Below are 144,179 nucleotides of genomic sequence, written 5' to 3'. Positions count from 1 at the left end.
TAGATGTGTGGCATTACTTCTGAGGCCTCAGTTCTGTTCCATTGGTCTGTATCTCTGTTTTGGTACCAGTATCATGCTGTTTTGATTATGGTAGCTTTATAATATAGTTTGAAGTCCAGTAGCATGATGCCCCCAGCTTTGTTCTTTTTGTTTAGGATTGTCTTGGCTATGCAGGCTCTTTTTAGTTCCACATGAAGTTTAATGTGTTTTTTTTCTGTGAAGAAGGTCAATGGTAGCCTGATGGAGATAGCATTGAATCTATAAATTACTTTGTGCAGTATGGCAATTTTCACGATACTGATTCTTCCTAACCATAAGCATGGAATGTTTTTGCATCTGTTTGTGTCCTCTCTTATTTCCTTGATCAGTGGTTTGTAGTTCTCCTTGAAAGGGCCTTCACATCCCTTGTTAATTGTATTCCTCATGATATGGCTCTCCATTTTTCTGTCATTGGTGTATAGGAATGCTTGTGATTTCTGCACATTGATTTTGTATCCTCATACTTTGGTGAAGTTACTAATCTGCTTAAGGATATTTTGAGCTGAGAGAATGGGTTCTTCTATATATACAATCATGTTGTCTGCAAATAGAGACAATTTGACTTCCTCTTTTCCTCATCGAATACCCTTTATTTCTTTTTCTTGCCTGATTACTCTGGCTAGAACTTCCAATACTATATTGACTAGGAGTGGTGAGAGAGGGCACCCTTGTCTATTGCTAGTTTTCAAAGGGAATGATTCCAGTTTTTGCCCATTCAGTAGTGATATTGGCTGTGGGTTTGTCATAAATAGCTTTTATTATTTTGAGATATGATCCATTGATACCTATTTTATTAAGAGTTTTTAGCATAAAGTGCTGTTGAATTTTGTAGAAGGCCTTCTCTGCATCTATTGAGATAATCATGTGATTTTTGTCTTTGGTTCTGTTTATGTGATGGATTACATTTATAGGTTTGTGTATGTTGAACCAGCCTTGCACCCCAAGGATGAAGCTGACTTAATCATGACGGATAAGCTTTTTGGTGTGCTGTTGCATTCAGTTTGCTGGTATTTTATTGAAGATTTCATATCAATCTTCATCATGAATATTGACCTGAAATTTTCCTTTTTAGTTGTGTCTCTGCCAGGTTTTGGTATCAGGATGATGTTGGTTTTATAGAGTTAGGAAGGATTCCCTCTTTTTGTATTGTTTGGAATAGTTTCAGAAGGAATGGTACTAGCTCCTCTTTGTACGTCTGGTAGAATTTGGCTGTGAACCAGTCTTGTCCTGGACTTTTTGCTGTTGGTAGGCTATTAATTGCTGCCTCAACTTCAGATCTTGTTATTGGTTTATTCAGGGTTTCATTTTCTTCCTGGCTTAGTCTTGGGGGTTGTAAGTGTCCAGGAATTTATCCATTTCTTCTAGATTTACTGATTTATGTGCATAGAGGTGTTTGTAGTAATCTCTGATGGTAGTTTGTATTTCTGTGGACTCAATGGTGATATCCCCTTTATCATTTTTTTTCTTTTTGCAACTATTCAATTCTTCTCTCTTTTCATTTTTATTAGTCTGGCTAGCAGTCTATCTATTTTGTTGATCTTTGCAAAAAACCAGCTCCTGGATTCATTGATTTTTAAAGGATTTTTTTTGTGTGCCTCTATCTTTCAGTTCTGCTCTCATCTTGGTTATTTCTTGTCTTCTGCTAGCTTTTGAATTTGTTTGATCTTGCTCCTCTAGCTATTTTAATCTTGAAATTAGGGTGTTGATTTTAGATATTTCCATGCTTCTCATGTGGGCATTTAGTGCTACAAATTTTCCTCTAGATGTTGCTTTAAATGTGTCCCAGAGATGTTGGTACATTGTGTTTTCATTCTCATTGGTTTTGAAGAACATCTTTATTTCTACCTTCATTTCATTATTTATCCAGTTGTCATTCAGGAGTAGGTTGTTCAGTTTCCATGTAGTTGTGCAGTTTTTAGTGAGTTTCTTAGTTGTGAATTCTAATTTGATTGCACTGTGGTCTGAGAGACTGTTTGTTATGATTTCCATTTTTTGTATTAGCTGAGGAGCAATTTACATCCAATTATGTGGTCAATTTGTGGTCAATTTTAGAGTAAGTGTGAGGTGTTGCTGAGAAGAATGCATACTCTGTGGATTTGGGGTGGAGAGTTCTGTAGATGTCTATTAGGTCCACTTGGTCCAGATCTGAGTTCAAGTCCTGGATATTCTTGTTAATTTTCTGTCTCATCGATCTGTCTAATATTGACAGTGGAGTGTTTAAGACTCCCACTATTATTGTGTGGAAGTCTAAGTCTCCTTGTAGATTGTTAAGAACTTGCTTTATGTATCTGGGTGCTCCTGTATTGGGTGCATTTATATTTAGGATAGTTAGCTCTTCTTGTTGCATTGATCCCTTTACCATTATGTAATACCCTTCTTTGTCTTTTTTGATCTTTTCCAATTTAAAGTCTATTTTATCAGAGACTAGGATTGGAACCTCTGCTATTTTTGCTCTCCATTTGCTTGGTAAATCTTCCTCCATCCCTTTATTTTGAGCCTATATGTGTCTTTGCATGTGAGATGAGTCTCCTGAATACAGCACACTGATCGATCTTGACTCTATCCAATTTGGCAGATTGTGTCTTTTGTTTGGGGCATTTAGACCATTTACATTTAAGGTTAATATTGTTATGTGTGAATTTGTTCCTGGCATTTTGATGCTAGTTGGCTGTTTTTCCCATTAGTTGATGCAGTTTCTTCATTGGGTCAATGGTCTTTACCATTTGGCATGTTTTTGCAGTGACTGGTACTGGTTGTTCCTTTCCATGTTTAGTGCTTCCTTTGTGAGCTCATGTAAGGCAGGCCTGATGGTGAGGAAATCTCTTAGCAGTTGTTTGTCTATAAAGGATTTTATTTCTCCTTGACTTGTGAAGCTTAGTTTGGCTGGATATGAAATTCTGGGTTGAAAATTCTTTTCTTTAAGGATATTGAATATTGGCCCCACTCTCTTTTGGCTTGTAGGGTTTCTGTCGAGAGATCTGCTGTGAGTCTGATGAAAGGGTTATTTATACAAATTACTTGAAATTATTTTGTATAGATACTTTGTCTATTCCTTCTTATTTGTTTATGTATTCATTCATTTGCTCATATTGGTTTTGCCTCATGGATATTTATTTTATACTCTGAGTTACAATTTAATATTACATTATTTATTTTGTTAACTTTTTATTCCAGCTCAGTAATTAAGAGATTTTACAGAGGTTATTTGTATTCCTTTCACCATTTTTGTGTTTTTTCTTTAATTTTAGCATTTTCTTACCTCCTGCCACCACAAGACGTTTTAAGCTCACTTCGTGAATTTCCTGCCCCTGTTGTAGAGTAAGCCATTTTGACAAGAAATCTTATTTCCTTTTTTGGAGAATAGAAGTAAGACATAAGACAGGGGCTTTGGATATTCTCATTGTTACTGGGATATCATTGTTTCTAGTTCCTTTTAGATAAAAGAGTTTGGAAATATGTGTGAATAATAACTGCTATTTATATATACACGCACACTTAGATACACTGTTAAGTGAACAGCTACTTCTTTAACTAACAAAATCCCCCAGTGCATACATATACACATGCATACACAAGTGAATATTTATTTCAAAAAATATTTAAGTGTACTACAGGTCACAAACTTAAGCACATATGAGATTCAGGCAGACAACCTAATAAGTGATATGGAATGGTAAAACAATTTCCCTCTTTCTGCCTATCTTTATATATATATATATTTCCATCTATGCCCTATGTTAAGCCAAAAACAAGTTCATACTGTTGTCTACAACTCTAATTCAGTATTATATGAATTATTCTAGCCTTCTCTCCTTGCTCATCTGTAACAACCTACTCTAACAGTGAAAAACCTGGTTTCTACCATCTGCCATCTGTTTACTGAATTATTCAATTCCAATTGTATATTTGTATAGTGGTTTCAGGATTTAAACATCATATTTTTATAATGAAATCTTTTTATCCAAAGTCATTCTTGATTTCCAGATATTTTTCTATATACTATAGGCAAAGGGATGTGTACTAAGTTCTTATAGGAAACATTTTATTCACTTAAGGAAGTTAAAATCAAATTAAGATAAATATTTTGAGAGCAAACTTTAGTTTCTTTCTCCTATTCAGGTGAATTACTGTTAGTATTTATTACTTAAAAGTGAAGAGGTAATTAGAGAAAAATATATAAATCAGTTTTTTATCCATCAGTCTTGTGGTAAGGAAAAAATAATGCTTTAGTTTACTGTTAGGTGAAATTTAATATTGCTATGAAGAGGTTCAGGTTTAATCCACCAGACATGAAGACTTTCTCTGTAACTGTGGTGTTTATTTTATTCTTAGCCTTATCAATCAGTCTCAATATCGTCTAATAGATATTCTATCTTCAGATATTATTTAGGATTATTATCTTTAAAGTATAATAATGAAAGAATATAAAGTTTTTGTAGCACACACAAAAAACTTACAGAATCCTAGACTTTCAGAGCATAAGTATAATAAAAATTGAAGCTAACAGTATGCCTGATTTTTCTTTGTTTATTTTTCTGTCAATTATCTTGATGTTTTAAAGATAAGTAAGTCTATAAGTATTAACACTACATTTAATTCAACTTCGTAGAAATACTGTAAATGTGAATCTAATGGGCCATTTTGTAAGTCTTCTCTAATCCATAGCAGTAGAGACATTGATCATTCCATAGTCACATTGAGAATCATCTGGACATCATGTGCTGCATATTGTAATTGATGATTGTGATCTGTTTAGTCTGTTCATGTAGAATGTAAATACATACAGTTGGTAAATGTTTTCTACATTAAACACTGCTGTTCACTAAGGATAAAAATGGAAATAAATCTTCTCTTTACCATTATTTAACCAGTGTTTCAAAACCTTAATAGGTGTGGGTATACAGAAGATATTTGAAATAAGAATGAACAGAAATCAATACCAAAACCATTTATATTGTGAATTAACTCCTTAAAATAAATCAATCAGCTACAAGATTTTCAAATTTTATTAAAGACAACCATTCTATCTATATTGCTAATGCAAAATAGTTTTAAGGATATCCTACATTATTAAACATAAACTTATTTAAGTGCAAAGGACTCAAATTTGATCCAAATAGTAAAGCTATTTGACCTATAATATTTATTTATTTACTTTCAGTTATTTTAACATTTCTATTCAGATTGATTTTTTTTCTGCTGCAATAAGTCTATAACTAATGGCTTCTAGATGGTTGTAGAGATCTGAATACACGTTTATATAATTTTAGTTATAGATGTCTTAGACAAATATATAATCTTTTGTTGAACAAATTAAGATAATCTAGTCAATATCTCAACAAATATATACTGAGCAGTTACTATATCCCAGGCCTACATACATAAATTTCTCTCTATTTTTGTTTTGCATTTGTCATGAAGGTCGAATAATAAAAGTAAAATTTTATTTAATGATATGTGTAATTAAACAATTGTGATCTTCTGGGAATAAGCACTTTTTTATTTTGTGCTGGTACTATGAGTGAGCAAAACAAAATAAATGTTATTGTTTGTCTTCCTATTTTCTTGCTGAACCAGATCACCTTACACCTTTATATATTGCAATATATATATGCAGTCACATTAACCATGCATTCTTAATTCTTGGTTGAATACTTTTAGCTGCAGTCTTTTTATTTACCTGCTTAAGAAAGTACTTAAAATAAGAGTAAACATGGCATTATTATAGAAAGAACAGTCTTTTATTTTGAAAAAATAAATAATTGGGAGAGAGATCCAAGATGGCTGATCACTAGCAGCTCGGGCTCCTGGCTCCCAGTGAAAGCGCAGAGAACGAGAGGACACCACACTTTCAGATGAATATTTGTTGCTCACGGACCAGGAGATTCCCAGCAGAGGAGCCCCACGGGTCGCCAGGGCGACTCTTGTGGCCGGCGCGGCGGTTTTGCTGGTGCCTTAGCGCACCAGTTTTTGGTGCAGAGTCCGGAGATTCCCGGGCAGAAAAGCACCATCAATCTTAACACCGCTATTTTGGCTGGCGCAGTGGACTGCTCAGATTTCGGCACTGGGAATCAACAAGTTGGACGTCTGCTCAGAGGCCTAGTTAGAAAGTCAGTAATTACAAAGACAACAGATGGATAAATATATAATGAAGGGAAGAAATCAGCGTAAAAAGGCAGAGAATACTCAAAATCAGAATGCCTCTCCCTCTACAGGGGCTCGCAATTCCTTATCAGTAATGGACGGAACAAGGCTTAATAGATTACGAGTGTGTTCCAATAACAGAAGCAGGCTTCAAAACGTGGGTGATAAGAAACTTCTGTGAATTAAAAGAACTTGTTCTAACCCAATGCAAAGAAACTAAGAACCTTGAAAAAAGGTTTGACGAAATGTTAACGAGAATGGACAATTTAGAGAGGAATATAAGTGAATTGATGGAGCTGAAAAACGCAACACGAGAACTTCACGAAGCATGCACAAGTTTAAACAGTTGAATTGATCAAGTAGAAGAAAGGACATCAGAAGTCGAGGACCAGCTCAGTGAAATGAAACAAGAAGACAAGATTGGAGAAAAAAGGATGAAAAGGAATGAGCAAAGTCTCCAGGAAATATGGGACTATGTGAAAAGACTTAATTTACGTTTGATAGGTGTACCTGAATGTGATGAAGAGAATGAATCCAAGTTGGAAAATACTCTTCAGGATATCATTCAGGAAAATTTTCCCAACCTGGCAAGGCAGGGTAATATTCAACTCCAGGTAATACAGAGAACACCACAAAGATATTCTTCAAGAAGACCAACCCCAAGGCACCCATAATTGCCAGATTTATTAGGGTTGAAATGAAGGAGAAAATACTAAGGGCAGCCAGAGAGAAAGGTCAGGTTACCCATAAAGGGAAACCTATCAGACTTACAGCAGATCTCTCAGCAGAAACCCTACAAGCCAGAAAAGAGTGGGGACCAATATTTAATATCCTTAAAGAAAAAAACTTTCAACCCAGAATTTCCTATCCAGCCAAACTAAGCTTTATAATCGAAGGAAAAATTAAATCCTTTACGAACAAACAAGTACTTAGAGAGTTCACCACCACCAGGCCTGCTTTACAAGAGCTTCTGAAAGAAGCACTATACATATAAAGGAACAACCAATATCAGCCTTTCCAAAAATATATCAAAAAGAAAAGAACATTAACACAACGAAAAATTTACACTAACTAATGGGCAAAACAGCCAGCTAGCACCAAATGCTAGTATTAAAGTTATATATATTCTAATTGGATAAAAAGCCAAAACCCATTGCTATGCTGTATCCAGACCCATCTCACATGCAATGATACACAAAGACTCAAAACAAAGAGAAGGAGGAAGATTTATCAACCAATCAGAGAGTAAAAATAAACAAATAAAAAGCAGGAGATGCAATTCTTGCCTCTGATAAAGTAGACTTTAAAGTAACAAAGAGCAAAAGAGGCAAAGAAGGACATTACATAATGGCAAAAGGATCACTGTAACAAGAAGAGCTAACGATTTTATAGATCAACGAGACAGAAAATTAACAAGGATATCCAGGACTTGAACTCCGACCCGGAACAAGTATACTTAATAAACATTTATAGAACTCTCCACTTCAAATACATAAAACATACATTACCACCTCACACCTATTCCATAAGTGACTACATAATTGGAAGTAAATCACTCCTCAGTAATCGCATAGCATTTCATAGGTTTAAATGAAATATTGGTTGGCTGCTCGTTTGTTATTTTCTTCCCTTATTCCTTCCTGTTTACATCAAGTATAATTATTGGTATAAAAGAGGTTTTCAATACCCATTACTAAACTGCATTCTAGCCTGGGCAAGAAAGCAATACTCCCATTCTCTCTCTCTCTCTTTCTCTTCCTTTTTCCTCCTCTTCTTTATTCTTCTTTCAAAAACAAACAAACAAACAAACAAAAAACAAAAAACAACAAAAAAAAGAAAAAATAAATAATTAATTGACTCTATCATTATGTTGTTGGGCTGAGACCAAGGCAGTGTGAACCTCAGTTTTGGCCCATTTGCCTGTTATCTTTTCTCCACCTCTCCAAGGTAGCCCATTATATCTTGTGAATATAATCTTGGGTGGAAAGATATCATTTTATTTTTATCTTAATAATTTATAGTAATTACGTGAGTATAAATCTCTATTACAAATTAGAAAAAGACACTATGATTTATCTTTGTTAGTTTGTTGGTGATGTACTTTGAGCCTTCAAATCCTCTTTACTTGGTCCTCTGGTATTACCCAGATTTGAGACTGCTCTCCTGGCAGTAAAGTGGCATTCCATGAGACAGATTCCATCAGCCGATCTGTTTTCTTTGGGTAAGCGAGTTTTGGCATATATAAACATCTTAAAGTCAGATTTTACATAATCATTCCAATTTCTCATGAAAGTTGAAAAGCTAGCCTGTACATTTATTAATTTCCACAGGAGAATAATTGGAGGGGATGAATAATCACTGCTCCCTTTAAACATAGAACCATAAACCTTATTACCTGTTCTCGTTTTCCCGAGACCAAGGGCAAGTATCACTGTCACTTTGCATTTATCTCAGATATTTTTACTTTGCTTTTCTTAAAATAAGGTTTGGAAAAAAGGAAAATTTGAATTGAATTAGTATTTCATTCAAAAGCGGGAAAATAAAAGATGGGCAGAAAGGGGGCAACTGTTTTACCATTCCCACCTCACTTATTATTTTGTCTGCCTAAGCCCCATCCATATTTAAGTTTGTGATCTCTAGCACACTTAAATTTTTTTTTAAACAAATATGCACTTGTGTATGTATGAATATGTGTATGTGTTGGGTGATTTCATTAGTTAAATTCAGGGAAGTGGTCATTGACTTAACAAGAGGTAATGAATGTGTAACATTGTGTTAGGAACTGAAGATAGAGAGATGAAGATGGACAAATTGAGGAGACATAATATTGTTATTATAAGGTGCATGATCTAGGTAACCGTAATGGAAGTCCTTAATAATTGTTTGCTAGTTCATTCTACATTTTAAAAATAAACTTGTTTTTATTGTGTGCGTCATGATAATCCCCTTAATCTGAGTTGACTTTCTCATCTCATTAATTGTTAGTACAAAGATATACTAATTTTTTGACAGAGGCAAAAATTAAAACTTACAAATTCAAAGGATTTAAGTCTAACAAACAAACTTTCTAGTATTTTTATATTTTTATGGATGGAGCAGTAGGAGCATATCCAATGCTTTATAATACTGTACATTTAAAAAAATACCTTGATAACTGATTTGTTAAAGAGGATAAGATGATTTCTGTTTAGGAAAATGTAATTCTTAGTAAGAATTATACAGTTATACCTAGAGAAAAAGACAAATCTTATCCAAGAAAAATAGATCTATTTCATTGTAGTTATTTTATTGTCACTCATAGTCCATAAGTTTTAGCATTGATGGATTTACAATATTGTTTGAAAGAGAAAATAAAAAAGATATGCAAACATCTATCATTTCAGGCAGGTTTTACCATCACTAACTTTCAACAATTTCATTATGCACACCGGAGATTCACAAAATGATGGGTTTTTATTTCTTAATCCATCCACCTGAAAGAGCGCACAGGAGAGAAGTCAATTCATAAGTCACAATGGCAGCAGCTTTAGCTGTAGCTGTTACAATTTAAAGCCTGAAGTGATTGCTCTGTTGAGAGCTGGTAATCCTCGAGGTAAGTGTGGATTGGCTGATGAGCTATTAAAGATGAGGCCAGAGACTCTCCATCATCAAAGAACAGAGTGGAGCTATAGGAAAATTCTGTGGCTTAATTTGGAGGCTGTTAGGTAACAATAATGGAAGTTAGAAAAAGAAATTCTTAGGAAAGTTACCAGAAATTTGCCTTCTCAATAACACAGCTGTATTCTCTTTTCTCTTAAAGCTATTCTGCCTTAAAAATGATCAAAGCAAAACAACTGTAATAATTTAGGATCATGTGAAAAAAGCAAACATTTAATCTGATGTCCTTTGTGCCTCTGGAATTGAAATGAGCCCTGTGATTCAATTGCTTTTGACTGATGATAGCCTTTTTCTCTTTAGGATGCAAAATATGTTAAAACATTTTGAGATAGTATGCCTGAAATATCATCTCTTATGTCAAAATTGGCAAATACTAAGAACCTTGCAAGATTTGATAGTGTATAAAACATATCCCCTGTATTGCCTCTAAATACACTAGGAAATGATTTCTTTTACTTCTTTAAGAAAATGATCTTTGCAAGTAATTTCCTTTATAATCCACTCATCTATAAATTATCTTCATTTAATCGTAACATTAATAAAATTCTTATATTTATGGGTAATGAGCTAAAAGTACCACCTGAATAAAGTATTATATCCTTTATAATACTTAATGAGTAACTGCGATCAGTGATAATACTCCTTAATAAATTTACTCTTTCTCCCTGAGTAATATTACAAAACCCATTTAAGTCTCAATATCTTCTTGAGTATCTTTGTATTCCATTTTGTAATCAGTGTTACTGGATTGGATGATGGCCTAATTGCCCAAGGGATATGAGGTAGCATATGTATTGAACTTTTTGCTATTGTTCAATGCTCTACATGACTCAGACAGGAGGAGGAATGAGAAGAAAGAAATGTATTACGTGTCAACTGCTTTATATTCATTAACTTTTTAATCTTTCCAAATATTGAGCAATACAGTTTGGATCTGTGTCCACGCCCAAATCTCATGTCAAACTGTAAGCCGCAAAGACGGAGGTGGGGCCTGGTGAGAGGAGATTGAGCATTCTTTAATGAATGGATTAGCACCATCCCCTCAGTGCTGTTCTCATGATGGAGTCTGAGTTCTCATGAGATCCTGTTGTTTAAAAGTGTGTAGCACTTCCCACTTTTCTCTCTTGTTCCTGCGCCTGCCATGTAAGCTGCCTGCTCCCGCTTTGCCTTTGGCTATGAATAAAAGCTCCCTGAGAACTTCCCATAAGCAGATGCTGCCATACTTCCTGTACAGCCTGCAGATCTGTAAGCCAATTAAGCCTCTTTTCTGTATAAATTGCTCAGTCTCAGGCATTTCTTTATAGCATTGGGAGAACAGCCTAATACAATGAGGTAGTGTCATTATTCTTATTCTCCAGATAAGACAACCAAAGTCCTCTTGAAATGAAATAATTTGCCTGAAATCATACAGCTGGTATTCAAGTGTAATCGTCCATGACTCCAAAGTCCATGTTCTCTCTGTGTTCTTATAATGCCTCTGAATACACAGCATGGATCCTTTGCTCTTCCTTTCTTAGATCTTACTCCATTCCTCTGTAGATCCCTTCTTACTCACTAAAACAGATTCTAAGATACATGTTACCTGGGCGGCTACCACTTTAGCTCAGGTTCTAAGATACATGGTACCTGGGCAGCTACCACTCTAGGCTCTCTGACCACCCTGTGGACATTATATTTATGCCTTTACTCACATCTGCAGGATGGAATCTTCTGTACAGCCTTAGTGGAGACTACATTATACAATTTCTCCTAGAATAGACATATCATGTAGAATATAATCATAACTGAAGACATGAATAAAGCAATTTTTAATGATTAATAAATACAAAGACAGCAAAAAACAGAGTAACACAGTTCAATAGATGTCTATTTGTTGAAGCTTGAAAATGAGAAGAAAAATAAGGCTTATGCCAGTTTTCCTCAAATCGATCTGTGTTATGATGAAAAAATAAAATCATCCTACAGCTACTTAAGTTTGGAAGATGCTGGTTTAGGCATGAGTACATTTCTTTAAGGAAGAATATCAGAGAATCTTTGGTTAGCCAATGTGATTGATTTTGAGGAGGTATTTCCTAAAATAGTTGACCATATAACCTCATGTTTTAATTTTTTCTTGAGAACATTTTGAGAAACTGGTGCTCTCCAATTACTCTTTGGTTTATGCTAATGAAAAGATAAACCATAGTGTTGTCCATCTTTTCATTTAGTATGCCATAATGTAGTTATTGAAAATGACAAATTCCCCCTACTACTATCTTCCATTGGATTCCTACACACTACATGACTCTGTTCTGGAACTGATTTACTACTTCTCATGTGAAGAAAGGCCCTGGTGAGCCTCAACACAAATCTTCCTAAATGAATAGCCTTTTGACTAATGGTAGAAGTTTTCGTTTATTGGAGAGGCCCCAAAGGCTGGCAATGAAGCTGTTGTTCTTCCTATAGACTCTAAGCATTGGCACTCCCCTCTAATGACTGCTATAATCTTATGTGGATCAAATATGATCCAGGCTTATATGAAGTGATAGAATACTTTTTATTTGTTTAGTAAGGACTATTAGTGGCATAATGCCACTGAAATTAAGCCATTGAGGAAGCTGAAAAGCCTTCTCAGCATCATTTCACTGTCTCTCCAGTAGACCTCTGTGAAAATGGATAAAAGCATTTTTTTTTTAATTGATGAGAATAGATTTCTGTATAAGAAACTGTCAACACTAGGGACAATCACAGTCAATAAAAACTCTTAATTTATGTTTTTTATCAAAAGACTACACACTAGGTTGAAAGGTTTATTAGCATGATTCAAGATACTTGATATTGTTTAGAAAAAGGAATTTCCTTTGTTTCTATAAATCAAATACATAAATAATAAAATAAAATGCTATAGCATTAGTTGTATTACTACTATGATATTTGAATTTACATAATGGAATACTTTAGAATTGTGATGAGGATATAAATGAGTCATAAAGCCACTTTTTCTCTGAAGGATTTTTGTCATATATATTTTAACCATAAGGATCATGTCCAATCATCAGTGTCCAAATAAGTATCTTGGAAATGACTGTCTTAATAGTTTCTTCATATTACTAGCTAAAGGGAGTCTCTCATATCAGCAATATAGGACAATAATCTTTCAATAGGTGTACACTAAATTTTTGAAATATCTAATTGGAATTAAGAATTAAAGAGACTTTATTTTCCTCTGCACTCCTACCCTAGGGGTGGTATAAATACAATATAGCATTGCTGTGGGGACTGGCTGACCACAAAATAGTGGAGATATATGCAAAGCCTCCATCAACAAGAAGGATATTTAGAAATTGGCCCTAGGCTTCCCTATTAATAGGGGCTAGCATATCTTTTTAATCTTCTGTACTTCAGGTCCATATCAAGTTATGCAAACCATCTAAAAGTCTATTGAATGAAGATGAAATTAGTCAAGTAGCACAGATTATCTTGCTCCTTGAGAAAAACACTTTATGTGTGAATTCTTAGATTTCCAGGGAAAGGAGTATAAACACTCAGAAGGCATCCTCAAATCCCTATCTCCCTCTCAAGGGAATTGCATGATTCAGGCCTTAGCAGTGTGATGTACCTCTCTTTTAATCCAATTCCTCTGTATATAACCTGATACATACATGATCAAAGTGAAGATACCATAACAGTGCTGCTCTGGTTGAAGTGAGGGGGAAGAGTATGGAGAGAGAGGGCATTGCTGGGTCCCAGTAGTTGGTTCTCTACCTTACCACCCCACTTTGACTCACTCCCCATGGCCCTGAATGCTGAAATAAGATAGTTTCAAAACCCTGCAGCAAGGCTTTCCTCTAAGTATATTGTTGAGATTTTTCCAGGATTATACTCATATGTTTTGAAGGTTCCTCATGTCTAATGACTGATTGAAGGAATATGGAAAATATTCATAGAATCTAATTTACAATCTTGAAGCCAATAGTGCATATTTTTTCAATTGTAGATTTAGTCCTAAAAGTTTTAAATAAAGAGTGCATTACCAACAACTTCTGAGAGACCCAGTTCCTCATTGCCTGTCAACACTTATTATTGTCTGTATTTCTGGTTATAGCCATTCTAGAGTGTGTGTAGTGGTCTCTTACTGTGGTTTTAATTTTTATTTCTCTAATGACTAATGATGTTAAGAATCTTTTCATGTGTCTATCAACAATTTCTATACCTTCTTTGGTAAAGAGCAAAACTCTTTTGCATTGTTTTTTAAAGCTGCTCTTCATCTTATTTATTTATTTTTTTATTATTTTTTTTTTTTTGAGACGGAGTTTCACTCTTGTTACCCAGGCTGGAGTGCAATGGCGCGATCTCGGCTCACCGCAACCTCCGCCTCCTGGGTTCAGGCAATTCTCCTGCCTCAGCCTCCTGAGTAACCGGGATTACAGGCACGTGCCACCATGCCCAGCTAATTTTTTGTATTTTTAGTAGAGACGGGGTTTCACCATGTTGACCGGGATGGTCTCGATCTCTTGATCTGGTGATCCACCCGCCTCGGCCTCCCAAAGTGCTGGGATTACAGGTTCATCTTATTATTGAGTTGCAAGAATTATTTTCATATCCTGGATACAAGTGTTTAATGAGACATATGGCTTGCAAATATTTTCTTTCATCTGTGCCTTGTCTTTTCTTTCTCAAAGAGAGAAATTTTTATCTTACTCTTTAATTTTGATGAAGTTGAATGTATCATTTTCTTCTTTTATGAATTGTGCTTTTGCTATCATATCTTTGTTTAACCTAAGGATGCAAAAATTTCTTCTATCTTTGTTCTAGAAGCTTTACAGTTTTTGTTTTTACATATAAGTCTGATTCATTTGTGTTAAATTTTGCATGTGTCTGAGGCAAAACTTCAATTCATTATTTTGCTTGTGAATACCCATTTGACCCAAAACCATTTGTTGGAATGACTATCCTTTTCCCCACTGACTTATAATGAAAGATTTGTTGAAAATTACATAATAAGAAATGGAAGCATCTGTTTCTGGACTCTGAAGCCTGTTCCATTGATCTATATGCCTGCTCTTATGCCAGTATCACATTGTGTAGACTATTGTAATTTTATGTTTTAATGTTGGCTAGTATGTGTATTTGAACTTTTCTTCTCTTAAAAGTTGCCTTGGCTATTCAGGGATTGCACTACCAAAAACAGTTCAAATGCCAGCTTTGATATTAATAAAGATTGTATTGAATCAATAGTTCAAATAAAAAAGAATTGACGTCTGAAATACATTAAGTGTTCTAATGCATAAACACAGAACAGCTCTCTATTTAGTTCATCTTAATTATCTCAGTAATGTTTTGTAGTTTTCTCTCACAGAAGTAAATTTAAGTAATTTTAAATGTAATGTCTTGTTTTGTAGTAATGTTTTGTGGGGCAAGTATTATACCTCTCTTGTTAAATTTATTTTTAAACATTTTACTACTCTTGGTGCTATTGAAAGATTTGTTTTCTTAATTTCATTTCTGGCTCTGTATTGATAAGTCATTTTTCTCTTGCCTCTGTCAAGATTTTCACTTTGTGTTTGATTTTTAAATGTTTCACTATGATATATCTAGGTTTGATTCTCCATACAATTATCTAACAAGAGGATTATTGAGCATTTTGGATGTGTAGATTAATTGTTTTAATAAAATTAATAAACTATTGGAAACTTTAGGACATTCTTTCTTCAAATATATTTTTCTCCACCTTCTCTCTTTTTCTCTTCCAAGGACTTTTATTACACATATATTGGTATGCTTGATGTTGTCCCATGAATCTCTAAACTTCTTTAATTTTCCTTTTGCCCTCTATTCTTTGCTTGAGTATTTCTATTAATCTATCTTTAAATGATTCTTTTTCTGCTATACTTAATTTCCTATTGAGTTCTTTTGGTGATTTTTTTTTTATTATAGTTATTATATATTTCAATTCCAGAATTTTCATTTAATTCTTTTTCATAGCTTCTATTTATTAAGATAGTTGATTTATTGAGACATTATTGTCATACTTTAATTCTTTAAACATATTTTCCTTTTGGTATTTACACATATGTAGAATAGCTGCTTTGAAGTCTTTTTTCTGTTAAGTACAACATCTGAGCCACTCAAAGACTATATCAAGTGACTGTTTTTGTTTTCCTGAGTATGGCTTACATTTTCCTGTTCTTTGCATATCTTGCAATGTTTTATTGAAAATTGAACATTTCAGATAATATACTATAGCAACTCTTGATTTCCTTTTTGTTCAATTTTTTCTTTTTTGATTTCTTTTTCTGTAAGGATATTTTATTAATTTGTATTGACTTTTTTTTTTTACTTTAAGTTTTGGGGTACATGTGCAGAACATGCAGGTTTGTTATATAGGTAAACATGTGCCTTAGTGGTTTGCTGCATCCATCCCCCTATCATCTACATTAGGTCTTTCTCCTAATGTTATCCCTCCCCAATCTCCCCACCCCGGTGACCCGTCCCAGACTCCCCACTCCCCCACAGACCCCAGTGTGTGATGTTCCCATTCCTGTGTCCATGTGTTCTTATTGTGCAACTCCCACTTATGAGTAAGAACATGTGGTATTTGGTTTTCTGTTGTCAGTTTGCTGAGAATGATGGTTTCCAGCTTCATCCATGTCCCTGCAAAGGACATGAACTCACCCTTTTTTATGGCTGCATAGAATTTCATGGTGTATATGTGCCATATTTTCCTTATCCAGTCTATCTTTGATGGGCATTTGAGGTTGGTTCCAACTCTTTGCTATTGTAAACAGTGGTGCAATAAACATACGTGTGCATGTGTCTTTATAATAGAATGATTTATAATCATTTGGGTATATACCCAATAATGGGATTGCTGGGTCAAATGGTATTTCTATTTCTAGATCCTTGAGGAATCACCACACTGTCTTCCACAATGCTTGAACCAACTTACACTCCCTCCAGCAGTGTAAAAACATTCCTATTTCTCCACATCCTCTCCAGCATATGTTGTCTCCTGATTTTTTGATGATCACCATTCTAACTGGTGTGAGATGGTACCTCAATGTGGTTTTGATTTGCATTTCTCTAATGACCAGTGATGATGAGCTCTTTTTTATATGTTTCTTGGCTGCATAAATGTCTTCTTTTGAGAAGTGACGGTTCCTATCCTTTGCCCACTTCTTGATGGGGTTTTTATTTTCTTGTAAATTTATTTAAGTTCTTCGTAGATTCTGGATATTAGCCCTTTTTCAGCTCGCTAGATTGAAAAAATTTTCTCCCAATGTGTAGCTTGCCTGTTCACTCTTATACCTGTAAGTTTTAAAGATTAAAGTTATGTGAACTGAAAGGTCCCACAGCTTTTACTTTTCCCTTAAAAATATTTGATTTAAGTGCTTATTTTTCTTAGGCCAGTTAATTAGAACTTTTTAATAGACATTGCACACATATCACATATATAGCCACACAGACAACCGGAAGATAGTCCAGTAGTTATAAGATTTTTTTTTTCTCCTAATTTCCCAATTGGATTATTGGCCTTTGGGTGAGGCCCTTTAAGAACAGGGCTAGAAAAACAATTTCCACAGCCTAATAAACAAGCATAGCTGGAAGACGAAGGCAGATTTGGGGAGGTAATTATTCACCTCTAATTCCAGGGATTCCATAAGGAAAACAGAGATTTTTTTTTTTTTTCCCAAATGGGATTTGTGACTTTTTTTCTGTTTTCCAAGGGAGTCCCAGGCTACCAGAAGTCATTTTGGGTCTTTCAAACATGCACCAAGAGTGGCAAGGTAGAGTGGAGAAAAGTAATTCGGTTGAATGGAAAAAAATCCTTTTCAGGAAAACAAGATTTATGAAGAGAAAAACATAAAGGCCTTTTCAGTATACTTATAGCTTGGACATTCATTTTAATTAAGCTGAGCACTCTTTTTCATCAAGGGTGAAGGTGGAGGTTAGAATAACATACATATCATACCAAGTTAAATGAAAGGATTGGGTTATGTGGAGGAATTCCCTGTGATAATGAAAGTGATTTTTAGAGAAAGAGCTAGGATACTGTTTGATCTGCAACAAATCAGACATGGAGAAGGGGCATGAACACAAGCAATGCCTTCAGCCCCAGCCACTTCCCAGAGAGGGAGAATGGTGGAGGTTGTTTGACTGGTTGAAGCAGTTTTTGAATGGGTAACATGTGGAGAAAAAGGAGGAGCGGGGTTTGAAGCTGAAGGCTTGGGAGTAGGAGGAGCCACTGGGGTGGAGGGTTTGGATGGTCAAGGAGCAGATGTAGGGGGATGAGAATATGGAGGGGGTCATGTGGAGGATCTAAAGGGGTTTTAGAGGAAGGAGTTTCGAAGGAAGGAATTTCAGAGGAAGGAGTTTCGAAAGAAGGAATTTCAAAGGAAGGAATTTTGGAGGAAAGAGAGACCTGGGGAAGGTTTTCATTAAGAAGAAGGATTTCATGAGGTGTACAAGCTTGACATAGGGAGAGTTGGGATCTAAGGTAGAAGAAAGCCTCAATATAAAGAAGCTCTTGCCATTTTCTATTCCTGGTTATAAGATAGTCAAGGTTCCTGAGAATTTGAAAGCTAAAGGTACCATTTTTAGGCCATCGGCTGTCATTATCTAATCTGTATTGGGGATCAGGACGTGTTGCAATAAAAAACCAAATGCTTTGGCTTTATGCTTCCCCTAAGCCAAGTTTGGTGAGGTTGTGAAGGAGACAGTCCAGTGGAGAGGACATAGGAATGTGGAATTTTTAGGCACTGATGTGGACTGGTGAGAAGAAGCTGAGGGTGTCTCTTTTTGTTCTAGAGACCCAGAAACTTCTTTCTAAAGAGGATGGCCAAGTTGAGAAGTAACTGGGCATCCGTAAGATTTCCTCTAGCTCAGTCCCACTGGTCCTCTGAGAATCAAGATGGCAGACTTGACTTTTCCTGGGTACCACACAGAAAACCAGAGGAGGGCAGATCTTCCCAGTTGGCTGAATTAGTGTCTGATGCTTACTGTTCCAGTTGGAGTCAGCAAAGGGCTTCTTGTACTGGATCCACACAAGAAAGAGAGAAAGAGAGAGAGAGAGAGAGAGAGAGAGAAAGGGAGGATGAGGGAGGATGAGGGAGGAAGAGGAAGGAAGAGGGAGGAGGAGGGAAGAGAATGAAATACCCATTGTGGGTGGTCAGAGGTGGATTCCTGAGACCTGAGGGTTTTGAAGGCTCACTGGAGAGTAACCCTAGCCCGAGCCTTGCAGTACCCTTCAGGTTATTTGTCCTCATGGAAATCGCTCAAAAAAGTGAAGTGAGAAACAAGACAGTGTGGGTGGCCAGAGACTGTCAGGATCCAGTGCGGAGCAGCTACTGTCCACTGGTTCCTGGGTTGCAAGATAGCCTCTACTGCCAACAGCTGCCCCAGGTTTTGACACCAAATTTAAGAGTCAAAGAACGAGGAAAGAAACACACACACAAAATGGCTAACCTGAGAGAGGCTTCTGGCCGATTTCAGTCAGGAGCACTATCTCTTACAGACTAAGAGTATTTATTGGTTTTAGGGTGAGAGAGCTTATCACAGGCTTGCAATGTTTCTGTGTGAGGAAGAAGTTTGTGGTGGGGTTGGAATGTCTCTGGTGTGAGAGGTTATCTTGGGGCTGACATCTCTCTTTGGAGGGGAGATTATCTCAGGGCTGGCATGAGGGGTTTATCTTATGATTGGAATGCATCTTGTTGGAGATGTCATTTGTGATCTATGGTCATGCTGACCTTAGCCATTAGGGCTGATGGCCTTTGGATTTAGGTGGTTTTTGATCAAGAGGAACTTTAGATGGTGGTGCTTGTCCAAAGATGGCAATGCTCCTGCTCTGTCACAAAGGTATGGAATATCAGGCAAACATTTGAAAATAAGTTTATTTGCCAAATATCTGGCAGTTTCTTCCACTGAAATTAATTGAGCAATCCATTTCTTTTTCATCTGCGTTTTGGTGCTATTTGTGAATATGTATTCCTCCCATTACCCTCTATCCATCAACCTAGTGTTTGTTTCTGCCTCATATGTACTGCTTTATTCACCTGTGTGTCTATTGCTTTTTAAATTGTCAAATACATCTAACACCTTTTAATTATTGTTCCTTCTCCAATTTTTCTTGACTATTATTTACTTATTCTTTCAGATACATCTTTAAATTTAATTTAAAATAAAAAATGTGAATTTGTGTGAGAATTTGCTAACCAAATAAGAGAAATATTGAAATCTCTGCTATTTCTACTCTTCCCTATTTTCCACTATAAATGTATTACATAATATACACATATATTCTCACAGGACTATTACTAGTACTTATAATTTTTACTTGTGAATAGAAGTTTTTAAATCTTCTAACTAAATGTTATGGCATTGTTAACATATAGAAAAGTTGAAACAATTTATAAAGTCCTCTCCATACCATTTCAATGGAGACACTAATATATTAATAATATAGTGGTCCCTAGAAAGAAATATATTCTTTTTTCAGGTATCTAAGGTTAGAATGTGTGTTGTAACTGGAGGGGGGAAATACATACCTACCATTTATCTCTTTGTATCACTTACTAGATCGTAGAGCAGAAATTTATGTGCCACAAATTGGTTTTTAACCAATAGTGACAACTCTGTCTTTCAGATGTATTAGTTATTTCTTCCTTTTATATACTTCCTATATCTGTTAAACTATTAATAAATAAATTAATTTTTATTTGTATAAATTTACGGAGAATAAGTGTAATTTTGTTACACAGATACATTTCATAGTTCAGAAGTAAGAGATTTTAGTGTATCCATCACTGGAGTAATATACATTATACTCATTAAGTAATTTCTCATCATCAGACTCCTCTTATCCCCACATCCTTCTGAGTCTCCACGGTCTATCATTCCACATTCTATGTCCAGGTGTACATGTTATTTAACTATCACTTAAAAGTGAGAATATGCAGCATTTGTCTTTCTGTCTCTGAGTTCTTTCCCTTAAGATAATGGTCTTCAGTTCTATACACATTGCTGCAAAACACAGGACTGCATCATTTTTTATGGTCCGATAGTATTTCATTGTGCAAATATAACACATTTTCTTTATCAGGTCATCCATTGATGGACACTAGGTTGATTCCATATCTTTGCTGTCGTGAATAGTGCAGCAATAAACATGGGAGTGCAAGTATCTTTTTGATACAATTGCTTGTTTTCCTTTAGGTAAATACCCAGCAGTGAGATTGCTAGATCAAAGAGTAGTTCTGCCTTTAGTTCTTCAGTCTTCATATTGTCCATATTCCATAAAAATTGTCCTACTTTATATTCCCACCAGCAGTGTATAAGCATTCCCTTTCTCTGTATCCTCACCAATATCTACTACTTTTTGTTTTTAAAGTGTCCTTTATCATCTTCCAAGATTTTCTGCCTGCATATTTTTGTACACACACTATCCTGCCCCAAACTCTCCTTTTATTCTGTTATTTTTTTTAATATTTGAATCTTTGTTATTTTTTAAGTATTAACTAAAATGCCAACTTATCCATGGAGCCTTTGATGTTTTTAAACAAGAGTCACTCTCCTCTAAGTTGTCAAGTCACTCTGACTTATATTATTGTGTCATTTAAGGTGTTTTTGTTATAGGCAAGAGAATCTGCTTTGAACTTAGGTCAAAAGGAAAAAGTTTAAGTTAATTCATAGAATCAATAAAAAGGCAAAGAGTCCGACTGTTCTGGGGAGCTAAGTAATAAGAATAAGAGGCTAAACTCTTCAGGATGCTCCGTGAAAAGACTCAAGGCCAATAATTGTTCATTCTTGTGCCAGTTCATTAAAGGTTTAAAACCTCCAAATAGAGGGCTAATTGATATTGCTGGGCTCAAGAACCTATACCTTAGGTGGAAAAAGGAAGGATATCATGGTGGATAGAAGTTGCACCAAAGCAGAATGAGGTCAATCTCCATGGAAAATAGGGCATTCAAGTAACAAAAGAAAGGGAAATGTTATGGCCAGAATATGTGAATGTGTGTCCCCTTTCTTTCATATGTTAAAACCTAATTACTAAAGTAACAGTTTTAGCAGATGGAGCCTTTAAGAGATGATTGGATTATGAGGGCTCCAAGTTTAGGACTGAGATTAGTGCCTTTATAAAAGAGGTTGAAGAGAGTTGTGTTGTCCTTCACTGTGTGAACACACAGCCTTCACCTCTTACATGTTGTGAGGTTGTGGCAAGATGCATCGCCTCTAAAGCAGAGAGCAGCCCTCATCAGCCACAGAATCTGACATTGCCTTGATTTTTAGACTTTCCAGCTTCCAGAACTGTGAGAAATAAATTTCTAAGATATTTTGTTATAACAGACTAAATTGACTATGATAGGGTAGGAATGTTGAGTTACAAACAAAGAAAAGATAGTCACTACACTTTCAGTACTCAATGACCTTTTGACTCACATTATAGATACATTTATGTTTTACCTCCAGTTATATTTATTTTTAGATCCTTACCAGACTAAGCACATCACACACACACACACACACACACACACACACGAGTTGTTTAATGAAAACAAAAAGATATATATGTGACATTTTTTCTAGAAGACAGAGTAAAATTGAAAGGATGTCCTAAACAAATCTTTTGAGTAACATATGAAGTACAAAGTTAGATGAGGGTTCCATCTTGCTATGATATGAATGTTGGTGCCATCTCCAAATTCATATGCTGAAACCTAATCCCCTATTATGATAGTATTAGGAAGCAGAGAAATGATTAGGTCAGGAGAGGGGAACCCTTGTTAATGGGATCATTGCCTTTATAAAAGAAGTTTTAGAGAGTGGCTTGGCCCCTTCCATCACATGAGGACACAGAGAGATGGCGTCACCTATGAAACAGGAAATGAGCTCTCACCAGACACAAAAGTTTGCTGTTGCCTTGGTCTTGGACTTCCCAGCCTCCAGACCTATGAGAAATGAACTTCTGTTGTTTATACGCCACTCAGTGTATGGTGTTTTGTTGTAACAGCCTGAATGGACTAAGACACACCTTCATTTACATTCTTAATACTTCTCATTTTTTTTATTCTTCACCTTTATTTATATTTATACATTTCAGTTCCTGGTGTGCATTTTTTTCTGTTCATAAATCATTTTTCTTCTTTAGGATTTACTTGAGGTTAAAAAGGAGCAGAGTTCTTCCCTAGTAGAAATATCTTATACTCATTCTCCCATAGTCTGTGATGAATGACAATAAATTAAAAGAAAGGACTTAGCACTTTTCATTTAGATCATGTACTCAGTGACTGTTGCCTCTGAAAGAAATTTTAGTTTATTCATCTGAAATTTTTTATTCATTCAATGATCTTTTAAAAACAATTAGTAAGCATTGTCTTTTAAAAAAATTGAGGAACTTGAATGGAAGGGCAAAGTCCTTGCCTTCACTGAGCTTGCTGTCTGGTAGAGAGCCAAATATCACATCAGGGCAACAGTTCCCATGCCAAGTAGTGGGGACTGTCTTTCAGGCAGGTTCAAGGTACTGTGAGAGTGGATAGGCAGGCATATCAACCCAAACTGAGAATGTAGAATAGGGAGGTGTCTTAAGGTGTAGGTCAACATCAAATACAATCTTGAGGTTCAGTGCAAGAGAAGAGAGAATTATGGAAAAAAGGAGTTACATGGGCGAAAACATGGGGACATAAGAGAACATGATATATTTAGAGAATTACACATAGCTGTTTTTATTTTATCTTACTTTATTTTGTTAACTTATATAGAGCTAGTGTGTATCAGGCTCTGTTCTGTGTTTTATAACTTTTAATTCATTTAAGGTCCTTTAATGTATATTTAGAACTGGAATTGGCATACTACCAGTGTACAGATCAAATCCAGCCCACTGCATATTTTTGCAAATACAGTTTTACCAAAAGCAGTGATGCTCATTTGTTTATGTATTATCTGTAGCTGCTTTGATGTTACAACTGCAAAGGTGAGAAAGTGCAACAGAGATCTATGGCCCTCCAAGTTTAAGATATTTGCTATCTGGTTCATAACCTAAAAAAATTGTCAATCCCTAAAGTACAGCTAAGCTTTAGAAGAGAGACATGAGGCTTGAAAAAAGAAGGGGCAAGATTACAGAGGGTGTCAGTTTAAGAAAGAGAATCCATTTACTAGTGCATTGCAATAGTAAAAGCAATTGCTCTTGAGTGTAACTGTACCCAACAACTCACATAATTAATAGTGGCCCATAAAGACTGCTCAGGGAGAGCTATTAATGTTTCTGTCAGACTACAGCAATATTGCGTCGTCTACTCAGTTCTACAGAAAGTAAGCTACTTTGCAAAAGATATGTGCTCATACCTACAGCTGAGGTTTTTGTTGACTTCTGAGCTGAAGCAATAATGTCTGCATTTACAATCTAATTTTACAAGAAATAAAATGATGTTTAGAATGTAGATATATGTCTTATTAACAGAAAGACAGATCTTAGATATTTCTCTAGCATCAATGATATTTAGTACCTCATACATAGGTCTTACTCCCACTGACCACTGCCTTAACTTAGGGTACATTATTTAATCTCTTTGAGCCCCAGTTTCATCATCTTACCTCAAAATAGTGTTTTGAAGATCTAATTAGATAATAACCATATAGTCCTTAGTACAGAGGTTGAGATGCAGTGGGAGCTCAATGAATTATGTTTGTTATTATAAAAACCACAAAGCTTTAGAGACCTCTGTACATATTTTTTTAAAGCTGTTTTCTTGCAACCCAATATTTTTTATTAAAGAAATGCTTATAGTTGGAAGTCAACAAACTTCATACAATCACAATGCTCAGTAGAGTAAAGAGCTTGATTGAAGACACATTAAAAGTGCAAACAAATAACATTTATTGGATTTTTTTCAAAATTTCTGAGCACAAGTCAGAAATCTGAGAAGAGGTCTGATTTCAGTGGAGTCTGGAAATAACATCAGAAAAAATTGACATGTTTTTGTTTTCAATTTTCCAAATGCAATAAAAATGGTGAAGAAGAGGGGTTTATGTGACCATCATAATGCAGAGAAACACAAGAGTCAAGGTGCCACAAAATACCCACCTCAGACTCTATCTTATTTTCCCTCATCCTGTCCTCCACGTAAGCTTGGAAACTCACAGCTTACTCATGTTTTCTGCCTGTCAGCCAAGTGTTGTCAGAATATTGGGAAACCAAACATCAGAATTAAAGATATATTAAAGTTTCCATCTCTGATAATGAACAATTAGAATATGACACCGGCAGTGAGGCTACAAGACAGCCAGAAAAGAAGGAGAATGCAGCAACAGAGACTGCCACTGGCTCGTGCACTCTACACCCTGATCCAAATGTTTTGCTAAAGCTCGCTCATATCAGCAGCAAGGAAAGTCTTGGGAAAGCTTTCTCTTTCATGTTGTCATCTGCTTCAGAAATGCCAGATATAGGCGATGGGGAGGAAGGCAGCAAACCACATTGCCATGTATGTACCTATGTAACAATCCTGCATGTTCTTCCATGTATCCCAAAACCTAAAATGCAATAAAAAAAATACCCAGGGAGTCCCCGTATATATATCCATAGGCCTAGGAACCCAGGAAATGGCTGTGTCATGTGCTTTTAACTGAGAAATATGAACCCAGTGGTTAATTCGATGGAACTTTAATTGCAATTACTTTTTTCTTCTTGTCTTTAACAGTACCTGACAAGATCTTTTTCCATGAGGTTCAAGAGCATCATACACTGATGCTTCTCCCAGGTCTCCGGGCTGAAGTTTGTGCAGGGTTTCTTATAGCTTATTCATGGGAAAAGCTGCCCATACCTGTTGGTTGTGAATTTGGGTGACCTGCATTAAAACTTGACCGTAAGTCTACAGATGACTTGGTAAGTTGGTCTGGGGGTATCATTTTATGTATTCAACTTTCTCTGATCGCTGAAATTGAAAGGACAGTGGAGCTTCCGAATAATGATGGGCAGGGACTTATGAATCTCTTTTGTCACTTTCTCTGTAAAATTCAGCACTACACGCATAGAATACTCCCCATTATAAGAAATATGAAGCTAGAGAAGACAATTTACATTTGGTAGGGAAACATGTCTAGCCCCACCAGGAAATAAATAGACAGAACGAAAAATGTATTCACATCAATTTGAATAAACACAAAATCCACCTGCAATTGTTTAAATGGAACTTGAAGCTTTAGTTTTTACTGTATCCCACCTGTAAAGTGTTGCCAGAATTATGAGTTTTGCATATAGGACATGTACCAGAAACATCCTTATACATTTAGAAATGCTGGCTTAATATTATTAATACAGTCACTTTTTCCTCTGCTATAGTGATGAAATTGAAAGTTCTGGCTAATAAATTGTTAGCCAGCATTGTCAGAACGGAAGTAAGTGGACTCCTGTCTTGAGGAATAGTATACAACTGTATATAAGGATGTGATCAATAAAAACCCTCTGCATAAGAACAACCTATAAATAAAGGGACTAGCAAAAACTATCCAGGGTCTTTTTGTTTATATCATGAAGTTCTTGTCATTGTCCCTGACCAGCTTATGTGTTAAAATTGATAAATATCACTTTGTAGACAATTATTGTACCTATCTTTAAGCTTGAACACAAATGAATTTCTTTAAACATGAGAAGTCCAATATATCACAAACCTATGAAGACTGAATTTCTGTCTTGGCCTGTCATGACTTTTTTTGCATCTTAATTTAGGCGAACAAAGATTTTACCAAAAACTTTGACTTATGTATGTGTAACAAATATATTCTTTTTTCTGGAATTGAACCTTAGTTCTATTTTTTCTGAACTGAATCCATTTGCCTGCAGTGACAATAAACTTAACAAAGAGAGGCCCTGCCTCTGTCCCCAGGGCTGTGTCCAGGCTGGGGAGATTACTGAAGTGCCAAGATGAAGAAAAGAGGGACATGTCAATCCCTTGCATCACTGGCCCCCACAGACATTCTGAGATGTTCTTTGTTCACTCTGGTGTTTGGTTTTCTGTCTTTTGGTTTTGGGCTCAGAGTTTGGGGTATCTGTGGCTGCATTCATATGAGATGTCGTAGAAATCTCTGTGAGGGGGCATTTTTGCCTGGATATAATTGAAATATCACCTCAGAACTTGTTAGGAATGCAAATTCTAGGGCTTCCCCACCAAGCTACTAAGTCAGAAACACTGACTAAAACACAATCGGCAGCAGACTGCAAATTCTCGAAGGCTCCACGCTGCAAAGGCTCAGCCCAGGAAGAATGGGCAGGCATTACCAGTCTCTTCCTCCCTTGGAGGGAGAAGGAGGGCACAGGAATCTCATTCTAGTTCCTCCTTTCTTTGTCTCTATAGCAGTACTGGATTTACAGAAAAATTAAGCAGATGGTAGAAAGCATTCCCATTTTCCCCTATTATTATCTTGCCTTTGTGTGATACATTTGTTTGAATTAATAAACTGATATCAATACATCATTAACTAAAGTTTACAAGTCACATTAGGATATACTCTTTATTTTGTACAGTTTTATGAGTTTTAGCAAAGGCGTAATGTCAAATAGCCATCAATACAATATTATATAGAACATAAAACTTTACATTAATTAAAATTTGGATACCACAATGTTTTCCTAAAGAAAATCAATTAGACAAATGAAGTCCTTAGTCATCATTAAATGCTTTGAGAAACCAAATACAGTTCAGGAAGTAAGATCATTTACAGATTTACAATAGTTTACTCTTTAAAGAGAAAACACGAATACACACTGCATTAAAAAAAAATCAAAGTTACAACTAAACATAGGCTGGAAACAAATAAAATTTATTTAACCAATTTGCTTTGACCAAATATCAAACAAAATAATAGTCTCAGGTCTTCCAGTTTGATGGAAGATGAAGTTCCCAGTTTTAGTCTGTGAAAAAAAATCAAATCCTTTTTAGAAACAAGCTTTTTAATGTTAATTGTGAAACATTATTTGTAAGAATTTTCACATTGTCACATGATCTTGCCATACTACTTCAAGTTTGTTAACTCACACAGTAGAAACATTCATGGAAACAGATTCAACTGCCTATCAGCTCTCAGCAAGTCCTCCAGATCACCCAGCCTCACTTCCTTACCCCAAAGAATGGACATGTACACTCTGCTGAAGTTAAGAGAATTCCTAATTGCTCCTATGAATAATGAATTGTCAATAGGATATCATCAAGTGGATTCTGATATTTCTGGCCACTTGTTTAAAATTGTTTGCTGGGAGGCAAAGAAAAAAGGTGTCAGGGCGCCCTCTGCTGGTGAACCCCCATAATTAATAAAAACAGGTTAAGATTTGGAAGGATAAAATATTTTATTACTGTTTACTAAATCAAAGGTCCTAGTGGTTCCAATTAATTATGTGAAGATAAATGTAAATCTTGACATCATTTTATTATATTCATTTTAAATGTTATTGCTTAGCTTTTGTTTAGTCTATTTTTAATGAAAACAAGTCCATCACAAACAACTACCCAAGGTTGGCATAATTGGGTGTATAAGGGAAAAGAAAGCTTTTCTCATTCTGTCTCAAATCATGTGATCTGGCTTTGTAGATCAGCAAAGTCTTGAGAACTACACAAAATTGATTTGAGAGACTCAGCAGTATGAAGAAAATACTCAAACATTAAGCATAAGGCCCCAAGCTCTCTTAGTGACAGTAACACAGTATGATTTTAGCAGATCACTTATTGTCTCTTTGACTGTATTTTCTCATTTATAAAAAATGAGTTAGAAGACCTAGCAGATCTCTAGGTTTTAAAAGATTGTAAACCCATCATTTTCTATTTTTAAAATTTTAAGTTATATATTTGATGAAAAGCGGAAGCCTCCCATTCTCTCTCTCTCTTTTTTTTTTTTTAATTATACTTTAAGTTCTGGAGTACATGTGCAGAACGTGCAGGTTTGTTACATAGGTATACATGTGCCATGGTGGTTTGCTGTACTCATCAACCTGTCATCTACATTAGGTATTTCTCCTAATACTATCCCTACCCTAACTCTCCACCCCCTGGCAGGCCGCAGTGTGTGATGTTCCCCTCCATCTGTCCATGCGTTCTCATTGTTCAACTCCCACTCATGAGTGAGAATGTGTGGTGTTTGGTTTTCTGTTCTTGTGTTAGTTTGCTGAGAATGATGGTTTCCAGCTTCATCCATGTCCCTGCAAAGGACATGAACCCATAATTTTTTATGGCTGCATAGTATTTCATGGTGTATTTGTGCCACATTTTCTTTATCCAGACTCTCATTGATGAGTATTTGGGTTGGTTCCAGTCTTTGCTGTTGTGAATAGTGCTGCAATAAGCATACATATGCATGTGTGTTTATAGTAGAATGATTTATAATCCTTTGGGTATATAGTCAGTAATGGGATTGCTGGGTCAAATGGTATTTCTGGTTCTAGATCCTTGAGGAATCACCACACTGTCTTCCACAATGGTTGAACTAATTTACACTCCCACCAAAAGTATAAAAGCATTTCTATTTCTCCACATCCTCTTCAGCATCTGTTGTTTCTTTTTTGTTTGTTTTTTCAGAGTTAGAGTCGGAGTCTTACTCTGTCACCAGGCTGGAGTGCAGTGGGGCAATCTCAGCTTACTTCAACCTCTGCGTCCCAGGTTCAAGTAATTCTCCTGCCTCAGTCTCCCGAGTAGCTGAGACTACAGGTGCACACCACCAAGCCCAGCTAATTTTTTTTTTGTAATTTTAGTAGAGACAGGGTTTCAGCATATTGACCAGGATGGTCTTGATCTCCTGACCTTGTGATCTGCCTGCCTCAGCCTCCCAAAGTGCTGGGATTACAGGTGTTAGCTACTGCACCCAGCCAGCCTTCTCTTTTAAGGACTATTTCCTCTTTGCTCAGCCCCATCTGGAAGCAGATGGAGCAGCCTGTTCCCTTCATAAGTCACCAAGAAGACTGCAAGCTTAGACTCAGGGAGACTGGGAAGAGGCCCATCTCATGCTCTGGGAACAAACACCACTGTCAGAAGGTTGATCCCATAGAATCTCGTGAATTTGCTGGTCTTTTCCCTGTCCTAGATGACATATTCCTTTGTGTTAGCAAATTGGCCTATAAGAAGCTGCCCACCTTCCTTCTGTCAAACTTCGACTCCCTAATCATCCGTTTTGAATCCATTTTCCAAAAACATCTCCCAGGTCAGTAAAAGACACCGCTGTCCCTCCAAGTGATCTCCGAAATACCCAGAATCAACTGGGAATTATTCTGTCTCTCGTATCTGCATCAGTGTGTCAGCTAATCTTGCTCTTCCGTGACCTCACTTTCTCAGTCTCTGTCATCTCTCTAGTCTAAGCCATTTTTCTTTAGCACAAACTCCTGAGAGGCCTCAGATCTGTCTCTGCTTTCACCCTTGCCCACTCCTCCTACAGTCCATTCTCCACGTAGCGGCAGCCAGTGTGGCTGTCTTCAGAGGTAAATCAGACTTTGTCATCTCCTACCTATTAATTTCCTTCAGTCATTTCCATTGCACTTGAAATACACCCCAAACTCCTTATCCCTCTGTGGCCCTGCTTACTTTTCCAATTTATCCTGATGCACCTCCCCATGATCCATGCCTTCAGCCCACTGACCTTCTCTCCTTCAGGCTCAGTACTTGTCATGGCCATGCCTTTTGCAGGGCATGCCTCCTGTCCCACCCCAACTCTTTGCTTGCCTGCTCCTTCTTCATGCTCAGGTCTGAACTCACGTTATCAGTGCCTCAAAGAAGCTGTCTATGACCGGCTCCTGCATGCTCCCCTCACCCTGTCCCTTTGACCTTTTAGCATATCACCCTATTTACCTCTTTTCTAGGGCTGATTGCAAGCCAAACTCACTGGTCAGTAAGTTCATAGTTTGTGCTCTGTCTCCCGGCTGGATGCTCCTGGAGGGTAATAACCTTGTCTCTCTGGTTTTCCTTCTATGTTCAAGAGACCTAAAAGGGTTGCTAGCTCAGAAGAAGAACTCAATGGGATTTTACTTGATAAAGGAATGCAGAAACAATAAAAGATACTGACCTTAGCATCCTGTGAGATTCAGAACTATTGAAGTTATAATTATTGCCATTCTTAGAGGTTGACATGGAGACTAGTTTATAAAGTCTTGCTCATGTCTTCAGATCTCTCCTGGGCACCTTATTGCAGATGGGAAGCTCATGTGTCCTCATCCAAGGAAGCTCCCTGTGTTTCTCTCCAGTGTTCCATCCTAGGTTTTTTCTTCTGTGTGTTTTCATAACCAATGTGTTGACTTTTTATCATTGATCTTATTGCATAGTATTGCTATTAGTGACTTGTTTTGTGACTTCTTAGTAAAGATCACTTCCAATTTGTTTCTGAAGGCTTAGGAAAGCCTCTGGACAATACACATGACAGATAAATGATGCGTAAGTAAATGTGAAAGTGCACTAAAAATCAGAATCACCGTGTTTCTCAATGACAGTGTGGCAGGGCGTATAACATGGAATGCCCTTGAATAATTTGAAGACTATCACTCACAGTTTATATACAAAGGTAATGTGCAAAGTCATGGCATATGATAACTGTACCTAAATAACACTGAAATATTATTTGGTGCTATCAGCATCTTTACCCCAGCAAGCTTTTCTGTCTCATTTTGCTGCAGACCTCTACCCTTAACTCCAAGATGCCACTGTGATCTCTGATTCTATGCTTAGAAACCCATCCTTTTAAGGTGCTTATAATTAAGAGCTTGTAAAAATGTCCTTAGTGAAACCTTCCCAGTCTCATTTAAGGCGGCCATTTTCACCTGTCCTCTCACTCATACACTTCAGATGTAATGAGTGCATAAAGCAAGGGCTTCTCTGTTCCATTTTTCCTTTCTGTCAACTTGTAGCACAGATACTTGATAGAAACTTGTCGAATGTAATTGGCATATAGTTTAGCTTCTTCTGCTCCTGTAAGATTTGTCCTTATAGGGGAGGACCTTGGCAGAAAGCAGGGCCACAATTTCCTGACATTGTGTCGTCTCTTCTCTATGTTTCCTTGATCTTTGAGAGGGCATAGGTATCACCTTTCCTACATTTCTAGGAAAAATCACCCAGTTCTGAAAAGCCAGCTCTGTCTCAGAAAAGCTTGGCCAGTGCTGACTCACTAGATCAAAGTTGCTCTACTGTCGTCTCTTGACTGGGTATTCCCAATTTATTCTACACTACTTCTAAAGATCTTGTTATTGATGTTCTAAAAAATACACAAAATCTGAAGCAGATGAAGACAATGCTCAAGCTGAGAGAAATATAGGAATGACAAGCAAGTTACCTTGCCGTTTAGCATGCGTATCCTGGAGTTCTCTGTTTTTATTTTTTTCTTCCAATTTATTTAAACTTTCAGCCAAACCAGTTGCTTGCGCGTCTTCTGCTTTGCTGCATTTGAACCACTAGAGGGAGGTAGAGGAAAAGGTTTCAAAGAAACTCAGTCAGAAGTTACTCAGAAAACCCAGTATTTGCCTAGGTTAGTATTCTGTACCTTTTCAAAGACAACTTGAGCCCAAATGTCAAATCTAATAGTGAAGCAAATTATAATGCTTGTTTTTCTAGGCCCTCATCCTGAGGATAAATGTAGTATGAATAATTTAGTAAATGCATTCATTGACTAGGAGTTGATTACTGATTGAATTAGATGTCTTCTGTTTTTGTGTCAAAGACATTCACAAATAATTATTTGGTTTCTTCTCCTCTCCCTTCAACTCAGTTTTCACTGGAAATATCCCAAGAAAATCACTTCCTTACTGGTCCCCCAAATTTCCTCTTATCTACTGTAGAATAGCATTTTTAAAGTTTTGAAGTTGGCATTAAGCCATGAACATTGCTAGGAATCAAAGCCTATAGTTCTGTTCATCTACCATATGAGCTAATATGGCAGTGTGCCAATTACATGGCCAAATCCTCCCTTTTATCCCTTTTAGGGATTGCATGACTTAGTATTTATATTTCAAAAAGAAAGAGATCTTAATGCTTCTGACCACAGAGTTGGTGCCTGAGATTTGAGTTCCCTTCTGTTATTTTGCTGAGCTTCTCCATTCAACCTTCCCTACATCTCCATCTCTCTGAAGAGCAATGTGAAAATGGTTGGCTGACTCTACTTCTTAAAAAATAAACAAATAAATAGCAGTGACTATACTTACTCTGAATATAGCGGCATGGTTGACTTTAGGCAAGATTCTGAGAAGGTGGTATTTCTCTTCAATGTATCTCTTTCCTTTTCCTCTCCTAGGTACCCACAGAGAAAAATCTCTCTCTCTCTCTCTCTCTCTCTCTTACTCTCTTTCTCTCTCATCCTGATAGTTCTGTGTTTGCCTTCTCCAATATAAACATTCCAGTCTGCATTGCTCTCGATTCATTTAGACACATTTGTTTGATGGCCTGCATTGTAACAGGAGAGCTAGTAGGTGTGAAATAAATGTATATTGAATTGATTCTGAAGTCTGAAATTTTACTCTGTGACTCCTTCAATCAGAACTCCTTTCACCCCACATTCCTAGTGCCTGTGTCCCCAGTGCAAGTCTTTAAGTATAGTGGCCTCTACATACTATGATCATGGATTGTTCTTCTTGGAGTATTATTCCTTGCTTTGGATTTGTGTAGGTTTTCCCAGAAAGACTCACCTGTTCTGTAGCTCGTTTCTCCCAAAATGTAGAAAGCAGCCTTATGTTAATACATGTCAAGGTATAAATGACTCATCATGCTTCGACATATGATTTTTTAGGAGGTTTTGTAGGTTTGTGGGATCTTTCTTGATATATAGGCATTTTTACCCAGAGGGCTACTTCTTTAACAGTTACATTTCGAGCATGAGCAAGCCACAAAGAAATGTTCTTTCTTTGTTCTTTGCACTGTTTCTCAGGCTTCTCCCTGTTCATCTGTTCTCTCTGTGTTCAAACTCAGGCAAGGTCCATTGTCTTAGCGTGTCTCTCTCTATAAGAATACAGAAATGAGTAGCCTGGATCAAATGTGCTCTTCTTTCTTCTCGCTCTCAGGCACTGTAAAGCCTTGCCCAGTTCTGTCTCAGACATAGGCCAAAGCCTTCTACAAAAGTATACAAAATTAACCCATAGATTAAAAAGTCCTTTGGGCCTCTTCTCTGATGTCCCTAGGGCAGTGAGGCAAACACATCTGGAATGGACTTTGAATACCTGCAGAGAGGTCTGTTTAAAGGAAGACTCTGAACAAGTGAACACAGTTTCTGCCCTCCGCCTTGCGGTTTTATGAGGAAATGGAAAGAAGGGAAGCAGAAGAAAATGGCAGGCCTCTCCCTCAGGCAAGAGTCACCACCTGGAAGCTGAATTGTGAAAAGCAAACCTGGTGTTTTCTCCTTTCCCTTTAATCACAGAACAACCAGCATTTCATTTCAGTCTGCAATGGAAAACCGTTCCTCTTTCATTAAATATGTACGTTCCATCAAATATGGATTAGCAATGGGCCTTTGCAGGGGAACAGTGAGTTACAGTTTTCCAGTCTGGCCTAAATTATTTATGTTGGTTTTATGATCTAGAAAGCAAATGTATGCATTCCAAAGACTCTTTCTAAGATGTTGTACATTTTCCAAGTAATATGTAACAAGTCCTTTCATTTCAACCATGAAAAGCAGAAAGCCTATTTAGTACATTGCAGAAATGAGTAAGCCATTATTACAAATTAGAACCTGTAGCCAGATCCACGCAACTGTCCTCCATTTATCCCTTTATGTTTGACCATCCTGGTTTGAATCTTCTGTTGACTCTACCACTGTGGCTTGTTGGTTTGATATATTGTTAACTTTCTTATGCACAGGAGTTGGGGTTTTTTGAAACTACAAGTAAACTAATTGTGGCTTCTGTACAGAAATGATGGATAGAAACTTTAATGTGTAGTCTTCAGTGAGGAAAAAAAAAAGCAAGCAAAGAAAGAATAAACAGTAATTCATATAATCATAAAATGTGATTAAATCTAGCATTGTGAGTTAATTTAAAATACTACTCAGTGTAATTAATATTTTATTTTTATGATCTCATAGAGGAAAATGTGTTTTCTTTGCTAGAAGCTTTGTAGTTTTATTGGCTATGCCTAGTTTTATAAAACTGTACAACATATTTGAAAAAAAAAAAAACCCTTTCCCCCATCCTGATAATCTAAAACTAAAATTTAAAATGCAGATGGTTAAACATACTGTTTGCTATATGGAATCATACCAAATCAAAAGTCATGTATCATTTCTGGGGTTACTGATGAGGAGGAATACTAGGGCATAGTTTCATTGCTGTTATTAAACTAATGAATATTTTATTCCTGAGAGTATTTACATTACACATAGGATACATATTTTCCGCAGATGTATTTAGCTTATTTAATATTTAACAACATTCTTCTTTCTGTAACTCCCTTCATGTGTATGTGTAACTAACATTTATATAAAGCTTTACATTTATAAGACAGTTTCAAAATGTATTATCTCATTGAATCTTTAAAATAACTTTTGAGGTAGGAATCCCTTGCCACATTTTATAGACGGGGAAGAAAGAACTCAGAGAGATTAAATTTCTTTGTGAAACTTACACAGGGTAGAAAGTGGCAGAGTGGGACACGAATCACGAATTAAGGTCTGGGTTTTGAGTCTCGTCCACTTTGGCCCCTGCAAATGCCATTGCCTTTTAGAGCCTTCTCATCTCAAGCGTGTGTGAAATAGTGCATCCTTCTCTTCAACTCAAGGGTGATATGCAGATTTACAGGTAGCCCATGTGTTCTTGCTTTTTCCTTAATTCTGTATCTAAAATTATCTGTTTACTATTGGGACAAAATATAAAATGAGTACAAAATTTCCATTTTTAAATTTTACCAAATTGGTTCCACACTCAACCCACATTCCACTCTGATTGAGATGGCTTTACAACCTGCTGGTCTCCTCTGCTGGCGTGTGAACTCCTAGAAGGCAGATATGTTATTATCTTAACCCTCGCTATGGCTAGCTCAGTGTTTCATATATATATAATTGAGGTTCAAAAATGTTTGTCATTGATAATGCAGAAAAAGGTAAGATAAAGCTAATCTTCTCTAGATGCTAAGCTATATTAAGCTTCCTTGAATTTGTTGAGCTGAAAATTTTATGCCAACCATACAAACAATTTGAAACAATGAAACTAATTATTAAAACTAGACTCTCTTTTACTATATTTCAGATTTTATGAAAATTTACACATTGATGAAATTAAAGTTGAAAGAGGTCTTAGAGATTTTGCTTATCTGTTTTCTGAGATCATTAGAAATGCGGATGTCTATATTTACACAGGGGTCTACTAAGCAGAAATCACTCTTGCACATGGCACCAGCCTGCTGCCTGCTGTCTCCCTGGCTCTTTGAGATTTGAGAAACAATAAGGTGCTCTCACCAGTCCATCCCTCAGACAAGTTGGGCATTTTCTGAGAGTGAGCTTTGTGGAGTTTGCCCTTGTAAAGCTTGGATAGGAAATCTCTATTTAAGACACATTCTGTGTCCAGGAAAACTGGTGTTTAGATGTGAACTGTTACTCAGTAGTAATGGATAATTTGAATACTGCATTTAAAAATTTTCCAAGTGTCTTGTAATTATTAACCTGAGTAAGGCTTATGTTTTCCAGGACTCTTCAGTGACTATTCTTGTGCCTCTTCCTGAATCTTAAATCTCTCTTTTTCTATTATGAGTCCACAAGTCAGTGGCCCATGCTAAACATTCTAAAAACTCTTCCTTCAATCCTGTTTCCACCTCAGGTAACTACTCTATTTGCAGTAATTCCTGCACTTCCAGACTTTCTAGAGGAATAATCTGCCTTCCTGGTCCTCACCTCCTCCCCAGTCTGCTCCTGCCATCCAAAGTGACCTGAGATGTGTGCCTCCCACTACTACAGAGAGAGGTTTAATAAGGTAGCAAAACCCTTTTAATTACCCAACTTAATTAGAAGCTGAATTTGCTCTCTTTAAATTTCTACTGAATTTTATTATTACACATTACACATTTCTAGACATATATGAAGTATAGGAAGCATAAGACGTAATATGCCCGCAAATGAACCATCTAGAGTGTAACTCGTGTTAATATTTTATCATATTTTCTTCAATACCCCCTACTTAAGAAATAAAATGGTTCAGTACATCTAAATGCTGGCCCTATTTTCCTTACTTTCAGTATCTCTCCCATTCCACTTTCTGTAGCGTGTGCCGACGATTGATTCTCTCTTTATAACATGCAGCTTCTCCTCAACGCTGTCATGTCGTCTGTACTGTCTTTCTGTATTTCCTAGCTGCTACTTTTCGTTTGTGTTTGTTTGTTCTTCCTTCCCACTTGCTCCTTAACAGTTGAGATTCTGATGTGTTGTTGCCTTACCACGATCTAGAGATGTTGTCTACCTGTCCCATCTGTTTCTGTGTGCTTCACATTTCCTCAATGTATGTTTCTAGCTTTGACCATGATTTTTGAGCACTTTTTTCATGTGACCACTAGACATAGATGTCTGGGTATAGAACAGCCTCACCCAGATCTGACTTGCTGGTTTTTTATGCCTTAATGTATTGTACCCCCAAATCCACATGGCAAAACCTAATCCCCAAGATGATGGTATTAGGAGCCTGGGCCTTTGGGAGTTAATTAAATCTTGGGATCAGCACCTTCAGAATAGGATTAGTGCCTTATTAAAGCAGCCCAGATCCTTTGCTTACTTTCTCTGCCTTGTGAGTCTATGGGGAGAAGATGGCTACCTATGACTAGCAAGAAGGCCCTCCCCAGATATGTAACCTGCTCATGCCTTGATCTAGGACTTCTCAGCCTCCTGAATTGTGAGAAATAAATTTATGTTGTTTATAAGTCACCCATTGTATGATATTCTGTGATAGCAGTCTGCATGGACTGAAACACCTGTCAAATGGCAACTTCTGTATCCTCCCAAGCTCATTTTTCCTTATTCTTCATTAATGACCAAATACTGCACGTCTACCTCAGGAACTTTCCTAAGGTTAGTTTCCTATCCATTATGACTACTACTGCGTTAATGATCTTCCTTATCATATGATCTCAGCTTAACCTACCATCTGCCTTCTAATTTGTTTTTCTCACTAGATGTTTTACACTCCATATCATCAATTATCTTACATACTGCCAGAATACCTTCAAAAATAATTCTGGTCATGCACTGCTAATACTTAAAAATTTCCACTGACCTCTGGTCCTTCAAGGAAATAAAAGCACGGTTATTTTTTGTTGCCATGTGAAGACCTTTACATCTGCTTATTTTCCCTCTTACTACCTCCGCCCTGCCTGTCTCATTCCTCGTGCAGCCGGTTGCAGTCTGCACCGAGGGTGCCCTTCCCCACGATGCAAAGGGATGCTGGCCAGAGTCTCCGAGTCAACATGCCAGACTAGACTCACTGTGCAACGCTGGCCTCCACCTCCATTCTAAACACTGACACGAGCTGCATAATTTACGACAGCAAAAAGTAATAAACAAACTAAAAACAAAATAAGAAGCATAGCTGAGCTGGAAGGTAAGAAAGGGAAATCCCCAGGTGCCAGAAATTACCCATTACCCAAAAAACGTATTGGAATTTGACCTACGTCTTGAGGTGGATTTTTCACATTCACTCTGTAGAAGAGTTAAGGCTGTACTCCCTGGATTCTAAACTAAATATAAGGGAGGTCCCTGAGTAAGAGGCAGCTGGAAAGAGGAGTCATGTCCATGAAAGGAAATATAAAACAAAACTGTGTTCACCAATCCAGAGGTGCCATATGCAGCATGCTGCCAGCCTTGGACCACAGGTATGGAAAGAGTGCCAATGGCAACAAAACCCAGACACTCGTATTTGTGTTCCGCATGAATTTAGGGTTCAGTCTTTAATTTTTTATGTGAACACCATGAGCTGCGAAATTAGCCTTAAATACTTGATTACTAAAACTGGTTAACTCACAGTGCCCAGTGAGAGGCAAAAACTTCCCTACTCAAAGATCTTTGTCACCGAACTCTAGCAAGACTCTAGAAAATGATTCATATGGAAGATGAGTTCAGAGTCAAAAATTAAAAGCAAAAATGCAACACTGTCTGAATTCCTCACCAATGAACTCTAACTTCAGAGCAATCTGAAAGCAATTTTAAAGAAATGTGTTTGAATTATTCAAAATGCTGAAAGTGGAGCTGGACTCCATAAGGAAGGAACAAAGCATTGGGAAGTAAATATTCCACATAAACTGAAAGAGAACTTAAATATGTGAGAACTGCTGCTTGGGGCTTTGGGTGGAAATACTACTTAGAGAAATGGAAAACTTAAGTACCCACAACAGGCATGAGAAAACAAAAAATTAAAAACAACAACAACAAAAACCAGTCTGTTCTTCCTCAAAATGAAAAGCACAAATTTGCCTTTTAAGATTGAAGCTCACAATCTCATCACAAGAAGAAGATTCTGGCTGGATCACCTGCTGTGTAACTGGTATCGTCTGTACCTGCCCTGCAATTCTCATATGCTCCCATTGTGCTTTCAGGTCAGACCACTCTTGCCACTGATATTGAAACAGCAGTGCAGACAAAACCCTCCTGGGGAACACCTATAGAACAGGGGCTCTCCACTGGGACAGTATGTACAGGGACACTGGGCAGTGCCTGGAGACATACTTAGTTGTCATAGCTGGGAGGGCTCCTCAGCGAGGGCTGGGGATACCGCAAAACATCCTGCAATGCACAAACAGTTCCTCACAGCAAATAATTATATGGTCCAAAATGTCAATAGTATCGAGGTGGAGAAACTCTGCTTCAGATAAAATAAGACTTTAAATATTATTTTAGTAATGTTACATTATGCTTTCATGACCTGTTCTTGAGATTTTTTACTATATCCAGATTGCAGCATCTGCCATATTTGTCTGGTAGATTCTATTCACTTGCATGGCCCCTCTCTGGGGTAGAAGTGATGCTGTAGTTAACAGAGGAAAGAGAGAAAAGAAAAGAGATTTATGGTGGGAAAGAGATGGATAAGTGATTGTGAACAAACTTACTCAAAGATTCTGCCTCAATTTCATGAAACTCCAAAAAAAAAAGTAACAACTTTTCATTTTAGAAGATCAAATTATATTGATATAATAACATTTTCAAAAATGAGAAAACACTGTGGGGAGGAGGTAATATAGGTATGCCAAACTACCACGATGGTTAATTTAAGTATCATCTTGACTGATGAATAGATATTCAGATAGCTGGTAAAGCATTAGTTCTGGGTATGTCTGCAAGGGGCCTTCTAGAAGTGACTGGCATGTAAATCAGTGGACTAAGTAAAGAAGATCCACCCTCACATCCGATCAGCTGAGACCTAGATACAACAGGAAGATAGAAGAATGGCAAATTTGCTCTCTGTCTTTTCTATACCTGGAATACTCTTCTTTTCCTGCCCTTAAATATCAGAACTGGCCTTTGGACTCTGGAACTTGCTCCAGTGGGCTTCCCAGTTTCTTGGGTCTTCGACCTTGGACTGAGAGTTAAGCTATTGGCTTTTCTGGTTCTGAGGCTTTCAGGATTGTCCTGAGCCACACCACCAGCCTCCCTGATTCCAGCTTGCATACAGCTTATTGTACAAGTTCTCGTTCTCAGTCTGAAAATCACATGAGCCAATTCACCTAACAAATGGTCTCTCTTTTGTCTGTCTGTCTGTCTCTCTCTCTCTATCATCTATCTATCAGTCTTCTATCTATCATCTATCATCTATCTATCTTCTGTTATCTATCCATCTCTCTCTCTCTCTCTCTCTCTCTCTTATCTATACATCTCATTGGTTCTCTCTCCCTGGATAATTCAACCCTGACTAATTCAGCTACTTATTTTATAGCACAGATATTAATAAAGACAATTGAAATTGAAATTTGATAAATAAGGAAATGGAGTTTAAACATGTTACATAGATTTACAGTGTTAATCAGCAGATTCACTGAAAGCAGAATTTATTGCAATAATGGGACTCTAAATTTCTTAGCCATATGCATATATTATTTCTAAATTTAAAATAAAACACTCCTAATACTCAGTGTTAGCAAGGGTGGGATTATAAATATAAATGGAACCATCTTTCTAGAGGGTCTTTTGGCAATATGTATGAAAAGACCTAAAACATTTTAGACCATCTTACCTGGTAATGCTGTTTTGAATTATTTATCCTAAGAAAAAAAAAAAAGATTTATATTCAAGAATATTTATTAATGTTATTTACGCATATATATAGTAGTTGAAATTGTAATACTAAAGGTATCATAGTAGAGATTAGCTAAATAAATTATGAAACATTAATCAAAGGAATACAGGCTGCCATTAAAATCCATGTTATCAAATATCATCCAGAGACAGATACAAAGAATGATCACAATATATTGTTGCCTAAGGGGGAGTCTATATCAAGAGTATCTTCCCAATTATGTTAAGTATGTATGATTGTCAGGCAGACATTTCTATGTCTTCTCCATACCCAAGTATGCTTTTCCCTAAGAGCAGAACAAGCTTAAGTATCAGATTCCCTGATAGGAATTTTGCTTTCAGAGGAATTAGCATGGGGTATGTTGATACTCCTAAAAGGCTTCACAGAATAGTGTTAAAGAAAGAAAAACTAAATTATACAAAAATATGTGGATTTTGATAACTTTGTGAAAAAGGGAAAAAAAAGTCCATTGCTTAAACAAAGCAAATTAGATCATGTGGGGAAAAATACAGGTATCTGTAAAGAAACACATTAAAATAAAATATTAATGGAATATACCTCCGGGAATTGGGGGAGTAGACACTATTGTGTTTCCTTCTGATTTGCATTCTAAATCTTCCATAGAAGGAAAAATAATGTATGAGCATCTGTTTCTTTTTTGTTCCACCAAGAATCCATTTGCTCACTTTCTGGTAACCATGCCTTTATTTTCCTGTGGAGAGCTACCCTGCTTGCCATTCTCAGACCACGTGGCTTTAGTGAAGTGTTTTAGCCAAGAATCTAAGGGTGGAGCATGTGACATAGGACATTACATTTCCCTAGTCATAGGGATTAAGCCTGAGAGAGGCAATGAGACAATCACTGCCAAAGGGTTATAGATTTTTGAAGTACATACTTTTTTGCCATCAGACATGAACTTAGGAAGATGTCAGTTCTAGAACTGCTGTTGCAGAAACTGCAACTACAGAGGGAGAAATTGTGAGACTGTGGAGCAAACCGATAGAGAAAGCAGAACATGAGACTTGCCCAAAGACTGTACCACTCTGGGCCTCACAGTTACTTGGGTTAAAACATACGCTTTAAACTTAAGCTAGTTGGGGCAGGGTTTTCAGTCATTCACAACCAAAATGATGATGATAGTTTTTGCAAATTATGATTTCACTTTATTCACGCATTTAATAGTAGTCTATCCTGACATTCATGGTCTTGGTCATAAATCTCTGAAAAGAATCATAAAAATCCATTTTGGATAATGATTTATTATATTAGAACAATTTCCTCCTTTAATTTGCATAGAAATCAAGGTACTCCTTCATTCTTATTATTATAAAATCCTTAAACTTGTGATGATTCATTATGTCTCTGTAATACCCCCAAAATATATATTAATTGAGAAAACAAATGCAGTATAAAAGTGTTTTTTTCCCTCTCCCTTTTAGTCCCAGGTCTTCGCTCTCAAAGCAGTAGAAGAATAATGTAATTTTTCAATTAACTCAGGCAGAAAAAAGGTTAAAGGCACTTTTGAACAAAAGTTTTTTTTTTTGGTTTTTTTTTTTTTTGCTTAGCCTTTATGACAAACATGACAAAATAAACTAGGGAAATTTCTAGATCTACTACATCAAAAATGGACTTTCAGCCTAGGCAGGAGGATTGCTTAAGGCCAGGAGTTCATTACCATCATAAGCAACATAGCAAGACCCTATCCCTACATGAAAAAAAAATAACCTTAACCAGGCTCACCTGTAGTCCTAGCTGCTTCGGAGACTGAGGCAGGAGGATTACTTAAGCTGGAGAGTTCCAGGCTGCAATGAACTATGACTGCACCACTACACTCCAGCCTGGGTGATAAAGCAAGACCTTTTTCCTTTTTCTTTCTTTTTTTTTTTAAAGAAGAACATTGACTTTCAGTAGTTTTTGTCAGGAAACAATGATGAAGACTTTTTCCTCCTTAGATCACAATATAGGACATTCGTCCTTCCAATTTTTTCTACAGTCACATGGATAGATGACAGAACCCCTGGTTAATGAGTCCAAGGCTGATAATCACATTAAGCTTAGCCAGGCTACAGTCAACTACGACATTGGTACCAATAAATGATCTCTTTTAGCATGAATTCTGAGGCCATGGGCCTGGTATAGCTGTATGAGATTAACTAATGAGAGAAAGGCAGTTCAAAAGACTAGAGATCAGTTCAAAAGACTAGAGAAACCAGTTCAAAAGACTAGAGATCAGTTAGCTCTGCTATTTATCTATTTCTGGCAATTACAGAGGGTGATTTCCTGATGTGTGTCAGTGTGGGTTTTACTTTTCATGATTTTAATGAAAGAGGTTTTGATCCCCTGGAAACTTTACTTGCTTAATATCATCAGAATTCTCCAAGATTTGTTAGTAAGGGTCATGTGACAGGTGTCTACATTCCCTGTGCCCTTTCCTAGGGGAGCTCAGGTTTTTCAACGTGAACAAGTGTTTTGTGCATCAGCGTGGTAAATGGGAGTACAGAGGGATAGAATAAGAATTAGGCCTACTGGGTCTTCCTTGATTGGGCTGAGCTAGAATCTGAACCTGCTTTGAAAGAGAAGTTGGTCCTTTAGAACCTAATGGTCCTTCTTTTCATGTCTGAACAATGCAACTTGAAGGTTGGCTCCCTGGTGCAATATGAAAGTGAGGGCCAGCTTTTAGCTGGTTCCAGATGTGTTTGTTCACCTGATTTTTACCTCTTGCCACATCTTCACTCTTACTGATGGAACTATACTTTCCTTTCTCTCTTTTCTGTTTGGTTTTAACTGTACCATATATGATAACGCTAATTGGCAAGACCTCATCTCAAAAAAAAAAAAACTAGGACATGAAACATATGAATAGATAGAAATTCAACAGTCCCCAGAAAAATCAGGCACAATCACTTGTAAACAACATATATATATGTGTGTTTACGTGTATACACATATAATAACTCAGACAATATGTGTAACATTTTGTAATGTTTTAAAAAATTAAAAATGTCACTTGACCATATGGAGTTTTAGGCACTTTTGACAATGTAAGGCACAACTGATTATATACACAATACCTAGCATGGGGCTGGCAGCAGCTACTTTGAGTCCTGAATGTTGTGACAGTGATAACAGTAACAATGATAACAGCAATGATGAAGTCTCACATTTAAAATTTTCAAGTCACTCATCACATCCCAAAATACTCCCTTCATCATCTTTTATTTCTACTGAGGTCATCCTGTGTATTTTGTATGTACAATGACCTTAAATATATCAACCAAATGTTTTGGATGATGTCAACTATTTAAGGCTTTGTGAAAATATAAGGTACTTGAGAATTCATTTTTTCCCCAGCTGGTATAAGAGATAAAAAATTTGAACTTATCAGAGCATCATATCATTTGAACAGGAAGCCTTAAATTTTTAAAGGCCAGAAAATTGCCAATGAGATTAGATATGATCTATTTTTTTCTAGATACTGCATCATTTGCACTTCAATTAGATATCCAGACACGCCCATAACTTAGCAGTCATAGGTAATGTTGTTGGGAAAATGGTATGAGGTGGCTTGGTTGTACAAGAAGAATAGGTGGACACAGGGAGAGGAGCACTACACACTGGAGTCTGTTGGGGGGAAATAGGGGAGGGACAGTGGGGGGTGGGGAGTTGGGGAGGGATAGCATGGGGAGAAATGCCAGATATATGTGAAGGGGAGGAAGGCAGAAAATCACACTGCCACGTATGCACCTATGCAACAATCTTGCATGTTCTTCACATGTACCCCAAAACCTAAAATGCAATAAAAGAAAAAAAAGAATTTGCTTTCTTCTGAGCTTAGCTACCCAAGTAGTTTATAGTAAAAGGCAGGTAGATTCATCTTCAGGAAGAATGTAGGCAGCTAACCTGAAAAGAAGAAGACTACAAAAAATAATAGAAAGAAAGAAAATATTCCTAGACAATTTTTTAAAAATATATATTTTATTGGTTTGGGGGCACATGTGAAGAACATGCAACATTGCTGCATAGGTACATACATGGCAATTGTGGTTTGCTGCCTTAAGGAAGGACAGTACAATACAACATCATCAATATTTGCCCTAATCCCTACTACTAAATGACAATTGCAAAGGAAGAACTCTTAAAATAACTGCCTGGCCCTGCAGTAATGCTTTCCTTTTAAATCTGTAGCTTCCTCCACAATGCATTGCTTGGAAGATGCAGCAATTTTAATTACTGAAAGCACCATCTCAAATCATCTTTAGTCGCAACAAATGGTAAACATTTAGAGAGCAATATATTTGTAAAATACATTTTATATTGGGGAAGTTTGATATAATACAGAAATAATCATTGAAAGCAAGATACCATGACCAAGCAATTAACAATCAATTTTTCAATTTTAATTTACTATACAGTAGATCTGAGGCACTGCATATAAAGTGAAAGATATAATTATAATACGACAGAAATCATTCCAGCCTTCTAGTTGCTTATGGTCCAGCAGCAAGGATGCACATGGGACAAATAATGATAACTAATGACAAATGAGATGAGTCTTAACAAAGTAGAAGAACATATTGCAAGGGAATGTAACTCACTCCAGGGTTAGGAAAGACATTATTAAACTAATGTTTAAACAGACCTATGAGATGAGTAAATATCACCCAATCAAAAATAAAAGACTGCTTTCTAGGCCAAGAACACAACATGTGAAAGGTTGATAATGCGAGAGGATATCTCAAGCATAGAAAACATCCTGTGTGGCTAGAGAATAGAGAAGGCAGAGAAGTGTTGAGCAAAATGAGGCTGGAGAGGTGGGTTTTGGATCTGGGATTTTATCAGATTAACAGGGAATATTTGAAAGATTTTAAGCAAGGTTAGATTTAAGCATAGTTACATTAGCCTTGAAAAAAAAATCTGGTTTTAGTTCAAATTCTGCAACAAATTACCTTTGTTAATTTCAGTGTATCCATCAGTATAATGAGATTTGACATGCTGTTTGCAGATCCTCCCTTCTCTGGGTCACCTGAAAATAAGTTACAAATAAAGGAATGAAATTGTTAATGGGAAGGGAAGAAGCAAGACTCCATATGAAGACTAACACTGACTAGCCTGTTTGTGCATGCCTCTCTGTGTATTTTATATTGGTGCTAGTGAAGATAGCTCTTTATGCTGATGCATAATAAGGTGAAATGTGTCTGTCTATTTTCTTCCATTGGCCCAGGCACAGGTGCCATTATAATTGCTAAGATTATTTGCATATTGGCTTTTAATGATACATTTAAAAATATTCATCCCATTTACTGACTTAGGCAGACAATTTACTTTTGTAAATGTGGGCCAATGTCATGCTTAAATTCCTAAACTACTATTTATGTAAAACTCATCACTTCAGTTTTTATATTCTTTCTCTCCCCCGTAAGGGAAAAAAATATAATTCTGACTGTATAAGCACCAACTAAACAGAACACAAAACATGGCAGACAATAAAAACATATCTTCACAAATGAGACATGTCATTTCACCATTGAAGAGAGAAACAAAATAAGCTGGTTTTCAAGTTCCATGTCTTGTATGCCAGTTTCAACTAAATGCCCTTACATTTGTAAGCCTTGGGATAGGCTGGGACTTTTATTATTATTTTAAAGTTCCCGTAACTACAACTTAGCATCAAAAGTGAAACGGATGCTATTGGATATGAATAGCATATGCAATGGATATACTGACATTGCCTTCACAACAATCACAAGGAATGGACCAAAGGCATTTTGGTAACCTATATTTTTATTCCCAAAGCAAGGAATGAGATGGCATGGAACTCAGGGTAAATCCCAAATTTACATAAAGTTATAAAATAATTTAGACTATGAGTAGTGGCTACCACCTTCCTGACTTCCAGAAAATGATGGTGCCAATACTGAACTTTTTTTTTAATTGCATTTTAGGTTTTGGGGTACATGTGAAGAACACACAAGCTTATTGCATAGGTGTATACGTGGCAGTGTGATTGGCTGCCTTCCTCCCCTTCACCTATATCTGGCATCTCTCCCCATGCTATCTCTCCCCAACTCCCCACCCCCCGCTGTCCCTCCCCTATTTCCCCCAAACAGATCCCAGTGTGTGATGCTCCCCTCCCTGTGTCCATGTGTTCTCATTGTTCAACACCTGCCTATGAGTGAGAATATGTGGTGTTTGGTTTTGTGTTCTTGTGTCAGTTTGCTGAGAATGATGGTTTCCAGGTTCATCCATGTCCCTACAAAGGACGTGAACTCATCGTTTTTGATGGCTGCATAATATTCCACGGTGTATATGTGCCACATTTTCCATACTGAACTTTTAGTCTTTGAACAATAGTTTGGAGAAAATGTAAAATGAGTTTATGAGCTTGTTTTTAAAAAGCACCTAGACTCCATATAAGAGTATGTGTCCTATGTTATTTTAATAAACTACATTTGTGATTGTTTTGGTGAGTCTTTTACTTTGAACCCTATTTGTATAAATTTGTTAATAGGGAGATCATAGAATCACTGATTAATTGCATCATAGAGTTGCATGATGTGGATTAGATTTTGCTAATCTAACCTCTCTATCTTAGAGATGGAGCAGGGTGGGAATTGGCAGCAGGTGGTTATAGAGCCTGCAAATTCCTTGATGAGTAGCTTCTGCTATCTGAAATCTCCTTCTGATCAAGGGGGCACCTGAAGTTCTACTTGGGTGACAGGATTTCTGAGTTTGAAGCTGCAAATGATCCAATGGATGGCACTCCAGGGCAAAATGAGTATCAATAACCAGGAAGATAATAAAGCTAAAGAAGCAAGCCAATGGTTTCTTCAGATGCTGGCTCAGGTAAAGCATACAGGATGGAATATTAGATTGTCAGAATAGACTGGGTGTGGGAGGCAGGGTTTGGCCCTTTTCTTCCTGGAGTAGAACTGTAACTAGCTGCAGGCACTATAATGGCAAGCCTGAATCCTCAGCCAGACATTCAGAAAGAGCCTGGGCAGCTAGGAGTCTAACATAGACACCTGCAGAATAAATACAGGTCAGTGAGGCTAGAGGTAGCTTTGTGGAGTTTGGCAATAACGGATATTCAGAAGCATCTAAAGTGCTGTAAAATCTGTGCTTCTTGAAACAGCTAGCCCTTCTGAATCCATTCTGAATCTATAAGGATCCTCCACTCCCATCCTCCACCATTTCCAACATCCACAGATATAGGAAGATTTGATAATCACTTGCATCAAGCCTTACAGAAGGCATTTCTTGAACAGAGTTTAAACAATAATTTCAGCCTTGACCTTAGTTTATCCAGCAGTGTCTCTCCTTCATGCTTTCTCTAAAAACATGATGTCATAAAAGGGACACTGAAAAAAAAAAAAAACCAAACAACCCCATCAAAAAGTGGGCAAAGGATATGAACAGACACTTTTCAAAAGAAGACATTTATGCAGCCAATAAACATATGAAAAATGCTCATCATCACTGGTAATTAGAGAACTGCAAATCAAAACCACATTGAGCTATCATCTCACACCAGTTGGAATGGTGATCATTAAAAAATCTGGAGACCATGTACCCCAGAGCCCAAAGTACAATAAGAAAAATAGATTAAAAAAAATCTGGAGACAACTGATGCTGGAGAAGATGTAGAGAAACAGGAATGGTTTTACACTGTTGGTGGGAGTGTAAACTAGTTTAACCATTGTGGAAGACAGTGTGGTAATTCCTCAAAGATGTAGAAATAGAAATGTCATTTGACCCAGCAATCTCATTACTGGGTATATACCCAAAGGATTATAAACTGTTCTATTATAAAGACACATGCATACATATGTTCATAGCAGCACTGTTTACAATAGCAAAGACTTGGAACCAACCCAAATGCCCATCAATGATAGACTGGATAAATAAAATGTAGTACGTATACACCATGGAATACTATGCAGCCATAAAACAGGATGAGTTCATGTCCTTTGCAGGGACATGGATGAAGCTGGAAACCATCATTCTCAGCAAACTGACACGAGAACAGAAAATCAAACACCACATGTTCTCACTCATAAGTGGGTGTTGGTGTTGAACAATGAGAGCACATGAACAGAGGGAGGGGAACATCACACACCGGGGCCTGTTGTGGGGTTAGGGGGCTAGGGGAGGGCTAGCAGGGGGTAGGGGAATTGGGAAGGAATAACATTAGGAGAAATACCTAATGTAGGTGACAGGGGGATGGATGCAGCATACCACCACGGCATGTGTATACCTATGTAACAGCTCTGCATGATCTGCACATGTACCCCAGAACTTAACGTATAATAAAAGATAAAAAAAAAGAGACACTGCTGCTGGCTTTAGCTATTCTTTGAAACTAGAGTCAAAAGAATTATCTATATTTCTGGGGACCTCAAATGGGAAGGCTGTCAGAACAAGCTTCTGGGTAAGCAGGTATCTGCACAGTTCCAAGTGCCATGTTGTATAATGTAGGAAAATAAAGCAATGATTGGATTTGGGAGAATTCCTGATGACACAATTCTGAGAATTTCTAAAGATATTTTGGTAAGATATTCACTAACAAAAGGGAGTAAAAGACAACAAATAAACAAAAAAAGGAATAGCAAAGACTTATTTTAAGCCAGAAATAAAAGTATAATATTCTTTTTTTGAGCAGCTATAAAAATCATGTTCTATCTTTTGTATTAAATGAAATGAGAATCTTTTGTTGAGGTATTACTAAGATAAATTTATTATTCAGCCCTTTCATTTACTAATGTTTGACACTGGAGATATGTTTACATATTTCATCTATATTTTAATTGCTAGTTAATACTTATTTTCACAATATAAGAGCTAACAAAATGTGAACATAAAATATGGAACTGTTCGAATCTTTGAAAACATCTGAGTAATTTAAGATTCAAGCATAAAATTATTCATCTCTTTACACACCAAGGTGCAGGAAAGAAAATAAAATACCAAATATGAAACACATATTTAATTTCATTCAAAAGAACATACGTCTTCACTTTATTTCAAAATAACCTCTTATGAATATTCATTACATAGAAGGAACTCTCCCATCCAGGTAATTGTTTCAAATTACAATACCAAGGTTTTTATGGAGTAACATATGGTGAGGTGAGTGTAATGTTGCTAGGTGGAAATTTCTTCCCAGTATTTCTTGGGAAATTTATGTTTTTAAGAGTCCTTCATTCTGGAAAACATCAAGAAATTGGAAAAGCAGGAAAGAGCAGCATTATCTCCTATGAGAAATAATGCTGATCAATCAGCATAGATACATCAGTTGGTTAAGGAATCCATTGACACTGAATTGGAAGTGGACCCAGAGTTAAAGGTCAACATTTTAAGAATGAGACAAGACAGAAGAAGATGACCATGCTGTGATTGTCTTGTTGACAGCACATGATCCACTCTCAAGGTTGGTCATTCTTAAAATAAAACAAGTGTTAATAAGTTGATATGCACTGTAGACTTTACCCTATGAGTCCTATTACAATAAATAAGTATTGAAAACAAAGTAAGTGCTTAAGTTGGCAATTCTGATTCTGAGTAGTGTTTGTCAACCTGGATTTTAGGTGACTCTGTTTGCTGGTGTTTTGAAGTATTTGAACATTCCTCATGGGAACTAGTTATTTAACAGAGGAAATACATGCAGAGAGACTTAAAAAAAATTTTTTTTTGAGACAGAGTCTCACTCTGTCGCCCAACTGGAGTGCAATGGTGCGATCTTGGCTCACTGCAACCTCCACCTCCCAGGTTCAAGCAATTCTCCTGCCTCAGCCTCCTGAGTAGCTAGGATTACACGCACGTACTCCCATGCATGGCTAATTTTTGCATTTTTAATAGTGATGGGGTTTCACCATGTTGGTCAGGCTGACATCAAACTCTTGACCTCATGATCCTCCCACTTCACCCTCCCAAAGTCCTGGGATTACAGATTGAGCCACTGCGCCTGGCCGCAGAGAGACTACTGTGGAGTAGTGCTACTTAAAATCAGAAGCTGATCTAAAATCTGAATTGGTCAGATCAATATCATTCCCAATGACAGAACCAAAATTAAGGAAAGAAGATAAAAATATTTTCATCTTTGAAAAATAAATGAATAAAACAAAAGAGAAATCAAACCTCTTTTTGTTCTAGAATATTTATCACAAAATAAGGTCAAATTATTAGATAGAACAACTGGTGTTTTATTTTAAATCTTTATTTTAAGAATTACCTAAAACAATGAATGCTTTTATACTATCTTTAAATTTTAAATGATTTTTATTGCTATTTGTTTTACGTTAATATTTTTTCTTTTAATGTATTCTATTTTCAAATGTCTATGTAGGATAGAAGTTACTTTTACATGTTATTTAAATAAATAATCTTGTCATAATATATTGGCTTATAATAATGATAAACCATTTATATTATGTCTTTATAATAGAAAAGCTACTACAATTTTAGTTTTAAAAATATTCACTGCTTATTATTATTGTAAAGAATTATTAATGTAAAAGATAAAAATGGTTATAAAAAAAGTGTAAAATGATTTTAGGAGTTCCTGAGCATTCCAGAGAATTCTGATGTCTTATTCCCAAATACTGAAGATAAATATCTCTAAGACTAATATATTTTATGAATTTAGAAAACACTAGGTTAGAGGACTTTTTAAATTCTGTCTTACAATAAAGAAGAAATTATTCTAGGATTCACATGAAAGAATAACTATGAATATAACTAGTAGAATGATTTATAATTTCTTAAATTTAACACAAGGAAATATTCAAACTCACCAGATTGCCACATGCTTGCACACTCACTTCATTTATTTAATCCCTCATTTAAAAATAGTGTCTACTCTGTGTCTGCATAACCTAGACTTGGGACTTGACTGAAACAAAGAGAAAATGTTCCTGTCCGAAAGGAGAAAACTGTCAATAAAATAAGCACATACATCTGAAACATAATCCCTGCTATATTTTAGCAAGAACAATGAAGTGTTGGGTTTTTTCCATTTGCTGTCTGTCCATGTTTGAGGTAGGTAAATGACGTTAAGAGAGGCTTTAGGCTGTACAATATGTCCAAACCTGTGTGGGTACAAATCGTATTTCTTGGACTACCGGACCCACCACACACAAGCACAGTGCACAAGATGGAATCTGGAATTTGTTTCTGAGGTGAATTGGTCTTGTTTTGTTCTAGGATCAATCTGATATAAGTTATGCCAAAGATTCCTTCTTCTTCTCCTTCCGTCTTCCCCCACCCCATTTCCCTTCCTTCTCTTTTGCTTCCTTCCTTTTGCTCCTGAGATAATCACTTTTCTTCAGAATTTATAATAATTTGTGAAGAAATTATTTTATAAAGAACTGTGAATAATTAGTTGCATGTTATGCGGTCCATAGTGTGTGCCTCACTTTATCCAATCGATGGGACTCCACCAAACCCCAGGTGGGTCCACTCTAATGTAAGTGACAAGTATCTTAGAATATCATTTCCAGGGGTCCAGTATATGTATTTTTCTTTCCATATTATCTCCAATTTTTGTCACGCTAGGTGTATATTGTGATTTAATCATATTTCTCCTTATATCAACTGAGCATCTTTTAACTTTCTCTCATTTGACATTCAAATTGAGATTGTCAATCAAGTGGTAGACAAGCCCTAAGAAGTTCTGGGTGTCGACATCTCATAAGTCACAGTTTGTCTTAATCCATTTTGTGTTGCTATAACTGAATACCAGAGGCTGTGTAATTTATGAAGACAAAAGGTTTATTTGGCTTGTGTTTCCGGTGGTTGAAAAGTCCAAATTGGACAGCTGCATCTGCTGAGGGCCTCATACTGCTTCATCTCATGGAATAAAGGGGAAGGAAGGTGGAAAGGAAGGATGGGATGGAAGGAGAGAAGGAAGGAAGGAAGGAAAAGAAGGAAGGAAGGAAAAGAAGGAAGGAAGAGGTTGTTCGCTAGAAGAAAAAACATGAGAAGGAAAAACCTGCTCTTGCAATAACTAATCCAGTCCCATGAGGGGGAAAACTTACTCACTCCCCTGGAAGGACATTAATTCATTCATGAAGGATCCACTCTAATGACTCAAACACCTCCAACGAGGCCCGACTTCCCAACACTGCCACATTGGGAATCACATTTCAACATGAGTTACAGAGGGGACAATATTGACCAAGAGCACTGTGGCTGTCATTTTTGTTCAGCTCTTGAAACCTTTGGTGCATGACACACTGACTTATAATTATTCATTGCATTTGATGCCTTTGATAAAATCTCCTCATAGGTCTCTTGGTTCAGAGACTTATGCAGTACCTTATTTTGGTAAAGGTTCTAGGTTATATGGAGTTGGAGGCCATTAACTCAACCTTCATTTGACCTTAGATTGCAAATATTTCCAAGCATAATCTAGTATATTGTAAAATATTGCCAGGTATTTATTCAGATTTTGTATTATGATGAGATATTCTTGACCTCCAAACAAAAGAGGGTATCTTTTTCTTCTCCCTGGAACCTAGGCCAGGTTTGTGATTTACCTTGCTAAAAGAATGCAAAAAAGTTATGTTAGGAAGTTACTAGAGGGCTTGAAGCTTCCATTTTGCCCTCTTTGAACCCAGCTGCCATATGAGAAAGCCTAGTCTGCTGTAGAGGCCATGGAAAAGAGGACAGAGGCACTTCTATTCACAGCCTAGCCAGCTGTCAGACATGCGAGTGAAGCTCTCTTCTAGGAGCTAACTGTCAGCAACACTGCCAATTGACTCCTCACGCATGAAAGAGACCCCCAGTCATGCCTCAGCTATGCCCAAACTGCAAATCTGAGAGCTTTGCAGCAAACAAATGGTTGTTGCTTTAAACATCCTAAGTTCTGGGGTGGTCAGTACTTAGCAAAAAATAATGATTACAAAATTTAGTACCTAGAAGTAGAATGTTAATGAATTAAAAATTGAAAACATTTGATCTTTGCTTTGGGATTGAGTGGTAGCCAAAACTGGAGAAGCAGTGGGGAAATTGTTAACCAATGAAAGTATAAAACAAAAAGGCAAAATGTTAGTGTAAGCTGAAGGCTAAAACCGGGAAACCCATGCTATTTAGTTGTGAAACAGTTGTGTTCTGAGATAACTTAGATGACAGAAAAGGTCCCCAATAAAATATGTGGAACTAGCTAAGGAGATTTCTAGGCAGAATATTGGGAAGGTCAATTCAGTTCTTCTAGCTTCATGATATGTTACTATACAAGAGAGTCAAACTAAAGAATAAATTTTCAGCTTACACACAAAATTTAGAGAAAAGCTAGCATCTCTAAGACTTGATGAATGGGAAAATTAAGTTATTTTTTGTCCCCAGCTTCTCTATTCTGCAAATGATTCCCATTTAAAGAAGTGGCCTTTGACTGTGGATCAAGTCAAGAGCTCAGACTCTGGTAAAATGTACAACAGAGGCTCGCAAACCTTAGCATCCATAAGAATTATCTGAAGGACTTATTAAAACACAAATCCTTTTTCTCTCCCGAGAGATCCTGATTTGGTAGTTTTCTTGAGGGAGTGCAAAATTTGCATTTCTAGAAAGTTATCAGGTGATGCTGCTGGATTAGGGATCATACAGTGTGAAACACTGACCTAGAAAGAGTTAGGTCTATGACAATTTGCTAAACTAGTGAGATGGGCCTTATGGAGTCTTTGAGATGACAGGAACAGTTTGTGGAGAGAAGTAGCATGAATAATTTAGGACAAATGGCAGATTATAGTAGATTGCAAACTTTGACACAAAGTTCCTCTGATCCCTATGATGTAATGTTTCTGTTCTGCTAAGGACCTCATTATGTTCTTCCCATCATGATGGGAAGTTGAAGTTGCTATTACGTTTTGTGAGGTCGTCACTCTTCCCATCTAGAAGTGAAGTCTGTTTCTCTACTCGTTGGAACTGAGCTGATCTTGTGATTTGCTTGACTAAGTGGAATGCAGCAGAGACATGTTGCAGGCTTTCCAAACTCAGACTTAAGAGGCCACACCTTCCTCTTTTGACCTCTTGGAATGTAGATACCATGAGAAAAAGTCTGAGCTAACCAGGGAGAATCCACCTGGGGGGAAATCCAGACATTTTAAATTATTTTTGAAGGCTAAAAAAAAAACCAGGTGACTTAAACTGTGGCAGAACAACTTCTCCTCTGTTGTGATTTGGATGATAGCAATGGAATTTTGAAATAGTTTGTTACATAGATATAGATATGCTGAGATACACCAAGTCTCTGTGCATTATAAATAAAAGATACAGAACTTCTAAGGTCAGAATAACTCCCATTACACATAGTTTTCTGAAATTTTATCTAGAGAATAAAGGATATATTTTAAAAGCCAACAGAATTTTATTAAAAATAAAGTTTCCCCGCCTCAGAGACAGATGGTGTGTTATGGACAATCTCATGCAGCATAGTGTCAACATCCACACTTGACTATTCTTCCAATTTGGTGTAAGTGTATAGAAGGTAAAAAGAAGTAACTTTTCCATTTTTCATTCACAGTTCCTTTTCATTCAGCAAGAATTTTTTTATAACCTACTATGTACAAGATCCTGTACTGGGTTCCATGAATGTAAACAAAACAAGAAAAAAATGCCTGTTTTGAAGGAGTTTAGACTTGGTGGGGCAAAAAGGATGATGAGTAACATAATAAGTAAAATGAATATGTTGGAAAGTGGTAAGTGATGAGGAGAAAAACAATAGGAAAGGAGCATAGCAAATATTTGGGAAGCAGTAGTTAACATCAAGCTATGAGACCACTAAGGGGAAAATGGCATGCAAAGGCCTTCGATGTGAGTATACTTGGAGCATTGGAATAACAGCCTGGGGCACAGCGACTGGAGCCCATTGAGCAAAGATGCTGCCTGACTGAGAGATCAGAAAGATGGTGGGAGTGGGGTAGAGTTCAACCCATAGACAGAATTTTGGTTTTTGCTCTACATGAGGTGGAAAGCCATTGAAGAAATATGAAAATAAGAGTTCCATGACCTGACTTATAATTTTTCTCATGATCACTGTGGCTGTTATGTTGGGAATAGGCTGAAAGGTCATAGGGAATAAGCCAGGTGAGAGGTGGTTGGGGACAATACTACCACAGTGAGAGTGAGGATGCAGTGCTGAAAGGTCAGGTTCTTGACACAGTATGAAGTCAGAGCCTGTGGGACCTACTGACCGATCGATCCAGTGCAGAGCCTGAGCAAGTGGGAAGGATCAGGATGATTCCAAAGTTTTTGGTCTGATCAAATGAAAGCCTGCAAGTAGCATTAACTGAGATAGCAAAGAATGAAGCTTTGGGGTAGCAACTCCTAAGAGCTTATGTTAAGTTTGAGGTGCTTAATAGACATCCAAGTGAAGGTGTCCACTGAACAGTAATATACACCTAGCATTTGGGACAGAGGTCTGAGTTGAGAATAAACATTTTGAGAGCTCTTTGTTCTATTAGCAAACCAAAACAAAGTACCAGAGACTGAGTGGCTTAAATAACAGAAATTTGTTTTCCCACATTTATGTAGGTCACAAGTTAGAGATCAGGGTGGCAGCAGGATGGATGTCTTCTGAGGCCTCTCTCTTTGACTTGTGGACAACTGTCTTCTCCTTGTGTCTTCACATGGCCTCTCTACGTTTCCTGTACCCTCATGACCTCATTTTAACTTAATAACCTCTTTAAAGACCCTCTCTCTAATTATAATTACATTCTGAGGGACTAGGAGTTAAGACTTCAACATATGGCTATTTGGGGGTGGGACAATTTGGCTATATCAACATATGTGATATTTAACACTTGAGCCTGGATAAAACCATGTAGGATGGGTTTAAGTAAAAATAGTGAACATGTGAGGATGAGTTTTGAAGCCCCACAATACTTAGAGGTTGGAGAGCTGCAAACCAGAAAAGAACATTGAGAACGAGAGTTCAGAAATGCAGGAGAAAGTCAGGAGGATGAAATGTCCTGAAAGGCAAGTCGATGAAGTCTACAAGGAGGAGAGCATGATCAACTCTGTTAATTGCTGCTGAGAGGCAAGTAAGCGGCATGAAAAAGTCATAATACTAATAATAACAGCAACACCAGTAACAATGACAAAACATCAACAATTATAGCTTTAACTGAGTGCTCACTATATGCTAGGTGCTTGCCTACCATATTTTTCTTCAAATAATCTTTGTGAATGAGTACTAATGCTCAGAGAGATTAAGTAGCTCAGCCAGTCAGGACCTTCTATATAATTTGCAGGGCTCAGTGCAAAATGAAAAATAAGGTCCTGTGTTCAAAACATTAAGAATTTCAACTTGGCAATAGCAGAGACTCAGGCCAAGCCCAAGGTTCTTCTAAGGTAGCTCTTAAGCATGGGTCACACATCCACAAAGCTGGCCCATTCATGGTCTCCTCCGTCAGTATTAGAGACTCATTAGGGCCTAGGTGGGCTAACTTTAATCCTAACTTTGCCTCACCTATATAATCCCTTACCAAAAATGGGAGATGCCTCATAATATGCCAGTAGTTTCACCTATCGGAGCCTTGAGAGGTATTTCCTGGGATGCTATCATTATGCACAAGGTTTCAAAAATCCAGCTTTCTTTTGGTTGAACCTAAATGTTGCTTAGGTCATCTGTGTGGGGTGAGCGTAGGAAGCTGGAATGGCTGCCTAAAGGGAACACTTCATTTGAAAACGAATTAAAAACTCCGTGACTTTCATCTGTGACTGTGAAATCCAGCCATCTATGCATGAAGCAGGAATGTGAGAAAAGTTAGATTGTGTCCAAGTTTGACATTTATTTGAGTTGACACCGTCTGCCATGGGTGCTAATTTTGAGCCCTTCTCAGTGTTGACTGCTGGTGCACCTTTAAGCCTCCAATAGACCTTACACCTGTCAAAACATTTGTTGATTGACATAAAACTTGGCATTAGGAACAGTAGAATTAAACACTTTCTCACACTTGCATTTATCGAGCATCATATTCATGAAATGTCAATTTTTCTTTATTTTTCTTTTTAAAAAAAAATTTGGTCAGTTTTCATGTGAAGCACCGCTGTGCCACTGTTACAGCATTTTAAATTAGTTTCACCACGGTCATCAGCTTTGTGATTATCTCTGCTTCTTGAACACCGGGTTTGACTTTGGGAATTATTTGCCATCTGGCTAAATACTGAGTAATTATAACAACTTAATGGCAGGATAAAATACTGTTTGATCAGAGACTTGATAGTATTTTCAAAGAGTTTGGTATCATTAAATAAAGCCTTGTCATTAACTTAATAAATGTATTCTCTTTACAGACTTTAAAGGTGTTACTTTTAGGGACATCCTTGGGGGATTTCCTTGGTGTTAGTTTCTCCCGACACTGTGGTGGTAAAAGCTTTGAGGATCACATCTCAGGTTCACTTATATTACACTTATTCAATACATTTCCATCATCTATTAGAACAAGAAGCAATATAAAGCTTTCATCTGACAAACACAAACCTGAAATGATGCTGAGTTGACCATTTATTGTTAGTATCACCCACTAGCCTGAATACTCTCTCCTTTCAGAATGGAACATTCAAGAGTGTGGGTTTTGCTCATATGCGGGATTTTGCCGTGACGAGAAAGAGGACGCGTTGGAAGGAAGGACACATTTTAACACCAATATGTATTTTGAGATTGGACACTGGATGATTCCATAAGAGAGGCGGCTGTGAAGAGAAAGAGGATGCATTGGAAGGAAGAATGCATTTTAACACCAGTAGGTATTTTGAGATTGAACGCTGGATGATTCCATAAGAGCGGCGGCCTAATGTAATGCTTAAGAGCATGTGTCCTGAGATCACACTTCCTGGTGTGGCCCTGGATCTGCCACTTACTAGCTCTGTATTCTTGGCTGAGATATGACTTAAATCTGTTTCCTTATCTGTAAAGAGTAGATAATAATAGTCATCACCTGATAGAGTTATGATGAAGAATATGTAAGACAATATTTATTAAGTTCTCTAAACAGTGCCTGGCATATAAGACATGCTATGTAAGTGTTGCTAAATAAATGTGACTGTGGAAAATTATACATACACAAAACGAAAACAAACAGCCATTCTTTATTAAGAATTGACTGAGATTGTATAAGACTCGAATGGATAAAAAAGCTCCAGGTCCAGGAAAAAACAAGCAGGCAATCCTAAGCTCCCAAGTCCTCTGTGCTTCTGAGGTCAACCTTTTCTTTAATATGCAAACAGATTCCGTTGCATCTGCATCCCATACACAATATCTAGAGAGTCATGGCAGATTAGGCCATGCTGGATTATTGCTTACTATTGTCTGCCTACAATCCCAATATGTCTCTTATGCTACCTTTGGCTCTTCACTGTCCTATTTATTTTTGAATTTATTCATCTGGCAAGTACGAGCATGAGATGCTGCTCTGCTGGCACAGAGGTAAGCAGTGTAGAAAAGAGCACATACACAAAGAAGTTCCAGATAATGACAGGTGGTGACAATGACATAAGATGGTGACATGGTGGCATGACGTGGTGTGGGCTCTTTGACATCAGGTGGCTCAGGGAGACTGCTGGGAAAGATGACATAGAAGAGAAGACATGGGTGACAGAGGGGCCCAGGAAATGGCAACAGCTCGGAGCTGGGAAACCTCACTATGTTTGAGGGACTGAGGGAAGGCCAGGAACTGGAGGGAGAGAGGGGCAGGGAGGAGGTCAGGAGGGAGCACAATTTGCAGCCTGTGGCCATGGCATGCCCTGGCTATTCTGTGCAGCTCCCAGTAAGACTGGACATTTGCCTTTTCTTCACTCTTCCACAGCTCTGTCATTACATGGCTACTGTGTTAGTGAACACTTTGCAAAAGTTTGGGTAGTGCAGAGGGAGAAGAACTTACAATGGAAAGCTAGTACTGTCACTCAGGAATATTCTTCCCTCATCCTTACCCAGCATTTCTCCCTGGCTTTGCTTCTTCCTCTTTTCCTGGTTTCCTCTGTGTTGCTAGATCACCTCTCCGCTTCTCACTTCTCTCCATCAGACAGCGTCTTGCAACACTCATGCCCCCACTACCTTCTTATGCAAAGCTGTTCTCCCCTCTCCACTCCCAGGGGTGGGTGCTGGGCCTACTTCGCATGTCTAAATATATAAGGCCTCTGCTAAATAAGGAGCTGTCCACTCTTAGCTATGTATGAAACTAAATGAAGTTTTAAAATTATTTAGAAATTTAATAACTACATTATTTTATTTCTTTTTGTTATTTCTCAAACGTATGCAGAATCAAATTGTTCTAATCTTGCTCCTGTAAACAGGATAGGAGAATACATTTCCTCATTATCTAGAACAGACATTCAGGGCTCATGCTCTTTATTGGCTTTCTCCCAGATTTGTATTTAGAGCTGGATACATTCAGAGCAACCTAGATGCAATATTACCTGTAGCAAAATTGAACAAATTACTTACTTTTAAAAGCCTCCCCCAGGAAGACCCTGTAAAGGTTAGGCTCCACTGTGGAAGGTAGTTCTCCTCTCCAGAAGTAAACCACATGGCATCCTCACAGAGAAAAAATCACGGTGAGACAAATTCATGGTAAAAATACTAGGGTTCTGTTTGTGGCACAGAAAACTTGGAGGCAGTGACCCTGTGCAAGTTGCTGATAGCTTTGAAGGCTCCTCCTTTTTTGAAAAACTATATAGGGCAAGGGAGTATTTCCTAAGATCTGGAGGCTGCCTGTGAAGGCAGAGTTCTGGGGGGGTGGGGGACAAGGGATGCAATTGAGTTGATATCCTGGCCCACCCAAACTTTACTGCATGCCAGTTTGCATGTGCAGCTTGAGGACGGTTTACCTGAGCCCAGGTGAGCTGCACAAAGCATGCCATTCTGCCTGGGGCCAGGTGCAGTCTCATCCCAGAGCCCATGAACAGGACTGGGTGTTGCCCTTCAACTGCCGCTCACAGGACCCTTGAGACAGCCCTCCCACCTGCAGTTGCTCTCAACTAGGCTAACACCATTAAACAGAGTTTCTACAGGACAGTTCTGTCTTGGTCAGGTGCTTGGCACACAAGGACAGCTGTGAGCCCACAGAAATCTCTCCCTGAACTGAGGCTTTGGTGTATTCTCCAGGAAGCAAGCAAAATGCCCGTCTCACACTTCCACGTCTCTGTGTCAAGTATTTACATTTCATATTGATGTCTAGATGCCAGGAACACTTGTTAAAACATAATTATTTATGTATTATGTGGAAACCGAAGCTTCATTATTTCAAGAAGCTGCAAGCCTGAAAATTGTATTTAAAGTAATGCACACTGACAAGCCATGTCTTTGTCCATATCTTTTTTAGAAGATTTATGGTGCTCAGGATGAATTATACCCATCCCAGAGCTGGCCTTACTTTTATCAAATGTATCAGTGAGGCCACTTGGCCACCTATATATGGAAAATGGTACAATTTACTTAGCATTAACAGGGGAATTTTCTCGCAATGACTGGCATAACCAACTTATGACCCACTTTCCTCATAAGGACCCCTCTAAATATTAAACTAGGAACCATGCATCAGAAGGTCAATCAGTGCAATGTGTTGAATAAAATGAATGGTATGTTATAAATGACACTGGGTAAAATAAGTGGCCTATAATTTGCCAATTAGATAGTGAGTATTCAGCAGTCATCACACAGCTATGTCTGACTTTAGTTGTAAGTGCTGGACTGTTTATACAGACAGCAGTGAGCCTAATGGAGCGTGGCTGCATTAAACAGTGCCAAGGGGTACATGAGGTCATGGTTCAGCTGCCAGGCACACTGACCATGCAACTGATCCCTGGGCTGAGCAATGAAGCTCATGCAGATTTTCTGCTGAAAGGCAGAGGGCATGAATGAATCTGATTCCATTGTATTGCCAAGTTGCTGCCTCATGGAATCTGCTACATTGTCTTAAACACTTAGAGGCTGTTAATACCAAGTGAATAGAACACTCGACTGTCAGATTGCTGTATTTAAAGAAAACACATGCTGTATTTGCGGAATTTCTACATTAGCAAATGCTTTCCAGTGTGAGATTTACTTTAATTATCATTGAACCAGCATTTCAATTTTTTTTTTGATATACTTCCATTTTAAAAAGCCAAACTCAGGATTGGCATGGACTGACAGGCCAGAAATGAATTCCTAATGAAAAGGACTAAAACTAACAGTTAATAAAGGAGCATCATTAGAAGAGACATCAGGACTTCATAATGTAAACACAGACTCAAAAGGGTTGTGTTAAAAATATTACCTGGCAGCAGTGACTGCTTATAAAACTCTACTCTGGGCTGGGCATGGTGGCTCATGCCTATAATTCCAGTACTTTGGGAGGCCAAGGTTGGTGGATCATTTGAGGTCAAGAGCTCAAGATGAGCCTGGCCAACATGGTGAAACCCCGTCTCTAATAAAAATACAAAAATTAGCTGGGCATGAGGGCGCGTGCCTGTAATCCCAGCTACTCGGGAGGCTGAGGCAGGAGAATCACTTGAACCCAGAAGAAAGAGGAGGTTTCAGTGAGCTGAAATCACAACACTGCACTCCAGCCTGGGTGACAAGAGCAAGAGTTCATCTTAAAAAACAAAACAAAACAAAACAAAAAAACTGTGGCTACATACAACTTCTTTATGATATGTAAATACATTAGTGTTTTCTCCAAAGAGTCCCAGGGCATCAGATTTTATATTCATTCTACTTATCAAGTACTGTAGAGTGGAGTCACTTGACAGGTTTCAGAATAGTCACTATCAACACAGTTATTGGAAGTTATGTTCCAATAACTTCCGAAAACAAACATCAAAACTTCCCTAGGAAGAGGCACTAAACACTGGTCATTTAAACGACCATCTGACCATCCACAGGCTGCAGATGGAGCATGCAGACATCGGGCATCTGGCAGGGATGGTGCCCACAGCTTTTGGTGGCACAGTCTGTCAGCACAGCTGATGTGAACACCCCGAATTTAATGTCCTTGCTTCTGGCCATACTGTACCCTTGGCACACACAGTTCATAGGGATATGGAATTATCAGACAAAGGTTATGTAAAAGTGCCACTGTTGGAAAAGTTTCCATGCAGAATATCACAGTGTCTGATGCTGTTCTAATGAAAACAAAGTCTGCCTTCACAGACACTGTGTTTAGCCTTTTGGAAATAGCAGTAGACAAGACAGATATGGCTCAGTTGTTGTCTCCATGGACCTCACTGTTTAGAAATGATTCCAGGGAATTGAGCTTGAATCTTCACTTTTGAAAAATGTGTAACAGACAGACTGTACTGATATTAGCTGTTAGAAACATCAGAAGACAGTTTCCTCTTTTGTATTTAGCTTCCATTATTTCCATTATAAACTCTTCTACATCACAGAGAATATAATTAGTGAAACAAACAACATAAATAAGAAGATAATTAGTTTGTAGGTAGTAATGGCAACATTAAGGTTTTTATATTAGTTGGGACCATAGGCAGAGTGGTTAAGGGTGTGTGTCCCAGAGCAATGCCATATGGGTTCAAGCACTGGTTCAAATACTTACAAGACGTACAACTGACAGTTTTCTTAAGCGTTCTGTGCTTTTGTTTGCTTGTTTGGAAAACGACAACAATAATAGTATTTCCTTCCTATGGTGGTTATAATCTTTGAATGAGGTAAGACATGTAAAGTACGGTACCTGGAACACAATAAGTACTCAATAAATGTTGGCCTTTATTACTTCCTTATATTTTATTTATGTCTTATCTTGGCACCAAATGGGAAAATAATTGTGCTGGAGAAAGCATGCTGCCACTTTGAGATATAAGGCCACTCATAATGAGCTCTTGAATCTCTCACACCAACATTTGGAGACCCCACTCTGCACAGATCACAGATGGGCTCCACTTGACTTATATATAGCAGTGCTATGAAATAGGGCGGGAAGGATACTGCTGGTGATAATGATGGCAATTAAAATGGCAGGTAATGTGCTAACTAGTTGCAGTGTTGTTAGCACTGCTAAGACGAGAAAAAAAACAGTGAGAAAGATTTATCCTCTCAGGCATAATGTTGCACCTGTTGGAGAGACTGCAAGTACTGTAACAGGTTAGCACGAGAGATTTCTGCCAGATGGACATCCTTTAGCTTTGGTAGAATGGGTGGTGCTCTACCAAACATTATCTCCTATGGGGTGAATTGTGCCCGATAAGGGGAGCATCTAGTTCTAAGGAGTGCGAGGGGAAGGAGGTTTGTCCAACTCTCACTTGTCTCCAGAATGAGTTTTGTAAGGGTGTCTTTTAAAGTCCAGTTCATGCGTTTGATCCATCCAGAGCTCTGGGGCCGGTAGGCACAGTGTAGTTTCCACTGGACATTTAGTGCCTTACTGACTGCTTGAGTAATGGATGAGGTGAAGCCTGGACCATTGTCTGACCCCATGACAACTGGCAGCCTGTACTGGGGAATAATTTCATTTAATAAAATTTTTACCACTGTGGATGCAGTCTCATTTCAAGTGGCAAATGCCTCAGTCCATCCAGAAAAAGTATCCACCATCACCAGATACTTATATCTCGCCTGGTGTGTTTTCATTTCTGTGAAGTCTATTTCCCATCTTTCTCCTGGGCTACACCCTCAGAGGCGGCGGCCCAGTTCGGGTCTGAGAACTTGTCTGGTGTTTACTTGCTCACAGGCAGTGCAACTATCGGCTGCTTGTAAAGCTAAGTCCTGGAGGCAGGGGATTTTGAAGTGGCCCCGCAAAAGCTGGGCCAACTTGGTTTCCCTAGGTGAGTGGTAGAATGAAGTTGGCTAACTAAGGCTTGCCCAAGGGAAGCAGGCAGGAAAATTGTCGAGTCTGGGAGGATCCACAATCCATTTTGGTCTTTGTTGGCCTGAAGATCCAATGCCTATCTTTCTTCCTCTGGAGAATATGCTGGATGGTCGGGCAAGTCTGGCTGTGGGTAGGTTACGACTGGCAACAGAGTCAGTGGGGTGACAGGAAGCATAGCTGCTTCTCGGGCTGCAGAGTCTGCCTTCTGGTTTCCCCAGGCAATGGTTGTTTCTTCTCTTTGATGTCCTTTGCCATGTATTACAGCAACCTGTCAGGGAAGCCACACAGCCTCAAGCAGGGCCAGGATTTCTTTTTTGTTTTTGATAGTTTTTCCTGTGGAGGTAAGTAATCCCTCTCCCAGCATATGGCCCCATGCACATGTATGGTAGCAAAAGCATACTGCCTGTCAGTGTAGATGTTTATCTGTTTGTCTTTTGCCCAGCAGAGGGCCTGGATGACGGCTATCAGTTCAGTTTTTTGTGCAGAGGTGCCAACCAGTAGCACTTGAGCCCAAAAGGTATCGATCTCAGTTGTGACAGCTGCTCTGGCTGTCACTGCTTCCATCAGTGAACAGAGTGGCGTCCGTCTGTTTCAGAGGGGTATCTTGCAGATCTGGTCTACCGGTCTCAGTGACCTCCAGTATTTCTTGGCAGTCATGGCTGGGAGTGGAGAAGTTTGGGTCCGGAAGCAAGGTTGCTGGATTCAAGCATCGTGCAGGATGGAAAGTTAGCCTGGGCTGATCCAGTAGCAGGCTCTAGTACTGTAAGATGCGTGAGTTTGACATCCATTTTTCCTGAGGCACTTCTGAGCACAGTTTCCACTGCATGGGGTGCCGTAAGGGTCAGCTCTTTTCCCAAGGTTAACTTGTCGGCTTCCCAAACCAACATTGCAGTAGCTGCTACTGCCCACAGGCAGCTTGACCAACCTGCTGCTACTGGGTCCAGTTTCTTGGAGAAGTAGGTGACTGGCCACCCCACAGTCCCAGGGACTGGATGAGGACTCCCTTGGCTATCCCTTACCTTCACGGACAAACAAGTGAAAAGGTTTTGACATGCTGGGGAGTGCCAAAGCTGGTGCTTCAGTGAGAGCCTTTTTTAGGTTCTGCAAGGCCCATTCCTCTGTCTCAGTCCAGCCCAACTCCTCACCTCCACTGGTTGCAGTGTAGAGGGGCTTTGTGATTTCTGTGAACCCCGGAATCCAGAGGCGGCAGTACCCTGTGGCCCCCAGAAATTCTTGCACCTGTTTTTTTTGTGGTGGGGGTTGGGATTTGTAAGATAGCCTGTTTTCGAGCATTGGAAAACACCTGCTTTCCTTGGGTGAGCTCGTACCCTAAATAAAGCACCCTTTGGAGGCAGAGTTGGGCCTTTTTTGCTGAGACTCATTATCCAAGTCCTTGGAGGAGACACAGCAAGTCTTTTGTATGTTGCAGACAACTGTCAACCATTTTGTAGCCAGTAGTAAGTCATCTACATGCTGGAGTAAGGTGCAGTCTGGATGACTGGCTCAGAAAGGCACTAGGTCCCATTGGAGAGCATCTCCAAAAAGGGTAGGAGAATTTTTGAACCCCTGGGGTAAGTGGGTCCAGGTAAGCTGGGTGGTGTCTCCAGAGCTTGGATCTGTCCATTCGAAAGCAAAGATTGGCTGACTGCTGGGGGCCAAAGGAATGGCAAAGAAAGCATCCTTTAAGTCCAAAACAGTGTACACTGTGTCGTTTGGTGGGAATAGGCTGAGGAGGGTGTATGGGTTCGGGACAGTCAGGTGGACAGTGACTTTCCACTTGTTGACCTCCTGTAAATCCTGGACTGGCCGATAGTCATTTGTACCAGGCTTTTTGACTGGGAGGAATGGAGTATTCCAAGCCGATTTGCACAGTCTTAAAATATCTGCATGCAGTAGTTGCAGTATGTGGGGACTTATGTCTTCGCTGGCTTTTTGACTCATAGGGTACTGTTTCACTTATATGGGCAGAGCTTCGGCCAATAGCTCTACAGTTACTGGAGGATGGTGTTTTGCCGGTCCCAGGGGCTTTATTCCATCCAAACATGGGGAAACTGGGCCTGCAATTCCAGCAGGAGGGAGCTGTTTTCTGAGGCTACAGCTGGGGAGTTTAGAACCAGGAGGTATTCTTCAAACAAGGGGGTTGTCAATAAGAAGCGGGTGGTTGATGAGTCCTGGTCCTCTAAGGTTAAATGTGTTCCCTGAATTGAGAAAGAAATAGAGGCTATTATGGAGTAAATTTCTTCCCATTAGGGCATATGGGCACTCTGGGGCCACGAAGAAGGAATGAGTCTTTTATGGCCCAGGTTTACTTCTCAGGCTTTTGTGACTGGGTATTTGCAGATAGTCCCTGTGGCTCCTTGAACTATCATTCTTTTATTTGTGACCTGGCCCAAAGGTATTTTTAATACTGAGCGTTCTGCCCCAGTGTCAATCAAAAATTTTACAGGGTGACCCCCTACTGTGGTGGTGACCATGGGCTCCTGGGGACCAAGAGAAAATGAGCCCCGGCCCCATCAGTCTTCCATTTCTTCCATGGCTAGGAGTTTTCTTTTATTTTTGGTTTTTCGTCTTTTGGGTGGCACTCATTTTTCCAGTTTCCTGTCTGTTTACAGTAGGCACACTGATCTCACTGCAGTGGAGCTCAGGCCCCCAACTGATGATGGCCCTTGTTCTTTTGGTTGATTTGTTGGGGAGGGGGGTCTTTCTCGTGCCTCCTGAAGGGTGGCTACCAAAATTTTTGCCTGCTTTTTGGAAGCTTTATCAGCAGCATTTTCTCTATTATTAAACACCTTTTGGGCTATTTCTAAAAGCTGTGTGGTATTCATTCCTGCAAATCCTTCCAGTTTTTGTAATTTTCTCCAGATGTCTGGGGCTGCATGGGTTACAAAAGCCAAATTTAAGGCATGGCTATTTTTGGGTGCAGCTGGATTAAATGGAGTGTAAATATGATAGGGCTCCTGGAGACACTCTAAGAATGCCCTGAAGACTCATCAGTCCCCTGGAACACTTTCATGGTCTTAGATAAATTTATGGGTTTTCATGCAGCTCTGTTAATACCTATGAGAAGATGCCAGTGAAAGTTGTCCAAAGACTGCCTACCCCCTGAGGAATTAGGGTCCCAGTTGGATCTATCACTAGGGAAAATTTCCTCCAACTGGTCCTTGGCCTTCTCCTCAGACTGGCCGGTGGAGGTGAGGAAGTATTTCCGTGCTTCCCTGTGGATATGGTCCCTCTACTCCAAGGTATAAAGGGTGAGGAGGATTTGCTGGCAGTCGTCCCAAGTGGGGTAATGAGTCTGAAGTATAGATTTCACCAGGGAGGTCAGAGTCTGGGGTTTTCAGAAAATGGTGTGTTCCAAGCTTTCCAATTATACACCAGTGGTATAAAATGGGACTTAAACCTAAAATGGGGTTGATCGTTCACCACCAGCCGGAGGTGGTACCTCCCTTAAAGAAAGGAGGGGAATAGCCTCCTCTTCCTGTCGTGACTAGAGTCTGGATGCTACAGGCGGTGATGCGACATGGGGAACAGAAGAAGTGACAGTGGGTGACCTGGTTGGGGCCAGGGGATTGTAAGGCAGGGGGAGGAGGTGGGGAAAATATTCATCTTCTTCAGACGAAGGCAAAATTGGAGGGGCTGAAGCTGAGAAGGGTGGCTACCAAATGGTGCGGTTAAGGAGTACCTTAAAGGCAGGGTCCTGAGCCATGCAGGATCAGAGCCACAGCAGTGGGTTAAGGACCAAGCCTAGCCACTCAATGTATGGGAGCTGATCAGGGTGACCTGGGTTTCCTGTGATTACCCTCCAAACAGCCCAGACGACGTCAGAGTCCAGCAATCCTGTGGCTGGCCATTGAACATTAAAAGTTGGCCACTCCAGCTCACACAGGGTGCAGAGTCAGCCCTTGGAGAGGAGAATGCCATAATCACCAGAGAAGCCCAGGGAGAAAATTTTAAGCATACATTGTAAAGGAGTAGGTGGTTGGGAATGAGAGGGTGAGTTTCCCATCCTGGCTTACAAGGGGAGGTTAAACCCAGCAGGGGCAGAAGTATTCACAACCAGGGAGGGATGGTTGAGAGAAGCAACAAGCCAGAAGAATTATAACCAAGAAGAAAACAAAAAGGGTTACAGGTAAAGCCACTTGCCACATGGAAAAATCAGATGAAATGCCGGGCTGACACTTGCCTTCCTCTGCATCTGTAACCAAGGTACCTCTGGTGCTTCCACTTGTTGAAAGCCTCGAGTTCGAATTTGGTCTTCTTGGTGAGTGGGGAGAGGAGAGCAATAAGGCCCAGGTCCTCGAGTCTCTGTACCTGGTGACAATGAGGGATTTCAGTGGTATGGGGCAGAGGACAGGGTCTGGGGGGGTATTTGGTATCAGATTCTGGGTCCACTGGGAACCAAAGTTCACTGGGGAGGGCTTGGAAGGAGCTCAGAAGAGTGAAGGCTTGCCTAGCATAGGACTCAGGAGGCCTGAGAAGGATGGGGAAAGTGTTTGGGTGGCAGAACAGGTGTGCCAGTAAGTGAGCTGGGTGGCTGTTTTGGATCCACCACCTATTTATGGTGGGAGACAGCCAGACGTTTGGCCAGGGGCTGACAGTCTGTCCACTTGACAGCAGTCTCTACGGTGCCAGAACTTTCAGTCAATAAGGGAGGTTCAGTCTAGTCAATAGCAACATTTAATGGTTTTGGAACAGTACAGACAATTTTGGGGTGGCCACCCTAGACCCCAGACAAGCGCCTTAGTCCCAGGAGACAAAAGGTCTTTACTAATTGCTGTGAAAAAGGTTTCCCCAGTTGCCTGAGACAATATCGGCAACCAGACAAATGACAGCAAGACACAGAAGACACACAGAAATAGGGAAGGGGGTGCCCTGTGAGGGACCACTGAGTTGCCCACCTAACCTCTTCCCTTATGGGAATTTAGGCATCTCTTAGCATTGGCAGGTCAGTATAGACCCATGACAAGGATTGGGTCTGAGTGGAGCCCAATACTGCCCTAAGCCTTATGAGGTTGCCACAGAACTGCAGGTTGGGGCCCACTTGTCCTCTGTAGTTGTTCACCATGGAGCCACAAATTGGAGATCCAAGCGCAGGCCCTTGGCCTCCTCATTCAATCCAAATACACACACATACATTCACACAGAGGCTCATACAGTTGTAATGAACCAGTGTCTGTAGAAGGCAAATTCAGAGACCTGTAATCCTGTCTTCCAGCATCCTGGACTTTTGGACAGGATTAATGAAGGGATACCCTCATCAGGACTTGTCCCTTCCAGAGACCAGAGAGAAAGAGTCACATCTGACTTACCTTCCCAGGACCTGAGACAATGGACACAGAGCCAAATTCTGTGGGTGAGGCAGCGGTTGATCTGTTCCTCTCTGGAGACAGTGACCTACTGGGGTCCTGGAATGTCTCAGAGGGTACCTCCCCTGTAGTTCACCGTTTGTCAGAGGAGGCCCAGAGCGAGCCTGGTCCACGCCTGGTGGCAAAAGAATTAAACTCGCTGGTGCCTCCAAATGTTGTACTCGAGTGAGTTTGAAAGAGGAGCACCACACTGTGAGTTTGTTGAGAGTCCGTTTTAATGCCGGCGTCTGAGAGGTTTGAGCATTAGATGACTCTCGGATGCTGGAATTAAAACAGACTCTCAACAAACTCAAAGTGTGGTGCTCCTGTTTCAAACTTGCTTGGGTACAACAATACAGGAAAGAAATATTTTAAAAACAATATTCAGTGTAAGCCTCGGCAGTGGCAATTTACAATTCCCCAGATTTGCACATTCTCCTTCCCTACTCAAGCCTCCACTATCATCTACTTCACTGATATTTTATTATGGATTTTCACTACAATAAAACATAATAGTAGGTAGGAAATTTAACAATTAGAAGTGCAACCCTTTGCATCTGAAAGACATAAGTTCAAGTCCTGCCCATGCCACATACCACGTTTTAACTTTGGGCAAGTTAATCTGACACTCCTTACCTTGCTACTAAAGATTCCATGTTGACTAATTCCCTGTGATAAAGAATTTGGCTGGCCTTTGTCTCCTATTCCAGGGAGGTAGCCTCTAAACCCTTCAGATTTCATGAGTGGTGAGAGTGCCGTTGTTACTCATATGGGACCTGATAGCTTATACTAAAAAGCTGGGAGATGACTTAGGATAGGGGCTCTCATGCTGGAAAGATCAACCATGGAATTAGAGAGTTGGGGTTTTGTGACAAATGATATTGACCTAAACTCTGGGGGTGGGGAAGAAGGCTGGAGATTGACAGGGTTCATTCACATGGCTGGTGGTGATTCAACCAATCAGGACTACATATTGAAATCCCAGTAAAAACACAGGACACTGAAGCTTGGTGAGCTTCCTGGTTGAGTATTCACAGTACCCTGTGTGTATTGTTAACATGGATGTGCTGGTAGGGTGATACATCCTGACCGCTCAGGAAAAGAACACCAGAAGCCTCATATTTGGGAGCCCCCAGATCTCACCTTATGTGTCCCTTATTTTGGGCATCTTGATCTGCATCCTTTTCCCCTAATAAAACTATAAATATAAGTACAGCAATTTCCTGTGTTCCATGTAACATTCTAGTGAATTATTAAACAAGAGTGGGTGCAGGAACCATTTGCATCCAGTTGTTTAGGAAGTAAAGGTGGCCCAAGAACCCTCAAGCTTGCAGCAGGCATATGAGGTGAGGGTGACTTTGTGGGAGACTCTGAATTCAACCTGTAAAATTTGGCCCAATTCCAGGTAGTGTCAGTATCAGCAGTCATTTCAGACTAGAATCCAAAAAACATTAAAAACAAATCTGATAAGCACCGTACTCTAGGGCAATGGTTCCCAAGGTGGGATTACTGGAGGAGCAGTGTCCAGATTGCCTGAGAACAGGTTAGAAACACAGAATCTGGGTGCCAGCCAGAGTTCCTGCATCAGAAACTGTGGGCCTGGGTCTGGCACTTTGTGCTGTCACAAGCCCTCCAGGTGGTCCAGATGCACTCTTTGGTTTGAGAACAACTGCTCCAGCTGTTAGAGAATCTGGAGCTGGACAGCCTGTGTTTGCATGACTGTGCCACAACTGGTTATCTCAGTAATCTTGTGCAAGTTGCGTAACCTGGCTGGGCCTTGGTTTCTCCTCTACAAAGACGGAGATGGTAATGTTAATAGAACACCTCTCTCCCCCTCTGCCATAGGGGTGTTGTGAGGGATAAATGACTTAGTACATACAAAGCATTTTGAATAAGACCAGGAACATGAGGGCTTTGTAAGTGTTTGCTGTCATTAAGTGAAACAAGAATACTGCTACTTGTCCTGTGGTGAAGATGAAATGGGATAACGTTTCTGGTGCATATTGCATGACTCGTTAATGATCACTGTTTTTAATTGTTTTCAAGTCATTTTAAGCACATAGCAAATATCATAATTATTTTCCTGAAAAGCAAGTAGAGGTTTCTTATGATCAAGCTGCTTGGAATTTCCCTAAGAAGAACAATCAATCCCACTTCTGACTCCTTGCCAAGCCAAGGGGATCTCTATAACATACTACTGAGTGAGTAATTACATTAGATATTAGTAATTATGTCAGAAATGCCCTCGTGGGTACTGACTTCAAACTAATACTGAGAAGAAAACTGAAATTTGTACCTCACCATAACTCAGCTGGCTGTTCAAGATCAAGAAATATATTTGTTTCTACTTTAATCACCATTTATTGAACTGTTTGTGACATTTTATGATTAGTTTAAGACAAGAAGTGCCCTGATTAATTTATTGATACTTTTGTATGAAAATCTATTTTTATTTCTTTTTTTGCATGTAGAAAGGTAGGTCCATGGATGCATCTGCATTAAAATCCCCTGGGTTTCCTACGGTTAAAAAGAAAATAGTTTCTCAGTTTACATGAATGAAAACCTCAAGCATGCATGCTGAAGTTTGAGAACTATTGTTTTAGAAATAACAGGATATTAGAAAACAAAACAAAATAAAAAACTAAGACTTCAAGAGGTGTTTCAAAACTAAAAAGAATTATGTTGAAAAATGAATGTTCATTGTTGCTGTAACCTTAGGCAGACTGCTTAATTTCTCTGGGCCTTAGTCTCTCCTCTGACATCGATCCAGAAGAGAGACATGAGAACTAGGATGAAGTTGAATGGAATGAAGAGGAATGGAAATGCATCAGAGTCTCCAGAAGCCTGGGTCAGCCATTCTGTAGATGACACAGGCTGCCTTTTGTGAACTAAATTACAAGCCAAAACAGTTTCAGATATAGTGGCTGAGATATGTTGAATTTTGCCTGTCCTTCTACAGCACAAACCTCGCTAACCCTCTGATTATATCTATGTGGAGCGGGCCCATCAGGATTCTATAACACCACTCTTGAGGGTAATATTCATCTTTTAATGATCTGTTCTAAGTGCAAACACATGCCATGTGCCCTGCCTGCCATTTTTCCCAGAGTCACTTTAGAAATAGAGTACAAAGAAATTCCCTTGTTTCTACAAGTCTCCTAAAGGCCAGGCATGTCTGTACAATCCAGAGATAAAAATTGCTCTTGCTCTCTTCAATACATAAAAAAAGCAAAGATAATCTGCTGCTATTCTCATGGGTCTGGTAATGAGACTTTTTTTTTTTTTGAACAGGTGCAGTGAACAAAGTGTACTTAGACACACACACACACACATTGAGAGACTTATCTACACTTAAGAGACTTAGTGAGTGAGTTCTAAATAATTCATAGTTAAAAATAGGAAGACACATGACTTGATCTTCAGATAGTTCACAAAGCTCTTGTTAGAGTTTTGCTACTCTGAAACATTTTTACTAGCCCTGTTAAAATGGAACTTGTCAATGCTTATCTAATTCTTTTCCCTGCTCTTCTCCAGGGGAGGTACAAATCAGCTATAAAACAGGAGTGGATACAAAAAAAGAACTGTCTGGTCGGTCATTGAATAAATGAGAATTATGTCTGGGATACTTTACCATCAGAAATCCCTGAGCGGGCCGGGCGCGGCGGCTCATGCCTGTAATCCCAGCACTTTGGGAGGCCGAGGCGGGTGGATCACGAGGTCAAGAGATTGAGACCATCCTGGTCAACATGGTGAAACCCCGTCTCTACTAAAAATACAAAAAATTAGCTGGGCATGGTGGCGCACGCCTGTAGTCCCAGCTACTCGGGAGGCTGAGGCAGGAGAATTGCCTGAACCCAGGAGGCGGAGGTTGCGGTGAGCTGAGATCGCGCCATTGCACTCCAGCCTGGGTAACAAGAGCAAAACTCCGTCTCAAAAAAAGAAAAAAAGAAAAAAAAAAAGAAGAAATCACTGAGCAAAGATGAGGCAATAGTGGCCAGTGTGTGTGCCTCTGTGTTGATGGGGTGGGTGAGGGTAGTGGGCTCGGAGATGGTAGGGCTATTGTATACAAGTTGGCCCATTAGGTGATCTGAAACGATTTTGCTACTGATGCCTAGAAATGGCAGATAAAATGTTACAAATATACTTTTAAATCCAGACTTAAGCTTGTAAGAAAACAAGAGAAATTCCCAAGGGCCAAAAGCAAAGAGAAAATTACAAACAACAGTGGTCAGTGGGCACCAAACAACAGCTGCTCTGGGAATTTTTCCAAGCTCGATTGCCAAGAAGCACACATTTAATGAACATAAATGTACCCAATCAAGATGAAAGATTAGAACCAGAAGTGAGGGAGGGGATAACCCTCAAAGGAAGTCTTAAATAAAAAGAAATTGTGCATTGATAAAGGAAGAGAATGTGGAAACTTATCTATCATGGTGTGGGCTTGGTGAGAAAAAAATACATCAATAACCTCTCAGAAAATTTGATTCACAAGTCTTCCATAGAGATGGATTAAAAATTTGAATTTACATTTTTTAATGTTCCCAATCCTGCAAATGTAAAAGTAACATAAAAGGCTGAAAACCTCACTGAGATGTTTACACAAGCAAATGCACAATTTATTTGGAGCCAGGTGGTATATATTCCCATTTTACAACCCTATTAAACATGTGCTTACAATCCAAAATTATAGGACATATGAAGACACAGACCGCAATGAGCAAGAATGAACACAAACAACAAACAACAGGTCACCACACGGGCTTCAGATAATAAAAATAATATGGCCATCAACTATAAAACAAGTATATTTCAAAATAACAAAAATTAAGTGTAAACATGAGAAACGAATCAGATACTATCTAAGCCTAAGCATAATTGAGGAGAAAATCTTAAAGGGGAAGACAGCTTGGGTTTGGGGATTCCTCTGAGACTTAGTAATAGCAGTGTCTTTAAGTTATTTAATCTGTTTCTGTATAAACAGACTGATCTTAAGATCGAATCTTTATCCTCTTGGTTTTCCTGTCTCCAGGCAGAAACTATCATATCACATTCTTATCACTCTGACAGGCCAATGATGCCACTGTGTTTGGTACCTGTCTCTCTCAGAGAGAGAATTGAAAAGGAAGGCAGCTGTGGGGCTGGCAGCAGCGGGAGCCAGGTGAAGTTGGAGACAACTGTTTGATTCATTCCTTTGATCAATACCAGCTTTCAGGTTGATGGGCTACTGGGAATCCTAGTTGGTTTCATAATAAGCATGGGCCCAGGTCAGCAAGCTCACCCTTTGCTTGTTTGTTCATTATCCTTTGATAATGGATATTTGGAAACACAAATATTTCCACTTTCAGAATGTGGATATTATTTGTATAGGTTAGAGTTGTTGGTTATGCATATATAATTAAAAATTAAGATATAGGTGATGGGGAGATGAAGGCAGCAAACCACCTTGCCAGGTATGTACCTATGCAACAATACTTCATGATCTGCACATGTACCCCAGAACCTAAAGTACAATAATAATAAAAAAAATTAAGACAATTAAGTAATTGAACTCTGTTTATCATTAACCATAACTTCAGTGCAGGTGTGAGTCAAGGTGGGGACAGGAATAAATGATAGGCACAGTTCACAAGCAGACAAAATTACAACACCTCCAGATGTGTAGACCATGCTCTATGTCTGTGGGTGCTTACATCCAGGAATTTCCCTAAAGGAAGTACTGAAACCAAAGCAAATCCAAGTAATTTTCATATGGGTAGAAATTAACCTGCAGTTACCTGTAGATGTCCACTTATTTCCAGAGCGTTTACTGTACTAGTCATTCTGGGAAAAGAAAACAAGAAAATCATGTCCTTTCACTATTTGTCTGCAATTTAAGCATTTATAATAAAATCTGCATGGGGAGCAGCCACTTTTAGTAGATTTGAAAGAAAGGCTGTTAAATTACTTCTCAGATAGGAAGTTCATGTGAGATGACAGCATACCTTTTTTTTGCCTGAGAAAATGACACTTCCCAGAAATGTGCAAAGACATGAATCGTCACAGGGAGTTACTTCCCTAGTAATTGCTGTCTTTGTTAAGCGGTCAGCCTGAACAACTTTTAATAGCCTCAGTCTGATGAGGGGAGATGGGGCTGAGAGGACTCCAACTAAGTCAATGTGGTATTTTATAAGGAGTATTTGTTGTGGGATTTTCAATAGTGAATTGCTGATTCGCATTAGCTAATGTCAAAATAAAAGTGTATTATATAAAAGAACATAGAAGATAAGGTGAGAAAATTTTTTTCTTATTTTTCCTTTGTATAGATGTCATTGGAAGCTGTTTGGGAGAGTGTTGCTATTATTTTTGAGATGTTGCATAATTCTTTAAACCCAGTTGTCCTTTTTAACTTTGAATTTTATGCAGCCTTCAGCATGTCTTATAATTACTCAGACATGATACCAAGTTTCAGAAACAACAAAAGGTTTTGTGCTAATATTCACACTTCTACCCTGTGTGAATTAGGTTTATAATTATTGATATTGTTCAATATTTATTGAGCATCACATTCTTAGCTAGTTATCAATGATATCAATTTTGTGAGTGCAGAAAAGAAGTCTCGGGCTTTCCCTTTGGGGGAAGTTGCAATGACGGTGGGTACCAGTGGACCTCAAGCTGGCTGATCTGGACTTGCTTAATGAAGATCATTGGTGGTCTGCATAACAAACTACTCTAGTGGACTTAACAAAGTCCTCTCCCACTTGCCTAGCTTTACTCTTAGAATGTTGCTTTGTTAACTCAGTGGCCCTGTGCTCTCTTCAATGGTGATGAGTTTTCATGGCCTGTGCCTCCTTCTGCCCCTGCAGCTTGAGGTGCTACTATGGAGGTCACACCCAGCTGGAGATTCTACTTCTACATGCCCCACAGGAAACCAGCCTTTGGAAAGTTACTGAAGTTCTCTATGCCCCAATGTAATTAGCCATTAAACTAGAAACAACATACACTGACTCAGTTATCTTACAGGTGAGGCTATCCTCCTGTGAGGGTAAAGTGAAATAAATGGTGCATAAGTACTTCCCTTGGGAACCTCAGAGTTCTAGGCAAGCAAAGCCATGGTGGCATCTTTTCCTTTCTTCTCCTGTAGCAACTAATCACAAGCTCCTTCCACTGAAAAGGGAGTGTGGGCTCTGCCTGCAGTCTGCCAGCTGGGAGGAAATAGCCCAGCCTGCCTTTCTGAATGGGCCAACCAATGTCAGCCTCACATTGTAACCCTTGATTTCCTCATCTTTAAAATGAGGATAATGTTGTTTTCATTGGGCTTTTATAAAAATAAGGTGATAAAATGTGCATAGGGCCAGTCATATATAGCTACTTTCAGGTCTGGGGCATGGGGCTTTTAAATGGAAAGTATCACCAGAGCATCTTTTCTTCAGTGAAGCCCTATGAATTGCTTAATATAGTTCATGACCACCAAACACTATTCACAGTAGAGGTGCATTAAGAATCACAGCTCACTCCACTACCTTTCCATGAAAGCTGTGAAATGTTGCAAGTGTTCTGGACCTAGGAGACATGCCCTCCCCCTGAGCCACAGATGACTTTGCTAGGGTTTAGACTGCATTACTCTAGGAGGGAGAAGGTCTCTGTGCTGCCTCCTACCCTGACAGCCCACTTCTGTTCCTTGTGCAGGGCCAGATCTTGGTCCATCTCACAAGCCCACCTGCAGGCTGAGCAGGTCAGGTATATGAAGGGTGAGACTTGCCCTTAGCCCAAGAAGATTCCTTTAATGATCGACAGAAAGTAGACTCCTGGGCCAAGGAGATGCGTTTACTCCCTCTCTCAGCCTTGCATAAAGCCAAGGAGGGTTTCCATCTGTAACTCTCGAGACTTTGCTCCTGGCCACTGCCCAGGGCCTGAGGGATTTAACTCACAAAGACTGCACCTGGATGAGAGGCTCGCTGTGCAAGCTTTGCTGTTCCCCAACTGAGACCAGACCACCAGTGCCTGTCATGTCTTCACCATGCATCTTTTTACATGCTTATTGCCCATAGTATATTCTCTTTGGAGTAATATCTATTCAAGTTTTTTGTTCATTTTAAAATCAGATTATTTGTTTTGTTGTTGTTGAATTGTATTAGTTATTAATATATTCTGGATGTTAATCCCTTGTCAAATATATATCTGCAAATATTTTCTCCCATGTTGTAGGTTGCCTCTTCACTCCGTTGTTTCCTTTGCTGCACTGAAGTTATTAATTTTGATGTAGTCTAATTTTTCTTTACTTTTGTCTCTGTTATTTTAGTGTCATATGCAATAAATTATTATAATATACAATGTCATAAAGCTTTTCCCGTTTTCTTTTAGAAGTTTTACAGTTTTGGGTCTTTAATTTAGGTCTTTGATCCATTTTGAGTCAATTCGTGCATATGATACAATGTGGTATAAGATAGGATGAATTCACCTTCCTTCTTTTGTGGATATCCAGTTTTCCCAACCCCATTTCTTAAAGGCACTGGCCTTTCTCAGCAGGATGGTTTTGGCACACTTGTGGAAAATCATTTGACTATACATGTGAGGGTGTATTTCTGGTTTATCTATGTATATAATTCTGTTTTAATGCCAGCACCACACTATTTTGACTACCATAGATTCAGATTAAGCTTTGAAATCAATGTGAAACCACCAACTTAGTTCCTTTCATTTTGAAAGATAGTTTTGGCTATTTAGAGTCCCTTGATACTGCATACAAATTTTAGGGCATATTTTTTTATTTTTGCAAAAACTGCTCTTGGAATTTTGATAGCTATTACATTAAGTCTGTAGATTGCTTTGGATAATATTGACATTTCAATAATATTAAGTTCCAGTCTATAAACACGGCATGCATTTTTATTTGTTTGTATCATAAGTTCTTTCAGCAACACTTTGTTGTTCTCAGTGTACAAGGCTTTTATCTTCTTGGTTAAGTTTATTCCTAGGTAATTCATTTATGCTATTTTAAACCAAAGCAAATTAAAATTTCTTAATTTCCTTTTTTGGTTGTCTATTGATTGTATGGAAAGCACAACTGATTTTTGCAGGTTGATTTTCTACCACAAAACTTGGCTGAATTTGTTTATTAGTTCTAACAGAGGGGTGTGTGTGTGTGTGTGTGTGTGTGTGTGTGTGTGCACGAGAGAGAGAGAGAGAGAATTCTTTATGGTTTTCTACATGTAAGATAACATCATCTACAAACAGAGATAATGTTACTTATTCCTTTCCAGTTTGGATGTCTTTTTCTTCTTGTCTAATTATGCTAAGTAGAACTTTCATGTGAGAACCAGTAAAAGCAGGCATCCTGTCTTTTTTCTGACCTTAGATAATTTTAGTCTTATACCACTTAGTATACTGTTAATTGTGAACTTGATATGGCTTGGCTCTCTTCCTCACCCAAATCTCATCTTGAATTGTAATCTTCATATGTCAAGGAAGAAACCTGGTTGGAGGTGACTCTATCATGGGAGCAGTTTTCTCCATGCTGTTCTCCTGATGGAGAATTCTCATGAGCTCTGATGATTTTATACATGTTTGGCAGTTCCTCCTTTACACTTTTTCTCTCACCTGCTATCCTGTAAGATATAACTTGCTTCACTCTTGCCTGCTGCCATGATTGTCAGTTTCTGGAGGCCTTCCCAGTCATGTGGAACTGCGAGTCAATTAAACCTCCTTTCTTTATAAATTGCCCAGTCTCAGGTATGTATTCATGTAAGTGTGAGAACAGACTAATTTAGGGCTGTTTACATATGGACTTTGTTATATTTAGGTAGTTTCCTGATATTCCTAGTATGTTGAGTGCTTTTATCATGAAAGTATGTTGATTATTATCTAATGACCTTTTTGCATCTATTCAGATAATCATGTAGTTTTTTTCTCTTAATTGTATAATCTGGTTTGCTGTATTGATTGATATTTGTATGTTGAAATATTACTGCATCCCAGGAATAAATCCCACTTGTTTATGGTGTATCCTTTCAATGTGCTGTTGAATTATATTTGTGAGTATTTTTTTGAGAATATGTACTGCAATATTTATCAGGGAGATTGATTTATAGTTTTATTTCCTTGCAGTGTTTTGTCTTTAGTATTATAGTAATGGTGTCCTCATAGAATAGGTTTGGAAGTGCACTATGTTCAAATTTTTGAAAGAGGTTGAAGATGGTTGTTATTAGTTCTTCTTTAAGTGTTTGCTAGAATTCACCAGTGAAGCCATGGTCTTGGGCTTTTCTTTGTTGGGAGTTATTTGATGAGTGATTCAATCTCCTTACTTTATTTATAAGTCTGTTCAGATTTTCTATTTCAGTCTTGGTACATTGTATGTTTCTGGGAATGTATCCATTTCATGAAGATTATCAAACTTTCTGGCATATAATTGCTCATAGTATTCTTTATAGTCTTTCTATTTCTGTAAAATCAGTTGTATCATCTTTTTTAATGTAAGCATTTACACTTATAAAATACTTTATAAGGAATGCTTTCACTGCATCTTATTAATTTCAGTATTTTTTCACTCATCTCAAAGGATTTTATAATTTCTCTTGTGATTTCTTCTGTAATTTATTGATTGTTTAATATTCTGTTGTGTATTTCCCATATTTTGTGAATTTCCCAATTTTACCTCTGTTATTATGTCTATCTTTATTCCATTATCTTTGGAAAAGATGCTTTTTATGACTGGAATCTTTTAACATTCTTTGAGACTGGTTTTATGATCTCTATTAGAGACTGTTCCATGTATACTGGAGAAGAATGTGCACTCTGCTCTTGTTGATGGGAGGAGTACTTCAGTAGCATACAGGGCTTTGGTTCTTACTGAAGGTTTTTTATTATGGCTGCTTTAAAGTCCTTGTCATAATTCCAACATCTGATTCAGCTGATTGTCTTATCTCACTCATGTTTTAAAATTTATGATTCTTAGTATGAGTGAATTTCCAAAATAAAAGTATTTGTTGAGGTTTGAGACATTTTTATATAATCTAAATACTAGTCTTTATCATATATAAGTGATTGGGACACTTTAGATATTGAATATTAGATTCTGTAAACCCAGACCTTACTTAATATTCTTTTTTTGTCAGGCACTCTCCTGTTGAAGTGTGGTGTGGTGGTCAGCAGGTGTGTATGCTCAGCTTCCCACCCTGCCTCTCCAGCACCAGTGGAGAACTGATTTCTACTGCCTTGCAGTAGATGGGCAGGGTGGGCGTTCAGTTCCTTCCTCAGCCCCACTGACATCTTCCTGCTAAAAGCAGGGTACTAACTAGCTACACTATGTTTGCTCAAAAAGAAGATATAAGAACAACTCTCCCTGGGTTCTGCTGCTACCAAGAAGGGGGAAGATAGTATTACCCACAGGACTTTATTGGTGCAGGTTTGAGGCAGAAGCTCAGCTCCCACTGAGGCTGGCTGACAGTGGAGGATGGAGAGTGAAACCAGTGGTAATTCACCCAGTGAAATCCTGCTTCTGGGTGGAAGCAGATACTCAGTTCACTGCTATACTCTGCTGATATTATCCTGTATGGGGAGTCAGTGCACTGCTCTTTCTTAAAACCAGGATAGAGCAACTCCACACACAGACCCACATGACCACCAGGCACTGGGATTCAGTGGCCTGCTTTGACAAGTGGACAGGGAGAAAGATCACTTCCTGCTTAGTCCTCTAAAACCAGTGGGGGGAAGGTACGGTTTTTCTTTTGATTTTTGGCTGCAGTAGGGCAGATATTGCCAAAAAGGGTTTTTGTTGTTAGGCCACCCTTTTCCAGTCTTTTAGATGGAAGAACAGGCTTTTCTTGGAGCCTTTTTCTCTGTTCAGAAATTATGACTGGCATTTTTGGTTGGCGGTTCTGCAGAGCTTTGTCTAGGATCTGTGGACCCAATAAGGAGACTCAGGGAATTCATCTTTGTGTTGCTCCTGAAGTCCTCAGGTTCCCCAGGAAGTCTATCCTTTTTTTCCCCCTTTTTTCCATCTTCCTATGCTTATTTGTTGTGTTATGGCCATGATTTTTTTTTTTTTTTTTTTTGAGAGAGTGTCTCACTCTGTTGCCCAGACTGGAGTGCAATGGCAAAATCTCGGCTCACTTCAACCTCCACCTCCCAGGTTGAAGCGGTTCTCGTGCCTCAGCCTCACAAGTAGCTGGGATTACAGGCATGTACCACCATGCCCATCAAATTTGTGGGTTTTTAGTAGAAAATAGGGTTTCATCATGTTGGTCAGGCTGTTTTTGAATTCCTGTTCTCAAGTGATCTACCCTTCTTAGCTTCCCAAAGTGCTGGGATTATAGGCATGAGCCACCACACTGGCCATAAGTCCACAATTTTTAGTAGAGGAAGGACCTAAGAGATATAAGGTTACTCCATTTTGGTAGAACTTGAAGTCTAAGTATAGTACAGATGTCTGCTAATTCCAACCGGTGGAGTTATCTTCTTTTCCTAAAGAAGATATTAGTGATTTCACCTAAAGCCTTAAATTATAGATAGATAGATAGATAGATAGATAGATAGATAGATAGATAGATAGATAATAGGTAATCATGCATATTGGGACAATTTGCAAGGTGTTAATTTGTGAGATAATGTTGATTCTGGAAAAGCAGTAACCGTGAGGGGATGTATCACTGAGGGTGAAACATAATGTAGAAGAGGGAAGATAGAAGACTTATTCTGAAGAAGGCTAGCATGCCACAGAAGACAGGATTGATAATTATCAGGTCTTGACTCAAAAATATAATCCTTTCCACGGACTGCATACTTACCATTTGCCAGCATTGAAGTAGTCACTTTATATATATTATTTCTCTTAATGCCAACAAAGTAGGATTTATTTCCTTTTGTAAACCGAGATTGACGCTTGCAAAGGTACCTGGTTGGTATCTCTTTTTGGAGAAAACAGGGATTTGAGCTCTCATCTACCTGACTCCACAACCTGTGCTCGTCCTCCACACCCTATCCTTAGTTGTTTGCTGGCATCGAGTGAGTGTCTCCTAACCCTGTGTCATGTTGCCTGTGTGAATGCCCCACCTCAGAATCCAGCCTCCCCATTTCCTCTGCTTTCTGTCCCCAGTGGCCTCCACCTGTAGCCCTCTTTGGTTATCCTTTCCCATTACCACATATTGGACCTTAACATTGCCTGGAACTGCCCCACTTCTGGAATACCTTATCTAGGAGTCTTAGTTTCTGATGCCACTCTACAATTGCATGTGTTTATTTTTCAACTTCTTTACTCCTCTAGAGCCTCTGGGGCCTGTGACGTGTCTCTCATTGTCTCCCCATGCACAGCAGCTCAATTTGTTCTTTACCTCTTTCTCTGTCTCTGTAGTATTTTGTGGCCCTTCACTCCCACTCTCTTGTGTCAATGTTTTCAATTCCCTTGCCTGGTAGGGCTTATCTTACTGGTCTCGAACTTCCTGGTCTGGATGAGTCCTGCTGCTTAGAATCACTCTGCCTTTCCTTGGAAGGCTGAGAGCTGCTAGAGGACATCACATAATCACTCAGTCAGAGCTATTACAGACCCACAGTCTCCACCAATCCCATTGGAGGTTGATGCTGCTTATGTATTTCCCTTTCTCCATAGCTTGGTTTTTATTTCTTCCAGACTTTCTGCTTCCTGATCAGTGGGCCTCTTATTTCATAGAGGAAACTGAAGCACTAAATGGAAACTCAGCTATAAACCTGCAGATGAACCATTGCTGAACTAATCTTTTTTCCCCCTTCTGGGTGACAAAAGAGCTGTCAGTTTGTCTGTGTAAACCTGACTCCTAGAGTTCTCTTTCAAGTCCTATCACTTCCTGCCTTCTGAAGAACCTCAAGCTACCAATCCCTCCACTTTCCTATATCTTTATATTCTCCTTTCTACTGGCCTTCAGATTAATGTCAATACTACACTTCTTTGACTACAAACCCCACGTTTGCAAGTTTGTTCCCACTACAGCTCCCACAAAGGTAGGTGGTGTGATTAGTTCTGCTCTGACTGCTATAGACTTCGTTCTCTGAGTTAATGCTTCCCATATGCAGGGACCCATGGAATAAACATGGCGCTTTTATGTGTGTGCCTGTGTGTATGAATCTATGTTTTACATGAACAATATCATATCATTCACCTTTCTATTTTTGCACATATAGGTCTATTTCTTTCATTTTAACCATAACATGGGAAATAATAGCTGGAATATACCACCACTTGTTAAGCTATTTCACCAATGATGGGTATTTGGGACACTAATTTATTCTGCAATTCTGACATCACCATCTGGAACATACTTAGTTTTACATACATGAAAATGCTTCTGCTGGGCGTGGTGGCTCACCCTGGTAATCCCAGCACTTTGAGGGACCAAGGAGGTCAGATCACGAGATCAGGAGTTTGAGACCAGCCTGACCAACATGGTGAAACCCGTCTCTACTAAAAATACAAAAATTATCCAGGCTTGGTGGTGCATGCTTGTAGTCCCAGATACTCAGGAGGCCGACACACGAGACTCGCTTGAACCTGGAAGGTGGAGGCTACAGTGAGCCGAGATCACACCACCGCATGACAGCCTGGGTGACAGAGAGATTCTCCATCTCAAAAAAAAAAAAAAAGAAAGAAAGAAAAGAAAATGTTTCTCTGGGACAGGTAACAAGTAGAGAAAATTCTGAGTCATAGAGTATGCACTTTAATAGATTCAGAAGCTGAATTGCCATGTGTGTGACTGCAACAAATTTACAACCACTATAGTTTATAGCCCGATCTGTTTGTGTATATCCTCACCACTACTGAGACTACTGAAAGTTTTAAAGTCTACTGATGTAACCATTCAATAACAATGGCCTATTTTTCTTGATTATAATGAGGTTTAATATCTTTCATATGCTTAGAAAAAAAGCATTTTAATGCTGTCTTTTGTGACTTATACATTCCTGCTTTTCTCCCTTCTCTACTGGAATTTTTGTATTTTTCTTGTGAATTTGTAAGAGTTCTTTATATTGTGGATATTACTCCTTTGTTATATATTATACAAATATGTTCTATCCACCTACAGTTTACATTTAGATTTGTGATTTATCTCTTTTTATCCCACAATAAGTGAATTAACATAATAGATTTTCTTCCATTTCTAGTATAAGCTTTCTGGCTTTCCAAAACCTTTTATCACTATTCCTGTCTGGCTCATGTCTCACTCTGTGGCTTGTTCCTATTCTAGGTTAAATCCAGAAACTCACCCTCTTAACCCCGTGGCAGCTAGGACACAGGCCTGTAAGCTACACTCAGCTGATCACATGACCCGAGGAAGACACAGTCACAAGAGAGTGGCAAGAGGCAGGGCTATGGGAGAGTCCACTCTGCAGAGCATGGCAGAGCAGAAACAGCCAGCTTTTAGGGACAGCAGTGAGGCCATCCTAGAGCAGGGACTCATTCCCAGGGTTGTTGGTGTTGGTGGCAGTTTGCATGTCCAGGAGTGGTAGAAGAATTCCAGGGGAACAGTCGAGGCTGTTAACTTAAAAACTCTTCCTGATGGTATAGACACCAAACTTGATTCTGGGGTCTACTGAGCACTCTTTATTACATTACTCTTCAGTCTTAACTAATTGGCCTAAGTTTCTTATTTGCAATAAAAACTCTGATTGATACAGTCATAATATTCTATCATTTTAAAGTACAGATTGATTTGTTTTGATAATGCTTTTCTTCCTTTTTTCCTCCCTCCTCTCCCTGCATTTTTTCCTTCCTATGTTTTAAATTCTATTAGCCAATATGCTTTTGTTTTTGTCTTCTTTTCTTTTCCTTTTTTTTTTATGAGAGAAAGAAAGAAAGAGAAAGAAAAAGGGGAAGAGAGAACAGAATTCTTGCTCTATTGCCCGGTATAGAATGCAATCTAAAAATAGGTATTAAAAACCTCTTTTATGCCAATAATTGTGCTTAACAACGGAGACAGGAGGGAATAAGTGAAGAAAATAACAAACAAACAGCCAACCAATATTTCATTTAAGTCTGTGAAATGCTATGCAAATACTGAAGAATGATTTACTTCCAATTTTCCAATTATGTGGTCACTTTCAAAATAGGTGTAATGTGATACTGAGAAAAATGTATGTTCTGTGGACCTGGGGTAGAGAATTCTATAAATATTCACTAAGTTTACTTATTCCAGGTCTAAGTTCAAATCATAGATGTCCTTATTAATTTTCTATGTCGTTGATCCGTCAAATATTAACAATGTGGTGTCAAAATCTCCCGCTATTATTGTGCGGGAGTCCAGGTCTCTTTATAAGTCATTAAGAACTTGTCTTATGTATCTGGGTGCTCCTGTATTGGGTTCATATATATTTATAATCATTAACTCCTGTTGTTGCATTGATCCTTTTACCATTATGTAATGTCCTTCTTTGTTTCTTTTAGTCTTTGTTACTATTAAACTCTATTTTGTGAGAGACAAAAGTTACAACTCCTGTTTTTTTCTTCTTTTTTTTTTTGCTCTCCATTTAATTGGTGAATCTTCCTCCATCCCTTTGTTTTGAGTCTTTGTATGTCGTTGCTTGTGAAATAGATCTGTATACAGCGTACCAATGGGTTTTGACTTTGTATTCAATTTATCTGTCTGTGTCTTTGATTGGGGCATTTAATCCATTTAAATTTAGAATTAATATTAATATTTGTGAGTTCAATATTGTCATTTAATGCTAGCTGGCTATTTTGCCCATTAGTTGATGTAGATTCTTCATTATAAAGATACTCTTTATGTTTTGTTAAGTTTTTGGGATGACTGATACTGGTTGTTCCTTTCTGTTTGTTCTTTCTTCTTTGTTCCTTTCTGTTCCTTCTTTCAGAAGCTCTTATAAAGCAGGCCTGGTGGCGATGAAATCGCTGAGTGCTTGCTTGTTCCCGAAAAATTTTCTTTTTCCTTCGCTTATAAAGCTTAGTTTGGTGGGATATGAGATTCTGGGTTGAAAATTCTTTTCTTTGAGGATATTGAATACTGACCCCCACTCTCTTCTAGTTTGTAGGGTTTCTGGTGAGAGGTCTGCTGTGAGTCTGATAGGCTTCCCTTTATGGGTAACGTGACCTTTCTCTCTAGCTGCCCTTAGAATTTTCTCCTTTATTTCAACCCTGGTGAATCTAACGATTATGTGCCTTGGGGTTGCTCCACCTGAGGAACATCCCTGTGGTGCTCTCTGGACTAGCTGGAGCCGAGCACTGTCCCGCCCCACTAGGCTAGGAAAGCCCTCCTGAACAACATCCCGAAGAACACCCTCCAACCTGGATTCATTCTCTTAATGACATCCAGGTATACCTATCAATCATAAATTAAGTCTTTTCACATCGTCCCATATTTCTTGGAGACTTTGCTCATTCCTTTTTACTCTTTCTTCTCTAATCTTGTCTTCTCGTTTCATTTCATTAAGTTGGTCTTTGACCTCTGATATCTTTTCTTCTGCTTGATCAATTCGACTGTTAAAACCTGTGCATACTTCACAGAGTTCTCGTATTGTATTCTTCAGTTCCATTAGTTCACTTATATTCCTCTCTAAATTGTCTATTCTCGTTAGAATTTCGTCAAACCTTTTTTCAAGGTTCTTAGTTTCTTTACATTGGGCTAGAACATGTTCTTTTAGTTCACTAAAGTTCCTTATTATCCACTTTCTGAAGCCTAAATCTGTTAATGGAATGCACTTGTTCTCCATCAGGCCTTTTTCTCTTGTTGATGAGGAACTGTGATCACCTGTAGAAGGAGAGGCATTCTGATCTTGGGTATTCTCAGCCTTTTTACGATGGTTTCTTCCCTTCATTGTAGTTCATCCACCTGTCGTCTTTGTAACTGCCTACTCTCAAATTAGGTCTCTGAGTGGATGTACAATTTGCCGATTCCCAGCACCAAAATCTGAGCAACCCACTGTGCCAGCCAAAACAGCGGCATCAAGACTCGTGGTGCTTTTCTGCCCGGAAATCTCCAGTCTGGCTTCCCTCTTGAGTCCCTTCTTCAATCAGGTAAATGGGCGACTCTGCCTTCCCAGAGCTCCAAACATCGATCAGTCCCGTTTACTCTGCACCAAGAACCACCACGCCGGGGGGCCGGCAAAACCACAAAGCCGGCCACAAGAGTCGCCCTGGCGACCCGTGGGGCTCCTCCGCTGGGAATCTTCTGGTCCATGGGTAACAAAAATTCGTCTGAAAGTGTGGCATCCTCTCGTTCTGTGCGTTTTCTCTGGGAGCTACAATCCCGAGCTGCTAGTGATCAGCCATCTTGGATCTCTCTCTCTTTTCTTGTGCTGCATTAGTTTGTTATCAGGCTGTGCCTAGCTATACTTACCTTTTACATGAGAAGAGTGCCTTGTCATCTTCTAAAAGAATTTTTATAAGGGGAGAACAGTTAATATTTTGAGAATTTGATAGAAATATCTCATAGAATTCTCTGGAACAGTTCCTTTAGGATGGTAATGGTAAATCTTTGATTAGCATTTTAATTTCCCTTATGTTATTGATCTATTTCGTTTTCTCACTACCTAAGACTTTACAGTTTAATTTAATATTTTAAATTTAATTTAAATTTAATTAAATTAAACTTTGTAGTTTAATTTAATATTTTAAATTTATTGGTATTAAGTTGAATATAGACATTTCTAATCAATTCTTAAGTATTATATTGGTAGCTGTTGCCTCACTTTCTGATTTTTTTCTTTGTTTATAGATTCTGTATATTTTTTATTTTTCTGATCACACTTGCCAAACTATTTTGAATATATTAATATTTTTACTAGCTATATGATCTTGGGAAAGTCACTTAAACTGTATATGCCACAGTTTTCTTATTTAAAAAATCGGTATAATAATGTATCTATTTTGTGCATATTTTGTAGAACTGTTAAAAGATTAATATATAATGTTGGAACAGTACCTGGGAAAATAGTAAGCCCTATATAAATGGTAACGGTGGTTACTGTTTTAAGGAATCACATTTTGCAACAATGTGGATGGAACTGGAGGACATTCTGCTAAATGAAATAAGCCAGACACAGAAAGACAAAAACTGCATGTTCTCACTCACATATGGGAGCTAAGAAAATTGATCTCATAGAAGTAGAGAGTGGAATGATGGTTAGTGGAGGCTGAGAAGCGTAGTGGGGAAGGCGAGGGGACAAAGAGGAGATGATTAATGGGTAAAAAAACGAAGTTCAATAGGAGGAATAAGATCTAGTGAGTGGTAGCACAGTAAGGTGATTATGATTAACAATACTTTATTGTGTATTACAAACCCATAAGTATGAACAACTACTATGTGCCCATAAAAATTAAAAATAGTCACATTTTGCTTTGAATAACTATTTCTACTTTTGGGGAAAATTTATATTTAACTGTCTGATTTTCTCCTTTTAAATTATTTTTATTGTATTTAATTAGTTTATTTATTTTTAGAGATACGGACCTTGCTATGTTGCCCAGGGGCGGACTGGAACTCCTAAACTCAGGGGCCTCTCACCCACCCGGCGCCTGCCCACAGCGGAGCAGCTAGGACTACAGATGCACACCAGAGAACCCAGCTAAAATTACTCTTTTTTTTTTTTTTCCTGTTTGAATTATACTGTTTTTTTCCTTCTAAATTGTTAAGTTTAAACTTTTGTTCAGTTCATCAACCTGACCTATTTCCTAATGAATACATTTAAGATTTTATATTTTTCTTAAAGTGTCACTTGGCTATATAGCAAATTTTTATGCATTGTGATCTTATTTTTCAGGTCTAGAAAGTCTGTACTGAGGTTTGTTTCCTCCTCATCTCCCATTACACTTTCTCCTCTTCACTGCACAAGTCAATTGAAGAGCAAGCCTGACTGGTTCCATCTCCCGCAGACCTCTCATATCTTCCTCCTCACCGCCCCCTCAAGGCCGTTGCTTTCCTTCCTGCTTGCATCATCTTTTCCCCTGCAGTATCTCACCGGTCCCTTAAAGACGACCCGGCCTCCAGTTTTCCGATTTTGTCTCCTCCATCTCGTCATCCATGCATCACCATTTATGGTGAGCTTTATAAAAATATAAATTGATCATATACTCAGTTGCCTAAAAGGCGTCATGGTTTCCAGCCTGCCACAAGAAAGTGCTTGTGCATTCTATACAAAGCTTCTCACTCTCTAGGCTCCCACTTTTCATCATCAGACTTTATTGCTTTTTTTTTCATCACTGACCTTTATAAATTCACTATATTTTGGTTGGGTAAAATCATTTGCTGGTCCAAAAAATAAAGTCTATGCTTTTATATTTACCTACTTTTGCACAGTACTTCTTTTTTTTCTGGAGAATTCCAACTTTGATCTGAAGCCTCAGGTCTAAGGTTACCCCTTTGTGAAGTTTTCATTGATCATTGACTTTTCCCCCTTATTTAGAGTTACATGTTCCTTTTAGTCCATCTAGGCTGGCAAAGCTAGGTAGCTTATGAACAACAAAAGTTAATTCTCATTCTCACCAGGAAGTTTAAGATCAGCAGATTTGGTGTCTGATGAGGGCTTGCTTCCTGGTTCATAGACATCTGTCTTCTTATTGTGTGCACACATGCTGGAAGGAATGAGGAAGCTCTCAACACCTGTTTTATAAGGACACCAATCCCGTTCACTGGAACTTGCAATCTAATCACATTCCAAAGGCCCCACCTTCTAATACTATCACTTTGAGTATGAGAATTTTCAATATATGAACCTGGAGATGTGAGAGACATCTTCGGCCCATTGCAGTGCCTTTTCATGCCCTCTTGTACATTAATTACAGCATGTCTCACTGTACAATTTATTCTTCATATGTTTTTCTCCCCCATACGTTTGTGAGCTCCTTGTGGGTAGAGACTGGGTCTGATTATTTATTTTTGTAGCTTCAGCACCTAGTATAATGTTCAGACACATAGTAGATGCTAATAAATGTTGAAAAATTATTAAGTAATGAACAAATGAGTGCCACATGGGTTAAGATAATAAGTTGGATCTTTTGGTTGAGTCAGGTCGTGTCTATTATGATGAGGGAGTCAAATTCTCATGCATAAACAAAATGTATTGAATTGTGCCTTAGAATAAATTATTGTATTGCCAGTTAAGTCACACATGTGTGTGTTTATAAAGATAAGGGTATTTGGCATAATTCATTTACCAAAGACAGTAATTACATACATTATTAATAATATTTCTTTCATTCCCTATGATGATATTGAGCAAATCTACTAAATCTTGAGTGGGAGTGGGTTACAGAATTGGACGTTCTTCCTGCTTTCTCAGAGTTACCAGGAGTCAGGGCTTAAAAAAATATAAACTTCACTCTTGGCCTTTCCATGGTCAGTCGAAGATCTTTTGATTGGTGTCACCTTGGCCTGAGTCATGAGAGCCCTGCCTGAATTTGCTCATCCATACTGATTACTATAGCTCATCACATTTATGGTGCCTCCCTCTCTGAACCACTCCTTTGAAGAATTAAGACATTACATGCCTGTTTCCTTTTTACTTTCATTACTTTCCTTTAAGAGCTTTATATGCAGGAAAATAGTTGAAATATACATCCACTGAAACAATCCATAACATGTCCTATTGGAGGATGCCACACTGTGTTTTGCTCTTCATGGTATGTTGTCCATGAATTTCTCTACTATATTTTGTCAGCCTATTGTTCTTTCAGGAAACCCTAGCATAGGTGATTTTGTCATCTTTTCTTAATGACAGTTGTCTTATGAGAATATTCTTTCTCATTCTCTTCTTACCCTCTTACTATCCATGGTCAAAGTATTTTAGTCTTCTGTTCAAGAGAGAGCGTGTTCATTATAATTGGGAACATTCTAATAGGTATGATTGTTACATGAATTTAAAAACTTGCATAAGGAACACTCTGTGCAGTTGGAAGACTTAAAAGCCTCAGGAAAAAATAAAGCAATGCAGCTTCCCAGCCTAGCATCTGGGACACAGTAGAGATGTAATAGTATTTTAGAATCATATGTATGAAGATACAATCACTTAACTTGAATCAAAAACTCTCTCTCAAAATATAGTTGCTTATTCTCTGCAGGGATAAATATGTCTTTAAAGTAGAAAAAAGTAGACCCATAACTAAAAAAAGTCGTATTTCTCCTCTCCTGACTCCTCAAGGACCTTCTTTTGCACACATGTGGCATTTCTTGGTCACAGGGCTGATGGTGGGCTGACAGATTTCCTGTCAAACTTGAGGTTGGAAGGTCTCCCTCTAGGCTGTTATAAAATGTCAGAATTGACACATCTCCAGAAAAAATTTTGAAGCAAATGCAGAAAGCTATTTTTCAGCCATATAGTTTTAAAAATTCATGAGTTCTTGAATGTATACTGTTCTGTAATTTTGAGATTAAAATGGTTCGTTATGAAATATTAGAATATTATTTGGTCAGACTATTTCATACTGGTATTGCTTTTAAAAATTAAATAATTAATCAACTGATTAAATGTTTAATTTAAAATTCTCCTGAGTATTCCTCTGCCTTCAAACACTTAGGAATTCTTTAGGCAAAAAAGGATTCATACCCTTTGGGAGTATAAAGGAAGTAACTCAAAAAGACTTTTTTAAAATAAGAAATTATTTTGAAGCCTCATTTTTCACTTGAAAAATTGAGTTGAATATAATAGCATTTTCTCATACTACATGCTTATCATAGTACTAATTATTTAAAATACTTGCCACTAACTAAAATTTTCACTTTCATAATAAGTTAGATTTCTCCTGTAGTTTCGTGTTTGACAGCCCATTGCTGCCAGCACATAGCTGAGTAGTACAGAAGTATGCATGCCCCAGATAATAACCAGAAAAGACTGGGAATAGCAGACAGCTATACAGAACAATATGTTTTGTAAAGTGCAAGAAATTACTCTTCACATTTACATCTACCTCCTGATCTCTCCAATGACTACTGTCCAGCCAAAGGTCCCCAAAGCAAAGCCCCTGTTCTGAGGGACTTTGCTCAGTCTGCTACCTTGTCATTAACTCCTTTTGTCTCCCACACTACCAGCCTGCTCAGACTGTCTATTGGATAACAAGGTGTCATTCATTTCTGCTGAGGAGGAAAAATTATTACATTTGGAGTCTGTGATGACTTAGACTTTGTCCTGCCACAGCCTCATGGTAAAACATTGAAAATGTCATTTGCTTCTTTGGATTCCACATTTCTTTTTTGTAAAATTAGAGGATGAATTGAGATTAATGTCTCAGATCCATTCCAGATATAATTTTATATGGTTCTCTGTGTCTGGCTACTGATGCTTTAGCCTTAAAAATGTCTACAAGCCAGAATGATCAGCTAGGGCTCTCAGGTATGGCAAGGGGAAGACTGGGCTTAATAAGTGTAATGATGGAGAACTGAACAAGTGTATATTTATTAGGTTTACTAGCTGAATGGAAACAAATAATATAAATATGGGAAAGAAAAGCTTCTCTCCAAGGCAAAGCATAAATCCATAGGACATGCTTTCTAACAACACTAGTTCCATTTCCATTTCCACCTTGGCATGAACGGTAATTTCAGATCATCAACTTGGAAGGTGTCCAGGATAAATTTCAAGAAATAGGAAATTCACCTGATTGGTAAACAAGAGTGTGTTTCTAGGCACTACAGATACGTACTGGCTGGATTACTTGGCAGAAGCTGCCAGTGCAGGTTGCTGAAAATGTGTGTGTCTCTAAAGAGACAGGAGGGTGAGAGAGGAGGAAGCAAACAGCATTCCAAAACTAAAGTCACCATACTGCCTCTGTGCTGAGCCTGTGCTATTTAACTCAGTGGCATGATCTGATCTCAAGTTATATTACATTACTGAAAGTTTAAAAAATTATTTATGGGAAAAATGATATAGAAATTAACATACTATTTAATTTGCCACTGAATTCCTGACCAGAGTCAAAAGATACTGAATATCCCTTTCTTTTGTCTTCTGTTCTCTTTCCTCCACTCCTCATACCTCCTATTTGGGGTCTTGAGAAGATGAGAGGAAAGGAAAGGAAATCTTCTCCCCTGTTCTCTCATCTTCCACTGTGGGTGTAACTGCTCATTGCTACTTCTCCCTTGAAGCATTGCAAAGGGACCCTAAGCTGTGCGGCAGCCTCACTTTCACCTCCAGTTCCTGTTTCTCCTTTGGCTTACCATCACTCTGGTTTCCCATGAGCTCACTGACAATGGCCTTTGCAGTTGCTATTTCTTCACCTGGAGATCCCAACCCACCATGTCTTTGCACTCACACTTTCCCTGGGTCCTTCTCATCTTTCAGTTCTTAGCTCACAGGTCTTTGGTAACCCAGCAAATGCAGCCCCTGTTGCTTTCTATCACACTTCCTGGTTTTATTTTATTGTTAGTGCTGATCCTTGTCTGGAATCATCACATTTATTTTATTTTTTCCCCCAGTATCCGTCACTGGAAGAGAAATCTCTGATGCTGTTGATTTTGTCCTGATTAACAGCACAGCTCCAGGCCTAGTATCCAGCCCTCAGTAGAAAATGAATACAAACTCACTGACGTTCCGACTGATCATCTAGTTGCACTCCCAAACAAAGCCTTTGGTAATTTTCCACCAGTTATAGGGGATTCTAGCATGAAATTCAAAATGCATCATTCTAGTATGAAATTCAAAATGCATCCATGTCTTTAGGATTCTTGTCAAGTAAGTTCCCACCAGTGTAGCCCTCTGTGTTAGCCTGGCAGGGCTACTTTCCACTAAAGTAACAGACTCCACAGGGCTGTGTCTGGGCCATTGTTCTTAGTACAGCATTTTTCTGGCAAAAAAAGAAAAAAAGAAAAGAAAAAAGGAAAAGTTTAACCCCTAAAATTCATGAGAAAAAAATCAAGGTTAATTAAAACATCTAGTTTTTTTTGAGTATTTACTATGTTCCAAAAATCATTCTATGTGTTTTATACTCATTGTTTCAACCCACCAGCACCCTTATAAGGTAGATAATCTATACTCACTTTGCATCTAAAGAAACAGGAGTTTTGAGTGGTTCTTTTTCCTGAATGTCACAGAGTAAGAAAGTGGCCAATGGAAGTGGAAGCTATCTGTCTCTAATGTCCACACTTTTAACCATTATCGTTATATGTTCAGCAGATTTTAGAGAATACATTATGTTATGTATCTATTTATTATTACTAAAAAATTAATTCCTCATCTAACGCCACTCTTGAATTTCTACAATGAACAAAACACTGCACTTAGAAATAGGGAATAAATGGATACAGAAGACAGAGTCTTTGCTCTTTCCTGTAAACTGGAGAGCGAAACAAAGCAGCAAGATGACTGATACTGCAGAGTGTATCAGGACTCTTTGGAGGTGTGCTAGATGGCAATGGGGTACATAAAGGAGCCACTTTTGTCTATGTGTCTCTGGAAATTCGTTGTGAGGAAGATTCCACTTGACCAGAACTTCACTAAAATGGAGAGAGGAGAGATACAGAGCTAGAGATACTTGACATACAGTTCAATTGTTAGGTAGATAGACAGATAGAGAACAATGGTAGTTCAGAAAATGGAAGGGCTACAGAATTATATACATGTGGGTCCATACGTTGGCAATGTTGTATTCCTATTAACACTGGAGAAGAATATGGGAGGCTAATCACACAGTGCCTGGTGGAATAAACCCTGAAATATGGATCGACAGGTGGATGGATGGAGGGAAGGCGATGATGGATGGGTAAATGGGTAGATAAGTGGGTATAAAGGTACATTGGTAAATGAATGAATGTATGGATATTTCAATTATATATTAATTCATGCATTATTTGTGTGTTTGTGGGGATAGAAAACCTTGAACTAGAGAACAACATATCTGAGTTCTATTTGCAACTCTTACACTAAGTATGTGATCTTGGTCAAATCCTTAACCTCTCTGAGCATCAGACACTTTAATTTTAAAGTGAGGAAACTACCATCTATTTATCTCACAAGTTGATTGTGAAAACTAAGTGAGAAACTATGTTGAAAATGCTTTGGAAAATGAAATAGTTCTCAAAAATAAGGGATGATGATGATGATGGTGATTTTGTGGCATCACCATACAGCTGATCTCAGTCAAAAATTCGAATCTGTTTTCCAGGTGCGTTCTGGTGATACTGTTGCAGCTTAGCAGGCACGCAGCCCAGCAGGCACGCAGCCCTAGAACCCTGGTGCCAGAAATGATCCAGACAGGAATAGCTCCATAGGAATTTGAGCATGCTCATTTGTGCTCCAGTCACCAGAGGCTCTTTGAGGACAGGCTTTGATATGCCTGGACCCCAATTTGGGATTGTCGGGATCTCTGTAACTTGGATATTAATAACACGGTTCAGGAAATGCATTTGTCTATCTGTGCTGATGCATCCTCTGACTTCCCCTGGTCCTGGCTCCGACTTTGGCTTTTCAGACAAGCCTCTGCCTGCCCGTCCAGTTCTGAGCTTTCCTAAGTCAGCCAGCCTCTCTTGGTGAAGAATTAGCAACGAGCTCTCACCTACCACTTTTTACCTGAGCAAGGCTCCACTTGGCTTCTTGAATTAGATTATTTGGCCTTCTGCACATGCCTCCTTTATTTATATCAAGCCCACCTGCACAGAGGTCCCACTCCCAGCTGAGTCCTGGAGTCAGGCTTCATTAGGGTAGACTTATTCCACCTCCCTAGGCAGTGGGTATTGAGGATGACTTGTAAATTTGTGATGAATGAGGACAACTTATAGCTCAGAGACCTGGATTTCTTTAAACATGATCATATTATATGTGGCCTCAAAACAAAATCAGATCTGAAAATTCAATAAAACTCCACCCCTGTCCCAGGAGGGGTTAGGTAAGGGGAGAACGGCAACCCACTTAGGCAGTACATAAGGGCTGTTCTGCTTTTAGCCAGAAAGTGTTGCAGAATTCTAAAACATCTCAGTGATTAATTAGTCATCATTTCATCCACAGCTCTTAAACCAGTGGACCCCGTATAGCGCCCTGGCTGCTGCTCAGTGAAATATAGCCTGTGACATTTATTACAAGCATTAACAGTAATTTACCCCTCATTAATCAGAGCAGTCAGCTACAGTACTTTTCAATCATGCATAGTACTTACTTTACTAGTTGGCTGGAATATTTTATTCATCCATTAGTCTCAGAGGCTCTGCAAACAGCTTGTAAATTTAGACAGGGCCTCGCATCCTGAACAGTGTAGCGCCCTTTTTATGGCTAATTTATGGCCCGTGTTTACATTTGTGCCAGGACTCAGGCTTTCCCACTGATCAAGGTTTGAAATATGTGTCCATAAACTCTATTTTTGTATTGGTCCACAAGATGAGAAGGAACGTATCATGTTTTCCCCAGCAACGCTCTTTGTGACATTCTTATTCATAGCTAACTGTGATCACGCTAAAAGCAGTACCAGCGTTAACTTTCCTGGCATCAGTCATTCAATTTAATATGCTACAAGAAGACTTCTCTGAATAGTTTGTTTAATTGTATTTTTATTTAAAAATATAACAGGCATTTATAAGAAATTGAAGACTTTTCAAATTATCATTAATTCATGAAAATTTATTTTCTTCATAAATTCATGTTCTCATGCACCTTTCCTTATGAGCTTATCTGACTTAAACATCAAACAACCAAACTTTAAAACTTTCTATATATAGCTTTAGGTAGAAAATTATTGAGAAAAAAACAAAATATTGTATTGTAGAGGACAGTCAGAACTTGGGCCTAAAAGGGTTGCATTTATTGTCATCATCATATATTCTGATGCATGTAGAATTGTTCATTTAGAGCAAATCTAAGTTAAACTATAACTTAGATTTTCTATTTTATAGAATTTTAAATTGCTCCGGGTCCTTGCCAGTCACTCTAATTTAATGTGTGTTAAATTCTGTTTCAGTATTATCCCAGTTTGCCAAAATGCAAACTAAAATAATTTCGTTTGGTTCTGTTGCTCTCCTGATTGGCTCATCTGAATTCCCAAATTTGCTATTTGGAATTTAATCAGGGTAGAGCCTTGAATCCAAGAACATTCCAAAAGCAAGTAAGGATTGGTGACAAGACCTGTGCTAATGAAAAAGAATTAAGAAAACCCTTTTTTATTTGAGAATGAAATGTAACTCTAGCTTTCTTGCAATAGCATTATGCAGCAGTTATAGTAAAACAGCTTGGGAAGGGGAGGACTCTTTTTGCCAATAAGAATGTGAAGCATCTTGGAGATTAGTGGTATATAGTGTGCTCTATGATGTGTAGGGGAAATCATATGTGCTGTATTTTCCTCTAGGAGTTTCAAAGTTCACAGTAATATATGGAGCTTAGCAGGTGTTTGTCAACAACTTTGTCTTTCTCTTTTTTTCCCTTCACTTTTGTCCTCCCTCCCTCCCTTCCTTCCTTTTTTCATCCCACATTTTTTTTTTCTTTTTCCAATTTTCTTTTTGGCACTTGCATACATCATAAGGGGAACAATTGCTTCACAGAACTCGAATTGGGAAATGCCAACTTGAGTGAAAGGGTTAAGAAGTGTTTTCCCTTCTCTGGGAAAATGTAACTATTAATTAACTCTCTAACTCAGCATCTTGAGAAAAGGTGGATCTTCCACTATGCTACAAGCAACATTTCTGATGGTAAAAATGACCCCTGATTGGCAAATTGCAGTTAAACACTGAACACCTCATGGGAAATTGCAGCTTTGCACTTCCCTGATGCTGGTGACTGCTGACACTGGGCATGTCTCTTGCAGAGATGCTGTTAGTTAGGCCTATAGAATTGTTACTAAGGGTTTTGGTTCTTGTGGGTCATGAGCCTTCTAAGCCTGGAAAGTCCTTGCACTCTGTCCATGTGAGTCTTTTCCTTCACATGTGAGCCCTCTCCTGAAGAGCCAGAGAAAACAGAGTTTTCTCTGTTAATTAGGCCTGTAGAATTGTTACTAAGGGTTTTGGTTCTTGTGGGTCATGAGCCTTCTAAGCCTGGGAAGTCCTTGCACTCTGTCCATGTGAGTCTTTTCCTTCACATGTGAGCCCTCTCCTAAAGAGCCAGAGAAAACAGAGTCCACATGGCTGAGAGGACTCTTGTGTTGACAAGCCCCACTGAAGAGGGGGCCTCAGGACTGATATCCTCATGAATAAGCTGAGGTTCCTGTCCTATATCCCTCAGAGTGGAGAGGGGACAATTGTTGCCAATAATAGTCTTGGGAGTCCCAAGGGTTTGTTAAACTCAAAAGGCCCCATTGGGTGCTGCAGCTGAACTCAAAACCTGATGATATTACCAACATGAAGAAATGAATTTCAATTCTTACAGCAAAGGATTTTTTCAAAGAAAATATTTTCCAAATCACTTTGGACTGAGTCTCTGTCAATATTTTGGACTCTTTCTAGTAACTCATCTCTCTGTTCTGTGATCAGCCTTGATTTTTACAACGATGCTAGGCAAGGTTGTTTCCATGTCTCGGCTGTATCATTTAACCTCCAGCAGCCTACTTCGTGTTGATACACTTTTTGATTCTTAGGCTCCATCCTGTATTCATATAGAATGCCTTTAATGAATGGCTTATTTTGATGGTATGAGATATGCAGAGTCAGTTCTTTAACATACCCTGCTATTTTATGAGTAAATTCCACAGCTATGACATGAAAAATGAGAATTTGCGTGGGACTGGTGAAAAATGCCACTTGAGCTCCTGTATTGTAAGTTGGAAAGTAGAACTTTTTCTTGATGAATTTGGGTGGCGTTACAGAACCTTCAAGAAAGATATTCTCCATGCTTGTGGGAGGGAGTAGCAGAAATTTCAAGGCCTTTCCTTGAGTTACCTCAAGTTGCGTATCTTATCCGAAATGCTTTGGACCAGAAGTGTTTCTGATTTGGGAATTTTTTTTCTTTTTTGGATTTGATAGTATTTGCATATAAATCATGAGATATTTTGGGGATGGGACCCAAGTCTAAACATGAAATTTGTTTGCGCTTCAAATATACCTTATACACAGAAACCGAAGGTAATTTTATATAATTTTAAAGATAATTTTGTGCATGAAACCAAGTTCTTGTACACTGAACCATCAGAAAGCAAAGGCGTCACTATCTCAGCCAAGCATGTGGACCATCTGTGGTTGTTTATCACCACCATCCTTCCTGGGTCTGGATTTACCAATAAGCAATCATTTTCTTACACTTATTCATATGTAAGTAGTTAACAGTAAATATACCAGAAAATAAAACAGTAAAACCTAACGTGTCCAGGGTAACCAAGCAGCACAGCAGCCTCATCGGACACCTGTATCAGCTGTTAAGCAACAGCAACAGAAAACCGTGGTCGCTTTCGGTCTCCAGCTATGGTGCTGTGTTTTGATTAAAAGGTTACTGTAAATTGATTTTTTTTTTTAGGTGAAAAGAAACATCGGAAGTGGTGGAGGGACCCAGGAAATGGGTCTTCTAGGGATGAGGAGGCACCCTCCTTATGAGGGTGCTGGATAAATGGTGTTGTGTGCCTGCACATTGACTGGGACCCATCACCTGAGGGAAGGTGTGCAATTTTCTACTTGTGGTATCGTGTCAGTGCTCAAAATGCTTGGATTTGACAGTATTTGGAATTTTGGGTTTTCTCATTAGGGATGCTCAAATTGTACTGTCTTATCCTCCAGAAAATACAGAATCTTAAATCCTCACCAACATGTGATTTTCCTTTCTCACAAAATAGAGATGCAATTTCGAGTGTTTTAAGACAAGAAGCTGTACACGGAGATTCTGAGCAGAAGACATGGAGATATGATGTGAATTTGACTAGTTCCCCTAAAGAAGACAAATCATGTAACAAGACACAAAAGAATTCCTAAAAGAACATTCTAGGTTCAGGGAGATTGTTCCCATTCCCCTAGGTGCCTACAGCCTTTTGACACCCTTATTTAAGAATGACTGGAGTTCGTGCAAATGCAGAACACTATTGAAGAGATGACCTGTAATAAGTCTCTATGTCATCCTCCATTTTGCCGTCAGAAATTTTATTGATATTTAATCATCATGCTGCTCCAAAATAAATATTTACTGAACATTTTCAGTGTTGTGAGAATTCATGAATGGTCTTCTGATAGCCACAGAGCTGGATTTTTGATTCCTTGGATTTTGGACTAGTTATTATTTTCCTGTTTGTTACTTAAATTACGAAAGAGTGTATAAACAAAAGTCTAAACATTTTGCCTGACATACTAAGCTGAAATTCTTTCAGAACTTGCTTCATAATAAAACCTTCCATGTGGCTCAGGAGCAAGTAAATTAATCTCACTGTTAAATCTAGACTTGAGATTAGCTCAGGTTTTGCGCATTTGCTCTCCCAAGTGAAATAAGCACAAGGCTCTTTAATTGCTGTTGACAACAGTTTCTTAAGGAACTGGAAAAAAACAAAAATATATTCATGATGGCATTAATAACTGTAGAATAACTCTATATTTTTAGCTTTTGCCAATAAGGCATATAAAATATATTTTTTACCAGAAATATTATTATTTGGATACAATTTCAAGACATTTTGGTTCTGCCCAGCATCAGCCTGAGTCCTATTACTGAACTGTATTGTTATTCTCAAGGGTTCGACATTCTTTCAATTTTAAACCAGACTTCTTGTCTTAAGGTATAATATTTTAAAAACAATGGGGCGGAGGAAGAAATAGAAACCCTTTGAATTCCCATATTAATAACCTGTGTTCTGAAAAAGGCTCTCATTCCATGTTTTTGTTACTGCTATTAATTATGCCGATATGTCTGTGTTTTCTCCACCAATTTGTTATAATCTATATTCTGCACTGTCTGATTCTGTGGATGGAAAGATGTAATGCATAAATGAATTAGTTATTTAACAAAACAACTAAAAGTCATGCCTGATTTACTCTCAATCCTCATTTTTTTCCCTTTGAGGAATATCAACTCATATATTTCCAAGTCTCAAGAAATAAAGTGAAATATACTATAATATCATTTACCAGTGTGCATCAGCTTACAAACCTAAAATTCTAAAAATTACTGGCAATTAATATCATGCCTACTATACTTTTTTTTTAAAATGAGACAAAGTCTCACTTTGTCATCCAGGCTGAAGTGCAATGGCATGATCTTGGCTCACTGCAACCTTCACCTCCCGGGTTCAAGCAATTCTCCTGACTCAGCCTCCTGAGTAGCTAGGATTACAGGCACCACCACACATGGCTAATTTTTGTATTTTTAGTAGAGATGTGGTTTCACCATGTTGGTCAGGCTGACATCAAACTCTTGACCTCGTGATCCTCCTGCCTCACCCTCCCGAGTGGCTGGGATTGCAGACACGTGCCACAACACCCAGCTAATTTTTGTATTTTTAGTAGAGATGGAGTTTCACCATGTTGGCCAGGCTGATCTGGAACCCCTGACCTCATGTGGCCCGCCTGCCTCAGCCTCCCAAAGTGCTAAGATTACAGGTGTGAGCCAACGTGCCCAGACTCATGCATGTTATACTATTAACTAGGCTTCATTGTTTCAAAAAAATCCAGTTTGACCCTTATTCAATATGTTTTCGAATCATCAATTTCTATCCTTATTCTCCTGGATACCATTGTCACTTCCATCTCGTCCCCAGTTCATGCTCCTGGGTATCCTGCTGCGGTTTTCTGTTCCCCTCTTTCCTGGCCTCATGTGCTCCCTTGCCGTTTCCATGCCATGTATTACTGAAACCAGTGATGGCATAAATCATGGCTTCTCTCAGAGATATTTTTATTTCCCATTGCTTTAGCCCTAAATAAATGGTTTTATCACTTTTTAAGGATTCATGAACTAATACATCGTTCAATGGTCAAATATTTATTAAATTTTATTTTGAGTTCAGTACTTTGCTAGAATGCTATAAGTATATAATAATATTTTATCTTCCCTATTCTATTTGCTTTTATACCTCCTGGTGCTATTTGTTATTTGTGCATATTATAAGTGCCTACAATTTTATAGGTTATATACTAAAATATAGTGGTATACACTTCACCCTTAACTCTAAACTTTATAGCCTTCTAAATCTTCTAAGTTTTTCTTTCTACATGTGCAGCTACTACTATTACAGACATTCCCCATTCTCTTTTGTTTTCTGCCATATGCAAGGTATCATTTCCTGTCATTTCTACCTGCATGTGAACTTTGGTCTTTGGTTATTAATCATCTTCTGTCTGGAACTTCTAAAACACTTCTGTTTTGACAATGCTGTTGCTTTACAATTTGATTCCATGTCCAATTATCCTATTCTAATTTTTCTTATGCTTTGACTGCCATCAAACTTGAAAAGGAATTGGAAGAATTAGGCAAGAAATAAAACATGTGTGTGTATCTGTGCAAGTGTGTGAGGGACTGGAAACTAATGGATCAGTGTGATCTGATTTGTGATCAGCGTTAGACATTCCTTAGAGATTCCAGATGTGTATGTCTGTGGTTTAGTAAAAATTTTTACATTTATACACAATTTAAGAATTGTTTATTGAGAACAGATTATATATATGCTAAGAACTCTATTAGGCACTCCCTGAGATAATCATGTAAATCCTATCACTGCTTAGTAATAGGGAACAACTTCACATATGTGTAATCTCCAAAGGAACCTTCATAAACCTTCAAATGCATTTTGATATTCAATAATATATGATGGTAATATTTATGTACAATATATCATTTTAGCCATTTTAAGTGGAAAATTCAGGAGCATTAATGACATTTATAATGTTGTACACCCATTACCACTGTTCTCAAATCTTTTTCATCATCTCCAACAAAATCTCTGTACACATTGAATAAAAAACTCTATCTTTTTACTAACAATGTCATTTTTCATATATTATTTCCTGATCTATTCTTATTTGTTTGTCAATGTTTTCCATTAGCTCTTTAATAATATTTAGTATGTCTGTCATGTCTGGGCTTCCTCAGGGATAGTTTCTGTAATTTATTGAAATAATAAATAACAATTTATTGTGTTCCTTTGAACGAGCTATGGTTTTGTTTCTTTGTATGTTTGCTGATATTTTGTTGAAAACTGGACTTTTGAATATTACAGTGTAGCAACCTTGTTAATCACATACTCTCCTTTCCTTTGATTTTCCTATTTTTTTCCTGATTGTTGACAGCAGTAGTAGTCTATACATTCAGCAACTTTTAAAAATTATTTTTGCAAAGATTGTGTTCTCTATCATGTGTGGTCGCTGTAATCTTTGTTCTCTAACTTGTGTTCAGTTAGTTTTAGCAGATTTCCTTGAACGGGAGAAAGACAGAGAGAGAAATAGAAAGAGAGAGAGGGAGAGAGCACAAAACATAACACACACACAAGAAACAAACAAACATCACCCTCAGTCTTTGCAGATCATCCCTGTGCTGGGTAATTCTTCCAACACTTAGGAGTTGTGCACTGAGCTGAGGGATGAGTGTGCTCTGAAAGCTGAGGTTCTTTTCAGGGCCTCTTTGAGTGTGTGCATGGCTTTCTAAAGTTTCTCTTATACAACCTACTTTTGAATGCACAAATTTTTCAAAGAAACTCTACTGTCATTGTTCCTTTGGGGCCTTATGTGGCCTATGGCATGTCTCCAGCTAATCTTTTGCTTCAGGCATCTGTGGGTTGTTAGCGTGGCTTATAGTGTTTTTTAAAGCAATGCCTACAGCTTTTCAGCCCTTAGTAAATTCTAGGCTATGTGACACAGAGAGGAGCACCCTGTGTCTGTCCTTCAGGTAGACCCTGGGCAAGTTAGAACAGGCATACACAAAAATTTGCAAATAAACTCTGCTCTGCTCTACTCTTTCCAGAACCAGGCACTGTGGCCCTAACTAGGAATCTGGCCTTCTGTTTTCCTGAATGCTGCCAAGTCAAGGAAGGGAGTGGAGCAAGGACAAGTAAAAACGTTAGAAAGCTTTCCTATCACGTTTAAGTGATCTTTTTGTTGGCTCAGCAACACCTTTGAAACTTTCAAGCCTTTGAAAGTTCTCTAGAGTTCTTTGAAAGCTTTTTCTGACCAGTTACGTTGGCTTTTTGATGTTTGACGTTTCTGTGGGTGGACAGGAGCTTGAAGCTGCCTGTCTGAAAATTTGCTGATGCCATTCCTTTCACCCCTGTCCCCTGAGTTATATATATTTTTTACATGCTGAGGTATAGATACCATCTTCAGAAAATTAGATTCTGTTGGTTTGAAAGTTAAGGTGGGCTTAAGTGTTACAACAAATAGGCCCCCTAAATTTTACAGTTTAGTAAAGAAAATCTTCCTTATTCCTGTAACAGTCCAAGGGTCTAGATCAGAGGTGGAGCTCACCACATGGCGATTCGCAAATGCTGGCTCTTGCCTGTATCATCATGGGGCTACTTCACCCTCTGGGGCAGTGCTGCCCAAGATAACTTTCTGCAGTGGTGGAAATCTATGTCCATGATGTCCAATACAATAGCCACTCATCACAGGTGACACTTGAGTGACTGAAGAATGTCCGGGGTGATTGAGGAACCAAATTTTTACTTTGGTTTAAATTTAATGCTCTTAAATTACACGGCTGCATATAGCCAGTAGTCACTGTTTTGGACAGCATGGATCAAAGGCCCTTAAATCACCAGCATGGTCAAGGCTGGATTACTATGTCTAGGCACTAGTCAGATTGCTTTGTGAAGCCATCGGGTATGTGCAGTGAGAGGCGGCACTCATCACTTCCGCTCAGGTTCCACTAACTTGCTTGGCTCACCAAGTTGCAAAGGAGGCTGGGAAGTATTTTCCCTTGTTGTTCATCCGTATATTCACTACAACGACTTTGGAAATAGAGCAGGAGGGAACTTTTTACACAACTAGCAGGCTTGATCACAGTTGCTCTGGTATAGATCCCAACCATGATTTTTTTTAAAATCTTCCAAAATGATTCAGCTGTTCAATTGTGTGGGCAACTAATGTGCCTTTATTTATTACCTGCTAAATTGGGATAATGACACCTACCTCATGGGATTGTTGTAAGGAATTGCTCTTATAGAAGTCACATAGTGAACTGGCAGTTGTTCAATGAATTGCAGCTATTAATTTTCCATTATTGTTATTGCTTATTGTAGTTTCTCAAAAATGGAAAGCTTGTTCCTCTATTTCTCTGTTAGACATTAATATAGTTTTAAAAATCACATATTTTCTAGATGTTTTATCTTTACCAAATTTTCATCACATATTCTGATCCTTCTTTCTTCTTACTTTATTATTATTATTTTAAAGAGAGAGTATTACTGTCACCCAGGCTGGAGTGCAGGGGTACAATTATGGCTTATGGCAGTTGCAAAATTCTTGGCCTCAGTGAACCTCCTGCTTCAGCCTCCCAAATAGCTGAGACTACAGGCACATACCATCATGCCTTTTTATTTTTTTCTTTATTTTTCTTTCTTTATTAATTTTCTTGGTAGACATTGAGTTCTCACTGTGTTTCCCAGGCTAACTCAAACTTCTGGCCTCAAGCAATCCTGTCTTAGCCTCCCAAAATTCTGGGATTACAGGTGTAAGCCACTATACCCTGCCTCTTTTTACTTTATTTTTTCCCCAATTAAAATGAAATAAAAGACAAAACAGAGAATTCTACTGTATCTAAATATTGAGAAGGCAAAATCCAGTATCTCTAGGCTCTGGGAATACCTATATGAAGACTACATGGATTTTGCCGTAAGTGATGCATAGTCCTAAATGGGGAGATTAACATTATCTGATAACCATACTACAAAATGATCATGTTATATTTAATGTATGTTGGCAAAGGACTGTAGGTGGATAGGACTGGGGAGAGAACATTGCTTTCCTAGGTTGATTGACTTTACAAAGGAGATGACATTTGAGTAGGATCCAGATGGATGAAATGTCTTGCCAGGCAGAGAAATAAAAAAGAAAAAGATGTTTGAATTCCTGCAGCTCTCAGTAGAGTAGCATGCTCTGCTTGTAGTAGGTGCTTAAAATTCTTTCTTGATAATTAGTGAAGGGATTTCAAAATATCGTATATAACAAGCTGCTTAACAACCTAGGCTCTAAAACACATGTGATCCCTATTCAGACTTCAGAAAAGAAGCCTCTGTGGCACTAGCGAGGCCTCATTTTAGCACTTCTGAATATTCTCTCTCAGCAGTTTCTAAACATGTCTGCATCCAATTGGATGCTGAAAGAATGTTACCTCTCAGCAGAATGAATTTGCCACTAGGTAGAGCTGCAGACACCTAGTCACTTTACACCTCCGGACTGACAACAAAGAACAACAACTGGGAGAGCAGAATTCCAGAATCCAATGGAATGACATTAAAGGCCCTGCATTTGATGTCCACCTATTTTCCACAAGCCAAATAACAGAGCATTTGAACAACGGTATCTGGAAGCTTGCTGGGGTAACAGCTAGGTTAGGGTATGTCGTAGAAAACAACTCAATGCCGGCTGGGTGCGGTGGCTCACGCCTATAATCCCAGCACTTTGAGAGGCCGAGGCAGGTGGATCACGAGGTCAAGAGATCGAGACCATCCTGGTCAACAAGGTGAAACCCCGTCTCTACTAAAAAATAAAAAAATTAGCTGGGCACGGTGGTGCGTGCCTGTAATCCCAGCTACTCAGGAGGCTGAGGCAGGAGAATTGCTTGAACCCAGGAGGCGGAGGTTGCGGTGAGCCGAGATCGCGCCATTGCACTCCAGCCTGAGTAACAAGAGTGAAACTCCGTCTCAAAACACTCCAGCCTGGGTAACAAGAGCGAAACTCCCGTCTCAAAAAGAAAAAAACTCAATGCAACTTATATAAACTGATTTTCTTCAAAACTAGAGGGGCTTTTTTTTTTTCTTTTCATCTTTGCTCTCTAGCTACTCAAACAAAATCCAAGAATGGGCATTATTGACCCTTGTTTTCTAAGGTCAATAATTTTTTAAGGTCTAATTTTCCCTTTGACTTCTTTTCGTCAAAGGTAATATTAGACCTCCTAGCCTTTATTGCACTGGGGCTTTTGTTTTATTTTCTTTTTTTTTTTTTAATCTTTAAAGTTTATGTTTTCTCGTTCTGGAGATAGAGTTATACCCTTAACCATCATCTTAACAATTTACTGTTAAACACCTACATATAGTATATGCATATATGCTATATATAGTATATAATTATTACATCTCTAATTTTAACAATTCAGGCTGTATTTCAGCCTTTAGCTCATAAATAGCAGGTCCATCTTTCCGTAAGTGTTATTCAAAGTTGAAATTATTATTTGGCTTTATAATTGAGAGTAACTGAATCTTACATTTCATCAAGGTTAATCTGCAAATACTGATTATTTCCTTCTCCACTAGACTCACAAGTATTTTGTGGGCTGATACTCTTTCTCCTTTGTTTCTGAGATAATCAGCTCAGAAATCAGACTGCTTGGGTTTTCTTCCTGCTCTACCACTTCCTAGTTTCAGTAGTTTGAATAATTTTTTTAGCCATTTTGTGCATCTTTTAAAAATATAAAAGCAGAAACTATTATATGGCTTTTGTGGGAATTAAAATCAATTAATAAATACACAATGTTTAATATAACCCCTGACACCTAGTAAGCACTCAATTTTAGCTGTTGTTTTGTGATGATTATCTTAGACTTCTAAATTCTTGTTACCATAAGCCAGGGAGGTGGTTTATCTGGTAAAAATTGACAATCACATTATGGCTACTACTTATGGTGCCCTCTGTTTCTAGTGACTGAAGCCAATACACAAATACTTAGTTATAAGCTTTTTAACCTGTATCATTAAAGGCATATGATAGTTAATTGTATGAGTGTACTTGGCTGGCCTATGGTGCCGAGTTGTTCAGTCATATTCCAGTCTGGATGTTCTATGAAGGAATTTTTTAAATGTGATTCTTCTTAAATCAACAGACTCGGAGTAAATCAGATTACTCTCCATAATATGGATGAACTTCATCCAATCACTTGAAGGCCTTAAGGGCAACAACTGAGGTTTCTCAAAGAAGAAACTATTCTCTCTCATGATTGTAACCCTGTCTGAGTCTCCAGTCTGTTGGGCTTTCCTTGTGAATTTCAGAATCAACATTGCAACATAAACTCTCATCTGAATTTCCAGCCTGCCCACTTGTCCTATAAATTTAGCATTTACAAGTCCCCCAAATCACATAAACCACAAATGAGCCAGTATGCAAATGCTTATATATAAAATATATATATACATACATTCATCTATGTGTGTATCTATGTGTGTATATATGAATGTATGTATATATATATTACACATGAGTATTTATGTGTGTGTATATATATACACATATATGAATGTATGTATGTGTGTGTGTATATATACATACGTATATCCATTTTATTGGGTCTAGTTTTCTGGAGAACCCTGACTAATCAGATTTTGGTACTGAAAGTTATTCAGGGAGAATGGAAACTTAAAGATGATTTCTTTAAATTGGTTTCAGGGTTTTAAGAATTAGTAGTAAAAAGAGCATTGATAATCCATAGCATGATTTGGCAGCAGATATACCCAAAATATCACCATCGAATACTCTAATCAAAAACTTACAAGAAGCCAGGTCTTGGTGATCATGTATGTGATATCTCAGAACATTTTTGTCGAACTAATAAGCATGATGAGTGAGATTGGCTGGTTGTTCCTAATGTCAATGGACAAAGAGGAGAAACAAAAGGATAAGCTCAGGGACATAAATTCTCAGATCAAGAGCTGCATATACACCATGGAATACTATGCAGCCATAAAAATGGATGAGTTCATGTCCTTTGCCGGGACATGGATGAAGCTGAAAAGCATCATTCTCGGCTAACTAAGATAAGAACAGAAAACCAAACACCGCATGTTCTCACTCATAAGTGGGAGTTGAATAAAGAGAACACATGGACACAGGGAGGGGAACATCACACACTGGGGTCTTTCTGGGGTGAGGGGTTAAGGGAGGGATAGCATTAGGAGAGATATCTAATGCAGATGATGGGGTGGTGGATGCAGCAAATCACCATGGTATGTGTATACATATGTAACAAACCTGCATGTTCTGCCCATGTATCCTGGAATTTAAAGTATAATAAAAAAAAAATTGACTCCGTGTTTTCCCTGAAAAAATCTTTTATGTTCTGTAGCAGCAGAGCTGAAATTGCTGCTGAAGACCAAGTCAGAGTCTTTTCCTCCAAGTGGCTGACTTACAACACTAAATGAATTTCCCAAACATGTGGGGTGTCTGCTTTAAAGTGAAGGCATATATTGGGAAGAAATGAGAGCCTGAAATTTGGAATGGGGACATATAAGAAAACTCTGATTAAGGTGAGGACACTGAACCCCTAAAATTCAAATATAATTTTTTTTCCCAGTAGAAGCAGCCCTAACACCCTGTGTGTGGGGCTCACCCTGTTTTATCCAAGAAACCTGTAATGGTTTCCCCTGAGGTATTTACCTTTCAAAATACTACTGATACTTTTCACTTCTACCTCCCTTCTTTACTTCTAGACCCATAACTAGATTCAACTATGAAGTATGAACCATGAACAGATATGTAACATTCCAAAAGAACTACGTTATTGTTCAGTTCATACAAACAAAAATCCATGGTATATATGTAAGCATGGATAAAAGAGTGTGGTATACTGGAAGAAACATAAATTAGATCAGGTCAAATGTATTGACATGGGCCTATTAAGCAGAAATTCTAGATTTACTCTTGTAGCTCAAGGGGTTAGAAAAGGTTCCAATTGTTGGCTGAAACAAGAACAAAAAGATGGCCTGCATTAAATGAAGCTGAATGCCAGAGAGGCCTTGGTATACCATAGAGGATGGTACCAAAAGGCTTAGGGAGACTGGAATGTTAGAGAGGATTTATTGTGTGAGACCTGCTCACCCACCCTGGGAAAGATGGCAGGACACACCCTTTCTTGGGACTGTAACAGTTACCCTTGGAAGGAGATCCTCAGTGTCCTTAAAGGACCCCATGCATCTTCTCTGATCCCTTTGGTTCTATTTTTCTGTAGACCCTTGACTAATATAGCACATAATTAAATTTAGTCCTAATGACAATGAACCCAAGAGAAAAGATCTGGAGACACAGATTTGTGTTTGGGGCTCAGTTTTGCCACTACTGATTCTGTGAACCTTAATATGTCCTCCTTACTGTGCCCCAGATGTGTTCTCATCTGCACACTGAAGATGAAAATGTATGGCTAGCATGATTCTATGGAGCAAATGGAAAAGACATGGTAAGTAACCTGGGAAGTGCTCTTAATGAATGCAGTTAAGTTCAGGGAAACTGTCTATCTATTTCACCTTATTTGAACATTAATATCTAATTCTCATTTCATGATGTTCACGTTGGGTCATTCCAATGGGCTTTTGAAGCATTTTATGGATTTATAATTCAATAATTATACGTTGGGCAATTGTTTAAACAAACATAATCATGGTCTAGGCCAAACACTACAACAGAAATATAACAAGAGCTACATTTAAAAAGTGAAAAGAAACTGGTGAAATTAATTAAAATAGTATAGTTACTTAACCCAATGTCTCCAAAATACGATCGATTCAAAGCTAATAATATAAGATGGCATTAATGAGATTCTTTAGATTATTTTTAATAAGAGATTCACAAAATCCAGTGACAATTTTTATTTACGGCAGCTCTAATTTGGATGAGCTTCATTTCATATGCTCAATAGCTACATGTGGCTGGTGGCTCCTGTATTGCCCAGTGGTTAGGTGTAGGCTATTCCAGTGGAAAATCCCATTCTCCCTCACTCTGCATCAGTGTACGCCACTTGTCATTTAGGCAAAATAAGATCTAATGTGGTTCCAAATTTCACAGAAAATTACTAATTGTTCACCCTATCTCGAGGGGCAACAAGGGACTATATTCAAATATTACTGTTGCTTTTATCACTTCTGAGTTAGAAGGAAAGAGAGGCACATTTCTTTCCCTTTCTTTCTTCCCCAAATTACATATTGGACTTATCAATCCTTTATATCACTTGCTTAAATAATTGTGTCACTCTCTTTTAAAAATGCTGCAATTGCTATGAAATAGTCGATTAAGCTGTACTTTGATTTTAGATTTAACATGCAGCCTAGAGAATAATTCTTGTGTAATGGCCTCTTTTTCTGATCATATGCTTTCAGTTGCAAAAAACAGCTATGCAATATCTGTGCCATCACACATAAGTGGCTCTAATCACTGTTGATGGTGGTGTTGAAGTTCATCAAATGGAAAAGTAATCTTTGCATGTCCAATTTTAAGCAAATAACTGTTTCTGAAGAATGATGCAGTATTAGGACAGTACAGAAACTATCAGTAACAAGAACTCTCCCCCAGGTATTGATAACTGAAGTTAGGTAGCTGGCAGCATCCTCACTGTTTCTGAGCTTTCTTAAGGAGCTCCAGACCATAGCCAAAGGATATGTAAGCATACCATTTTTTTTTTTTAGCTTTATTCATGAAAGTGATTTGGAACTGAGGGGACAAAGGTAGTCAATATAGTGCTAGGACTTAACTGGAAAGAACCAAAGAAAAACCAGCCATTTCCTAATTAACGGTTTACATACCAAGTGTTTTGATAAGTATTTACTGTGTGTAAGCCAGCATTCCACAAAGGGAAAATGGAAGTTAGAAAAACATGATGTAATAACATTGTTTATGAAACCTAAAATTGCATAAGGTTAAAAAGAATTGACACAAATAACTACAGTACAAAGCGCTGCAAGAACTGTGTCAATAAGAACTAGGTTGTTCAGAGGAAGAAAAGATCACCGCGTGATATTGTAACCAGAGGGGACTTCAAAAATGAGGGGCCATGTGAAATGGATTGTTTAAGTAGGGCAGAAGTAAGGAGGAGGAAGATGGATATGAAGAAAATTGAATGTGAGGATGAGTTGGAGGAGAGGTTTCACCTATCCTAATTTTCAGGAAGTCTTAACACTCTTGTTCAGACAGGGTCTCACTGCCACCCAGGATGGAATGCAGCGGGCTATTCATGGCTCACTGTAGTGTCATGTCATCCAGGATGGAGTGCAGTGGTCTATTCATGGCTCACTGTAGCCTCAACCCCTCCAGGCTCAGGTAATTCTCCTACCTCAGCCTCCTGAGTAGCTGGGACCACAGGTGTGCACCATACTCAACTAATTTTTTTTTTTTTGGTAGAGACAGCGTTTTGCCATATTGCCAAGCCTGGTGTCAAACTCCTGGGCTTGAGGGATCTGCTTGCCTTAGCCTCCCAAAAAGTACTGGGATTACAGAAATGAGCCACTAGGCCCGGCCAGCAATCTTCAATAAAATGCTTTCCATAACTGTTTGACATATATTGAATTTATGGCATATAACACATTTTATTCTTTTGAAGAAAACCTTGGCTCCTTTTTGTAGAAAGCATAAATAATAAAAAATCAGAGGGGCAAAAATTGGATAACGGAAATTTCTCTTTAATTTGAGTAATGTGTTTACCTAGAAGAGTAGGTTTATAAGTGAATTAAAACGTAGAGTGTGGTGTTTGAATACCAGGCTAGGAGATTTGAGCCTCATGTGGCAGACTAAGTAAGACTGCGGCTCCAGGCAGGTAGGTGGCTTTGGGAGGCTTGTTTTGTGCCACAATCAAATAGTGATTTGGGAAAATTGCACCCAGTAGTGGCATCCATAATAAAGAAGACTATTGGCAGCAAGATTATTAACAGTCTACTTCAGTGGATAAGAATAAATAAATAGGGACCTGGACTAAGTTGATAACAATAGGAAGAGAGGAAACAAAGGCATGTGAGGAGGACTGTGAAGGAAAATGTGATGTATAAATGCAAGCCCGAGTGGGTGCTATGGTGGTCTCAGAGTGGGGTCATGCTGGCAGGATCACACTGTTCCATAACTGTCACAGCCCCTGCCACTATCCAAAGTGATTGTTTTTTTTGCTTTGTCGTGTTTAATGGCTCATGGCTTCCCCTAAAGCAAGAGAGAGGTGACTGAGGTTTCAAGCCAGGATACTGAAACGCCAATAAGAAATACAAGAGTCTTCAAATCAGTCATGCACAGTCATCCCTAGTATCCCTAGGGCATTGGTTTCAGGAGCTCCCAGCTGATACCAAAACCCAAGGGTGCTCAAGTACCTGATATGAAATGGTGTCATATTTGCATACGACCTATGCATGTCCTTTCGCATACTTTAGATTACTTATAAAACCTAGTACAGTGTTCATGCTAAGTAAATAGTTATTGTGCTATACTGTTTAGGAAATAACAGGAAAAAAATTCTGAACAGGCTCAGCACACACACAACCATCCATTTTTTAAAAATATTTTCACTCCATGGTTGTTTGAATTCATGAACACAGAACCCATGGACACAGAAGGTCCACTATATATTGAAATTAGGATGCTCAAAACTACCCAGAAGGAAGCCCATTAGGTTGAAAAACGCTCCCCCTCCAAAAGATATTCACATCCTAATTCCTAGAATCTCTGAGTGTTAGCTTATGTGGCAAAAAAAGAAAAAAAATATTTGCAAGTGTGATTAAGTAAAAAATTTTGATCCGGAAGCTTATCCCGTATGATTGGCATAGGCCCTTATGTGTCCTTATAAGACAGAGAGAGGCAGAGGGAGATGGGACATAAACAGAAGAGAGGAGTGGGAGAGACCCCCTCAGCAGACAGAGAGTGGGTTAAAGAGCCTACACTGCTAGCCATAAAGATGGAAGAAAAGCCACGAGCCCAGAATACAGGCAGTCACTGCTCACTGGAACAGGAATGCAGGCATGCTCTTGATGCTGGAAAAGCCAAAGCAGGGGAGTTTTCCCCCAGTGTCTTCGGAAGGAGGCTTGGCCAAGAGAAACAGACCTGGCTTCTGGACTCTAGAACTGCAACAGAATACATTGAGATTTTTCAAAGGCACTAGGTTACTGGTAATTTTTTCAGGAGTCATAGGAAATGAGTACAAGAAAACCTCCCCAGAATGTTGGAAATGTGAAGCTGGGGCAGAGAAGAGAAGCTGAAGTCAAAGAAACAATGGAAGGTGTGGAGTTGCCTGCAGGAAAAAGGAGAGGAGAGAAGAAAGAAGAAGGAGCTTTACATGCTGACCACTTTAAGGATCAGCAGGATATAAAAGAGAGCCCAGCAAAGGGAACAAGAAGTAGATGTTGGAGACAAGAAGAAAGCCAAGGAAAGCGAGATTTTAATGAAGGATGAGATTATCAAGGTTTAAAAACAAAAAGAAGGCTCACACCTGTAATCCTCGCACTTTGGGAGGCTAAGGTGGCCGAATCATGAGGTCAGGAGATCAAGACCATTCTGGCCAACATGGTGAAACCCGTCTCTACTAAAATACAAAAAATTAGCCAGGCATGGTGGAACGTGTCTGTAGTCCCAGCTACTTAGGAGGCTGAGGCAGGAGAATCGCTTGAACCCGAGAGGCAGAGATTGCAGTGAGTTGAGATCACACCACTGCACTCCAGCCTGGCAACAGAGCAAGACTCTGTCTCAAAAAAAAAAAAAAGAAAAGAAAAGAAAAGGAAAAAAAAAAAACCAGAAAAACTTTTGAAGAATTTTAAGCCAGTGGCTCACGCCTGTAATCCCAGCACTTTGGGAGGCCGAGGTGGGAGGATCACGAGGTCAAGAGATTGAGACCATCCTGGTCAACATGGTGAAACCCCATCTCTACTAAAAATACAAAAAATTAGCTGGGCACGGTGGTGCATGCCTGTAGTCCCACCTACTCGGCAGGCTGAGGCAGGAGAATTGCTTGAACCCAGGAGGCGGAGTTTGCGGTGAGCCGAGATCGTGCCATTGCACTCCAGCCTGGGTAACAAGAGCGAAACTCAGTCTCAAAAAAAAAAAAAAGAATTTTAGGCATGTAAAATGGAACAGTATACATTCCTAGGAGAATTAACACAGTACCCTTTTAAATAGCTAAAGCCAACGAGACCATCTCCATGGTTGGAAAGAACCAACACCCAATCACTACCACCTGGGGTGCCAGTAAGAGCCTCAGAGGGTTACAGAGCACTCTGCTCCTGTTAGCTGCCAAATATCAGAATTCTTGACACAGATGTACTAACACAACAAGAGAAACTTTCAAAACTCAGAGTGAATTTTTAAGTAAAATTCATGCTATGCTGGCAATCAATATTTAGTGAATCTGAGCTCACTTTCAGTGTGTTTATAAAAGTGGAATTTGGCAAATGAAACAGATGCAGTACACCTAAATGTATTTCCTTATTTTTTCCTAACTGTTCCTGGTTAAAATTTTTACTCTATAAATTTTTGGAATGTGCGACAGCCAACTTTATATCTTGCTAAAGACATTTATATGTTTAAGGTAAATTGAGTATTGCTTTAAACAAGGAATTTGTGTTTTTTAATCTGTGAACATATTACTATGATGATGGTTAGGGTACCCAAAGTGGCACCCCAAATCTCAGAATAGACATAATAAGATGAAAGAGCATTGATGTTAGCCCATGCCTGGGTTCCTGTGAGTCCTGAGCCCTAAACTTAAATCTCTGTTGACCCTTGATGGAAACTCTATAAGCTCTAAGCTTAGTCCACCTCTAGACCTTAGAGGACAAAAGAGTTGATTCAGAACCATACGAAGCACCCTCTGTGAAATGTCAAGTTCTAAGAGAGAAAACCTTTTAATAGCAAATGTATCAAATATGTGAGAACTCACAGCGTCTCTGGCTGCAGTCATTTCACTGGTAATCTGGAGCAGGCTACAGTGCAACAGAACGGCTGATAGGAGTGGGCAGGTCATGACTATCTGACTGTTCCCAGCCTAGGGTGGGTATGACGTGCCTTCTGCATTTTCCTTCAGAGGAGTTTCTAGGGTATTTTTCTTTGAGCTCAGACTGAGATCTTGGCTTGGATATAGTCTAGGAAGTAAGGAAAATAACAAAGGATTCTACTCGACAGAATAACATTCATGATTAGGAAGTAACCAGGACTGCTGGCTAAGCGGTGATGTTTATGTAGGCAGGAGGTAGCTGTACTGGTTGTTCTGTTTGTCTTTCTGTCTGTCTGTTCTTGACTCTGTTTTCCCTCCTCTGTGCCCTGGGAGACTGAGCCTTGCCCACCCTGTCGCTCAGGCTCTCCTGCTAATTGGTGACTGGGGATCAGGAGGCAGGAGAAAAGTGGGCAGGAGAAGCAGGGGGCTCCTTCTCCACAAAGCCCTCTGCATTGATCCAGTCTCTTCCAGGAGCTGGGCCTTCCTTGACTATAGCCGCTGCTGGGCAGCACTTACTCTCGGCTCCAGTTCTCACTGGGCTCCAGGGGCACTGTCCCCTCCTCCTGGTGCTTCAGCCCAAGGGACAGTAATTTCTGGACTCCGGTTCCTCAACATCCGTTGTTTCTTCCCGTACCTAAACACACTTCTATCACTAGTGGCTTCATTAGCTTCTTTTCATGTTAGCCTTCTAGGATGAATTCTATGTGTGCTGGGCACAGATGATCTTACGGATCAAGGGTACTACTCACAGTCTCTATCCTGAAGCAGCCCAGCAAAGAGAACTTTGGAATTCTCACACCAATGTTCCTCTCCCTAATTCCTAAATGAAACATATTCTTTCATGCTTAAGCAAAGTTACTCTGACCTGTGTCATGAAAGAGTAGAAAGGGAATAAGTTAGAGAGACAAGGAAAGTGCTGGATTGCAGTTTGACTTTTGAAGCAAAATACTTTGGAACAGTATCAGGGTATCGTAGGAGTGAGTGGGCAAAGAAAGGAATGTTTTTAAGGCTTTTTGTAGACTCTGAAGCTAGACAATCTATATGAATTTTTAGAAAACCACACATGGGTTTTCACTTATTTATGTTGTTGATTTGTTTCTTTTTTTGAATCATGCTTATATTACATGGGTTCTGAATATATAAGGGTTTCATTTGGGATAATGACATCTTTCTCCCTCTATAGAAACAAAGCTTTTTCTGAATAAAATTAGGTTCCTCAAGGCCCCTCCCTATCAACTCTGTATCCAGAAGTCTGCAATGAAAAGATTCTATACTTGTGGCTGTAGCAACTTACATGTCCTTATCCTAACCCTCTCCAAATAAAGCATATGATGGTGCAGTGGATCTGCTGTATTCCAGAGTAGTTCATGGGCTTTAAATGCCAAGCTTGCCGTACCTATTTAGCAGGAATGCCATGACATTTAGCTGACAAAAGCCAAAGAAATTCACATCATTAGTCATCTCTTCCAGCATCACCTTGGGTTTAATGTCAGGCTCATCCATCACTCAATGCTTTCTTTGCTTCTCAATTTTTGACATCTGTCAGGAGAGACCTTATTCATTCACTCTTCTAGGCAGTTATTTCCTAGGCTCTCGCCATTATGGCCTTATTCTTCTAGGACTCTGGATGGCATCCTATAATTATCAACATCTGATGACCAAGAATTTGTTGCTCTTTCTTAATGCTTTTTTGTCCTTTTTTTCTTTGTGCATGCATTACTCCTATTGCCATTCAGTTTATATTACAATCACAACTTTGAAGCTGAAAATAGCATTAAATCTCACCTACAAATCCACCCATTGACCCTCTTCAGTTATCATCAGAAAAACCAAGCAACAGACTAGTTAAATGACTTTCCCAAGATAAGACAGCTAATTATTGGAAAACCCAATGCTAGAACCTAGTCTTTCTATCTCTCAGACCAGGATAAAGACATTTCTCTGATACAGGATTTTTTAAAAACTTATTTCAGAGGTTTTTTTTTTTTGAGATGGAGTCTTGCTCTGTCACCAGGCTGGAGTATGCAGTGGCACAATCTCAGCTCACTGCAACCTCCGCTTCCTGGGTTCAAGCGATTCTTCTGCCTCAGTCTCCTGAGTAGCTGGGACCACAGGTGTGTGCCACTATGCTAATTTTTGTATTTTTGGTAGAGATGGGGTTTCACCATGTTGGCCAGGATGGTCTCAATCTCGACCTTGTGATCTGCCCACCTCGGCCTCCCAAAGTGTGTTATAGAGTTTTATTTATTATACCTGTGCTTATTCCTTTAAAAGTGCGAACAACAACAAAACAAAAATCTGAATTGTAAGCCTCTGGAAGTTTTTTTTTTTTTTTTTTTTTGTATTCAGAACACATACTTTGATCTTTTCATTTCCTATGAACTGTATTTAGAGTAAAAAGTAAACAGGTTGCCACATTTTGTCTCACCTATCTCAAATAGAAGTCAGAGATCAAGTAAGTGATGTATTTGGGAACCAGAACAGGATATCTGAAACATGTACTGAGAATTCTGGTAAACAAGTCAGTCTGTAGAAATGTATTATGTAGTTATGAGAAGGGTGGCCAGTGCAATAAGTATGGAACTCTGTACTGGAGATAGAGATAGGAGAAGTTTACAACAGTTCCTGTCTTCCAGGAGATTTGAGTATAAAGAACCACAACACAAATATTTGTTATATCAATTTGATAGCCAAAGAGCAAAAAGGAATGCCCACACACACAAACACGCACCTGCGTACATAGCCTATGTAAATGAATGTGTGAGAGTGGAATAACATATTTCTTAAAGAAAATAAGCTATTCTGTTTAAATTATATCATAAAGAGTGATTAAAGGGAAATAAAGTAGTATTTAAGGTATCTAGCTGTGGATATATTATAAACACATGGAAATGTAAACATAGACCCATGATCACTGCCAACTTCTTTGTGAGCTTGTATTGACCTAGTCCTGGGCCTGAATTATTTTACTCCTCTATCCCCATGTACTCAGAGCATCATGATTCAGGTTCTCATTCCAGTGTTTGATAATGGCTGAAGATGACACTAAACTTTAACTTCCAAATGCCTATCTGGATTTTCTTAATGGGGTCTTAGTGAATAATAAAGAGAAACATAGGACAGGATTTTGTCAAGACACTTATTTATTATGCTACTATCTGAAGATAATTCCTTCCAAAAGACAGGCAATAGCAGGAATTCCAAAGGACTAAGCACTGATATTATTCCTACACATTTTTCTTGCTTCCTGCTCAATCCTTACAAACTGTTCATTTGCAAGGCGGTCCCTGGGTTGTACTTGTGAAGTCACTTCTTTTAGTCTCTCTGCATCTACCAACTACCCTTCCTACCCTCCATTTGTTCAGGAAGGCTCACTAGATGGACTGCATCATTGGGATACCTTGCCTTCTGGTTTCCAGTTGGTCCCACCTATGGAAAGTTAGCAGAAGATCAGAGGGAAGAAAATGAGTGAGGCTAGGATCAATATTTCTTAAGGTCCATCCCTGAAGAGTTGCCTTGTGATGATAAATCCTTTGATGAAGGTGATTGCTCTTCTCAACATGACCCTCTTTATAAATTCTCTTCGTAAGCTTTCCAGTAACTGCTCCTTTCTCTCAGCCCCTTGAGAGTAAGAGTGGCTACATTTCCACAGATGATAGTTTCAAACTACTGCACTATCTCTTGAAGTATACCTACTTCCTGCTCACTCTATTGTAAACAGTGCCGTACTAAACCCACCTCAAATTACTTTAGAGTATGTTTTCTGTGTCTTGCTAGGGCCATGACAAACACACTTCTCTTAAAGGCTGTAGTCTCCAGACAAAAAGTCGTTGCTTCTCTTACTTTGTAACTCCGGGAAGTTGAGAGAAAGTCTTTATGCTGATGGCTTTAGAGAAGAGTCTGTGAATTACTTCTGTTTGAGTTCCCTGGGGAAGAAATAACTCTGTAAACAACCACTACAGGACCACTCCAGTGCACTGTAAGTCTAAACATTTGCTGGCAAGTGAGCAATAAGCCAATTTTAGAAAGTGCTAAATCTTTTGCTTAAAAGGTGAATAGATACAAACACTAAGAATATGTTTCTGTTTTCTTATACACTTTAGTTGGCTCAGAGGTTTAAAAGCAAGTCTTTAGAAATCACTGAATTAATAAGTCAGTAGAACTATCTGGTTGACAAAGGTTTAGTGACATCTTGAGTAATGAGGAACCTATAAAAGCTGACTGGTCCCATCTCTTCTGACAATGTGCTTAAGGGAGTTCTGAGAATTCTGCACCATCCTTCCATTTTGTCTATTTGCTTGAAGGTGATAGGGCAGGATGGCAACGGGTTTTAGCCACAGGTTCCTTAAAATGAGCTAAAGTGAATAAAGTTTCACTACTGGAAATAAGAGCATAACGCATAAAACCTTTCTCTAAACTTCCTGAGGATTTGTCAAACAAAGCTATTTATCTGTAAGCCTAGTTTTCCACTTTAACCCAGTTCTCTCTAGTTTGAGAAATATTAGCACACTTTCTCAGGATTTTGTTGTATCAGCTTCTGTCCTCATTCTGCTTCTGGGAGAAGGTGATAGAGGAGTGTGCAGGAATTTCTAGGCTGTGCAGTCATGTCAGAATTTTCTGTTGTTTCTTTGGCTGTAACTTTTAAAAAAATGATAACATTATATTTAATTTTCTTACCTGTTGTCACTAGTGAGTCTGTTTTTGTTGACGCTTTTACTGTGTTACTTTCCCCCTCTTATTACTATTGTTATTACTAAATGGGATCCTGCTGTGTTGCCCAGGATGGATTTGAACTCCTGGGTTCAAGTGGTCCTCTGACCTCAGCCTCTAGATTAGCTGGTACTATAGATGCACACTCCTCTTTTTTCCTCTTATTTATGTTTACTTCATTAGATATTGAGAAATAATTTGCACTTCAGGGTTACCTCATCATATTATTTGCCTGTTAGTATTTAGTAGGCTGCTACCCTTTTACTTAATGCTCTAGGTATATGTGTCCAGTTCCAGGACCATTTACTTGATGAGATAGTCAAGAATTTTTAGTGTTTGTCAACTACAGTAGTTGTATTCTTTCTGTGTTTCTACCGACTTGTTTTAATACCGGTCTACTAATAGAATTGCACTGGCTCCTTTTATAAAGTTGCCTTGAATTTAGAAAATACTTATACATTTTTCTGCAACTTATTTCTGCTGGATTTTTTAATTGAGATAAATGTCTGAACCTATGAATATTAGAACTATGAATGAGATCTTTCATGAGGCTTTGGGATTCCCTTTATGCTGCAAAAAGTTAAGCCTTCCCTATGAAGGATCCATACACAAACAGATCCCAGGAAGGGCTGTGCACGGTCTGATAAAGCTGAAAACTGCAGAATTCTACTCAAGAGCTTTGATAGGGTCTCAACAGGAGTGGATCCAGGTTTTGTGAGATCCAAAGTTTATTAAGTTTTGGGTCCTTTGTATAAAGAAATAATACAACATTGTACATTCGAAAATAAGTATAGGGCCTTGGAAGTAGCTCATGCAACTGAGCAGCCCTGAATCGCACTTCATTGACTTTGTAAATCTTCTTCAAGGTCCCATGGAAATGTTCTTCAAGAGAACTTAGACTCAAACTTGTCTTTAGACAGCATTTGCCAAGACTGGCAGTGTTTTAGCAGACTTGGACCCATGCATGTGTGGGCTCTGAACTTTGTTGGGCTACCCTGCACTTACAACCTGTTACATTCTAGTGTGTTTGTGCCAGATAAACTACAGCCTTCCAGTGGCCCTGCTTTGTGCTACTTGGCTTCTTCTCTGGTTTTCTGATTAATCTCTTATTTACCTCTGTGGTTGACTCAATGTGCTTGTCTAGGATGTCGACATTGTTCTTGGCTTTTGTGTCTCCAATTATTCAATCAGCTTTACTCTTTCCTCTATTTTATATGGGAAACACTGGCCTGGACCACAACACTGACATTGAAGACGACACTTCATATAAATTATTTCTGCAATCTCCTAACACACCAGATATTAATCTTCTGGTTACAGATGCTGGCTCAGGTTAAGAGTCCTAGTTCACCTCATCTGCTTTGCATAGTGTGATGTGGGCTTTTGGCTAGAAATCAAGCCCTACTGTTAAAATCACATCCTAGTTAGGACCCAACCTAATTCATACTTCTCTCCCCTCTCTGCTTTTCTAGTAACTTTGAGCTTACCTTGAGGTAAAGCCCACAGATTAGTGACCAGAAGTTCTATCTTTATACAGCAACCATTAATGAATATTCATAGAAATTGCACAGTCTTTTAACACATTGCATCTTGGATATGTCTGAATATGGCAAGACACCTAGTTTCCCTGCCATGTATAATGAAGAAAACCTAGTGTTGCCATGTATAATCAAGAACACCTAATAAGAAAAGCTGTGATAATTTTTGAGGTATATTATCATGAATTTGAGACCGACATACTTTTCTCAAGTTATTCTTCATCTTATGGAATTTGAGAAGCCGACAATTAGTATGATCCTCCACTGCAGAGCAGAGGTTGACTTGCATGATGGTTAATTTTATGTGCCAACTTGGCTGGGTCACAGAGTGCCCAAATGTTTTGACAAACATTACCTTGGATGTTTCTATGTGGGTGTTTTTGGATGGGATTAACGTTAAAATTGGTAGATGGAGTAAAACATTACTCTCATAATGTTGGTGGGCTCCATTCAATCAGTTGAAGGCTTGAATAGAATAAAAGGCTAACCCTCCCCCACCCCAGGTAAGCGAGACTCTCCTGCTGAGGTCCTCCAAGTGGGAACACTAGATCTACTCAGTTCTTTGGTAGTTAGAACCCTGCTACTCAAAGTGGGGCGTGGGCTCTGCAGATTTTGGACTTGCGGGCCTCCTCCACAACCATGTAAGCTAATTCTTTATCGTAAATCTCTATGTATCTCTGTTTCTCTCTCTGTCTCTACTTTATCTCTGTTTCTACCTCTGTTCTGTTTCTGTCTCTTTCTATATCTCTATCTCTGTCTCCATCTCCTATTGGTTTTGTTTCTCTAGAGAATCTTGACTAATACGACTCATTAAATCATTCTGCAAACACAGAGTGGCTCATTCCTCATTAAATCATTCTGCAAACACAGAGAGTGGCACTTTTCAAGGTTGGAAAATAAAATTTTCTACCTACCTATTATAGAAGGTATTTATTTTAAAATTTGCTTCTTTCATTTTTAAAAACTACGCAGATGCAAGCGCAAATTTTTATGTTAGAAATGATGGCTGCAAGAACAAAGAAGACCTCTCGATCAAGTTTTTCAACTCAGTGGTAAGTGAGGCGTTATAGAACCAGGTGATAATGAATCAACTTCATCATTAGGAATAATGCCTTCTACAGGAACACCATGATAAGTTACTTACAAATTTAGATGTCCCCAATGAATCTCAGAGGACATGCACAGGTGGGTGTCAGAAACCCCTTCCATTAGAGGGCTCTCTAGGCAAGTAAAAGAATTTGGCTTTGCAAATATTCAGGGACCTTTCTGCTGTTACATGAAGAGTACCTTATGAATATTTGTCCTCCCCTTTGCAAATTAAAGTATACACATCGGGATGCAATTTGAATAATATCTTACAATAATTTTCTTCCTGCCAGCTCTGTTTTACACTGTCTTAAAGAAGGCTGGCAAAAATGCAAGTCAGTAGTGAGAAAGAATAAAAACAAAAGTAACCCATCCAGAACTTAAGTAAATCACTTAAGGGAACATTGACTCCTAATTGTAGAAATAACATACATTAATCACCCTTCTGGTGCTACCAGGGGATGAGCTTGCTGATGGGCATTCCATGGCCTGACATCATGAAAAGAAAATGCAGAGCAAGGCCAAGTTTTCAATGTGAAGCTGTGTATTTAGAAGCCTGGGTGGACATACAGCTACATCATTTTAAAAATTATAATGGAGAGAAAGCCCTGGTAATACAATATTAGAGTTGCAGGTGTGGGCACATTTACAGGAGGAAATTCACTTGGGAAAGCTTTCTTCTGACATTAGACATACGGCAGAGCTCTACTGGGAATTGCTCAATGTTTATGCTTACCTTCAGGATGGGAGGCAAGACATTTCAAATAATTGCAACTATCAACTTTCCAGCTGAGTGGAATTTGGCTAGCTATGACAATTATGCCTTACTGTAAGAAAAGAATCATCAATTTTAAAAACAAAATTCCATGTGCAATGAGAAGCTGTGCTATGTCTGATATCTCATGTGACTTAGCCTGGTGACCTGGGAAAAGCAGAGCATATACATGCCTGTGGTTTATTTTGGGAATTGTTCCCAAAGCACAGGAATGGAGGACTGGGAAGAGTAAGATATGGGAAGAAGGAAAGCCAGTCCAAGAAGACATGACAGATCTGATCTGATCACCACTGTCCATCAACAACTAGGATTTGATTTCTTTGGGGTCTTTCTAGAAAGGTGTAATTAATAAATTGCAATTGTCCAACCAGAGGTAGAAAAGGTGAACATATATATTAACTTTAATTTTCCTTAGGTGAAAAATCAGCCCATGGGTTGATAATACCCTTGTCCTTCTACTTTGAGTTTTTTTCATAATGGCTAAATGAGTTCATGAAGAAATCTCATGTAGAGGCAGAGAAATCCCTGAGTGAAAGGTGGTAGACTTAGTACACCCAAGTGGAGGTGCTATCAGGGTGCACCTGTACAGCTTTCTGGAAAAGCAATAGCTAGAGTAAAAGAGCAGACCAAGGTGCTATCTGATGGAGTGCAAAAGGTATGTTCGATACATCATGGAAAGATTCTATGTTCTTGCATTTTTATACACTGTTTTTCATTAATGCTTTAATAATAGACTAGAGAGTAGTATGTTTCTGTCCTACCATTATGGACTGAACCAGGTATAAGTATCTTATTATTTGTTTCCTTGGAAAGATGTTCCCATGTCTTCTCTGTAAGTTAGAGGCTCTACTCTGCCTCTGTATGTTCTTGTATTCAGTTAGCAGCAGTGTTACTAGCCAGTAAAGAGAGATACCTGGTGTCTTCAGCCCTTTCATCAGCCACTGACAGAAGGTGAAACTATTACTATCTCCTGATTTTAAAAGTGTAATAAAGAGTCTGTGCATGTACACACACACACACACACACCCCTTATACTTTCATCAGATACCAAAGATATTTTTAACTCTTTGGTTTGACTTTTGATGTGGCATGGAGACATTTAAGGATAAATCTGTGCTGATCTCAGAGATGTCTACTTCAATGTAAAAGAAGAATCCAAAAATCCTTCTAGGCAGTGAAAGGATGAAAACATGAGGGTGCTACATTTCCTCTCTTTTCCCGCAAAAAAGAGAAAGCACTCTTTTGCTCTTCCGTCTACATTAAAGCCTGGTTAAGGGTCAACTATTAGTCAATTTATATTGTTGCTCTCAAAATTATTTGCATTTGAGTTTGTCTTCCTAAGTAGATGAATGACTTCGTTCCTTACTGGAATAGAGAGAATCTGGGAAGATATGAGTGATTGACCTGGGCTCCTGAAATTCTACTGTACAAGTTTGACAATGTAGGACATGGGCCTTGTGTGGGGTGGCTGAACTGGTAAAATGTCCTCTATTCTACCATAAGACCCTTTAAAAAAAAACACTTTTAACTGGTATCTTGTAGTCTCCTAGCCTAAAGTTAATTACATGTTAATTTAATCGAAGTTCAACATCTATTATGTTAAAACAGATTTAATGCTGTATTCATTGGTTTCCTTGCTTTAGTTCCACAATAAATTTATTTCTACATCCCCTAAAACAAGATAGATGATGTGTGGGGTAGACTCAGCAGCTCTGGAGTCAAACAAACTTGTGTTTCCTTTCTGTGTCTGTGACCTCTGTTATCCTCAATGTTCTTGTTTATAAAATGGGGATACTGATATCTGGTAGGCAGGATTGTTATGAGGATTTTGGATAATGTACATAGATATTCTAATATAATATATGGCACTAGAAGAAAGTAAGTGACAGTGCTGAGTTAGCCTCTCAGAATAAGCCACTGCTGCCCTATGGAGAAAGGAAGTCTGATGCCTGCAGGGAAATATTCCCCAGTCAAGTCTGACTCATTGATATTCCCCTAAGCATTTTTGCGTGGCCCATCCATCCTCGGACAATTTTCTTACAACAAATTCCCAGAAGCAAGAAGGGGATAAATGCAAAGTGAATTGTGGACCTCCAAGTGCATTACGGCATTTGTCAGTGTGATCAGCTCTAAATCGAAAAGTAAACTTAATTAAAAAGAAAAGGGAAAACTCTTGTTGAGGCCATAATGAAATTCAGGGTTTCAATGCTGAGAGAAAGGAAGCTATACTGAAAGGATCATAATTAAATGATAGGATAAAATTATCACAGAGTTTTTACACTGCATGTATGCCCACATTTATTTATTTATTTATTTATTCATTGCCTTCCAAAAATAGAGGCTATAAAATTGAGCACACAACTGAATTATACCTGTTGTGGCCCCAATTAGCCAAATCCTGGCACATTTCAATTTGTGTGTTCCAGCTGTGTGCATTAGAAATCGAACATTAGGGCTAGGAAATGTCTCCTCTAAGCTTGTTTCCTGGCACAGAAATTAAAGACCTGGCTGGTTAATAGCTCTCTGGATGCCTAGGCCTGTCATGCTGGCTTTGAAGGTCAAGCAAGGGGTTGCAATGAGAATTTGCAAATGAAATGTGAAAAATGTGTTCTAAAGTTTGGTGAAGAGAGATTTGGTGTCTGGGTCTGAGAACTCATCAGATAAGACCACACACGGTCAGCAATTGTTAAAATGGATAAAATTCAGCTGGCAGTACATTTTTCTAATTATCAAATGCTTTAAACATGCCAGAAATAACTGAGACTCAGATATCCATCACTCAGATTAAACATATGTTAACAATTTGCCATATTTTGTTGAGTTACCTTTAAATTTAAAAATACAATGTTAAATTTCTAGCTTAGGTTTTCACCACCTTTTTCCTTTCTTCCCCTCTTTCTACTTGGAGTGCTATTAAGAAATCAGTATGTGAGGTTATCATGAATTGTAGAATGTTTTTAGCATGTGTATGCTATCGTGCATATGATATAATACTGCAGTATTTTTTGTGTGTAAATTCATTTATAGAAACAAAATGCTCCCATATGGCCACAAGGAGATATAAAGGATGTTCATTGCGGCCTTGCTTGTAATAGCTAGAAATTGAAAAATAACTGATTTTCTCACCTATAAAGGATTGGTTAATTAAACTGTTTTTATTCATACCCTGAAATATTTCATAGAAGTGTAAATAAATGAACCAGATTATATGTAATACTATAAATATATTTCAAAAATGTATTTTTAATTTAAAAAGTTGCTTGTGAACTTTTAAGTGACTATGTCAGGATCCCCAACCTTCTCCCAGGATCAGTGTGTGGGAGAGAGACAGGTAGATGCTCAGCAAACAGGGCACTTGGATGCCACTCCTGTTGGGTGAGTCCACCTGACTGAGCTCTGGTCAGTGACCTGTTGGAGAGACACGTGGTCAGTGTCATTTACAGGCCTGGCCCATTCAAACCTCTCCAGGATCTTCCACACATGCTGCTCACCGTCCTTCTGGGCCGCTGCAATGGACCCAGTGGAGGTTCCAGGATATGTGGAGCCACTGAATGGGTGAAACTGGGGCCCTCCCATAACACACACTGTTCTATGATATGGACAAGAAGCACACTCCTACTGAGTTCAGCCACTGATGCTTTGTGATTTGTGGATTCTCTCAGCATACACAGTGTGTGTCCAATGAAGCTGTTAGTGAATCACTTTTCTAGCAGCCACCATGATGTCTGGGGCATCAGTGAACAATCTGGAGGGGAAGAACAGGACAACTGAGGAGAGAGGAGCCCTGATTCTTCCTCTGGGAGGAGCTACATCTGGCCATGTTTCTCATGGTTCCTGGATCTGCTCTTCCTTTTCTTTTCTATTATCCTTCATGGCTCCTTCTGAAGTGTGTTCATGCCTTTCTTAGGCCCACTATAGTATTATCAGCTCTCCTCCTAGCGAAAAATTGGGAGCAGTCTTCAATAATCTTAGGCTCTGAATCCAGACTCATAGTTTGCCTGGACCTAGTTTACTCAAGCTGCCATCCCAAACACCATAGATGGGGGGCATCAGAGACCTGCCTTGTGTCTTCCACCATGTAAGGATACAGAGAGAAGATATCATTTAGGAACAAAGAAAATTGATCTTCACCAGGCCCAAAAGTGCTGCGGCTTTGGTCTTAAACTTGACAGCCTCCAGAACAGTGAGAAATAAACTTACTGTTTAAGTCAGCCCATCTATGGCAAGTTTCATCCTGAGGCCTCTTCTCTTGGCTTGTAGGCAGCCACCATTTCTGTATGTACTCACATGGCCTCTTGTTTGTCCTCCTGTGGAGAGGGGGAGGTCTGGTGTCTCTTCCTTTTTCTTATAAAAACACTAATCCAGCTGGGCATGGTGGTTCACACCTGTAATCCCAGCACACTGGGAGGCCAAGGTAAGCTGATCACCTGAGGTCAGGAGTTCAAGACGAGGCTGGCCAACATGGTGAAACCCCATCTCTACTGAAAATACAAAAATAGCTGGGTGTGGTGGCTTGCACCTGTAGTCCCAGCTACTCCAGGGTCTGAGGCATGAGAATCACTTGAACTCAGAGGGCGGAGGTTGCAGTGAGCCAAGATTACACCATTGGACTCCAGTCTGGGTGACAGAGCAAGACTCTGTCTCAAAATAATAATAATAAAAATAAAAATAAGGACACTAATCCCCTTATTATCTCTTCTGGACCTCACAAAGGCCTCACCTTCTGCTGTCACCACATTGAGGGTTAAGGTTTCACATATGAATTTTGGGGAGGGCACAAACATTCGGTCTTTACTATCTTGTAATCCATTCCTCTACAGAAGTTAGAACATATCTGATATGTGCTTCCAGCCAGTTCTGTATGTTGATAACCACATCCAAATTTCCTTATAAATACATTTTTTAAAATTATATTTCTGCTCCCCCATCCCTAACTTTAAATTCTTTGTGAAGACTGTCTTAAGACTATGAACTTGAATGAGAAGGCTACAACCCTAATCTAATATTTGCCATGGATTACTTTATCCAGTTGAGATGGTTTACGGAGCCATTTTCACTTGAATTATTTGTTTTTTAATTAATCCTTTAAAATAATTTTAGACTTAAAGTTGTGAAAAATAGTGAGAAATTTCCACATAACCTTCACTCAGATTCCCTTAATACTAGCATACTATGGAACCATAACACAAACATGGAAAACAAGAATTAGCATTGGTACTCCTAACTGATCTATGGAACCTTATATGAAGTTTATTAGTTGTTCAACTATTGTCCTTTTTTTCTGAGCCAGAATCCAGTCCAGGTTGTGACAATGTGTGTAGTTTTTCAGTCTGCACCAGTTGGTGACCATTCCTCAAGCTTTGTCTTTTATGACTTTTACTTTTAAAGAGCACTGGTCAGTTTGTAGAATGTTACTCAGTCTGGATATGTCTAATATATTCTCATGATTAGATTCAGATTATAAATTTATTTGGCAATGATACTACAGAAATGATGCTCTTCCCAATGCACCATACCAAACTATGTGTGGTGCAGATATGTCTTATTACTAATTATGTTTATCTTGATCACTTGCTTAAGGTAGTATCTTCAGGGTTTCTTCATTGTAAAATTCCTCTTGTTGGTAAGGAATTAATATTTTGGAAGAGGTATTTTAAAAACCAGGAAATACTCTATTTCTCATCATACTTTCATACAGAAATTTTAGTATTCATTGATAATGTTTGTCTGCAAATTATCACATTATCACTGTGGTATCAGCCTCACGATGGTTTTCTTGTTTTCTTCATCTCTTCAGTGAAGGGATGCGTTAAGTTGTATTCTACTGTGGGGGTCATTGTCCTTTCTTCTCTGAGTCTTTATTCAATAATTTATTCAGTATACAGTTTTAGATATTTATTCTATCTATGAGTTGCAATCCAGTACTCTAGTTTGTTGCTCAAATTGTTTCAGCTTTGGCAATTGAGAGCTCATTCCAGTTGGTTTTTATGTTGTTGTTGTTTGTAACATGCTGTTGTTATTTTTTGAACATTTACTTACTTCCAGGTTCCATACAATGTTTGGGTTCATCTTGTGTTTTCCTTATCCTTATCCCAGCAGTAGAGCTAGATGTTTCTCCAAGCAGCTCTGTTTCTTTTATTAGAGAATATATTTAGAAATTAAAATCTGAGTACTAGGTATATTCCTTCCTAGTGGAGGAGTATCATTGCTTGTAGATCTTCCCAACAGACAGAACTAGGAAATGTATGCATATTTTCTAGCAACTGTGTAGCACATATATCTATTTCTGTTTTATAAATACATATTATATATGTAATCTATTATCTATCATCTATCTATTATCTATCTATCTAGAGAGATGTCACTACCACCTTATTCCTGTGACCACATTCTATTTTCTTCTCGTTTCCACCCCATTGCTACTCACACTCGCTATGTAATCAGTCTCACTACTCTGATGTATCCATCTTCTCCTTCTTGGAATACTTTGTGCAAAATAGCAACACAGGGATATATTTTTGTATATCCTTTTCTTTCTAACATGAAAGGTGGAGAACTTTTCTCATTTAACAATATCTTTCACGATCACTCTATCAGTACATAGAGATCTTCCCCATTTGTTGCTTTTTGTGGATTTACCATAGGTTATGTAACCATTCTTCTATATATGAACCTTTAGTCTGTTTCAAATACTCTGGAAGTCAAAACAATGCTACAGTGGATAACTTTGTGCCTGTGTATGTTCACATTGTCCAAGGTGTAGCTCCCGCGTGGATTCCTATAAGTCATTGCCAGGTTAAAATGTAAGTTCACTTACAGTTTTGTTAGATATTGTCAAATTCCTTTACACAGTGGTTTGCATTTCTGCCAATAATGTGTGGGAGCAGGATGTGTTGTTATAATTTGTCATTTTCTTCAATCATTTCAAGGTGTCAGTGGATTTTATTAATTTGTGTTTATCTCATTGTCAGTAACTTTGAATATTTTCCAAATGCTTAAAGCCATTTTTATATATCTGTCTGTGTGTGTATGTGTGCATGTATATGCGTTTTTTTTTGCTCAGGATTTTGGTACTTGTGCCCCTTAACTTTTTTCTCTGATATTTTTAATCAAACAAAATAATGGCCATATGTTATTAATCCATTTGACAAATTCTTACTTAGCAACTACTATTTCCAGAACTATGCTAGCATGATAATATAACGGAAGACAGTCCTTCATGGAACTTTGGCCTATGGAGAGAGATTATTGAGCCTTTCACTTTTTAATTTTGAGATGACTGTAGATTCACATTCATTTGTAAGAAACAGGGATTTCATGAGTACCCTTTATATAGATTTCCCCAATGGTAACACCCTTCAAAACTGTAGTAAAATACCACAACCAGGATTCTGTCATTGATACAGTCAACACAGAGAACATCTCCATCACTACAGGGATCCCTCACATCAACCTTTCATTGACATACTAACTTTTCTCCAGTCCTCTTCTTTCATTAATCCCTGGCAACCACTATTCTGTTCCCAATTTTTATCATTTTGCCTTTTCGAGAATGTTGTATAAGTGGAATTATACATTCTGCACCCACTTTAGGTTGGTTTTTCTTTCAGAATAATGTTTTGGAGATTAATTCAGATTCTTGCATGTATCAACAGTTCCTGTGTGTTTGTTGCTGAGTGATATTATATGGTAAGTGTGCTTACCATGAACCATTTTACCCATGGGAGGACATTAGGGTTGTGCCCAGTGCTGGATTGTTATGAATAAAGCTGCTACGACTATTCATGTGCATGTTTTGTGTTAACTTAAGCCTTTGTTTCTTTGGTATAAATGCCCAGGAGAGCAATTGCTGGGTCACATAATGGTTGCATGTTTGGTTTTTGAAGAAACTGCCAAATGACTTTTCTATATACCATTTTATATTCCCATCAGCAAATATGAGCAATCCAGTTACTCCACGTCCTCACAAGCATTTGTTTTTTTTTCCCCTCAGCTTCCATCCTAGTCATGTCACATATTGATCTTTGTTTTTCCATAATAAAAACTGTCTAAAACTTACATCACAATGATATCATGAATGCATAGTGCTCTGTCTGACACATGGTAAGTATCCTTTATTCAAAATACATGGGAACAGAAGTGTTTCAGATCTTTCTTTTAAATTTTGGAATATTTGCATATATAAGGGGACATATGGGAGATGGAACCAAAATCTAAGCACATAATGTATTATTTATAATATACACCTAAATGCATAGGCAGAAATTGTAATTTTATACAATATTTTATTTTATTTTTATTATTATTATTTTTTATTGCATTTTAGGTTTTGGGGTACATGTGAAGAACATGCAAGATTGTTGCATAGGTACACAAGTGGCAGTGTGATTTGCTGCCTTCCTCCCCTTCACCTATATTTGGCATTTCTCCCCATGCTATCTCTCCCCAACTCTCAACCCACCACTGTCCCTCCCCTATTCCCTCCCCATAGACCCCAGTGTGTAGTGCTCCCCTCCCTGTGTCCTTGTGTTCTCACTGTTCAACACTCGCCTATCAGTGAGAACATGCGGTGTTTGATTTTGTGTTCTTGTGTCAGTTTGCTGAGAATGATGGTTTCCTGGTTCATCCATGTCCCTACAAAGGATGCGAACTCATTGTTTTTGATGGCTGCATAATATTCCATGGTGTATATATGCCACATTTTCCCTATCCAGTCTATCATTGATGGGCATTTGGGTTGGTTCCAGGTCTTTTCTTAATAAATAAATAAATAAATAAATAAATAAATAATAGCCATTCTGGCCAGACACAGTGGCTCATGCCTGTAATTCCAGCACTTTGGGAGGATGAGGCAGGCAGATCATGAGGTCAGGAGTTCGAGACCAGCCTGGCCAAGATGGTGAAATCCCATCTCTACTAAAAATATAAAGACTAGCTGGGCATGGTGGCTCATGCCTGCAGTCCCAGCTACTTGGGAGGCTGAGGCAGGAGAATCACTTGAACCCAGGAGGCAGGGGTTGCAGTGAGCCGAGATTATGCCACTGCCTTCCAACCTGGGCAACAGAGGGAGACTCCCTTTTAAAAAAAAAATAGCCATTCTGATTGATGTTTAGTGATAGCTCACTGCATTTATCTACTGGTGAGTGATGTTAAACATTTCATACACTTGTTTATCATCCATATAGCCTTTTTGTTGAAATGTCTCTTCATGTGGGTTGTTTGAGTCCCAAGTTAATTGTTTTTTGACTGTTATGTTTTGTGAGTTTTAAAAATATATACTAAAGATTCTAGTTCTTTGTTGGATATGTGGTTTGCAAATATTTTCTTCCACTCTGTAGCTTTTTTCTTTATCTTCACTGTATTTTTCACAGAGCAAATTTTTAAATTTTGATAAGGTCCATTTAATCAAATTTTCAATTGATTAATGGTACTTTTGATGTCAAGTCTAATGATATTTCACCTTTTCTGAGATAGAATATTTTCTTCTATGTTGTCTTCTAAAAGTTTTATAATGTATGTTTCACATTAAGTCTTTGATCCATGTATTCATTTCAGATTAATTTTGGATGAAGTTTGAGCCTTAGTTTGGGGTCCTTTTCTGATCTTTTTTGTGCCAATAGATGTTCAATTGATCTATATTCATTTTTAAGTTGCTTTTGCACTTCGCTTTTTTTCAAAAATCTTTTGGGGGAATTTCTGTGAGTCTATTTCTGGATACTCTGTACTGTTTCATTGATCTTTGTGTCTATACCTCTGGCAATTCCACAGAATTTTGATCATTGTAGCCATATAATAACGTGTGGTGGCTCATGCCTATAATCTCAGCACTTTGTGAGGCTAGGGTGGGTGGATTGTTTGAGGTCAGGAGTTTGAGATCAGCTTGGCCAGCATGGCAAAACCCCACCTCTACTAAAAACACAAAAATTTACTGGGCATGGTGGTGTACACCTATAATCCCAGCTACTCAGGAGGCTGAGGCAGGAAAGTCAGTTGAACCCGGGAGGTGGAGGTTGCAGTGAGCCAAAATCATGCCACTGCACTCCAGCCTGGGCAACAGAGCGAGAGAGAGAATTGCCTGAACCCAGGAGGCGGAGGTTGTGGTGAGCCGAGATTGCACCATCGCACTCTAGCCTGGGTAACAAGAGCGAAACTCCGTCTCAACAAAAAAAAAAAAAAAAAAAAAAGTAAAAAACCTGATAGATTGAACTCTTCTATTTTATTCTTCTTTTTTTGAAATTATGTTACATATTTTAGTTCCTTTGCCTTTCCGTGTAAAATTTAGACTAATTTTATATATAGCTATAAAAATGTTTTGAAATTTTAATCAGAATTATATGTAAATTTGCAGAGAATTGACTTATTTACTATGTTGAATTTTTCAGTACTTGAACTATGTATGTCCCTCAATTTATTGTTAATCTTTGATTTCTTTCATCAAGGTTTATACTTCTCAGCATACATACAATTTATGTACATTGTTAGATTTACATGTAAGTATTTCATTTATTTTGAATGATCATAAATATTTTAAAAACTTTTTTATCTACATGTTTAATATATAAATACATCACATAAACTAATATTATGAATAATTACAATTGACTTTAAAATATTTATCTTGTACACTGTAAACTTGCTGTACTTTTATTAATTCTGAGAGTTTTTTAAAGAATTCTTTGAAATTTTCTGTGAAGACAATCATGTCATCATCAAATAGAGACAGTTTTATTTGCTTGTTTCTGATCTGTATGCCTTTTTTTCTTGTCTTAGTGCACTGGCTAAGACCTCCAGCATGTGTTAAACCTGAATGCTGTTCTGTTTTCTGGAAAAGATCATACAGGTCTCACATTAATTCTTTACATTCTTGGTAGACTTTTCCAGTGAAACCATCTGGATCTGGAGATTTCTTTTCTGGGGATAAATTACAAACCCAGTTTCCTTAACAGAGAACTGTTCAAATTATCTGCTTCATAAAGGGTGAGTACTGGCTTATCTTCTCCTGGCTCAAAGCAGTTCTCTCTTTGGTAACTTTCCATACAAGCAACAGTAAAGCCAGGCCAGAAGAGTGACCTCTTGGGTGGAGGATAACTGGGGCAAGGACCCCTTTAAGTCAGAAAAATATAAAGCAGAAAAAGAAACCAGCGAAAACCATGAAGAAAAATTGTTCCCAAATAAATGCTTTTTATTTTTCTCACATCAAAAGCACCTTCTTCCCGCAAGCTGTCCTCTGTTCATTCTAGCTTGCTTTGACCTCTCTATTGCATCAGTTCTAATCCTGACTCTGCTACTTGTGTGCTCCATGACGTTAGGCAAGTTATTTAACCCCTGTGTCTCAGTTTGTTTTCTGTAAAAATGAAAATACCATTAATATTTTCTCTATAGGGTTGTGTGAGGATTCAAATGAGTTAATAAATAGAGTTTTAAAAGAGTACCTAATAGATATCTTGTTTATCCAGCACTGTTTATTAGAAGACTTTCTTGTTCTCATTGAATTGCCTCAACACTTTTTTTTAAAGAATAACTTATGACATATGTGTGGGTCTATTTCTAGACTTCTCATTACCACCATTCTATCTGTCTATAATTTTGTGAATAGCACACTATCTTTGTTACTGCGGCTTTAGAGTAAGCCTTGAAATCAGGGAGTGTTAAGTCCTCTAATTGTGTTTATCTTCTGCATGATTGCCTTGCTATTTTAGGTCATTTGCATTTCCATATAAATTTTGCAATTAGTTTGCCAAATGCTATTTTTACGAAAGACTGATGTAATTTTGATTAGAGTTGAGTTGAATCTATAGAACAAGAGGTTTAAAGTCAACAACACTGAGTTTTTCAATATAAAAATATGGTTCATATTTCCATTTATTTGGCTTTTTAAAATTTAATTTTGGCAATATTTTCTAAGTCTTCCACATCTTTTGTCAAATGTATTCTCAGGGCTTTTTAATGCTATTAACAACTGTGGTTTTTAAAGCCCCATTTTCCAATCATTTATGGCTACTATAAATACAATTAATTTTTTGTATATTGATCTTTTAGCTGGTGACCTTACTAAATTTACCTATTAGTTCCAAAGTTTGTAACATCCTTCATATTTTCTATAACACAATCATGTAACCTCCAGATAAAGAATGCTTTACATTTTACATTCCAAGCTTCACATCTATCAATATACTTTCTCTCTCTTTCTCTCTCCCCCTCCCTTCCTTCTTCACTCTCCCTTTCTTTTCCTCTCCTTCCCTTTCTTGCTTAATTTCTCCTCCATTTCACCTCTCTATCTCTCAATCGTGCTGATTAGAACTTATGGCACATTTTAAATACCAAAGGTGAAAGTAAACATTCTTGTCCTGTCTTAACCTTAAGGTAAAATATTCGATATACAAATGTTACTTATAGATTTTTATAGATATACTTTACCTTCCGTATATTTTAAAATGTTGTGTTTTTAAACTTGCATTATTCTCTTCACATTTTATTTGTGAGACTTCTCCATGATGATAGGTCTACATCTGTGCCTTCTTTTTCAACACTATATGATATCTCTACAAAAATGTCAGAATCTATTTATACATTTACCTCGTAATTTATATTTAGAATGTTTAATTGTTTTTAAAATGCAGATAATGCTCATTTGATAATTCCTCTACATCTTTCTGTGAACTTATGAATGAATTTTTGGTACATTCCAAGAATACTATTGACTTTCATATTTTCAGACAAAACACCTCTGCAAAATTTTTCTGCCTAATTCTACTGCCATTACCTGTGTATAAGAGTTTCTATGGTTTCATAGCTTTCCCAACCATTGTTATTCTTACATAACTTAATTTTGACTCATCTGATGAGTGTAAAATTATACCTCCCAGGATTGTAGTTTCACTTCTCTGATAAGTTGAGAGACGGAGAATTTTTTAAATTTCTAATTGATATTTCAGGTTACCTCTTCAGCTAACTTTGCCAGTTTCCTATTGAATTACTTATATTCCTCTAAGTTTTGTAGATTTAAATTACATATACCAATATTGATTCTTGGCCAATTAGATGTGATACACAAGTACTGCAGTTCATAACTCCCTGTCTCTTTCTGTCTCTGTGTCTGTCTGCCTCTGTTTCACTCACACACACACACACACACACACACACACACACACTATACTGCTTTGGATAAACAGGAGGTTTCATTTGTGAATGATCAAATTTAACATTTTTTTAAAATTAATTTTAAAATTAATTAATTAATTTTTTTTTAAACAACTTGTTTAAAAAATCAGATCCTGAGATTACAATGGTGTGAGCTTTCATTTCCTTTTTTAAGTTTATGGGTTTGACTCTTCACGTAAAACTCCTTTTAGTTTATTTTGTAAATGAGGGATCCAAAAACAAACAAGTGAGTTCCTTTTACTCAATGGTCCATCTGCTCTCTGACAGGTAGTGCCTGCTCTGCACAAGATGTGTGTTATAAAGGTCTAGGTGTGTTTCTGGTCTTTCCATTGTGCTCCTGAGTCCCACCATTCATTTCAGCTACGCTTTCTTGTCTTTCTACTGTTGCTTCATGTAAGAGTCTCCATCTGTGCAGTCATCTTCTGACCATATTGCTTTTCCTTACAATTTTATTAGCTATTCTTAGTAAAATGTATGCTCTTCCACATATATTTTAGAATGAATATTTCCAGTTTTAGAAAATTCAAGAAAAATTCTGTTGGAATTTTGATTGAATGTACGTTGACTTTTCACACTAAGGAGAATTGATAACTGTAGGACATCTTTTTATCTCTAGAAATGGCATCGAGCTCCAATTATTTAGGCCTACAAATACACACACATACACACACGCGTATACACACACATATATGTATATATTTTAATTTGAGACAGGGTCTCACTCTGTTGTCGAGCAGGAGTGCAGTGGCATGATCTTGGTTCATTGCAACCTCCAACTCCTAAGTTCAAGCAATTATCCCTGCCTGAGCCTCCCAAGTAGCTGGATTAGAGCTGGGAGTAGCTGAATTACAAGCACCTGCCACCATGCCTGGCTAATTTTTGTATTTTTAGTAGACATGGTGTTTCACCTGTTGTCCAGACTGGTCTTGAACTCCTGATCTCAGGTAATTGGCCTGACTTGGCCTCCCAATGTGCTGGGATTACAGGCATGGGCCACTGTGTCTGGCCACTTTAATATATTTTAATAAAGCCCTGAAATTTTATTCATATAGGTGATACACTTCTTTTAAATACTTCTTTCTTTTTTCACATACTTCTTTTGCTATTATAAATGGTATCTTCTAGAAAAAAAATCATTTTATTTTGCTCTTAGGTATAGAAATGCCATTGCTATCAAAGAATAAAATAAAATGCCATTGATATCAAGAACAAAATAAAATGTATTACGTATATATCAAGTATCTGGCAAAGTTACCAAATTTTCTTTTTATTTTTTTCCCCTATAAGTTCTCCTGGCTATTTTAACAGAAAACAAGAACTGTGAATAATGATAGTTTTGTTGGTTCCTTCCCAAGCCTTATACATTTTTTTTTTTTTTGAGATGGAGTCTTGCTTTGTCACCCAGGCTGGAGTGCAATGGCATGATCTCAGCTCACTGCAACCTCTGCCTCCTGGGTTCAAGTGATTCTCCTGTTTCAGCCTCCTGAGTAGCTGAGATTAAAGGTATGCATCACCTGACCTGGCTAATTTTTTTATATTTTTAGTAGAGATGGAGTTTCAGCATGTTGGTTGGGCTGGTCTCGAATTTCTGACCTCGTGATTTGCTCACCTTGGCCTCCCAAAGTGTTGAGATTACAGGCGTGAGCATCCATACCCAGCCCGTTCTCTTTAAAATTTTTTTGTGTGTGATAGTTATGACCTACTGTACAGAACAGTGACTTTGAATAAGAGAATGAGCTGTGGTTTTTTTTTGGTGTGTGGAGATTGCCTTATGGCTAATGCATCGTTATCTTATCACAATGTTCCTTCTGTGCATGAGCACATATGGAGCACAAACTCACTAATTGTTTGAGTTTATTAGTTGCTAATTGCTCTTTTCAAGTCTTCTATTTCCTCACGGACATGTTTCCCTAATTGAAAGATCTTCCATCAAGGTAGTGAGTTTTTAAAATTTTCCTCCAATTTTCTGTCAAATTTTATAATTTTATCTATTTTGAACTATGATCCAAAGAACTCACATCTTCTAGAGATACTGGACATCTGTATTAGTCAACTTGGGCTACCATCACAAAATTTCTTAGACTGAGTAGCTTAAACAACAGAAATTTAATTTCAGAGTTTGAGAGCGTGGAAGTTCAGAATCAGGATGTCAGCATGGGCTGGTTAAGTGGTTATGGTGAGGGCTGTCTTCCTGGTTGCAAATCGCTATGGTTTCCCTGTGTCTTTACATGGTAAGTGGTAGAAAATGCTCTCTGGTGTCTCTTCTTATAGAGCCACTAATCCCATGATGAGGGCCTTGTCCCCCATACATCAACTTAACCTAATTACCTCCCAAAGGCAGTGTCTCCCAACACCATCACCTTATGCACTAGGACTTCAACATAGACGTTTGATAGGGACACAATTTAGTCCACCGTAACCTCTTATCTGTAATTATATTCTTTTTTCCTAATAACGCTTATTGCTGTCAAGGTATCTGTTTCATCTGAAGGTTCCTTTGGTAAGCATTTATCTCTTGGTATTAGTATACTATAAAAGTATAGTATACAACTAGAGATGTTTTTTAAAAAATGGCAATGACTATTGTTTATTGAGGGTTTACTCATTTATATTTAATGTGATTTCTCATATATTTGGAATTATTTTTTATCTTGTTTGGGCTTTCCATTTGATATTATGCTTTCAATTTTTCTTTTTAAATTTTTTATTGGGAGTGCTTAATTGAGATTTTATTGTTGTTTTTTGCTTTCTCATCCTGGTTTTGAATTTATACACTGTTTCTATTGTTTTAATTGTTATAATTTACCCAGTGAATTAGGGTGCAGGGCAAGGCTCTAGTATTGGAATTGAAATCAGATGCTGTCAGATAGGGTAATCTGCCAACATTTAGGTAAAAGATGATCTTATGACCACTTATGAAGCCAGCACTCAGTTGGAAATAGAGCTGATACTGTCTGCTAACAGGATCAACTGGTGATAATTCAATCAATGGTAATTCCTGGAGTTATTGAATATAGTATTTTCCTCTGTGGGATTGGGGAGGGCAGTGAATGAGAGTTTTAATAGAAAGGGAAAACATTACATGACACAATAAAATACTATGCAGCATATTAAGAAGATTATGGAGAGGTCAGGAAGAGCACTTGGATTTGAATTTGGCTCCTCTTCCTACTAGGTATATGGTCTTAAGAAAGTTAATTAAACTTTCTGTGCTTCAGTCTTTTCACCTATGAGAGTGAGACAATAGTTATATCTGTTTCATAGGACTGTTACATGCAAACTCGAGTTAGTACATGTAACTTGCTTAGAATGGTGTCTGGCATATAATTTTTGCTATGTCTTAGCTATGTCTATTTTTAAGTATTATCTAAAGGTCAGTGTTGTGCAAGATACAGTTGAGGTAAAATGAAAGACCCTGCTCTCAAAGGGCTCAGTCTACTTACTGTCATGGGAGAGGCTAGCATGTAATCTGTACCATGCCTTACTTACATGTAACAAGCATTCAAAAAATTATAAGTGCAATAAACAAAGTATAGCGGCAGTTCAGAGAACAAGTTGATTAATTTATTCCCCTGGGTGAAATGAGGTAGAAAAGAGGAGGATTGCATCTGGAAAGAAGATGATAAATTTCTTTGTGTCATAATAGATGTAACAGCCTTTTGGACAACCAAGAAGCAGTTGGGAAGGTAGGTCTTAAGTTATTAAAGACAGCTTCATTTCTTTGTGAGCTCCAGGTTTCTGATTGAAATGTGTTTCCAGTCCTCAATTTTTTTGACACTCTTATTATTATGCAGAATTAAGTGTAAGGTGTTTGACATGACTGATTAATGCTAGACTGAACATAATGCTTGCTCCAAGATCCCCACAGATTGCCTTGAAAGGGCAGTCCTATTTCTCTTATTTTCTTCCTATTTCCTATACACCCCATATCCCAATGAGGCTGAAAAATGACTAACATGTTATTGTCCTTCTGTTGGATACAAAGGATGTAAGAATTCCTGTGAACATTAACTTTCTACTTTATAGAGCTGTGTGCTCAGAACCTGTTCAGGCTTGTCCTTTTAATGAAACACTTTGTCCAAACACTTTTATCATTAAAAAAAAGTAATAATGAATCTGTTAAGAGGCCACAGAAGGAGGGAAGAAGGTTAATATACGTTAGAGAACAGAAAACAATTCAGTCACCACAGCCAATGAATACAGATTTCTTTTATTCTCCTTGAAGTCATCCACTATATTTTTTAACACCTTTCTCTCTTCTTCCTGACAACCATATATGAGGCCTATATGAGAGGAGTGAAAACTGAGGCTTCAACCAGGAATCTCTATTAATTATACAGTTATGTCAATGATGATGAATGCTTCCAGTGCTAACCTCAAAGCACTATAAGATCTTGGCAAATCATCAGAGATTAAATTCCAATCAGAAGCATGCCTTTTCTCTATTCTGCTTCCTTGGAACCTGAAAATCTACATGTAATTGCAATTCTAAAGTGATAAGATTAATTCCAGATTTGATCCAAGATGGCTGAATAGGAACAGCTCTGGAGTGCAGTTCCCAGTGAGAAGAATGCAGAGGATGAGTGATCACCACATTTCTGAATGAGTTTTTATTGCTTACAGACCAGGAGATTCCCAGGCTGAAAAGCTCCATCAGCTTCCAGCATGGATGTTTCAACCAGCACTGTGGGTCTCCACACAAAAACTAGCACAAATCCGGGCAGCCATTTCAACAGGTGCCTGGAACACCAGGGATACAAAGCTGCCCATTCAACTGAACAAAAAAGGGGACTGAAGCAGGGAGCCAGGTGATCTGGCTCAGTGGGTCCCACCCCCGACAAAGACCATCAATCTGAAATGCTCTGCATTGAGAGTTTCGCAGCAAGTGCAGTTGGACCCAAGACAGTCCAGCTTGGTGGGGGAAAGGGCCCTTACTGAGGAAGTCCACCATTACCTAGGAAATCTGCCTTTATTGCAGCAGTCTGCCATTACTGAGGTAGACCACCATTACCAAGACAGTTCTAACAGGAAGTTAACACAGCAGCTGGGCAGTGCCTGTAGCAGCTCAGTAATGCCTCTGCTGGCAGACTGTGGCTAGACTACCACGTTGCTGGGAAGGACATCTCTGAACAAAGGCAGCAGCACATCAGGAACATATAAATAAAACCCACCTTCCCACGACAGAGCACCTGGGGAAAAAGGAGTTTATGAGTTCTGCTGCAGCAGACTTAAATGTACCTGCCCAGAAGCTCTGAACAGAACAGTGGAGCCCCCAGCTCAGCACTTGAGCTCCTATAAGGGACAGACTGTCTCCTCAAGCAGCTCCCTGATCCCTGTATATCCAAAGAGTCACCTCGTAAAGGAGAGCTCAGGCTGATATCTGGTGCGTACCCTTCTGGGATGAAGATAACAGAAGAAGAAACTGGCAGCAACCCTTACTGTTCTTCAGCTCCCGTGGGTGATTCCCAGGCAAGCAGGATCTGGAGTGGATCTCCAGCAGGCCTACAGCAGAGGGACCTGATGGTTAGAAGGAAAGCTAAAAAACAGAAAGAAATAACTTCAACGTCAACAAAAAGAATGTCCACTCAGAGATCCCATCCAAAAGTCACCATCTACAAAGACCACAGGTAGGTAAATCCATAAAGATGGGAAGAAACCAGCGCAAAAAAGATGAAAACACCAAAAACCAGAATGCCTCTCTTCCTCCAAGGGATCACAACTCCGCACCAGGAAGGGAACAAAGCTGGATGGAGAATGAGTCTGATGAATTGACAGAAACAGGCTTCAGAAGGTGGGTAATAACAAACTTCTCTGAGCTAAAAGAACATGTTCTAACACAAGGCAAAAAAACTAAGAACCTTGAAAAGAGGTTAGACAAAATGCTAACATGAATAAACAGCTTAGAGAAGAATATAAACGACCTGATGGAGCTGAAAAACACAACATGAGAACTTCACGATGCATACACAAGTTTCAAAAGCCAATTCAACCAAGCAGAAGAAAGGATATCAGAGATTTAAGATCAACTCAATGAAATAAAACAAGATGACAAGATCAGAGAAAAAAGAGTGAAAAGAAACGAACAAACCTCCAAGAAATATGGGATTATGTGAAAAAACCTAATCTACA

General features: G+C 38.4%; 1 long non-coding RNA gene across 1 annotated transcript; it reads right to left on the bottom strand.

Moving 5' to 3' along the window:
• Nucleotides 1-58,646: 58,646 nt before the first annotated feature.
• Nucleotides 58,647-116,806, bottom strand: LOC105732245 (uncharacterized). The gene is made up of 4 exons (XR_001110940.2): nt 116,727-116,806; nt 114,799-114,918; nt 60,228-60,291; nt 58,647-58,917 (listed from the first exon to the last, which is right to left on the bottom strand). It is a non-coding gene; the product is annotated as an uncharacterized LOC105732245 (long non-coding RNA).
• Nucleotides 116,807-144,179: the final 27,373 nt, after the last annotated feature.

Source organism: Aotus nancymaae, unplaced genomic scaffold (genome assembly GCF_030222135.1).
Source record: "Aotus nancymaae isolate 86718 unplaced genomic scaffold, 86718_ANA_hifiasm-v0.15.2.pri h1tg000155l, whole genome shotgun sequence".
Lineage (NCBI taxonomy): Eukaryota > Metazoa > Chordata > Mammalia > Primates > Aotidae > Aotus > Aotus nancymaae.
Note: the sequence above shows the minus strand (reverse complement) of the source record. Positions and strands in the feature narration are given on the sequence as shown.